Source organism: Rhynchophorus ferrugineus, unplaced genomic scaffold, assembly GCF_030347505.1.
Source record: "Rhynchophorus ferrugineus isolate W39M unplaced genomic scaffold, kcgeb_rfMv2 rfM4, whole genome shotgun sequence".
NCBI classification, from domain to species: Eukaryota; Metazoa; Arthropoda; class Insecta; order Coleoptera; family Curculionidae; genus Rhynchophorus; species Rhynchophorus ferrugineus.
This window is the reverse complement of record NW_027472583.1, coordinates 55,821,705-55,945,051: the sequence shown is the minus strand read 5'-3', so window position 1 is coordinate 55,945,051 and position 123,347 is coordinate 55,821,705. Positions and strand designations below refer to the sequence as shown.

General features: G+C 32.1%; 3 protein-coding genes and 3 non-coding genes across 9 annotated transcripts; 2 read left to right on the top strand and 4 right to left on the bottom strand.

The window, feature by feature from the left end:
- Positions 1-1,746: 1,746 nt before the first annotated feature.
- On the bottom strand, positions 1,747-1,819 carry TRNAR-ACG (transfer RNA arginine (anticodon ACG)). Its single transcript has one exon. It is a non-coding gene; the product is annotated as a tRNA-Arg (tRNA).
- Positions 1,820-3,772: 1,953 nt separating this feature from the next.
- On the top strand, positions 3,773-9,005 carry Cdk4 (Cyclin-dependent kinase 4). 4 transcript variants are annotated; one of them, XM_076404086.1, is made up of 7 exons: positions 3,773-3,873; positions 5,471-5,551; positions 7,241-7,514; positions 7,569-7,761; positions 7,911-8,071; positions 8,130-8,265; positions 8,320-9,005. In XM_076404086.1, exons 2-7 carry the CDS (start codon positions 5,482-5,484, stop codon positions 8,407-8,409), a joined length of 924 nt encoding a protein of 307 aa, XP_076260201.1. In that variant the 5' UTR covers positions 3,773-3,873; positions 5,471-5,481; the 3' UTR covers positions 8,410-9,005. The 4 variants fall into 4 exon arrangements, with proteins under 4 accessions (XP_076260201.1, XP_076260198.1, XP_076260199.1 ...); XM_076404083.1 differs by lacking the exon at positions 3,773-3,873 and adding an exon at positions 4,605-4,842; XM_076404084.1 differs by lacking the exon at positions 3,773-3,873 and adding an exon at positions 4,614-4,762.
- Positions 4,211-4,282, top strand: TRNAP-CGG (transfer RNA proline (anticodon CGG)). Its single transcript has one exon. It is a non-coding gene; the product is annotated as a tRNA-Pro (tRNA).
- A 2,876-nt stretch (positions 9,006-11,881) lies between the features above and the next one.
- On the bottom strand, positions 11,882-44,639 carry LOC143195904 (uncharacterized). The gene is made up of 2 exons (XM_076403418.1): positions 44,418-44,639; positions 11,882-13,131 (listed from the first exon to the last, which is right to left on the bottom strand). The coding sequence occupies exon 2, from the start codon at positions 13,075-13,077 to the stop codon at positions 12,202-12,204; it is 876 nt and encodes a 291-aa protein (XP_076259533.1). The 5' UTR covers positions 13,078-13,131; positions 44,418-44,639; the 3' UTR covers positions 11,882-12,201.
- A 5,436-nt stretch (positions 44,640-50,075) lies between these two features.
- spdo (sanpodo) lies at positions 50,076-70,470 on the bottom strand. The gene is made up of 6 exons (XM_076403412.1): positions 70,191-70,470; positions 60,232-60,584; positions 57,882-58,187; positions 57,557-57,821; positions 53,773-54,274; positions 50,076-51,444 (listed from the first exon to the last, which is right to left on the bottom strand). The coding sequence occupies exons 2-6, from the start codon at positions 60,552-60,554 to the stop codon at positions 51,212-51,214; spliced, it is 1,629 nt and encodes a 542-aa protein (XP_076259527.1). The 5' UTR covers positions 60,555-60,584; positions 70,191-70,470; the 3' UTR covers positions 50,076-51,211.
- A 10,703-nt stretch (positions 70,471-81,173) lies between these two features.
- LOC143196742 (small nucleolar RNA U3) lies at positions 81,174-81,387 on the bottom strand. The gene has a single exon (XR_013005812.1). It is a non-coding gene; the product is annotated as a small nucleolar RNA U3 (small nucleolar RNA).
- Between the last annotated feature and the right edge of the window lie 41,960 nt (positions 81,388-123,347).

The following is a 123,347-nucleotide window of genomic DNA, read 5'->3' as shown; positions in this document are numbered from 1 at the left end:
CTTCGTATTTTCACTAATAGATCGTGGTAGCAAATACATGGAAGCATCTAATAAGTTAATGAAGATAATTACGAATATCATGCTCAGCTTTCAAAACAAAATATTTAGGTTATTCTCCACCATTCATCTAACAGCGAAAATCCTAATTACCGATTCGAATCGGTTCGATTACATAAACGCTTCAGAACCGAGAAGGATCCTTCTCAGAAACGTACACGTCTCCGGACTTTTTTCGTATCCGCAATAAACGTGAATAATAATGAACGGTAACACAAATATCATTCGTTATAATGCAACTTAAACGGGAAACAGAACTTTCTCCTCGATGTGTCACAGGCCAATACGTAAAACGAAAGTGGAAGGACTATGTGCCGAACACAAGCCCATTGTTTTGCTTTGTTATAGTTACCAAAGTCAGTACCAGTATGGTTGTGTTTTTTTTTACATAATCGTAATGTATGGCAATTAAAAGTAAATATTAATTTGTTTTGTCTATATATTTTGTAGATTAATACTGAACTGTTAATTATACTCGCAATAATTACACAGAACAGAAACAATAGATTTATGATTACACAAGTCTGCAAGAAAGTCCACGAGATAAGTTTTGGTGTACTGAACCCAAAACTCCTTTTGTTCTGGAGCTTTTTTTATTATAAGACGGAACGTTTTTGTATGTATTGAGTAATGATGTTAAAGGGACTCTTTTCCACATCACCTATGAGGTAGAGTTGCAAACCCATTTTTTATATACACTCGTTGGCCAAATTAACAGGTCAATTGGAAAGTCCCCGGCCTACCATAGTAAAACACATTTTTTTTTCAAAATTAGTTTTTTTATTCAAGATAATTCCCTTCACTGATTATAGCGACACTCCAACTTTTCGATACCATTTTTGTAGTACGATTTGTCCTTTGCTTCAAAATAGGCCTCAGTTTCGGTGATCACCTCTTCATTCGACGAAAATTTCTTCCCAGCGAGCATTCTTTTGAGATCCGAGAACAGGAAATAGTCCCTGGAGGCCAGATCTTGAGAATACGGTGGATGAGGAAGCACAATTCATGGATTTTTGACATCGTTTTCACTGTCTTGTGACACGGTGCATTGTCTTGGTGAAGCAGTAATTTCTTTTCTTCAAATGCGGCCGCTTTTCGGCGATTTCGTCCTTCAAACGGTCCAATAACGCTATGTAATAGTCGCTGTCGATGGTCCTTGCTTTCTCAAGGTAGTCAATGAAAATTATTCCATGGGCATCCCAAGTAACAGACGCCATAACTTTCCCAGCCGACTGCTACGTCCATCATCCATTGTCACATATTGACGCAAAAACAAACACTGCTGCGAATCCGAATCTGAATCATCAACTCGTCGTTGTTTTTGGTTCGCGCGGCACTCACAGTGTACAGAGCTTTCTCATTACCCAAATATTCGTGAATGATATGATGTACACGTTCAGTTAATATCTTTAAAGCTGCTTCACTCAAAATTCTATAATTCACAAACTAATGATCGGACAGCTGTCAAATTTATACACGCATCTTCTGAGGGTTAGTGTTACATTGTTCTTTTGAAATAAAATCCGTAAATTGTCTGGAATACGGGAAAAACTAACAGCTTTCGATGGACAGTTTGAATAAAATACATTGTACCAATAAAAATTGAATTTAAAAAAATAATTTCAAGCTAATTTATAAAGTATATTTTTTAAATCAAATAATATATCTAAAAAATTAACAAAAATACACCGATCCTGCCAGGATTCGAACCTGGAATCTTCTGATCCGTAGTCAGACGCGTTATCCGTTGCGCCACAGGACCTTGTTCGTGCCTGTCGTAGTGGCAGAACTGGCCATACGAAATCTCATTTGCTATTTTTAGTATCTATATAAATATATAGTGTCTGTTATCTTAGCTCTAGCTGGTGTTTATTACGAATTATATTTAATTCAGGATAAGACAAATTAACAACACTAGTTTTGACTTTGGAACTTTATCACAAAGACACTTTATTATCATTGCTGTCCTCTTATATCTTTTGAACTGCCACCCAAGACAAACTACAGCGCCCTCTGCTAGTTATTCTTATTATTTTCTACATATTAAAAATGAGTTCTTCTATCTACATGAAATTGGTTTTAATATCCCATCACAATTATAATCATAGAGTAATATATAGAGTGTTAACTTACATATAATTTCGGAACTATATTGTGTGGTCTTAGCAGGAAGGCGCTGAGAACACAATTTCTCTTTTTCATTTTTTGGTTGGTTTAAATTACCATTACAGATACCTGTAAAGAAAATATTTTATTAGCAAGGTATTTCATTGCTTGAGCATTTCATACGCTTGACGTCACATTCTACTGACCAAAAAAAGTCCAAATGTAATTTCTCAAAAAAGAATTATGAAAATAAAATTCTACATAAATACAAAAATTATAAAATGTTCAAATATTAAAATATAAGTATAAAAAAGCTGCAACCTAATTGAGAACACAATACATATCGCGGCAAATTTAATCAAAATTGCCTATAGCCCTTTTCCCTTTTTCATATGTCTTTAGTGCTATCAAATAAATAAATAACATGTATTAATCTTTTTGTTCCCTCATATTGAATGCATACTAAGTCCAAGTCTGTGTCTATTAATATTTTAAGTAGTTGTTCAATAAAAAAATGTATTGAGGAAAGTTATAATTATTTTTAACCGACGTCAAAAAAAGGAGGAGGTTTCATGTTCGGCTATATATATTTTTTAATGTATGTTCACCGATTTCTCCGTCAATTGTGGACTGATTTTATTCTTAAGTTACGTTCTGATAGCGGAATACGGGGAAATCGAGGAAAACCTTCAAAATTCAAAAGCGCGTACCATGTTCCACCTATATTTTCATCTAAAATAATCAGATATAATGTTATTACTGAGCTGATGTGACAGAAGACTCAACTCCTCAACGATTGGGGATTGCTAGGATATATCTTTAAATATTAAGGGGACGCACACACAAAGAACATCACATGAAAATCATCACACTTTCATCACATGAAAAGCCATAGAAATATTGCCATTTACCCAAAAAATTGGCACGGAACAAAGATATGCCCAGGCATACAGATCTAATTCACAAAAATTTGATTTGCTGAAGCCGAAACAGTTCTAACCTCGAGTAAATACTTTTATTCAACTGAATCAAGAAATCCATCCCACTTTTAAGGTGAGTATATTAATAATAATCTTAAAAAAAACGATAATTTAAAAGCTCAAAATAAATGTTTACATAGAAGTGACGTCATATGACAACGGCGATCGTTTTAGCCCGAATTCAAATACTAAAAGTTGTCTTTGGAAGAAGGCTTTTTATCTAAAATCCGTATTTCCTGCTAAATATTATATTTTACTAGACACATTACAATTTTATGGAACTGTTTTTCAAAATTAATCATCATTCCTGTTTGGATATAAAGCTTAATCATATACACGCTAAATACAGGTCACCAAAACAATATGGCCACCACATAACATAAACCCATTCTTATCCAAATAAAACCTATATACAATAAAAGAAGAAATTCAAAGATTATGTTGAAAGTTAAAAAAATAATATAATATATCAATATATATTTGATGCATTCAAATATTAATATTTTTTTGTCCCTGCAGGTAAATTTATATAACCCTAATTTCTAGTATATTATCTTCATGATACCTAGATCAATACAATAGGAAAAATTAAATATATTCAAAAACCCAAAAATAAAAAAAACATCTAATAATTTGCTTAACCTAAATTACGTCAGTTTATCTGTGCTGTCATCTACAGAAAGGCCGTGGTAGTAAGTACAACAATCCAGTCAGTTTCTGTAATATTAAGGTAATTCAAAATATTTCGCATTTAATAATATGAATTTTATGTATGATAATGAACCGCAGAAATATGAAATATGATCTGAGTATTAGGAATTAAAAAATACACTTATTTGACTCGGCACCAGTTCAATTTAAACATAAAAAACAATTATAAATAACAATTAATTGATGACAACATTAAGAACAACAACTAAATTATAATATTATTGAAGGTTATATTAAAAATTTATATTAAATACTGATATTAAAATCTTATAAGTAACAAATTCTATTTAACATTATAAAATAATTCGTTGATAAATCTAAAAATAGTTTTAGTACTAAATAAAACATAACTCGTCGGCTCGTTGGTCTAGGGGTATGATTCTCGCTTCGGGTGCGAGAGGTCCCGGGTTCAATTCCCGGACGAGCCCTTCTACTTTTTTTTAAAAATTATATAGCAACATTATTTAATTTATTATAAAGTTGCTTAATAATTTAACATAATTATAATGTTTTTGTCAAATAGTTACATAAGCTTTTGAACGATGGTTTTTATACAATAATAAAAAGTTTTGTAATTTAAAAAACTATCTACAATGTAGCTTAAAGCACACCAATTTAATTTAAAGAAATAACCATCTGTTAGTAATTCCTTTCTTGAATTATACTCGGAACAATATCTATCTTTTTTTATTCGGTGTAGAAACAGAGAGGTCATACTTAAAGTTTTTTTTTCTTTTAGAATGTTATGTCAGTTATGTAAAATGGGTTGCGTACCAAATGTCAGTGGCTGTTCTGTTTGAATTTATTTATTTTATTTATAATTTTAAGTGATTTTTTATATCTTGTATAGATTGTAACAAGTGATTTTTATATGTATTTTTATATTAGACGTTACATTTTACAATAAGGTAACAAATACTTTAAATAAATTTGTTAAAATTCAAACGGATTTAAATGTTGATAAGTTAAAAGGTACCACGTTTAAAAGGTAACCAAAATATATATTTTCATGGTAATACATTAATTTATAGTGTGTTTTTAAATATGATTTCATTAAATTACGTTACCATCCAACTGTATCTATAGAAATGTTTTTTTTGGACAATTTTTGCTTTATTTGTATAACAAGGTTCTGTAAATATAAACATTAATTGTAAATGTACTTATAATACCCTTAACTACATTTTAACATTATTTTTCTAGTATATTAACAATAATTTTTTAATTTGTATATTATTTAGGTTCAAAGGTTAACAATAACATTTTCAAGGAGAGAGTTGTATAGGTTTTTATATTTGCTATAATATTTTGATCTAATACCTTTTCAAAGCCCTTTAAAGTAATTTTTTGTCACGATGGTTTATTTACTTCTTTTACTAACATTTGATTTTCAATATATCACTCACTAATTAACCAAATTGTTATGTTAAGGTAAAAAGATGATATATAGTTTTAAATCTATAATATCTGAAAAAGGGGCCCCATTTTACTATTTTTCTGTATTAAACAGTTGGTTATTACAAATCGAATGATGTTATCATATCTTCGTGTATACAAGTACTACATTATTTTTTGTATTATAGAAGTTTTAATATATTTTTACTTATATGTTTTAGATAGCTTCTTGATGGCACAAAGTGGGAGCAATGTGGCTGAAAAGGGCAGCACTTATGAAGCTCTTAATAAAATTGGCAGAGGTAATTGTTTAATATGTATGAAATGTGTAATTCTTATAAATAAATGCATTTAAGATGCAGTACTTCACTATGCCATAAGTAATATAGATAGAAATAGCAATATTCTCAAAAACTAGAAGTAAGTTTGTAGAATAGTGGTGTTTTTGTAGGTACGGCACTAATATTCTTTATAAATTAAACAAACGATTGCTGTGGTTTTTTAATTTTTGGTAGCAATCATATCACAAATTTAGTGTTAATGATAATGTTGACATCTTTGGGAGAGTTGTGAAACAGCTAAAGTATGTGTAAAAAAGTTTAGCATAAAATGCAAGTATCGAAATATAATGAAAAGTTTAAGATAAAGGTTTTAAGATTTAGTATTTATAAAGAAAATAAAATTACTGCCAATGAAATAAAACATGTGCTGCAATTTGGTTGTGCAACAATCATTAGTAGGTGGTATGATAATTTATTATGATCTAACTTTAGATGCATTTTATATTTAGATTGGTTTATATTATGATCTTTTCTGCTATTCTAAAGTTTTTATATGGTTTCTAAAAAACATGAAGTGTAGGAAACTATAACAGGTGTTTATTTACTGTAAATCAGTATCAGTATCTCCATTCATTGACATTTCTGATGTTCCTGTCAAATTAAGATGCTTCAAATGATTTTCAAGCAAAAATCATCAGATATGTTTTTTAAACTAATCCAATAGAATAAAAAGTGGCGAGACTTGTAGACCATGAATTTACATAAAATATTTCAATATAATAATTTGATTATATAAGAAATGGTATTTAATTGTATTTCTTTATGTTATTCTTAAATTCATGTTATATTGTTTGTGAAAACAAATGAATTTTAGAAAACTACTAGAAAATATTTTGATTTATTGTAAATCAGTTTGATTATTTCAGTTACAGTTACACACAATCATAACAAATTCAAATCATGAGGAGAAAGAATTTAAAGTGATTGTGAACAAAATATTATTAAATAAGCACTGAGTAAAGTGGAAGGAATTTCATTTTATTTGTTTGGATTAATATAAAAACAGAGACTAGGTAATTTTGGAACATGAACTTCAATTTTTTTAACACTACACATTTTTGTTTCTGCTATACATAATGCCTATAATATTCTCTGGGAAGAGACATAAACCTTAAAAAAGTTATCTCAGATATCTGGATTTTTATTGAGTTTAAATCAGTATTGGTATTTCGGTTATATTTAGACACGCTTTTTTACAGAATTCATTGCAATTTTAGGTAACACGAGGTAATTTAAGAACGCTTAAAAATTATTTTGAATTAAATACCATCAGATAAGCACTAGTAATGTAGTGTACAAAGAAATTTGATTTTAAGATACAGCATAGAGCATTTTAGGTCATGAGTTAGCATAAGTTATTTGAAGATTTACGTCGTATTTCACTACAATAATTATTTAGATTCTTTATTATCAAGATTATATAGTTACCAGGAATATTGTAATGATATTTTGGATAATATATAAGATTGAGGAAAAAGTAAATTCAATTATACCTAAGCTTCAAAGTTCCTTAATCTACTAACACTCATTCAATGAAACTTTTTTCCAGTGAATTATTTTTTTAGTGTTAGTAAATTAGGAAATGCGTCAGTTACAGTTATATGACTTACTTGATCTTATATTTTTACTTTTATTTCTTGTATATTCTAGGTGCGTATGGTACTGTCTACAGAGCTAGGGATAAGCAAACAGGACAAGAAGTCGCCCTGAAAAAAGTTTGTATACCATTAACCGATGATGGGATCCCCATGAACACGTTGAGAGAAATCGCATTGTTGAAACAACTGAACATTTATGACCATCCAAATGTCGTCAAGCTACTGGATATTTGTCACGGACAACAAATCGGGAAAGATATAATGATGTTTTTAGTATTCGAACACGTTGAACAAGATTTAGCCATGTACATCGAGAAACACCCCAAGTAAATACTAAATAATCAAACCACACGTAATTTGATTACCGTCTTTATTTTTAGAGGCTTTGCCACCACTGACATTCGTAATATGACGCGGGAAATTATAAATGGTGTCGATTTTCTTCATAGCAACAGGATCGTACATAGGGATTTGAAACCACAGAATCTTTTAGTGACCAGCGATGGTCATATAAAAATTGCTGATTTTGGTCTGGCCAAAACTTACGATTTTCAAATGAAACTAACTTCGGTGGTGAGTATAGTTTTTGTTCGTCGTTAATGAAAATTCATAATACCATAATTTTTATTCTTTCTTTAGTATAATCTGGATTGATATGAGTGAGTGAACTATGTTAAGTCCTCCGAGAAAAATATGGTATTTATGTTTGTATGTTATCTTAGGTTGTGACGCTATGGTACAGATCACCAGAAATCTTACTTGGGTTACCCTACGCCACTCCAGTTGATATATGGTCGATCGGTTGTATTATAGTAGAGCTCTACACTTTGAAACCTTTGTTTTGTGGAAAGTCTGAGAACGAACAATTGAATGAAATTCTTCGGTGAGCACTGATCATTATCCTTTAATTACTGTTGTTATTATTAATGTTTTTGTTACAGAATATTGGGTAAACCACCTAAAGAAGAATGGCCGGAAGATGTGTCGGTCAAATGGAACTCGTTTGATATCAGTAATCCTGTTGATATTAAAACACTGGCACCAAATATGTGTGAAACCGCTCATTCTTTAGTAATGGTATGATATATTTTTATTATAGCCAATTTAAAATTTAATGTCATTATATTTCAGAGTATGTTATCATTTGATCCGAGTAAGCGAACTACGGCCCTTGAGGCTTTAAATCATCAGTATTTGTTGGAGGAACCTATTAACACATAATGTAAAGTATTGCTGCGCTGTTACACCTCTTCGATGCTTTTGTAATGTTTTTAGTTTATCATTTTTAGGCTTCATTCTATCTAGAAGCTATTGGATTCATTTTTTTTTCTGTTTGCGTATATTTCTTTGTTTATCTAAAGAGAAGGAACCTTAGTTTTTTATTGATTTTCGTCTCGAATCCGAAATACATTTTTAATTCGTTTTCAGCACTGTTGGTCACACTTCCTGTTTTTTAGCAAATATTTTACTTCCTCGTTATCTTTTAAATTTCGTTCCGTCCAGTGTTATTTCCTCTTCCGTGTTTTGTAATGAGACATTTTAATTTTCGAAATTATTTTATTGGAAAATTTTAGAATTTTATTTTGACCAAATGGTGACTGAAACTTTTGAGTTTTTTAGTAGAGAAGCGCAGATATATTTTTCTAGAATTTTTAACATGAAGATGAGTATATTTTTCGTCGAAACGCATTTTAGGTGCGTTGTCTATTTTTATCGATGTTAACGCTAAAATTGAATCAACATATCAGTTTGTAGTGAGTCTATAATGTTTAATTTTATATTTGTAAACTATACATTAATAAATATTTTGTTCTGTGTTACTTTCTTTAACAATCCTAATGGATACTTACCACCCGCTAGTAAGTAAACTAGGTAAAAATATATCAAAGTAACCAGTCATTCATCATTGATTTGTTAACTAAGTAATTCGATTTTAATATAGTTCGTTGTCTGAAACTGTGAAGAAGTTGGCATTTTCCTTGAATTTTATTTTTGTTCCGTAAAAATTATGCAGTATTTTCAGTTTAATAAGACCATTCGTCAATATATTTCATGGGCTTTTTGATTTTCCATTTCAACATACGTGGTAAACTGTATATCACTACATAGTATAAAAGTCGCCTTTTCTGTCCCTATATCCCTATGTGCGCTTAAATCTTTAAAACTACGCAACGGATTTTGATGCGGTTTTTTTCAATAGATAGAGTGATTCAAGAGGAAGGTTTATATGTATAATACATGCATAATATACTAAGGCAACATTGCTAATTTTAGAGGTTTCTAACGTGATGTCGTAAATTAACCTATTTTTTTAGGCTTATTTAGCAATTAGCAAAAACGCTGCCTAACCCTACGAGTTAGATCAAATTAATGTACTACAGTATTGTACACCATAAAAAGGTCTACAAAAAAGTCCGCGATGGTATATGTTTATCTTTTAGGGATAACCCACATTAACCATTTTTATTGTTTACTTTTTACGTGAGAAAATGGCTTATTTACGAAGCTATTTTAAGCAATACGGCATTAATCCTTATCGAATTAAGTACCTTAAATACAGTGTGCAATTAATATAGATCAATATGGTTCCTTACAGCATGTAAATTAAACAAATATTTTCGGAGATATTACAAATTTAAAATTTGTGTTTAAAAATGTGTAATGTAATAAAAATTGTATGAATTTAGATATTCCAAAGATAGCAGGAAATCTTCATAGTAAGTATAGGGGAAGAGGAATTGTTTTACTCCAAATTTAATGCGTGCAGGCCAAGGGCAGTAATGAATGAACCAAAAATACTGGATCGATTTTAATCATGTTTTCATTGAGTGACATAGGCATATATATTTTATGCCCGTGCAAAGTCGGAGCGGGCCGCTATGTTTTTATATACAACGTTCATATTTTTTCTGTAGTGTATTTAATTTAGTATCAGCATTGCACCCGTGCGAAGCCGGGGCGAGTCGCTAGTTAATAAATATTTTAAGTATAATACTTAAAAATTAAGTAGTAATATTTGTTGATGAAATGGTGAAGGAGATTTGTTTAATTCATAATTTTTGCTGTATTAATGTTCCTCATTTTATTAGCTTTATAAAAAACAAGTTTCAGTTTGTGCTGTATTTTAGAGAACCTGTTTTGCAAATAATTTTCTCCATTGGTCATTTAGTTGGATTGCTTCAGCATAAACGTAGTTGCCTGAACTGTTGAACAGCCATATTTTTAAGGATATAACTAAAGTTTTTCTTGAGCAACCATGGTTTTCAACCCAAAATATTGTCTTTTATTATTGTTATTTTTTTTTGTAAGTTGATCACAATATCTTGGAATAAATTCACCTTGAATAATTCCTTTCGTGACCTTGCTCTAATTGACTGTAATGATAAGCTTTGTAATCATGTATTGCTGTTCTTTAATGGAGTTTCAAAGATAGCTATGGTGATATTTTTGTTTTATGTAACAGTGCTAATACAACGCTATTTATTACCAATAATATATTACGTACTAATTGGTTTCAAAGTTTAACAAAGGGAATGTTTATTTAAAAATATTTATAAACATGGTTTTATGATAATCAATGTAAGAAATAACAATAAAATGGTGAAGGACTCTTGAAAATAAAAATGATACCTTCTGCAAAAGTGTTGCAATATATTCCTTAATAAAACTACTAAGAAGTAAAAATAAATGTAAACAAGAAAATCTACTTTTGATAAATAAAATAATGGAATTGTTAGTAAATTTGATTGTTTTAAAATTCCTAATGAAAGAATGGTGAAGGAAGTTTCTTCTATAATTTTATTTAATCCATATTTTAATCCATTTTATTCATTCAAAAAGAGTTATCGATATTTTTACCAGGCTTCCTGATTGTCCCTTATTTAATTTATTTTGGAATAAACTATTATACTATATGAGTTATTAGGTATATTCCCTTTAATAATATATTTCAAATATGCTTTTATTTTTCCATAAAATTATTTAATAATAGCTAGGTAAAAATACGGTAGAAGCAAAAGTTTTTAATAATTGTAGTCTCATCTTCAATTATGTATACCATTATTAAGCATTGATGAACTAATATGGTAAATTTTTATAATATATATTTGATTACAAAATGGCGGAGGAATTTTTTTAATTTTTACAGTAATCATATGTGTCTTTGAGTATTCTTTTTATTCCCATTAATAAAGTACTTGGATTAATTGATTCGTTTTTTGCATCTAATGTAAATCCAATTTGTTGCCTAAAAAACATTTTCAATTATAATTTATTTTCATTAATTTAACTTTTATAATTTATTAGCTATGGTACTATTTTTAGCTTGAGAAGTTTAAATTAATGAAATACTATTTGTAGTTATTTTTATATCCCCTTTGGCTATATAGAATATTTATGACGATGAATATTATTTTATATAATAATAAATTATTTATTAATTAGTTGAGGGTTTGTAGCCTAAAAATGATTATCAAGTAGTTTTTATTCTTTCTCATTCATTAGATAATTTAATTTATAAAATAACAATTCACTTTTAGTAAATTTTCTGAAACCCTTTTTATTAAGAACATTACTGTTTGATCATTAATCAGAATAAATTAAGTAGTACTAAATTTGAAATATTTGCAGAAAGAAGAAAATAAACTGGATATGTGGTTATGATACACTTATATTATTACAAAATACAAATTAATGGTTTTAAGGTAATTTATTATTATATATAAGTACATTTTTTACAATTTTTGGTTATATTACCATATTTTGATAATAGAATTAGTGTATCAGTCAATATATTTTAAACTACAATTATTATTTTGGTATATAAAAGTATGTATTAAATACAACAAAACTTCTTAAAATATGCATTAGCTTTTTATAAAATTGAACTTTTATTTTGTATTCGTCATCTTTGAGCAATAGTCTTTTTTAAATACATTTCCTGGTTTAAAACACAGTTCTTCCATGTTGTCGACACATATCACAGCATACATTACTTATTTTTCGACGACATGACTACATTTCATGATATTTTTCATCCGAGTTATCCAGTTCTTGGATTTTCGTTTCGGTACGTAGGAATCTATCGACTTTTGCTTGGTATTCTGTTTTTGTATCGAGTTTGGGTAGATCCTCCAGGCATGTCTTGGGTATGTACGGTATTATTGTATTTATTACTTCCACGGGGATGGTGCTCACGGTGTTCGCATTGGATCGTTTGAACGCACATATTTCCAGTTTTCCATCTCGAATTACCATGTCATCGGGATACGAATTTCTCATGCCTCTGTAAGCAATTTTTGTGGACAGGATCGACCAAATTATGCTTCCTATTGACAGTACGATGATATTCACTCCTAATGGCAGTGAAAGAGGGAAGATATTTTTGTTGCCCTCAGCGTAATCCTCATATGTGTCAAATTTAATGAAGAAACATGTCAAAAATGATATCAGGAAAGATATAGCTGATGTTAACGTAGAGAAACTACAGGTGAGGAAGAAGTATGTGATATTGTTATCGATGTACCACTTCTTCCATGCGAAAATCCCGAAAATAAAGCATATGATTTGTCCAAATGCCATCAGGAAACATCCAACGGATACCAAAACTGGTACGTTTATATAATAGTGGAAATATGTTTTGTCGGTCATTTCCATATCTCGCTCGACCTTCTCGCTTAGTCTGCTCAAGGACTCGTCGCCCTCTTCCATCCTACGTAGTGCGATCATTTTATAAATGATAAGTCCTCCCATTATAATGGAACAGATACTGAGATGAAGTAGAACGACACTGAGTCCCAGTACTATGGTGGAAGAGTACCTCCGTTCGGAAGGGTACTGGTTCAATACGTCCGGTTTGGATTTAGTTTTTATCTTAATGATTCTCTCCATGCTTGTAGCGACAGTGTAGATGCTTTTCTGCTGGTGGTTTTTTCACATCATCTCCTGGAATAAAACGGATTGAGTTAGTTAACAATTTCATAGTTTAGTTAAAGTATACTGTTATGAAAATATGATCAATATAATGGCGAATGCGCAAGAGTATAAGATACTAACATTGAAGATGTATTATAATAATATGCGAAATAGTTAAGGTGTCTGCATTTGGTCTATATTAGTATACTTATGCATTGTTATATACATTATATACGATACATGGTGTATACCATATATATAATATATAGCTATAAAAAATATTAAAAACAGAACGGCGAAAGCGTTGGTTTTTAATGTATATTGAAAAATTTAAGAATGTTATTAATTTGCAAAATTTCTATGTGGTCATTGTAATTTTTTAAATAATATTACACCTATATATAGATATATAGTCGGTTCAATGAAACAATGTCATTGTCATCTAAATTTATGCCGTCCAAACGTCGCTATGTTGCCGCATCAACTTTGACTTTTAGTTTATTTTGGATTTGATATATAACAAAATTTTAATCTAAATAAAACAATGAGACGATAATAATGTTAATGTTGTCAAATATAATTTATTTTAACATTATAGTATTTCTAAGGCATATATTATCTCGTTCCTGCTCAAAGTAACTGTCAATCTATTTCTGACTCTCACTATCTAATGACTCACAGTTTCAGTCATAGTAATAATAAGCAGCAACTTGAAATTTATCAAAATAAGCAAAACGCCAAAACGTTTGGCGGTTTATAACCTATAATGTAATTATTATCACTATTGTTTTGAAGAATTTTACAGAAATTTGGCAACCAGACAAATTTTGTAGGCTTGTTCGGTTACATGTATAAACATATCATACAACATTGTATCTCTTTTGAACTCGAAAAAAATGAGAAGGAATACAAAATGCGAAAGGCCATACATACCACATCGTGACAACGTGATTTAACTGTTATTTTGAATAGACTATAGATGTATACAGTATACATTAAATAGTTACTATAATATTATTAACATAATGGTGAATGCGTTAGCTTTAAAATATTGATTTTAAAGAATTTTAGAATAATGTGTGGATAACCTCACATTATATTTTTAATATATACACTTTATACATATAAACTTTGTGATTATATTATATAATAAAAAGTTCATATCGCTTTGTTAGAATTTTTAATGTAAATTAGAAACGCCTATTAAACTATTTCATACATATCATACTTAATGGCGAATGCGCCAATACTTACTGAAATGAACACTATTATATTATAGTATCATATGAATGAATTAATTTCAGTTTTGATTTGTTCTTCAGAATAGACCGATTAACATTTTTTTCATTGTTATTATAAAATTATTCACCTATTTTCATATCCATTTTTAGGATCGAGATATAATTATAAACATTATAAATTATTATAAATATGTAAGTATACAAATTATAAATTCCACAAATAAGTAAAATTAACAAAAGATGTACTGCTTGGAAAATAGTGACAGGACGGCGAATATTATAACTAAGAAAGGCACCATATAAATTGCCAGTTTATATAGCCCAACAAAAAACACTGTATCAAATTTGAAATATATAAAAGACTTTTTAAAATTCTGAGAAATTAATTTTTTGTGGGCGGTGATTACTATGCTAAACATACCCATTGGGGATCGAGACTGATTACAACCGAAGGTGGCGAATTGCTAAAGGCTATTCAAGCATATGGTAGAGAAACTCTTTCGACAGGTAAACGCACATATCAGCCAATGGATCCAGGTAATGGATACAGACTGAGGAAGAACTGGATTTTGAGGTGGAGCATGGCAAAATTTCTCGGAAATCGGACGAAAACTAAAAGGTAATAACTATTCTAAAGAAATCCTAGGATTATTATCAGAAAAACGAGAGCGAGGAAGAACTAGTATTATTCTAGAGATCAGCAAGATAACACTAAGCTGAATAAACTTGCATCCCTACTGAGACATGAAATTAAACAACTAAAAAATGACACAATGAGTAAATTTCTTCGTGGACTTGCAGAACTAGTGCTGAGTATTCGCCGTGGAGGGCTACCAGAAACTTAAAAGGACCTCTCATGCAAAAGTCTGTGATAAAAATGTGGAAGAGAGCTGGGTCAGAGATAATCAGGAGAAGACTACCATCTGTTGACCACCTTGAGATAATGTTTCAACCCCTTACAGTGGATGACGTTAATTCATTACCCTGAGGTTTTGTACAGGAAAAAAATAAAAATGGTACTTTATTATGCGGAAAATATTAAAGGAACTTCCAAGATAAACACTAATTAAGACCATCAACATAATAAATACTTCATTCAGACTACCACAGATGTACTACAACTGTGGAAGGTGTCTAAAGTAGTATGATTCTCACACCAAGAATTCCACTACATGAAACACTGCAAGATCAGCCGTTATTACTATTGCTAATTATTTGAAATACTCTTATTGAAAGGAAATCATAGAGGAAAAGCAATATGGAAAAACAGCTAAATATCTTGGTGTTAAACTAAGATGGAGGCCACATGTTAAAAAAAAATGTGAAGAAATCTGTGTGAACCTATGGTGCTCACTTCTGGGGTTGTACCAGACAAGCAATAGAAATATCATACAGAGATTTCAAAACAAGATACTGCCAGGTATTGTTGATGCTTCATGTTACATTCACAATGACAATCTGCATAAGGACCTGAAGGTAGGAACAGTCGATAACGTTATCAAGAACTCTTGCTCCTAGATAATGATGGCTAAGCCAGAAGAGTAATATGCAATAAAAAAAACTGTCGTTGAATGAAAATTTCATTTAATATCATTAGTAAGATATTTTAATTTTGATGGAGAAGAAAGGAGCGACAATAAAAGTATAATTAATGCTATTTTTGGGTTAGTTTCATCTGAGCATAAACATGCATTTTTATTATTTGACCGCTAAATAATTAATAATTATACCGCTTTGACCACTAAATAATAATTAATAAAATTAATTTAATAACTTAAGCAAAAAAAATGGCATACAACAAGGAGACAATGCAATTGCTGCTAACATAATATCCGTTCATTAAAATTTCAGACGCAGTTTTAATTGTCGATTCCATTTTGGAATCGGGTTGCGTCATGTCCATTGTACCGACTTGCAACGTTACACTTTGTGAGTTTTCGCGGCGATGGTACTTTTTCGTACATCCTGTAGGCCAACGGCGAACCGTTAGTTAGGTTTCAAAGTAAAACGCGACACTGTTAAGAAGCTTATGCGTTTGCTCGGAGAAAATATATCAAGATGTTTTTATTATCGTTATTAACGCATGGTTGCACATAACAGGTTAATTGAAAAGTCCCCGGTCTGACGCATAGATGGCGCTACTAGAATTAAATCCATATGTTTTTTAGTTAGCCCTAACCCTAAAAAGATGCATATATATATTTTCGTCGAATGAAGAGGCGATCGCCGAAACAGAAGCCTATTGGCTATGGTAGGTCGGGGACTTTTCAATTGACCTCTTACACATACATAATTTAATTTATTGATGCTGTTACTTTTTACTGTTACGATTTTGTAATATACCATACTAGCGACCCGCCCCGGCTTCGCACGGGTGCAATGCTGATACTAAATTAAATACACTACAGAAAAAATATGAATGTTGTATATAAAAACATAGCGGCCCGCTCCGACTTTGCACGGGCATAAAATATATATGCCTATGTCACTCAATGAAAACATGATTAAAATCGATCCAGTATTTTTGGTTCATTCATTACTGCCCTTGGCCTGCACGCATTAAATTTGGAGTAAAACAATTTCTCTTCCCCTATACTTACTATGAAGATTTCCTGCTATCTTTGGAATATCTAAATTCATACAATTTTTATTACATTACACATTTTTAAACGCAAATTTTAAATTTGTAATATCTCCGAAAATATTTGTTTAATTTACATGCTGTAAGGAACCATATTGATCTATATTAATTGCACACTGTATTTAAGGTACTTAATTCGATAAGGATTAATGCCGTATTGCTTAAAATAGCTTCGTAAATAAGCCATTTTCTCACGTAAAAAGTAAACAATAAAAATGGTTAATGTGGGTTATCCCTAAAAGATAAACATATACCATCGCGGACTTTTTTGTAGACCTTTTTATGGTGTACAATACTGTGGTACATTAATTTGATCTAACTCGTAGGGTTAGGCAGCGTTTTTGCTAATTGCTAAATAAGCCTAAAAAATAGGTTAATTTACGACATCACGTTAGAAACCTCTAAAATTAGCAATGTTGCCTTAGTATATTATGCATGTATTATACATATAAACCTTCCTCTTGAATCACTCTATCTATTAAAAAAAACCGCATCAAAATCCGTTGCGTAGTTTTAAAGATTTAAGCGCACATAGGGATATAGGGACAGAAAAGGCGACTTTGTTTTATACTATGTAGTGATTGGTCATTAATTTTGTTTTCTTCTTTACGTTTTCATTAATGTTTTCAATACGTGAGATAAAAGCTTTTATTTATTACTAAATTGGAGCAACATACTCATCTATGGATACAAGTTTAACTTTATCTTGAGTATCTTGAAGTTTTTCAACTTTTAGTTCCATTAATTGTTCTAAAATATTCATAATTTTAAATTTATTTCTCAACAAAGTACGAGTCGAGTAAATAATGAAAATGCCCTAAATAACCAAATTAAATTGAAATATTATTCATTTTATTTAAGTACATTCACTCAACTGCTGATCATATACTACGTCTTGTTCACTTCTCCGTAATCTCTGCAACTGACACAATATTCGACGTCAATTATGAGTTTGGTGTTTTATTGGACAGGCTACATATTGTATTTTCAAAATATTTTATAAATTGACTCCCCTGATAATCAAAACAGAAGGTACATTTTCTGGAAAATACGTGGGTTGGTATTTATATTTTATGTCACGAAAATGGATTTATTCTTTTTAGAAGTATTCTCTATGAAGATTAATACACCTCTTCAGGTGCTCATCTGAATCAATCTTCTTAACATTTTATTGATCTCCGTTGAGGAAATATCAAATTACAAGGGATCCAAGGTGAATAAATATTTTTGAAATCTCCTGATTTCCTATCTGTAGTTCAGTAGCTTTATTGTTTCCATATTGTTGTGAATCAGTAAGTAATGAATTACTGCTTTAAGGCGAAATCTTGGATAATTCATTTGATTTAGAGACTATCGTGCAGTTATTCGATGGTTACGTAGCGACAAGCATTGGTGATTTATCGAGAACTTTGTCTTTGCAGCATTTAATTAATACTTGGTTTGATGTTTTAGTAGATTTTCATATTTGCATCCCATAGTCCAAAATGGCTTTATGCATCAAATCAATCTATTTGATTTTAAGTCAAATTGAAAGTATCTTTCGAGTAATCGGTATCGTTGTTTGGTTTCCGAGATGGATGCCGAGATTTTTAGATGATTCTGCTTAAGGAATCTGACATCTGTCAAGTGATAACTAGGTCTTTGTCTTTGTTATTTGCCGCGAAGCTAAATTAACGTGAATAAATTTGGAACTGTTAAGCTGTATTTTCCAGTTTCTAGTAGATTTGTAGACCTCGCAAGAAGTAATGTTAACAATATTCATTTTGTCATATTCATTAAATTAGTAAGATTTGACTCACTTATTTTGTTAAGCAGTATAATTATATGTTCCATAAGACATAGTGTTGGTGTATTGCTTGAAAAATTCAATTAAGCAAAAAAACATCGAATTTTTTATTTATTTATTATCTATCAGGTTTAATAATGGAATTTTAGTTTAAATCGAATTCCCGAATTATATCAACTACTGAATATATACAAGACTAATTTTTTTGGACAATACCGTACTGGGTGATATATGAATACTTTATTTGATCGTGCTTACTTATGGTGCCTTATAAATACAACGAACAATTTGTTCGATGATTCAGCGACTACAATGGTTTTATTTATATAACTCGTATTGTTTGACACTTCTCGATGTAACAAATACAAAAACAGAACGTTTTATATGAATAAATAATAAGTTATCCATCTTTATATGAGGGTTATATGAAATATATATGTATCGAAGTTTTCTTAAAATTTTGTCGTTCATCAACATTTGGCTTGTCTACAAACTTTTTACATGTGCTATGTTTATTAATAATTTTAGTGTATTGTTTTCAAATATTTTTACTCCCTTTAACTATTTTTAATATTGTCATTATAGTTGCCATTTTATTAAAGTATTAAACTAAAATCGACAGTTTGTTTGAAGAAGTGTTTCTGATCATTGCTTGATAGTCAATTGTTTGTTTTATTATAATAAATAAACACCACTTCTTTTGGTGGAAATTAACAAGCACTGAAGAGAGCAACCAGAAATATATAACTCTTTAAAAGAGTATCAAAAATATATAGGGTGATATATTACATTATTTTATTGCAGCCTCTTTCAGAATGTCCGCTAGATACAAAAGTCTGGTTATCAGCATAAAAAAATTAAATATATAAAAGGAAATCAAAAAATTTAAAAAATTATTCGCAGAATCTAAACGTCAAAATATTTTTATAAGTTTTAATGGTTTTAACTTCTGATTCATTTCAGGTTTCTTCAATAAATGCATTTAACAAAGCACTAACCGAATATTGCTGGTAATACAAAAGTAAATTTGTGTATCAAGACTTAAAATGAATGTTGTAAAGAATATTAACAATTATAAAATAGCTCCATGAAACTAGTCCCACTTTTTGATGAGTTGTTAGATCCCACATAGGACATTTTTTTTAATTACTCTTCGTGAGTCCACAATCTGCCCTATTGGCAATAAGTATTTCTTATGTCTATATTATATATACATGGCATGTAGAAAATCACTTCATTGAGCAATCTTCTGTATAAAATATTATCTTAATTAATTAGTCTTATTCTAAAGTCTACATATGTCCAGTAATCAGATCAGGTGCTGTTGAAACGTTTTAGTCTACGCACTTCACTATTACGTCGCATATTTAGCTGATTAGCGAGTACATTGGGATGCACTGACACTCTTTCGAAGTACTTCACACAAACACGTTGAATTACACTCGTTATAGGTGCTAGAGGAATATCGCGTTGTATCACTTTGTTTGAAATATAGTACGGAGCATCAACAATGGCACGCAAGACCTTATTTTGGAACCGTTGAATGATGGATATGTTAGATTTGCTAGCGGTACCCCATAGTTGGATTCCATATGCCCAGATGGGCTTGAGTATAGACTCATACAGCAATACCTTGTTATCTAATGATAACTTGGATTTGCACCCGATGAGCCAATGCATTTGATATAATTTTAGTCCCAGTTTTTTCCGTTTAGAGAGTATGTGCTTCTTCCAGGTTAGGCGTCGATCTAAGTGCATACCAAGATATTTAACATGCTCTGCTTGGGGGAGTTGACGATGATTGATTTTCATTGGTATTCTACTTAAGCTATTCTACGCAGGGTAAACGTTATATGCGTGGATTTTGTTTCATTGGCTTTAATGCGCCATGTTTTCAACTATAATTGTATTTGCTCCAGGTGGGTTTGTAGGTCTATTGATGCTGTGACTGGATCTTCATGGGATGCTAAGATTGCTGTATCGTCTGCATATGTTGCCACAGTAGTTATTTTTATGGTGGGCAGATCAGCCGTATACAGAATATACAGTACTGGACCCAGTACACTACCTTGCGGAACTCCTGAATATATGGGATTAAATTCGGTATGTTCATCGCCTTGATTTACAATAAAATGTCTATTAGTGAGATACGATTTTAGTAACTGATAGTCCGGATGAGGAAGAAGTTTTTCAATTTAACCTGCAAGCCCGTATGCCATACTTTGTCAAAAGCCTGAGATATGTCTAGAAAAGCAGCCGAACAATATATTTTGGCATTTAGGTCAGCGTTTGTTTTGTTTACAAGTCTATGCACTTGTTCTATAGTCCAATGCTTATTGCGAAAGCCAAACTGAATTTTTCTTTTTTCTATTATATAGTTAAATTTTGCCGGTAATTAAGTCATAACCAGGAGCTTTTTTAATATTAATCTCTCTCATTATTGTTTGTATAACTTTTTTGACCGTTAATTTCTCGTGCGGTAAATCCATTTGAAATGGCGAATCTAGAAAGCTAGTAATTTTATTTTCCTCATCTTTATGTAGCTGAGACTGGAAAGGTTTAAAAACATTTTTTAAGTGTTTTGAGAAATGTCGGCCTTCTCTTTATTGCTTCTCGCCCAATTATTTTCGTTTGTTTTAATGGGTGGGTTATGCTGCTGCGATCTCCTAAGCTTTTTTGTTGCTTTCCACAACGAATAGTCTGTAGCCTCAGTTGATGTCAAGTTTTCTAGGTATTCTTGAATGCCTTGGTTTTGTTCAATTTGGATTAGTTCTTTCAGCTCTTTTATTGCCCTATTAAATTTTCTTTTAATCTCTTCAGTTCTTTGCTGAAGTCGAATTCCGTCGTAACTTCCTTTTTTCTGTTATCTTTTTCTGTATTGTACATGATATATGTGTATTTTTTCTTGGAAATGTTTCACTGTTAGGAGTCGCGGAATATGCTGCCTCCTGTATATTTTTTGTAAGATTTATTGCTGCTATTTCTATATCCATTTCACTTTATATCGGTAAGTTTAGAGAGATGTTTCGGTCTAAGTTTTCTCTAAATGAGGGCCAGTTAGTTCCATTATTGCACAGAGAAGGGGGTTTATCTTTGATGGTAATTTTTGAAGAAATTGTGACTATTATTGGAGAAAACAGGTCGAAATATGATTCTGCCTGACACTTTTTTGGATCAATATTTTTTGTAATACAGAAATATATTGTATCTAGTTTTTTATTTCTGTCAAAATATAGAGCAGTAGATAAACGAAATCCATAGAAGTTGCATAGATGTAACACATAGGACAAATACAAGAACTTCTTAAGAGTTCTTAACAGTAAATTTGTAAACATTTTAAAGCATTGTTAAATATAAGGTGTATAGCCACTAATGTTACCATGCACTAAGCTATGTGACTATATGATATTTTATTGGTCTAAATTTGTATCAATTATTTTGATTATTTACTTTCTAGACCTAAGTTTTGAAAAACCGTTAGTTAATTTAGTGATCGTAAATGCATTCCTCTAATATATATTTCTAAGTTGTAAAAACATAAATTACCTAATTGTTTTTGTTATTGTTTTAATATATATGCTAAAGTCAAATATCAATTTCAAAATTGTTTCACTCGTTGTCTGTTTTAATATACACACATTTATTACTTCAATCATTAATCCATACTTATATTTATAACATAAAAGTTAAAAAAGATCATGTATATTATATTTGATGCTCTAAAATTGTTGCAATTCTGAAAAAAATCTTACTTCTGATATTTAGTTATAATATTCAATATTTTGTTGATTATTGAAACTTAAAAATTTGGATTTAAATTTTAATTAAAAGGTTAGTGAGTGTTAGTTCTTGAGATAGCTATTTTAATTTGTTTTAAAACACAGACATTTACTATTTTGATATATTTCGGATCTTATAGTGAAAATATTGTGAAAACAAGTTTTAGTAACATATTATTTTTAAATGATTACCTTTTCTGTATTCTGAGAGAAATAGTATTAACTTAATATATTGTGGTCAAACTTCGATGACAGGGCAGTCACTAGTATGAATAAATTCGTTTCGAAAAGAAAAAGACTAATAAAACTGAAATTAGTTTTTCACCAACTAAAGTTTCTTGGGGAATTATTTACTATGCAGCTCTCGTAAATACAAATTCATATTCCAATTAGTTTTCGGTCTAATAACACTAGAACGCGCGAAAAAAGATCCGATATTATTACCGCTTCATTCGAAACGCTAACTAGCTTTTTATTAGCATTGGGAACTATCGATTGAAAACAATCGAAACAGTCCTATAGTCAAAAAACTAGCGAATCAAAATTGTAATTACTATATTGAGTCAAATGCACGGTTCGACTGTTTTTCAGTTCGTGATGACAGACGAAGATGTACGAACCCTTTCCTGTATAAATTATGAGAGAGGAAAGGACGGAGATAATGGCTTGGAGCAGTTAATTTTATATGTGCTTATATTTTTCACGGTAGTATAAGCGAGACGAAGATACATATTCCTCGACGTACTAAGTTTAAAAAGAAACGGAAAAAAAGAATTAACTGTTAATAGCTACTATTATAAATATTAATAACTATTAATAGTATTAATAGTTAATAGTATTAAATTAAATACCATTAACAGGCAATTCATAATTTAATTTTAAACGAAGTAGAATTACTTTTACAATTGTATCTTCTGTGGATCTGTAATAAGGAATGGAATTTTTCTATGGAATGGAATAATACCCCACAAATGCTTTATCGTATTTTGATATGTTAATTTTAAATAATATACTATAATAAACCTATACAGTACAATAGAACTTAAACAAAACCTAAACACTAAAGATGTACAATAACCATAAATACTAAATAAAAATTAAACATATATCTAATCGTAGAAAAAAAAACTAATTCTTTCAGACATAATTAAAAATGATCTCACAATAATTATTAGAGCTTTTTAAAATATAGTAAATCTAATAAATAAAGACTTTATTTAAAATAAAGTCTCGTCAGTTTTCCGCAGGTGATTATATTTCTTCGCGTTAGTTGATACGTCCGGTGTTCTGTGACAAGCATATAGAAAAATACTTATCAGAGATTACGAATGGAATAATTCATAACGGAATAAGCCTTTTGTACTATTCTTTGGCCTCGACTATAAAACTAACCGTCATTTTAGACTTTATTAATATAAAAAATTCGGTTTTATGTATCAATATTTCGAATTTTTTTTTATTACAGTTACAATTTGATCCTTTTTAGCATTATATATTAGTGTTCAGGTCACTAACAAACAATTTTTGCAGAATTTCAGTCAGAAGTCCGTGCCAATGTTTCTACTTTTTCGAAATAGCTGTTGAATTAATTTTATGGGATGGTCTTATTATTAAAAACTTCTCTCATTTGATTTCAGTCTCTGAACTGAACCAAAACCATGTCATCGGAATTTTCCAGAATATATGCTAGCCAAAAGTTCGAGAATTAATTTAGGTGCTGACTGTGGGATGATATGAGTCCATAATAATTTTGTGAAAGTCGCGAAGAACCAATCTGATGTGAGTGATTGGCTCATTATTCCAGACTTTGAAGGCCAATGCAGAATTTGGAGAGCATTTATTCAAACTTGGATATGGCAATTCACGTGGGTCTATGTACATCAGCGACAAATTCTTCGGGTGAGAAGATCTTTTCTTGCCTAAAGCAGATCAAAATTATCTACTATCTATTTTCAGTCAATAAAAGCTAAACTTCTTAACTCGTCTGTGTATAAAGTCAGATCTAATGAACAAGATTTCATATGATGAGGAAAGGTAACGCAAAACTTTCATAACTTAATTGAGTTTATTGTCATTATCAACCAAAATCAATCATCAATGTGCAATAAAAATATTTGGCAACGTTTACCAAATGTACAATATTTTGTGTAAACTGGGTTGTGTTTTAATCACCTTTCTTAATTCTCTTTCAGGCTTCTGCATCAATTTTTACATGTCTCTGTAGCTTCAATACTCGTCTATCGTCTCAGTACAACATATTCACTGTTTTCTCATTATATCATTTATCAATTTTGTCCATTATACTGTCGAATATGATTCTGTAACTCTGGTTTCACTGCTTGTCAAATTCACTGTATTTTTGCTATAACTGCGCTTCCATAATCGCCGATTATCAATTAACACTATGAGAATCATCATACTTGAACAGCTTCTTCTTTCCGAGCTCAATCTATAATTGCACAACCATACTGAGTATATTTTGAGTATAATCCCACTTCTGATTTGTAAGAAATACTTTTATTTCTGGGTAAATAAAACACAATTGGTCAAAAAAAACATTATAATGGTCATTATCTTGATAATATAAAAGATACTACAGGTTATTACAATAACATTCGCCTAACCACTACGTCAACAAGACTTCGTCTCTTTAAGAAGCTATACTGTTTCCATTTTTTTTCTTATTCCAGATTGACCAGCTAGAACCAAATGGTCTTTTGCTGATGTCGCTTTGGGTTCGGGATAGAGAAGTGGTTTGCGAGTGACAGAGATACTTTGGGTTACGACTGGGATTGTCGTAGTTGGTTTCGCTAGCGGGGTTTCTGGGTGGATAGGGATTTGATCAAGTGATTATCGTGTTCTAAGGCGCCTAGGGTCCCTACAGTGGGCATGTTCGTGAAACTTTTCAATAACGGGATGTCTGATTCGAGGTGAGTGTTAACGTTCCTCATAAACCATGGGGCATTGAGTACCGCGTGGACTTTTTTGGATTGGAATACTTGGAGTAGTTCAAGTTGTCTCTCAGAGGCGTACCTGTACCACACTTGTGGTCCGTAGAGGAACACTGGACGGACTAGCTCTTGTACATAGCCGTTTTCTGGGGTATTCGGAACATGCTTTTTCCACAAAGGAGTGGAACACGCCACTTAATTTTAATTTTTTCTTATGTCATCCTCTCTCATTTCTATTTCTAAGTAAATCATGTTTCGTTTAACCATCTCGATCTTGATTTTAATAATTCACTTTATTCCTTTGCCCTGCTGTCATCCGTTCTGTTGATATACTTGTAATTTCAATACATATCTTAGCCACTTTACTCTTAGCTGTTTAGTTTTTCTTACTATATTTATTTATTTTCTATTTCTAAATCATAGCTCATTGTTATTTTACATCTATTCTCTATAGTAGTAACAATTAATTCTAATATGGTCATTAATAATGTATTATATTGTTCATAAACGTACATTTTCAGTAGTTATAAATTCAGTTTTCAATTAATATATTTAAAAACTGTTGTTTTATAATTGTAAAGTATTCCTGGGGATATTGACTGGAGTATAATCCACACAGAAATCGTCTAGAAGGAAATCGGCATTTACTATACTAATTTAAAGATATACGCAAAAACTATAGCAGCGTGAAATGAAAGTGAAACATCATAAAATAGTCAAGATTGCTTTAATTATAGCCTTTCATTTTTTTATTAACGTTACAATTATAGATAAAAAGATATTCAAGTCTGTAAAGGTTTAATTCCTTTCATCTATAGAGTGGACCACTCCTTGAAAATTCTAGTCCTCACTAGCTTGTCAGAACGCAACGAATTTTATATGGATGTACTTGACTATTATTCTCATATGACCTGAAATCTCTGACCTTGACTTTTAAAGTAGCAGGCAAGATGGAAAGATTAATATTTAAGTTCGTAGGACAACATGTCTAATCAGAAACTAAGGAGAAGCACACAGATTTTATGCAATGATGGATCAAATTCAAGTATAATTGAGCCAGGTATGTAGCAATAAAGGAGATGATAGATGGAGAAAAAAGTTGAGTCATGAAGAAAGTTGCATCAAACTAAATCCAGATGGCATTGAACTAAATTACATTGAAAAATAACAAGGGAATTTTATTTCCAATGATAGACTTTATTAAATATTATACATTAAAGATAGATTATTTGAAAACATTCGATTTATTTTCATTTAACTCGCAAATTATAATTGTTAATTTGGGTAATTATCAAATTACATAAACAAATCACGTTTGATGGATCTCTATCTATTTTAAAACAAATAATCTTTTTAAGGCAACATTTCTATTCGAATTTGTTTAACAAATCAACTTTCGTTTTGCTTGTTTGGATTTCCTAATGCATTTGTAGTTTCTAAATATTGTTTTTGAATAAAGAGGTGTTTTTCTCCTTAATGTGTTTTAATTGTACTTGAATTCTTTACACTTTCTTTCATTTTAAACGGCCCAGTTATACAGTAGGGTTCACACATAATTTATCGTATGATTAAACACAACAATCATTGTTAACAGTATGTTTTGTCCATCTATTATTCATTATATTAGAGGAATAATCCACCATAAAAAAACAGTTTAATAATAAAAGAATAGGTTGTTCCTACTTTAAATTTTGCTTCTATATAAAGGAAACAGGATTCCCTTAATATGTCGTTCGGGATTGGCCCTATTAAATGACAGGTATAAAAAAACAAATCAGAACTCGTTTGTCGAGCAGCTGACAAACTGGACTGTCCTCTAAAGATTTTAATAATTAAAAAGAAGGAATATCCAGCGAGACTAGAAAGTAATAAAAAAATTGCATTTTAGAATAAGGGGGTTGTTCAATATTTTTGTCGTTTGAGGGGGTAACACGTGTGAAGTTTCTTGTAGATTGTAATTTTATTTGTATCTTTACAGCTGTTTGAAATTGTGTCACAATATTGTGTTATAATGGAAAGAAATTCAAAAATGTTTATTGTTTAATAATGAAATCTTATTTTTAAACCAATTATTCGCCAAAATAAATTAGGCCAGAATTTTGAATAAGGACCCCTTAAAATAAAACTTTAAATAAAACGTCATGTTCAATATGTATTAAGTTACATTACCATACATGTCTTAAAGATAACCAAAAGCTGCCCCAGTTTCACAAATAGTAGTAGAAATACAGGATGATACAAAGTACTCAGTGTTCAATTATTACCATATCCATGAACATTGAAAAAAATATATTCAAATGTCAATTTCTTATTAACATTTGTTTGTTTATTTTAAAAAGAATTATAATAATTTATCACATCGTTTCCAGGACGATATTTGGATGTCAATGAACGAGTAATGTTGATAAAAATTGGCTGAAAAGGTATATTTTTCTTTTCTTTAAATATGATAGAAATCCAGCAACTAACCCTTTTCTATTCTTTCCCAAAATTACCATACCATTCATTCGAATAAAATAGTAATAAACAATACATTTATTATATTATCTCATTATTACGTTTTAAATATTCAAATACGATGAAAGGTATATAGAATCATTATTCCCTTTCTTTTTTACAGTGACTATTTCACTTGTCAATTAAGAACTAATTTTTGCAGCATAGATATCCAAACAATTATCTGTGTTCTTTCGTCCCTCAAAATTAATACGAAAAGGAATTCCTATATAACCGTTTTATGTCACGAATGGAAAAACATACAGTATACATGAGACTAGTTTTGTAACTATTTACTGCTTTGACTATTTTCATTCAATAGTTTCCGATACCAATTTTGATCTATTGAAAAATATTTATATTCACAGTTCTAGTATTATGTTATCTCATGAGTGTCAATCTAACTGTTAAATAAATCGAAGAAATATTTGACTATATGTTTGGTACAGCTTTATTTAAAATTCACATTGGGTCAGGTATTGTAAATAAGTCATAAAACATTTTATTAATGAATTTTATTTAAAACCTATTTCTAGGTACGAAGTTTTGTCACGTACAGTAATTATTTCCTTGAAGTAGTGCAGAATGAAGAATGCAGAAGGAAGTAGTGGAATGGAGTGGGATAAACAGTAGTTGATAGCCAACAATCGCGAAAAGATTTTCGACGATTCGACCCCTTTGAGTTTCTTCAAAAAAGTAAATCTTCCTACCACTCAACTAAAAGAAAAATGAATAGGTTATAAGTCAATTAACCAACTAAATCCCATACAGAAAATTGCTGAAAAAGCTGTTCAGGTCCATGCTCTGCTGCAGCCGTATATAGTTCTGTATTTTGTCGCATTACTACTTATTATATTGTTTTATGTTAATTTAATGAGAGCTAGGAAGATACCCCAATTCCAAAATATTACCGTTTAGTTCCAACTTAGAGACATTATGTTTCACATTTATGCTGTGTATGCAACACCAGAAAAAAATCAACCCTTTCAGTAAATCTGCAAACCCTCTGAGAATTTTGCGTGGTTAAAAAAATGTTGCATAGAAATCTTTCCCTGTGAATTCTGAATAATTGAAAAATCTCTCATGCGTCCAGAATGGTTTTATTATGCTTATGCTTTAGAGCGCTTTCAAAAAAAAAAGATTGGAGCTAGATAATTCCTAACGTTTTAGTAAATATAGTTCTTGTAAAAGACCGTTAAAGTTTTGATCAGTTATTTTGACCACTAAAAAAAATTAAATATACTTATTAAAGGAAACAAGAAGGTAAAAGTATTCAGTTTGGGCTTCCAATTCAAGTGTTTTATACATGTTCATCTTCGCTGCCATTTCCCAACGACATAAGATGATTTTAGCTGTATTTTTCTATGAATTAAGTGTGGTAGGAGAAGCCGAGTAAAAATATTTGGACATAAATTCTTCATTACTAATTTGATTCTCATTACTTTTTGGCAAGTTAAGTAGTAGGTATAGTATATAGCATCTCATTCTGGAGATTAGGATGAGAGAAGTGATGAAACCCTGTACAGACATATTGTTTAAAGAAAGTTGAAAAAAGTTGATAGTAAACATTGAAAAAACCATAGAGGTATAAGTTTTCTAACAATTGTAGCGAAGAAGCTTCTGCCAAGTATCCTACAAGGATAATATATAATTTCAATGTTACTTTTCAACATTGTAGTGGGTACAATAATGAGAATTTTTTTCGTGGTTTTCAATATTGCGCTACAAATTCCTTGATACAGATGTTGAGCTTTCAATGTTATAGTTCGTAATGTAGAGCCATATGGCTTGAGATCTAATGAAGAAATGGCCAAAATATAAGTGAAGCATCTCGCGCCGAAAATATCCTCGATTGAAAATGAGGTCAGGAAAACGCCAGGAAGCGTATAGCAACTCCAAAAACTATCCAGTATAAAACTAGTAGCGAATGTTTCATTCAAATGAAGCAGTTGAGTTGAATGTAAGGTAGTGAACACTAAAAATAGTAACGAATGAAACATTGAATGAACTACTCAGGACAGAAACTAGTAACCATTGAATCATTCAAATGTTTCATTCTATAGTTTCAAAACTCTAGGGAAGAGTGTATTTTAGTTAATTATTTGTTCCATTGTTACTAGTTTTTTTTTGTCTTCAGAATAATATAAATCTAGGTATATATTTTAGGAGAGCCCATCAGTCCTACTTTAGTATTTGGTGTAATAATGTTTATGTACTAACACTACGGTTTTCGTATTAAAAGCACCTAAATGGTGTAGTAAACTACACAAGATCAAATTGTTTGATTCTTTTGAGTTTGTATCCAGTTCTGGTGTTATCCAAGAGATCTAATACTTCGATATTGACAGTATTCGAAAGTCCCGGTATAAGTAATTAGTCTTGTCGTATTTGCTTGCACCTACAATAGTTCTCAGGACTTTGCTATTTATTTCTTTCTTTCTTCTTTCCTTGTATTTATATTACTATTCGAGGAAGATCCTCATAATTGAATTCCGTATGTCCATATAGGTTTTAATACTTGCTTGTATAATAGCAATTTATTATGTACTGATAATTGCTTATAAATAACGAATATAAATTTTCCTTATTTCAAGTCCATTTTTTTCTCTTTTTTACATATTTCTTTCAGTGAAGTTTTGCATCAAAATTCATTTCGAGATACTTAGCGTTGTTGCTATAAGGAATGATAGTATTATTTATTGTTATTGGTGTTTGTGTGGTATGATTATACGTGAACTGCACATACACATATTTATTTTCGTTAATTTTTATTTTCCAAGTTTAGGACCAATTATTTATATTGTGATTCGCCTGTTTCATGCGGATTCTTCGCTATTGTTTCCGATAGCAAGAATCCCAGTATTGTCAGCATATCTAGACATTTTAATATTTTCTATTTGTGGTGTTTTAGGGTTGTGTTATGGCTCGGTGAATGGAAGTAGGACGAAATGAAACAGTGGTTGTTTATATAGCGGGACCATTATATATTGATGCTATAAAAATATAGATATAACAATAGACAAAAGGAAGCGGCGCTGGGTTTACCTGAAGACGAGGCTTGAGCAGTCGATGGTGGCACGTCTGAACTGAAGGATGGCCAGTGACTGAATGATGGAAAGTACCCTTCAATAATATCCCAGATAAACGTCTAGGGATTGCCAGATATTCGTTATCGTGTTACTAGTTGTTACTAGTTGGCTTTGCTGGCACCCCGTCCGTGTTCAACATCTGGGATTATATTTCTGGGTATTTTGTAGACCACGATGTAAAATTCGATATGCCCCAAGGTTCTTGGCAAAGAATTGGTGAAAATACACTTTCTTGTGGTACATCTGCTTTAACTTATTATATTGTAGAGTAGTTTTCCTCTTGTTTCACATTAAACATCCTGTTTTTTTTTTGTTCTGGCCTAAAAGCCAGGCGGTGGAATGCATGACGCATACCTGGTCGCGGAGACTTGCCCTGGAGTGACAAGTTGGACCGGGTTATGTGGGACTGCCTCTGGGCTTACCAATACACTAAACCGAAACCGCCTCACAGTTGACCCCTGTGGATCACTACTGCTACTGCATTAAGTTTGGGGATATGGCACCCGCTGATCGGGCAGCCGTTATTGGGCACGAGGGCCCGGCGATTCTATTGATTCGCGAACCTGAGTTAACACACAACTGGGTACTGTTGTATGGGGGCAAAAGTTATGACTGTAGCGACGGATGAGGTCGTTTCAGCCTGGAAAAGGGGGAGAGCTTAGCGGTGACGCGGTGCTAAGCTCCCAGCATGTCGACCAGCTCGCGAACAAGCGCGTTTTCAGAAGAACTTGAGCTGAGTTGTTGTTTGTGGAATGATTGAGATATGAAGTGCTTGATTTCTGGAAAACATCCTGGTTTTAACGTTGGGTTACAATAGTCCAGTGTGTTGTTTCGGTAACATTTTCTCTAGCTTATGAACAATGCTCATGTCATACCATATACCAAGTAGTATAAAAAAATGATTTTTCAATTTCACATTTTATGTTATAAATATTCATAAAACATCTATTGTCTGGTACTATTGTGCTTTAGATTGTAATAAAAATGCCCTTACATAAATAGCAAAATAGATATAAAAATATAACAATGATGGTTTAAAAATAGAGCCAGTCGCATCTCCGATAAGATCCAGACAATGGGCGATGATTAACATAACCTTCCTTGACGAGGTTCACAGAAACCGAACGCCAGTAAATCGCATCATAAACGCAGAACGAGTCCGACTCGTTCGTTCCCGGATTGTATAGGCTTTTGTGTCGTTGTGTCAATAATGGGAAAGGTCGTAACGCACACGTGTCTGTTAGGACGCTGCCCTTTTCGAATAATTCAATATATCTATTTAAATGCTGTCTGTGACAAGAGGCCGTATCATCACCATGTGTATATTGGGATATGTATATTCTCTGTAATACGTTTCCAACAATATTTGAATATTATGAAGTAAAGTTAGTAAATTCTTAAATTTGAATGATTGAAAATAAAATCCATTCAAGTTAATTAATATTTATGATAGCGATATGGTAAATTAATACTAATAAGCTATTTTTTATCATAATTTGCTACGATTTTAAAATTACAAACTTATTCAACGATAAGCACTCTGGGCTTTACATCTAAGTTATTCCTTGTGGTGCACAATGAGTTTTACTGACAACTTCACTGAACTAGATCAAATGGTTTTATTCTCTTTAGTTTTCTTCATATCTTTGGGCATAGTCCTTGAAAACATTATCGACAGGATCTACCTTCAGGTCTTTATACACATTGTCTCTACGAATGTAACTTGGAACATCAACAATACCTCGCCGTACCTTACTCTCTCATCTTCATACAATATTTCTTCTGCTTTGGCTGGTGCAACCTCAGAGTTAATCCACACTAGTTTCAAGATTTGTTGGTAAAGTAACGGATTATTATATACTGGCAAAGCTGAAAATTTTCTCAATAACCAGTACATTTTGTTGTATATTTTTTCTTAACATGTTTAATATTGGGAGTCATGCCAAGATATTTGTCTTTATTCCCAAACAGGAGCGCTTGTTGATTTATATATACTGGCTTTTGTTTGATTTGTTTGTTTCTTAAATCAAAATGCACTAATTTATTTATATTAGTTACATACGCCAGTTTTCTCACCAATATTGTATTTCGACAATAATTTTTTACAACTTTTTGTTGGTTGATTCAGTGTCGTTACCTCCATCTAGGATTGCAGTATTATCTGATAATACAACAGTTTTGTTGAATATATGCAAGTCCCGAGTGTACAGTAGATAAAGGACTGGCCTCAATATATTTCCCTTGGTTAGAAAAACATGAAACAATGAAAAACAAATAAGCATTTTGGTAATTTTCTATAATATTTTTAAAAATGTGTAGCTCTGGTTTGTCGATGTTAGTCATATACCTGATATAACTTCAGAGCAAATATACTTTATGAGAGATTATTTGAACACTTTATTATCTGCTTGTTTATTATCTGTCTAACAGTTTTATTTACATAGCGAAATCTCAATGGGATAAAGTTTTTTTTTAATATTTGAAGAGCTACAAATTTTTATGTTTATATGTTATGTTGTGTAACGTATATTTTTGTAATAATGTCATAGAAGTAAACACATAGATCAGTGGAAGTTTAACAATTTAATAGAAAAAAATTGAAGCAATTTTAATTTCCAAGTCTTATTAAAAACAGTATTTAAATGCTCATTCGACTAATTGAATCTATGAACGGAAATGTTCATGATTGTTTATCTCTAAAACATTTGCCTTTATTTACTGAAATTAAGACTTGATATAGTTTTGTCATATTTTCAGTTTGTAAACCATATATAAAAGATAGATTTTATTAAATTTTACTGAATTATTTTAAAAAGTAAGCCGTATATCAAATAAAATATTATTAAAAAATTATTAATAATTAGCTGTTTGCATGTATTTTGATCATCGATATCTATTGCTGAAAATGCGAAGAATAAACAACCTTCAAAGGACCTAACCAAACTGTTACAAACTACGATAATTTTGACAGTTCTATACATAAAATAACGGTTATTAATAACCTTTAGAGTTAGTCAGCTATATATACAGTTTATACAGATGTTAATAATGGTCTGATTGGAAGAAACGTGTCATTAATAATTAAAATAAATCTCATCAAATTTGCTACCACACGATGTTTCAACATTGCAGTTTCATGGCTTGTCAGACTAAAAGCAAGGGTTTTTTGGGACGTAGTATGACTATCGACGACTTGAATGATTAAAACTTACTGTGCATATGGTAGTATTAGCAAGGTGAAGTATATTAAGAGCTGAATGTAATGAAACACAGAATGAAACTGTTACGATGTTAGATGTAATTTTCTAGCATTTAAACACAATAGTTGTGATGTTTACAATGTTGCCGGCGTGTTATGCTGCACCTAGCGTAACAACTGAATTGAAAAGTTCCAGGCCTGCCATAGTAAAACACATTTTTTTGGCAAAATTAGATCTTTTTTTAATCAACATAACTCCCTTCAAGGGTGATACACTGATTATAGCGACCCTCCAACTTTTCGATACCATTTTTGTAGTATGATTTATCCTTCGCTTCAAGTCAGCGGCGATAACCTCTTCATTCGACGAAAAGTTCTTCCCAGCGAGCATTCTTTTGAGATATGAGAACAGGAAATAGTCGTTGAAGGCCAGATCTGGAGGATACTGTGGATGATGAAGTAATTCGAAGCCCAATTCATGGATGTTTGCCATTGTTTTCACTGACTTGTGATACGAGCTATAAGAAAACGAGATATTTTGTTCAAAATTGGCTTTATTCACCAATGAAATCTCCATCAAGAGCCACACAATCATTCTATCGCCACTCTAACATTTTTTATTCTCAATACTATTTTACATTATTGTATTAATTGTTAATATATTTTTGTAGCACGATTTATCTTTTGTCTCAAAATAGGCCTGGCACCAGTTGATGTCTGCTCAGATGACGATCGTTTCGATTCCTGAGTGAAGTGTTAAAATTTCGGTTTTTTATTTTTAAACATGGCCAAACATTGCTGAGAATCATCAGCACGTTCTTGTTTTTGGTCAACAGTGACCAAACGCGGCACCCACTTTGTTATTCAAAACCAACGAGTTCGTTTGATATCCTTACTCACACAACTTCACTTTTCGATCATACAAAACGATTTCGTTGATTTGAATGGCCGCTGCGTTCTGTATCATTGGTATATCTACTACCACGTTCGAGGTCAACAAACCAACGTTTTATTGTTGTCTCTGACAGAGCGGAGTCCCTATAATATTTGCCTATAATAAATACCGTTCAAGCCATTGATTGGCTTGAACGATATTTTTTCCATCAAGAAGCAGTATAAAATTAAATCGCGAAATTGTTTTTGATTCATAACAAAAGTAGTGCCACTTTTATGCCACTAACTTACAAACTTATAAGTAGAATATTATGTAATTTTAACAGCTGTCTTTTGAAGGTTAGTATTAACTGGAGAAGAAGTGAATGCACTAAAACTAGCGCAATTTATGTGTTAGGTCCGGGTCTCTTTAACCCATGTGTTATATATAACTAACATTTCCTTCTTTATGCTGAAGAAAAATTGCTAAATCACTAAAATATGTGTTCTAATATGACCACTGCATAACCAAAGTGTAAATACAAGTAAAGTAAAGAAGCGGATTTACCACATTTCATAAAACCTATCAATTTATTGAATCAACAACAAGAAGATGATAATGTTATCAAAAAGATGGTAAAAAGTGGTAGAACATGATAGTTTGATTTTACATTAAAGTAATTAAAAACTCTTTGGTCATTAAAACATCTTTTGTTGTAATAGTTCATTTTATAATGTCTGTTTAAACTCAAATTAATTACAGAAGAACATATTACACGTGTTAAATTTGAAATGCTTCATACCACATGTGTTTATTAAGTAAATAAATTTAAGCAGGTCGTTTTTGCAATGACCGAAAACAGATGGCGGGCAAGAAAAAATATATATTATTAGTAAATAATTCGAAAAGGTTTCATGGAAAGCCGGAAACGTGCGACATCCGAGCTGATATGCGGAGGGTCATATTTTCACCAGATACGTACTCGTATTAAGTTACTTTCATATTAGTTTTTATTTTTGCAACACTATCTCTCGGGTAAGTAAAACGCATTTTATTTAATTTATTATAATGGCATAGCGATTGTAAATTTATTTGAATAGGAGCCTAAAGATACAACTAGTTGGTATAGAAACCTTGTTAGACGATTTTAAAACATTTGAACTATGTAAAAAATAATTGTTATTTATTTAATTATACGGTTCTATTTATTAAAATTATTTTTTTTGTATGTTATCAGATACAAAGAAAGTACCGGTGTATGACACAAGTGTTGAAAAATCTTCGAAGAAAGGTAATTATAAAACTCACCAACTTGATTAATATAGCATTCTGATTAAAACATTTTTCTGATGTTTGGAAAATGGCTGAAGTTATTATTATTCATGAACCTGGAAATTTGACAAATGAAGTAAAATCTTATCGACCAATTTTTCTGCTACCAGTAGTAACCAAACTATCTGAAAAACTACTGTCAAAAATGTTAAAACTAATCATAGATAGGAAAATCTAATATCCGCATCGGTTTGAAAGGATTTATACAAACGTTAATACAATTATTTTCTCTTGTCTTTATAAGAGTGTCGGTATTCTTTCCGTCATAATGCTTTGTGAATTATTTCGGATGGAAAATCGCTTACCATTTAAGTGTTTCTATACAGATTTTCGTATATTATAAAGGCCATGTTAAACGTTGTTAATAAAAGTAACTTAGTTCCGTTTTGGCTTTTATAACAACAATATATTATTTCAATATTGGTCCCGAACATATTATTTGTAAATGATAAGAATTTGCTTTGATAGCTCGGTATGATTTAACATTTTATTTTCCAGGAAACTTTATGCGATATCCTTAAATTTATTATAAATATTAGAAAATTAAGTTATTGTTTTTTGTTTTTCATTTGAACAAAACCAAACGAAATAAAAGTCTATAGATCTATATTACTGCTGCCAGTAATATCTAAGGTTTTTGAAAAACTCCTGTTGAAAAGAATAAAACCGATCATCAAGAGAAAAAACCTAATAGCAACACATCAGTTTGGGTTTATTAACAAGCACTCAACAATTGATCAGGTCCACAGAATAACAGATGTTATTGAAAAAGCCTACGAAAGTAAAAAAAAATATGCTCAGCTATATTCTTAGATGTAACACAAAACACAAAAAGGTTTGGCATGAAGGCCTTGTTCATGAACTATAGAAAATGCTACCAAAACAACACACCAAACTATTAAAATCATACATTGCAACCAGAATGTTTAGAGTCAAACAAAAAGAAGCTTACTCTACAATAAAAGAAGCTAAAACAGGTGTACTACAAGGAAGTGTACTGGCACCAATGCTGTATCTACTCTACAATTGTGATATACCACAAATGGAGAATATTACGATGGCTACTTTTGCTGATATCTCGGAATGAATCTCGATGCAAAACTTCGCTGGAAGGAACATATAAAGAAAAGAAAAGAACTGGAATTGAAATATTGGAAAATGTACTGGCTAATTGGAAAAAAATCGCAATTATTAGTACATAATAAATTGCTATTATATAAGCAAATACTGAAACCTATATGGACATACGGAGTTCAATTATGGGGATGTTCTGCAAAGAGTAACATAAATAAATTACAAATTTTTCAGAACAAAGTCCTGAGAGGTATTATGAGCGCACCCAAATACTATAGGACTCATTACCTACATCGAGAGCTTCAGATACCCACAGTCAGTCAAGAAATCCAGAGAATTGCAAGGGGGCATGAGGAAAGACTCCATTGTCATGAGAATCTTGAAATATTGCAACCTTTGGGTACCGCCAGAACAGGACACAGACTCAAAGGAATCAAACCATCTGATCTTGTGTAGTGTTGTATAGTGAGATGCATATAATAAAAAAATACAGCAGTGACATTTATAAACATTATCTCACCAGAGATTGAGATAGGGCCAATGGGTCCTCCTAGTTATATACCTAGATTTAAGACAAATTGTAGGTTAGACGGAAACGACTAGTAACAATGTAATAATTAAATAATTAAAAAAAATTGAACAAAAAAAGGCAGATGTAAAGTTAAGGTTAAGTTAAAGAAATATAACTTGAACACAATATGTATCAAAATATGTTGGTTTATACATTAATATTCAACGAACATTTGAGTAAAAGTGGAACAAAATATGACCCCCTGTTAATTTCATTCAGAAACTTGTTGGAACAGGTTAAAGCGTATACGCTGAAAAACTACAGATGTCTGCATTAGCGTTAACATGTGGTACAGCCGAATACCGTACCCAAATGTGGTATACGTGTAAAAAATTGATGACATACAAGATGACAGGATTAATAAATAACATGGAAAAATGTAATAGTTCCCATTTTAATTAACATATCACCGAGAGATTTCAGAAGGGCAAACTCATTAAAACAATTATAAAAGCGAAGGGTGAGAATCGGTCAGTGTTAAAATCGGTGAATGAATTTGAATAGTAAATAGTTCAGAATTGACGGAGGCAGAATTAATGGAGGTAGCAGGACTGGAAGAAATCAAGGAAATCAACATTCAATATCGCCCAATAACCATTAACCGTAGCCGTATTATATAATTCTTTTAATTTAAAAAGCACATGACACATATTACAACCAGTTTCCTTCATATTGTTCTTAAAGTCTAGATCTAAGATTGCAGTCCACATAACCTCAAACACGGTACATTTTTCGTGCATAATTTAACTATGCTAGTTCAGAAGGTTTATCTTTTCATCTTCGTGTTCATTGTTCATTGTCGAGTAGTTATATAATTTCTTCTAGTGTTTTTTTTTCTCAGATTGTTAAGTTTCCTTGATGACCGTTGTTACACTTAAATCTTTCTGGATGTCTTCATTTATAATATTTTACGGACTGGCGATAATGCTGTGAAGCATTTTGTTTTAATAAGCTTCGATCAAGTTTACGTTGGATTTCTTTGTACAGTCGCATAGTTGTATATCTTTCCACACTGACTTAGTTTATTGTGGGGTGTTAATTCCAATCGTCTCCAAGACTCGTACAAAGTTTTACTTGTTTGTTTTTAATATTCCACTTGAATTTAGAATCTAGTATGTTGCCCAAGTATTTTATTGTGTTCATCATATCTTATTCTGAAATAACTATTGGAAATGTAGGGCTTGAGAATCTGCCTTATTTGCTAAGTATTTTTTTTACCAACATGCATTCGAAATCCTTATGGCATACTTTATGAAAAACTTGGACCACATCTAGAAATATCTGAACAAATTTGTTTTCTGTTTCAAATACGATGTACTCGATCAATTGTCGAATGTTTATTTCTAAATTCAAACTGGTAAGTCGGAATGAGTTGCTTTTTGATATAGTTATTTTGAGGCGTTTTAAGCATAACTTCTCAAGTACTTTGGATATGATTGGTTTAATTATATTAATATATATGAATTTTATAGTTGGCAATTTATTTGGTTTCACAAATACGAAACAATCACAAACACAAATTTACGACCATGTCCCAGCAGGATTCGAATCCGCAACTATGGCAACTGTAGGTGGACCGTCCTGTCGCCTTTAGTGCGGTAACCAAGCCGGCTTATGGGAACATATTGCAATAGAAGTATATCATAATATAATATAATCCTGGAAATTTGATGGACTTATGATTTAACTTATGATATTATTTAATGACATAAACATATGTTTATTATTATTTGTCTATCTTGTTATAGTGTTTGTATTCATATAATATTATTATGATTTTGTATGTTGATTGTTATGTAAACGGGAATAATTAACAAAATTTAATAAAAAATCGTACCTGAATTCATAAACAAAATGAAGTTAAACTGACAAAAATAACTTTATGATGTAATAATAAATAAGAAAGAACTTCTTGTTGATTAGTTAACGAGCTGTTATAATTATTTTCATCATTGACACCTAATTAGAGAAACTTTCTAGCGCTGATTTATATGCAAATATATCATTAAATCGGAACCATTATTTCCACTGATACCTCGTTAAATAGCGTTTTTTACTATTTCAAATAATTACAACGATTTTCCGGAATTGGCATCATTCTGTCAACCCAACAAACTTATGTTGATTTCGCGGAAGGAATACTTTTGTTGAACAAACATTCATTCGTACTTAGCGTGTTTTAACCGATAATTGCATGAAACGTCCTTTTATACGTATTTTATTGAAATGATTCTCCGTGTAGTCGGTTTTTTTTATTTGTCGGTCAATGTTTTCATCGTGGCCTTGAAGGTTTAGCTTCTACGACAAGCGCTTAATTTTAATGTTGACGCGAATATCACGATACGCATACATATTCCTGCTGCTGGTATCTCACATTTAAAAAATCTGCCGTGAAAAACCTGTGGTTTTTTGTATTTGACCGTACATCGTAAACGCAGTTCTATACATTTCCATGAAGTTATAATTATATTGGTGTTGTGTGATTTGCATTTTTATAATTTCTGTTTATTCTATAAAGGAAACGTGGTTTAAATAGATTTGTTGTTGATCGGCGATACCATCTGGTAACAATAATAATATATTGGTTGAGAAAAATATGAAAATTTAGCTTTATTCAATAATTTGTAGCAATTTTTTGATCAAAATAGTTTAAAATAGAGTTCATCACATAATTCCGTCCCCAATATCTTTGCATCATTAATTGAGAGACAGAGATTGGTTTACCTGTCAATTATAAAGTCAATTTGGACCTATGGGGTGCAAATATGGGGTTGGGGTTGGGCGAAAATCAAATGGGTATACGAAATGATCCAAGATTTTACTTTAAAACATGAGATAAGGTTGCTAAATCACAGAAAGATGGAATCAATACAGCTATTAGACAATACGCAGGAAATCAGAAGATAGAAGCGAACCAAACCAAACGAATTTGTTTAATGAATGAGTGTATTCTTAACTTTAGCTTAAGTAGTTTAGTTATTATTATTATTGATGTATTAATGGTACTCGTCGTGTTTGTATATTAACAGGTCAACTTAAAAGTCCCCTGCTACACATAGATGGCGCTAATAGAATTAAATCCACATGTTTTTAGTTAGACCTAACCCTCAACAGATACGTGTATAAATTTGACAGCTGTCGGATCATTAGTTTGTGGATTATAGCATTTTGAGTGAAGCAACTTTTATTATTGTGAAAAAAAAATATAAAAAGGAATTTCGCGTGTTGATAAAATATTGCTTTTTGAACTCTGAAGTCCAATCCACAGTCATCCGAGTGGACTGCACACGATGAACCCGCTCCAAAGCATGGGAAAATGCAACAGTCGGCTAGCAAGGTTATGGCGTCTGTATTTTGGGATGCACATGGAATAATTTTCATTGACTACCTTGAAAAAGGAGGGACCATCAACAGCGACTATTACATAGCATTATTGGACCGCCGGAGGGACGAAATCGCTGAAAAACGGCCTCATTTGGAGAAAAAAGTAGTTCTGTTTTACCAAGACAATGCACCATGTCACAAGTCAGTGAAAACGATGGCAAAAATCCATGAATTGGGTTTCAAATTGCATCCTCATCTACCGTATTCTCTAGATCTGACCTCCAGCGACTATATCCTGTTCTCGGATCTCAAAAGAATGCTCAATGGGAAGAAATTTTCGTCGAATGAAAAGGTTTTTGCCGAAACTGTGGCCTATTTTGAAGCAAAGGACAAATCGTACTACAAAAATAGTTTCGAAAAGTTGGATAATCGGTATAATCAGTGTATCACCCTTGGAGAAAATTATGTTGAATAAAAACACTAATTATGCCAAAAAATATGTTTTACTATGGTAGGCCCGGGACTTTTCAATTAACCTGTTAATGCAAGTACAATAGAACGGTAGTAATTAATTAATTTCTAAATTAAGGTTCTACTAATCATATCTAATATCTATACTCAAGAGCTAACTTAAGAATTCCTATGCGTGGGATGCTTGCAACAATTCTATATTAATATTAGGTACTTGCATGTATTTTGATCAGCAATATCTACAACGAAAATGGAAAGTATCATTATAGCAATTATTAAATTCCATGGTTTTGACAATTCTCTACATAAAATAAGCTAAGGTGCTAAAACGTAATAGTTAAAAAGCTGATAATGGAGTGCTCGAAATTTAATTTCCAGCATTCATTACTTTTATTATTTTCAGTTGATGTGATGCTTCTCCTTCATATACCAATGACAGGAAAAGTTTTAGTTCCAAAAAATTTGATGGATTTAAAAGTAGTGATTTCCAAAACTGACAAGGCGACCAAAAAGTTTGATTATTTATTTACAGGATTTATTGGACGAAAATTCGACACAAAATCTCTAAGAGCTTTCAGGCAGCTTTCTAAGGGTCATTTCCAGATATCTTCATGCAATGGGAAAGATCCAAAAGAAACGAAATTGGCTGAAAATGTCTCATCGAATAATTGTTTAGGTTATATTAAGTTGATGGAAGTATAATTAGCCAAATAACTAACAGTCTGAAATGTGTAGTGTGGTAAATTTTTATGGCGGAGGCCTAATATGGCGTTTGAAAGAATATTATTGCTCTTAATTTATTATAATTTTATGTAAGCTTAGATTTTATGATATTACTATACATATACTTTTATTTTCTTTGTCCATTTAAATATATCGCTGGTTACTAAAAACTTACTACTTTTTTTCGAGTTTTATGGCATCAATATTTGATTACAATTCAAATAGTCGATAGTTTACTGAAGGTTTTTAAAAGTTCTCCCCGTTCGTTGAACTGTCTTCATCTATTAGAACCGAAACCAGTTTTTTATCATCCGCTTATTTTATATATTATTTAAACAACACTCTCTAAACATATATTATTTTACACTTACGGTTTACTATTTAATGTTTTCGTAACTTGTATTTTAATGAGTTGTGTTCAATAAACAACTCAACATATCCATACAAGGTCATACATGCAAACGATTGCATAGACGCGTGAATATGTGTATAATATGTATATATGCGATAAGATATAGCAATGATTGACTAATCCAATTAGGGATTAATCAAGAGAACTCTGTTGGTCTTGAAAAAGCTGTAAATATCTTGGTGGATAGATTGAGATTCTCGGTAAATTTTTGAGTTTTACAGGTGTTTGTGCACATAATCGTTATGAACGGAACATAAATATTTTATGTATAGTATGTAGAACTGCACAATGACCTGGAAATCAAATGGATTTGCGAAGTTATCCAAGATTTCGCCTTGAAATACGAAAGAAGATTACTAAATCATACTAACGTGGAAGCAATACAACTGCTGGACAGGTAGTGAACTTATATAAAGTGTATACCTTTAATGTAAACTATAGCTATAAGTTATTATAATTTATATAGGAAAAGTAGTAACAAATTAATTTTAAATTAAGATTGTACTAAGATTTCACGAACAAAATAGAACTAATAAACATTGTAGACATTATTTTGATTTAATCTAAAATCTATTAATAATGTATTCTCTATTAGTGATAAACCAAAATTGGACGTATTTATGTTACGTTTGCTACAATATATGATAGCCTATATGATATATATAGAGCAGTATTGCAGTAAAAAGCGTTAAGAAATGACTATGAAAGGATTAAATATTTGAGCCACTATATATGAACCTAAATGGTACTATACCGTACAAAAATAGTGCCAAATATTCCGAAAGTAGTAATATATATACAATACAAATTTTTCAGAACAAAGTCTTGAGAAATATTGTAGATAGATTACTTAACCGAGGTCTTCAGATACCCAGTATCAGTTAGGAAATCAAGAGAATCACAAGGAGGCACGTGGAGGGACTATCCTCATGTCAATATCTAAGTAATCCAACGCTTGAATAACACCAGAATAGGGCACAGACTCCAAATAATCAAACCATTTGGTATTGTGTAGTGTAGTGTAGTGAGGTACACTTAATAGAAAAACAGTAGTGCTAATAAACGAACATTGTTACACTAGAGATCAAGATACAGTTAATAAAATAATATAAATGGAACAAATATGACACAAAAAATATTTTAAATCAACAAAAATCTAGGAAAAATTGATAATAAAAAGTGAGATTATTCCAAAGTTTATTCATTTTTAAACAGAATTGTATTTGTAAATATATTTAGACACAATGTGCAAATATGTTAAATTAGATAAGTTTTTAAAATTCGTGTTGTTTTTCATAAATATATCTATTGTTTATTGTTATTTTATATTAATGTTAAAGTATTTGAACATACCTTCATCGAAATATGAGATGGAAAACCAACGCACCGTGTCCACACCTGACCACTTCCTTCGACTCTTTAACGGCTTGGTAACCGATTAAGACTAAAAAAACGTAAACATCAACAAACGTTACATAATTTCCTGGTTCCGGATGAGAAAGAGCGACGCACATTCACCGTTCGTTCGTTTTACTCTCGACATACACCGGCCCACACCGAAGAAACTCCGTTTCTGACGAGCCAGCGACGTTGCAAGATGGTCAACGCGGTACCTGGGGACCCAGCACCACCTTGATTTCGATGGATGTGCCGTGGGTACCGTCGTGCTGCGGTATTGGCACGCTCGTTGAATTTCATTAGAACCGAACGTTATTGGGTTTGGGGTCTGTACGGCGGATATTTTGATAAAGCTTCACAATTTTTTTTCGTTACCGTCCCATATATTGGTATGCCAGGACGGTGTATGAATGTCAATCAAGACGAATCGATGGGTAGAACTAATAAAATTATATTTTTCACGTTTTCTAGATGCCGTCAATACATTATATTGCCGATTTGGTTGGCCATTTGTGATTGTCCATAGACAAGAGTGCAAAATCCAAAGAAAAATGGTTCCAGTCACACCAGTAACCCGTCTGGTTAAGACCGGATGTGTTTTGGGATGATTTCTAAGTTGGTCACTCGCCAGTCGGTAATCTTCATGCCGAGGACCGTGGTTCGGAGCCCATCTTATACTGTAGGTTCAGTCCAGATAAACCCTCATTGGTAACAGGAGACTTTAAAATATATAAAGAACACGTTATATTTGTCATTTTTTCATTTCTCTATATATAGTTTTTGTAGAAGGTTTCTGAGACCTGTCTGCTGTTAAAAGTTGAGTTAATTTCATTTAAATCAAAAGATGTTTATTACCTTTTTTAGTTTATATTTTCTCTAAGTAATATTAATTTGTATCACATGCTATATATACATATAGGCTCTTCAATATATTGTTATTGTTATATAAATACTTATAACGAGTTTCGTGACATTGGACATGACCTATATGAATTGTAGTAAAAATTATTTATTTCTTTTATCTCTACCATCCCATATTTTAACGGTATGTGCTTATCAATCAAGACAAATCGCTGGGTATAACTAGTAATATTGTATTTTTTATATATATTTTAAAGTTTTCTTTTACCAACTATGGGTTTATCTGGACTGGGCCTAAAGTTTAACGTGAGCTCCGAACCACGGTCCTCAGCATTGAGCCTACCGACTGGAGAGTGCCCAAATTTAGAAATCATCCCAGAAGACATCCGGTCTTACCCAGCCTGGTTACTGGCGTGATTGGGATCATTTTCCTTCTCGGATTTTACACTCTTGCCTAGAACATTCACAAATTTTAAACAATCGCCAACATAAATTTACGACCATTCCCCAGCAGGATTCGAACCCGCGGCTATCGCAACAGTAGGAGGACTGTCCCATCGCCTTTACCACTGCGCCACCAAGCCGGCTAATATTGTATTTTTGATGTTTTTCAGATGCCTTCAGGATAATATATTTGTCATTTTTTCATTTCTCTATATATAGTCTTTGTAAATGGTTCCTTAGACTTGTCTGCTGTTAAAAGTTGAATTAGTTTCATTTACATCAAAAAATGTCTATTGACTTTTTTAGTTTATATTTTTTGTAATTAGTATTAATTTGTATCATATGCTATATATACATGTAAGTGTTTCAATATATTGTTATTGTTATATACATAATTATAGTGAATTTCACGGCATTGGACATGATCTATATGAATTGTAGATAACAATTGTTTTATGTGGCATAATTTAGATAATGGTTCACCATTTCTTTTCTCTCTACCGCTCCATATTTAAGTACGTAGAACGGTATATGCATATCAATCAAGACGAATTGATAGGTATAACTAGTAATATTGTATTTTTGATGTTAGATGTCTTCAGGACAATATATTTATAATATTCCTTATATATATAGTCTCTGACACTTGTCTGCTTCTAAAAGTGCTCTCTGTATTTGTTCTAAATTATAACTAGTAGAGAGTGGAGAGAGTAGAGAATATATTAATATAATTTTACATTGTTACATTTGAGTTAATTTTGTTTACATCAAAAAATGTTGGAAGAAATGGCCCGAGAGCTTCAAATGACGCTCCACAGCAGCTAATAATGTAATATTTCTAGTAAAGATAGTTTGTTATTGTTAGTGATAATATTGTTGGTTTAGATATTATAATTGCGACCACAAAGACTAAAATTTACAGATTATAATCACACGTTGTAATTAGTTATATTTCAAAGAAACTGAATCTAATTTTTTGTATGTTCAAAATGTTTAAGATCCGATATGGTTGCTTGGTTTTTAACAGGATGAGTGGCAAGCAACAATATTATCTTCATATGTTGGACTCGCACCCAGCAGTTTTGTAAGCACCGTACACACAGTTTTGGGTGGAATATGAATCATTGTTTCCTTTAATTTTAAGTTGATGCTTTGAAACTAATCTGTAGTTGATAAGTGTCGATTACTAGAATAAAAATATATATAAAAGAAGACATATATGGATACAATAAGCTCTAATCTAAATGAAACAAGTTATGAATGGTTTTAAGGGATTAAAAATGGTGAAATTATCCTGGAAGTTTAAAAATATTGAAATAAACGCTGAACTGAAATTTTCAAAAAACAAAGTGATAATCTTCCGATGTAGTAGTTACATATTATTAGAAATATAGGAAAAAGTAGAGATAGTGAATGACAATATATTATATAATATAAACATAACGGATATTTTATTTGTACCCTCTATATATTAAAGAAATTCGAGAGAAGGTAGCAAAATATAATACTTAAAATTTAACCTGTACTGAATTTCTAAATTTACTATTCTCTTATATTGGTTAATACAGTTTATAGTCATAATATACACTATTTGCTTTTGTAGTTATCGAATTAGTTTATCAGTGAGCAATTTCCAAAGAAACTAGGCCAGTTTAAGGTCTAATTATTGCATAAAATTGCATGCAGTTTGCATGTTCTTAAGAAAATTATCAGGTTGAAAATAAACGTGTTTTTTATTATGATAATTGCTAAACTAATTGAAAAGAACCTAACGAGCGGTAGAATATTTTTTTATAACATCAGATATAGTTATTGCAAAGCTTATTATGCTTATTCTTATCATAGATTTTTTTCGGGCTAGTATAACATTATTATTTAAGTTTATTGCCCCTCACAGCCAGATATTTTACTGTTAAACAGGGTGACGAATACATTGACCTACACCCAATATATTCGGCCCATATATCTTGGCCCATTGTTATATCTATTGTATACAGCTGACCTACCGACCTCAAGAAACACTATTGGTTGCAACACATGATGGAGACCCAACAGTTTTATTATCCCTTGAGAATCCAATATCAGTCACAAGAAACCTCCAACTTCATCTTAACAAAGTCAAATTGTGGTTGAAAATGTGGCGTATCAAAGCCAATAAGACAAACTCTACCCGTGTGACATTCACCCTTTGTAGAAGAACATGTCTCTCAGTAAAATTGAATAATCATGAATATCCGCAAGCAGACGGTGTTAAATATCTGGGTATGTATTTTGATTGATGTTTAACATGGAAAAACATATAGTGACAAAACGTAAATAGCTTGGGCTTAAACTAAACCAAATGTATTGGCTGAGAGCGTAAATCTAAATTATCCTTAGATAACAAGGTTTTGCAGTATAAGTCAATACTTAGGCCCATTTGGACCTATGGTTTTGAACTGTGGGGTACAACTAGCAAATCTAACATAGCTATCCTATAAAGGTTCCAGAATAAAGTGTTGGGAGTCTCGTCGATGCCCCATATTACGTCTCCAATAAACTGACTCAGCGCGATATACCCTTAGAACCTATAACGAGTGTATTTCGAAGAGTTAGTGTGAAGTACTCTGAAAGTCTATTACTGCATCCTAATGTACTCGCCAAACAATTAAATGTACGCGATGACAGTGTAGTATACAGGCACAAACGCAAACCACCATACGAACTACTTAAAAGACACATAGAGTGAGATTTAATAGTCTCTAGAATAACTTTTTAGAATAAGTTAGGATAGACTTTAAAATAAGTTAGAATAGTATATAGAATAAGATTTAGATTATAAGTTGTACATCAGATCACTTACTGAAGTGATCTTCTACATGTCGGGATGGTTCTATTATATAACTGAAATCATATAATAATACTTATTTTCCAAGGGCAGATTGTTGAAGCCCTAAGAGATTAATAAAAAATAAGTTTGTTGCTGAATAAGTAGATGCCTTAGGTGAAAGTTAGTTATTACTTTTTAAAAAGAAATAATCCTAAATAAACAAAATTTCATATGGGACATTTATGGAAATATTAAACCTTTACAGGCTTTTAATGTATAATTTCATCATTGTTTTAGCAAAACCTGAATCAGTTATATAGACGAGATTTAATACCCCTGTAGATCCTTAATTTCAAATCCAAGAAAATAGTGTTGGAAATAGAGTTATATTTGGAACAAATATAAATAAAAAATCTAATGTATAGTATTAGGGGCTGGAATTAATTAATAGCGTTTTATAATATGTGGCGTGGGTAATACAGAGTTCTGTTGTTCGCTCCAGAAATGTATTTTCCATAAATCAGCTTTTTACAAATATTTTTTCGGGATGAGGAATGAGTAGAAACATATTTTGTAGAACATTGTGGCGTAGATGAATTCTTATTTCTTTATTTCTCATTCTATCCATCTTTGTTACAAGCCTGATTCTTCTGAAGTATTTCGTGTCTCCTGTTTGTACCTTACTTTTGTCTATGTTTTATCCCTCTTTGATAATACCCATTCACGCCCGAATTTTAGAATTGCTTTGTACACCATGCCATTTTAGTTTTGTTTGATATTTTCCTTTTATTAGTGAATATTCTATTTATAACAAAGTAAATTCATAGTTTATCCAATTCTTTCATTCATTTACATGTTCTGTGTTATATTACACTCATACATCAATTCAGATATTTATTAAGGACTAAATAACAAGAAATTATTCTTTATCAAGTTTTCGTTGAATAATATTCTACCGTACCGATTATTTTAACACGAAAAAGAGATTGATTAAGTATTTATCGATGAAGAGTCATGAATTACCTAATCAATCATCAGGTAAACGCCTAAAAGTATTAAGAAAGATAAACTAGGATGTAAACTGATTCTGTTGCAAATTTAAAGCCAGTAATATCAGAGGCATTCTTACACTTGCATATCAAGTAGTTTCAAAGACAAAAATTAAGGTAATTTTGAATGAAAAGATGAGAGGTTTAATTATTGCCATTGTTGGGAGGTCCATTTAAAACCCAAATGAGTATATTTGAAACCACTGCTGAGTATATTTGCTTTATACAGTTGATGAACCTTTTATTAAAAGATAGAAACCATCATTTGAAATAAAATATTTTTTATCACATGCTGGTCCTTGTAACTGTTCAGAGTTAAAATCAGAACATAAAAGTGTCAAATATATCTAATTCATTGTAAATTATAATATTACAACTTTGTTATTACTTTCAAAAACAAAATCAATTTGTTATCAATTTAATAGCCAACTAAGTGTAGTAAAACAAGTATTACATGTACCGACTTTATTAAAATATTTGCGAAAAATATTTTATAACATATATACATTATATCTTTGACAATTTTAGCTGTAGTTTTCCTTAAAATACATAAATAATTTATCCTTATTAAACATATCAACTAAATAAGTACAATACTTTCGAATTTTTAACAAAAATATAATTTTTTTTACCATTACTATTATATTAAACGAATTCTTTGGACGACTACAGATATTATTTTTAAAAATACCTTCAAAATACGAATTTATATACAGCCATTATAGTACAATAATAATATAAAATACTAATAAACAGTTCTGTTTTTATATAAATAGAAAAACAGAACCGTATATTATTTAATACTGTTAAACAGACAATTATTTCATTTGATATTACTATAAATTAATTGAATTTAATTTATAGTAATTAACAATAAAGGTTATGATTTAATTACAATATTAAACGTTTTAAATTGATTCAATCCAAAACAATGGTGTTGGATTGAAACAATTAACAAATTGATTTAAAATATATTAAATGGTTTAATAAAGGACGATGTGTAAGGCACACAAGTTGTGTTAGAATTTTCTAATATGTTCGTACTCTTACTGGTGTAGACAGAGATCACAATACATGTTATTAAATTCGATTTCTTATAATAATAAGTAAATTATTCTCCGATAAAACAAATTAAGCAATTCAATAATTTATTATTTATTAATTTAAAGTAAGTAACTAGCCGTTTTTAACAACTATACTCGTTTTCTTTGCAAGAATATAGTTAAGATCACAGGGCAGACGTTACGCTTTACTAGTGTTGTGTAGCGATAATATCCGGTCTTATCCCTCGGTTTCCTACAATGGTCTATTAAAAGCCACCTTTAATAAGATCGTTACTGAATATTTAGGGGAACTTTGTTCTTTGTCAGTCGAACTTGGAGTCGTTATTATGCAAAATAACAAGTAAAATTCTTTTTACCTTGAACAACCGTAATTGACTAGTGTTATATACAATAATTTATACATATATAGACTCTTAATTTTATCAACAAACCCTCAATATTCTCTGTACACCCTCAGTAATATACTTAAACGTCAAAATTAATATTTGTACTTACAAACAGTGCGATATTTTAATATATTACTTATACTGTGAGGCTTGGAGAACAATGCTGTACTCTGTTGTCAGGTGGAGGGTATTTACAGCAGTAGCTTGATATCAGCCCAGTGATGGAGAGAATCAGGATCATGACGGAGAAACCACACACGGCTCCTGATGTTACGTCAGCTAATGGCTTGCCAGGTTGCGGATTTTGAATCTTCAAAAGTAATAGTCCCACACAGGTTAAGATACTGAAGATATTCAGTAATAAATAGCCTGAAATAAAACGGTGATTTAAATAACATGAAGAACATAACATAATATTATTACTATCTTTAATACTGTTTTACATACCACAATTGCCTTTACATTTCTGCATCTATCTACTTGGATATTATTAAGTGCTGCTGGTATAGATCGAAACAAGCCACAGTCAGAAGGAACAAAGTTTGTTGAGTAAGGAGACTGACGTAGAATATCTCATTAAGCGACATATTAGTGTAGATAGATAAAAAAATTAATAATTTTTCTTTCATATTTCTAAAGCTTAATCCATAAATAATATGACTTTAAAAGGATTTTTCAAACTTTAATTTATTCTCAAAGATATAGCTGTTTAGTGATATGGCAAATAAACGTCATCAGTATTTTATAGATTTGAATTTAATAAAGCTGCTAATTTCTTTAGAAATACTACTTTTGAAACTACGGACAAATATTTAAGTTTGCTTATACAAGGTTCTAAAAAACGTTTAGAACAAGCCTTTTACTGGTGTTCTGTGGCTTTTATTCTTGCACTAATTGAACTTTATAGAAGTGCAACTAGTCTTTATGTAGAATGAGGTATAATGATGACCTATATATTTTTAAAGCATCTGCCTTCATTTTTACCTGATTAATATGCAATTATGGTAATAGCATCTGTTCAAATTCAAAGCATAAAAATGGAAAACAATATTACTTTTTCGTATTAAGGCATATATTCAACATGTAAATCTATTTCGGCTGGAGTTCCTCATGGTAATGTCTAGGAACCATTCCTGTATCTCTATAGTGCTAATATCTTAATAATAATAGTCCTTGGAATATTTTCTGGCGACCCAATGATTATGGCTAACGATATATCTCTGCCTAATGCGGTAGAAAACGTACAAGTAACAGACAACAAGATGCATAAATGGATCAAAGACTGCAAAGGAGAGCCCCAAATCTGTCGATGTCAATTTTGCGTTGCGTCAAAATAATAAAAACTTAATAATGTCAGCGTAGGTAGATCAAGATACGACTCATAATCAAGGAACTGTACTGGTTAGTGGGAGGATATTGCAAACTTGATCTAAAATTAAATATATTGGGTTATCAGTCTGTTATAAAGTATATTTGGGCTTATGGGGTTCAAATATAGAGTTGGACTAAAACATCAAACGAACTTGTAGTCCAACGATGCCTAAACCATTTTATTAATTACCAAGGTGTAAGCAACAGCCAAGTGACAATTTAAATAATTGGACACATACTTGGAAAATAAGAATTAATGAAAGTAAACCTGTGGATGTACAGTTCACCTAACAATCGTACGGAGTTCAATTATGTTCTGCAAAGAGTAACATAAATAAAATACAAATTTTTCAGAACAAAGACCTGAGAGGTATTGTGGGCGCACCTGAATACTATATGACTGATTACCTACATCGAGACTCTCAGATACCCACAGTCAGTCAAGAAATCAAGATAATTGCATGGGGGCATGAGGAAAGACTCCATTCTCATGAGAATATTGAAATATTGCAGCTTTTGGATACCACCAGAACAGGACACAGGCTCAAAAGAATCAAACCATCTGATCTTGTGTAGTGTTGTGTAGTGAGGTGAATATAATAAAAAATACAGCAGTGACATGTATAAACATTATTTCGCCAGAAACTGAGATAGGGTCAATGGGTCCTACTAGTTATATACCTAAATTTAAGTTATCGTAAAGACAAATTGTAGGTTAGACGGAAACGACTAGTAACAATGTAATAATTAAATAATAAAAATGATTGTTGCAAGTTGCAAGTACTGAACAATAGCAAAAATTAATTTTAAAAATTTAATAATTTTACTAAACAAAGATGTAATTAGTAAAGAAACAGATAAGGATTAAAAAAGGTAAAAATGAGGCTACGTGATACAAGAAGCTCTTAATGTATTATAATGCAACTTTTTAAAAATTTGTTCTGTCGATTAGAAAATCATAAATATTTTTGCAATAACGCAGTATATGTTATTGTTGATTGCTGTCGTATTAAGAATAGTTCGGTATACTCAATATAGTAACAAACGTAATATCAGATATAGATATGGAACATTTATTTATCTAAATTGTTGTATGTAACAATAATGAGAATATAATGAAAATGTTGTCATTTAATACGTTTAAACAGCAAAAATAAATCCCTCAAATGTAATTTACTGGTCTAATACAAGTTCTAACAGTTCCTTCCGTTAGTTAATCATATCAAACGCAAAAATATTACAAAAAGCGTATAAATTATTAGGTTAGTAAGAAAATATTTTCTTTTCCCGTACCTGCTTTTACTTTTTAAATTAGTAGTAACTAACCTGATAGGTAATTCCTGTTGGGTAACCAATAGACATTCCTTGATCGACAACCTGCCATTCCCATAATAGCGCAGGCGAATCCAGCGGCCAACGCCAAATCCAGATAGTACCATTGCCCGATTAAGGATATCATGTAAAATGATAAACCGGAAATGCCATTTCCGCACAAAAACAACACCAAGGACGAAATCGTTAAGCTTTTTCCTGTGACAGGTCGATTTAAGCTGAGGTTCATCCAGGACTCTGATTTTTGTGAGTAAGTCGTTTCACTGTAAACGCTCTGGATAGGACTGGAACACATTGGTGGCACAATGGCGGTAGAGCGCTTGTCTTGAGCCATTTGCTTGGAGGCGAGGGCGTAGTTCAGCTTTTGTTGGACCTTAGAGTTGGGTTGAGGACGGGCTATCCTTTGTGGTGTTGACCGGGGAGTCTGGAAGGGGTCCTTGGGGATTGGAGAAAGTGGTGGCGATGCTAGTTTTCTCGGCGAATGCGGAGAGAGTACCTGAAGTATTAAAATCAAATGTTAATTATTGTCTACGTTATATGAAATTTGAAATATGGTGTTCGCGAGAAAGTAATCTACATTTATTAGTATCTAGGAAGACTGCGATTAAGACTTAAATAGTAAAAAATATAAATACATAAATAGCTTAAAAGCCTCATAATACATCACCTAAATTGTTTTATGCTGTCTCCCTAATTATAGGTGCATATATTTTGAGAGCGATATATAACAGGTCAATTGAAAAGTCCTCGGCCTGACACATAGATGGGGCTACTAGAATTAAATCCATATGTTTGTTAGTTAGCCCTAACCCTCAAAAGATGGGTGTATAATTTTAACAGCTGTCGGATCATTAGTTTGCGAATTATAACATTTTGAGTGAAGCAACTTTTGTTATTGTGAAAAAAATGGATAAAAATGAATTTTGCGTGTTGATAAAATTATATATTGCTTTTTGAAGGTAAAAAATACAGTTGAAGCAAAAACTTGCCTTGATGCCGAGTTTCCGGACACTGCCCCAGGAAAATCAACCATCAAGGTATGCTAAGTTTAGACGTGGCTTAATGAGCACCGAAGACGGTGAATGCAGTGGACGGCCAAAAGAGGTTGTTACCGACGAAAACATATTTCACACAAAATGATTTTGAATGATCGTAAATTGAAACTTAACGAAATAGCAGACATTCTAAAGATATCAACTGAACGTGTACATCATATCATTCACGAATATTTGGGTATGAGAAAGCTCTGTGCAAAGTGGGTACTGCGCGAGCTCACTTTTGGCCAAAAACAACGACAAGTTGATGATTCGGAGCAGTGTTTGAAGATGATCAAGCCTAATAAACCCGAGTTTTTGCATCGATATGTGACAATGGATGAAACATGGCTCCATCATTTCACTCTGAAGTTTAATCGACTGTCATCCGAGTAGACTGCACACGATGAACCTGCTCCAAAGCGTGGGAAATCGCAACGGTCGGCTGGCAAGGTTATGGCGTCCGTATTTTGGGATGCGCATGGAATAATTTTCATTGACTACCTTGACAAAGGAAGGAGGATCAAGAGCGACTATTAGATAGAGTTATTGGACCGTTTGAAGGCCGAAATCGCCGAAAACGTCCGCATTTGAAGAAAAAGAAAGTGCTGCTTCACCAAGACCACAAGTCACTTCACCGTGTCACATGTCAGTAAAAACGATGGCACAAATACATTAATTTGGCTTCAAATTGCTTCTTAATCCACGGTATTCTTCAGATCTGCCCCCCAACGACTATTTCCTGTTCTCAGATCTTAAAATAATACTCGCTGGGAAGAAATTTTCGGGAAATGAATATGTGATCGCCGAAACTGAGGCCTATTTTGAAGCAAAGGACAAATCGTACTACAAAAATGCTATAGAAAAGTTGCATGGTCACTATAATCAGTGTATAACCCTTGAACGGAATTATGTTGAATAAAAAAAAATTTTGGCAAAAAAATATGTATTACTATTTTAGACTAGTAGGGGACTTTTCAATTGACCTGTTATGTTATTGGTGATTGTGACCTACCAATGTAGATAACTGTTAAAGATCATGGTTTTAACATTATTCTACATAAGATAGTAGTTTTCCATTTAGTATCATCGTGGTATTCAATGTATACAGGGGCTAGTCATGGAATTCTCACAGTGGCATGTAAAACATTCATTATTTTGGTTGTTTGACTTAAACAAACCTGATGCTGTCCGCCACTTTTTGAAATTTATGATGATGCTCCTTATCATATTCCAATTGTCGATTTTGGTATCACCGTTGTCAAGGAGTTTATTTTAATGTCAATGTATCAATATGAACATAATAAATTTCAAGTTTCATTGGATGAAACCGCAGCTCAAAATGTTAAGGTACTTTCAGGTAGCCTATCAGTTCAAAAATTAATTGTTTACTGATATTTCTATGTGATGGGAAAAATCCAGTTAAAGAGAAAGTGGCCACTACACGAGATAACTGAAAATGCCCTTTTCAACAGTTTTAACATCGCGGATTCATTACTTGATAAGCAAAGAAAGAAGATTTTTCTGTGCTGTACTTTGACTAACAATGAAAAATTGGTTTACTACCACAATTACAAACGAAAGACGTCACAGGTTAGACTAGAAGAACCATCTGCATCGACACAGCCACTATTATTCATGTCTTGCTGTGGTTATAGTAATAACGTTAAAGATCTGCAAAAACCGAATGAAGCTGTTATTGCAATGTCTATCTATGGAAATTGAACATATTGAATGACATATTGTTGTGAAAAAGACCAGCAGTAGCCAGTTACAGACGCAAACTAATCTCAAAAGTTGTGAAGGATACACTGTTGCAGCTCGAATATAAACGTATTTACTAGACATTCCACCAGCATCCCCTGATTCTACTTGTTCAGATCGATGCAGCATAGCTTGGCTGGAATAAGATTTCGATCTTTAATTGCTGAAGAAGTGTAAAGTCATTACCGTTCTTTCGACATGTTATTATCATATTGCCAGTAAATTGGGAAAATGATGGCTAATATTTTGATCAATATATGTTGAACCAATTTTTATCAATAAATAGCTTTTTAAAGTGAAAAATGATCAAGTACATGCAAGCACCTAGTATACTTTTTTTAAGTTTAAAAATAACTTAAACTCTTCTAGAGATCAACTTTTTTTGATTATTATACCATTGAGAGAAAATCGTTCTGCAATACTAATTGACATTGGCTAAAATATAATTTATATTTTTTTTAAATACGATTTCAAACATTAAAAATATGGGTCGCCTTTTCAGTCAATTCTAACACTGATTGTATTTTGTGTATAAAATTGAAATTATTTAATCTTAGTTGTAATAGCGTCATACGTCATCTTGTATATTTTTACAGGCAATTATTCACTTTCTGTGATATGAAATATGCGCGCAGATTTTATTAGTCATCTGCATTCTTGAGCCAATTAAGTTACGCTCAACTTCAATCTTATTGTGTGCTTAAACATATTTTTAGAAGCCTTATAGTACAATTTGGGTGGTCAGATTGATTAAGGTGTTATATTTTAGAGCAATTTATTAAAAATGATTATGTATCATCAGCGATTATTACCTTAAATGAATCGAATATCGAAAATATTTAAAAATATATATTGATGTAGATATTGATATAGGACGGAAATATATGATAAGATGATAATAAAGAGAAATCTACCTATAAATATCTGTCTGACGTATACTAAATCGAATAAACAACGAAATAATTGTAGAAGATTATTACCTTTTGTGGTGTGGCTTGATTAAGGATTCTTGATTTCCTGGGAGTAGTCAGCAGTTCGACCAGTTTCTGGGTTGCTATTGGATTAGTACCAGGTCTATAGGAGTTTTGTGGAATGTATTCTGGGCGTATTTGCGATGCTTGTGGGGTTGATTGTTGTAGAGGCTCGTACCTACTCCCTGTTTTCGATGGTGTTGTCTGTATGTACTCATATCTGTTCATATTTTGATGTACCTTAGCTGGAGAACTGTCTGGGATATACTCATATCTAAAAAAATTATCATTTATTAGTTAAACACCTTCATTACATCGCTTAACAGCAACTAACCTGTTCTTCTTCTGTGTCCCGACGACTTGGTTGAGCTCGCTGACTGGAACCAAGGCGTATCGTTCGTTTCGGTTGGTCAATTCTGTCTCGTCCTCAGGTTCGATGATCGCGTATCGATGTACCACTCCTGGTACTACCTCGACATGTTCTTCCTGAACTTTTCTCGGTATACGTTTTGATTGCGACCTGGTGATGGCGATTTTTTCCTGTTGCTGCTGCATCGGTATATATTCGTAACGATTTTTCTGACTTTGGTTGGGGAGTGACTGAGGCGAATTGTATTGAGTTTGTTGAACTGTTCCATATCTGTAATGAGGATTTTCCTTGTAATAATCTATTACTTACAAATACGATTTATGATTATTTGGATTTATAATATTAGGGAAAAAGCAATTTCGATTTTTCAACCGACCAGATGTTTAATCATCTGGAATGGATTAGAAGCGAACTTTATTGTGTTAATTAAGTACGAACTTACGAATTTCAATATATGTATATGTCATATTGGTTAATGAAGCTCGGAATAAATTGCAACCCATAGGTTCGAATTAATTGAATAAAATTGATTTAGACGGTCGAAGATGGTAAAAATAGTAAAATCAATTGTTATAAATTAAATAATTCTAAAGATATCAAAATATATGATAAATACTACTTGCTTTTGCACAACTAATAACTTATCCATGTGGTACTGTCTACTAAAGTTAGCAGGAAATTATAGACGTTAATATATTGTTGTAAATTGTAGTTATATAAGATGAACAAAATAAAGTCAAATTTTAAAACTACGATAAATAATCCTTTAAATAATAATTAATTGTAATTTTAGATAATTTAAAGATTATTGTAAATTAGATTTTAATTGGATTTGTAATTGTGTAATGGTGGATGAACTATGCAATATTACCTTATAGTTAAATTATAGTAAAATTATTAAATAATTTTTTAACTGATGATAAAAAAAATTCAGCCCTATATAGTAAAGCTAATGTATGAAAATAACAAGTTTAATAAGACTAAATAGATTTGTTTGATACATACAGACCCTTTTAAATTACTAATAAGAAAAGAAAATATTCAACATTATTAATAAGCATAAGTAGCAAAATAACAATTGAAAAATATTTAATCTGGCTCTTACGAAACATTTGTTCCAGATAGTTTAACACTAGAGACAAAGGATATCGAATTTATTTGAATCTGTCATTATGACAGATGTAACATAACAAAGCTGAAGACATATTTTAACTTACGATTGAATGAAGCAATATTTTGATTTTCTGTTATTCGATATCAACATTTTGTACAACACTTAAGCATCAAGAGGACACTGTTAGTAGGAAGGCAATAATTGTTTGTTTCGGGGACTAGAAAGGCCAATAAAATTGCTAAGAGCAAAAATTAAAAAATGTTATTGCTTTATCTAAATACAGTGCAGACTATAGAAAGAAAATATTAAAAAATAAATGCCTTAAACATAATATATACTATATTGTGTTCTGTTATTTAAGTGAGTTATATATAAATACTAATGAAATGGTACATGGGTAACTAAAACTGTTTCATATTTGTTGAAAATATAAATTGTAAGATTAAATAGTATTTTTCTTTTCTATTATGTACACTTTCTATTTACAGTGTTTGGGAAGTACTTCATTTAAATATTAGTAGCTCTAAAAATGTGTTTTGTTTAAACCCATCATATTTTATTATTATATATTATGATACGTTAATTTTTAACTTTATTTACACGCCAACATATTAAATATCATTTAAAAAATAACATTCTATTTAAATTTATATTACTTGTAATGGAAAATTGCTCAAATTTGTTATATATAAAAACTATAAAATTATAGGGTGTTTTTGATTTATTTTCAAAATATCTATTTAAAATAATATTGCTGTTATAATGAAAAGTTTAATGATATTGTAATTGTGATATTTAACTATTATTATATATAAAAATTGCGAATTTATATTTTATTTTCCCACATATATTCGAAATATTTATTGAATATATTAATCATACTTATACAAAGTGTTTTTTATTACTTGTATTTTATTTATAATATTTATTTTTTTTTGATATTATATTTTAAATTTCCCGATGTGCATTTTGGGAGCATGTCGCGCCCTGTAGTAGCAAAAATAACTTCAAAAGGTTTCACGTATAATGTACAACCTTTTCTTCTCTATATACTCTATGTTTTGTGAGCAAATTAATAACAGATCGCGTCAATGGTCGTGTCTATGATGCTATAAAATGTTTGATTCGTACTTTTTTAACAGAATGTTTATTAAAACTGATATTTATTATCTCATCTAATAGATAATAGCGTATAGTTACCGGGTTCCTTTCTTCTCCTCTTGTGGTACCTGAATGTATTTCTTGCCCTCCTGATTTTGAGCAACGACAACAACCTGTTTCCCTTTAATGAATCCCTTGTCGTCGACAATTACTTCTTCGTAGAACTCTTGCTCTTCGATGTTGTCCACGCATTCTTCTGGATGTATATCGCTGAGGGAGTTGTCAAACACCACATGGCTAGTTTGGGCACCTACGGGTGATTGTCTGACGCTCCTCTGGGGACTAAGCTGGCCTTTCTGCGTGTAGAACTCGCTTTGCTGACAGAAAGCGGGATTGCTATAGAAACCAGGCTTCACCTCCATGATTATGGCTGATCATATGTCGAGGAATAACTGAAAGAACAATTTATTAGTTTACGAGATTGTTTGTGTTAGTGATAAGACTAATTTATTTAACTAATACGTTTGTTATTGGATCTAACATACTGAAGAAAATTTGTTTGTTTTAGATACTGTTTATTAATATCACCCCTGAAGTAATTTTCGTTGTAATCATTCGAACGCTCAGTTGTCGTTCGACCTTCGTAGAGTAAAGACGTGTTTGGAGCGACGGTCAGTGTAATAAATTTGAAAGTGTACTACCTGTGCCACAAATGCGATTTTAAAAAATAAGTAAAAACCGTGACGACAATAACAGTGTTAAAACTGCGCGTTAAATGTTTAGTGAAAATGTGTTTAAAACGATGGTCACTGCAATAAAGTAACAAAGGTAAAATTTTGGGGGCTGTTAAGGGTCGGAGGTGCATCATCTGTACCACAAATGCGGCGTTATAACGGTTCTGAAACAAATACCGGTACTGAAATTTTTGTAAAAACGTGAATTAAACTATTCATTAAATAAAAATGATTGATAGAGAGAACCAGAGACTAAATGAGATGGAAACACAATCCTCAACGTCAGGTGAAGCTCATCTGGCACAACAGAATCAAATCTTTTGTCAAGAAAACCATAAGAGAACGCAAAATGAGCAAGCTCTCTATAATGCGTATATTAACGAAAAAACAGCCCGACGGAATCTGGAAATTGCACTAACAAATATGCAAAAACAATTAGATGCACTACAACTCCTAATAAAAAACCAAAACACATACAATCCAACTAGCATTCCCGTAGTGAACCAGTGCACTGAAAACAAATTGCCTGTAAACTATGAAACAGACGAGGAAGAATTGCAAAAAGAAGTAGGCTGGATAACAGTTAAAAGAAATAAGAAACGAAAAGCAAACTATACACCTGAAGCTTCACCACAACAACCAAAAACCATTAAAGCACAAGAATTGAATAAAGAAATAAAAGTGCCGAGACCACCTCCAATTATAGTAAGTAATGTCACAGACTTTGACTTGCTATATGAAACAATGAAAACAAATAATATACTATTTAGAGCAACAACATTAAACAATGGACAAATCAAATTAAACGCCGAATGTCGTAAAACTTTTACGAAAATTGCTGAGTGCTTGGAATTCCTAAAATTACAATGGCACTCGTATGAAGATAAGCAAACCAGAGACATTAAAGTAATGGCAAGAGGGCTTCCACCGACAGCTAAAACTACTAAAATAGTGGAAGAGTTAATAAAAAATGGACTTAAATGTACTGACGTCACAAATATCCTGAAAAAAGAACGAAATAAAAATAACAATGGAGAAATAGTTGTCCAGAAGAAGCCTTTACCACTGTTTATGTTATCATTCCAACATAACACGGACATAAAAGCAATTTATGAAATTAAACAAATTCTAGGAGTCGAAGTAAAAATAGAACCTCTTAGAAAGGCAAATCTTGTGCCACAGTGCAAGAGATGCCAATTACATGGACACACACAAAAATTCTGTAAAAGGGAACCAAGGTGTGTAAAATGCTCAGGAAAACACATCACGGGAGAATGCAAAAAACCCAAAGGAACAAAAGCGAAATGTGCGAATTGCAATGAAGCGCATCCAGCAAGCTACAGAGGATGCGTAGTTGCGAAAACATTCCAAGAGAGAAGAAATAAAATCAGTCAGGCTAAAGAGCAAAAAACAGTGACTCAAAATAAACAACCAAAAATGTACAACGAAGTCAACGATGAAATGACCTATGCTCAAAGCATAAACCAAACCGCTCAAAAAGAAACAAAAAAAGAAGACGTTACAACCAACGAACTGCTATTGAAACTTATAGCAAAGCTGGACAACCAGGAAAAGATTATTGAATCGTTTTCTGAAAGATTACTTAAACTCGAAAACAATAGGGCGGTGGCCTCAAGAACTAAAAATGGCAAGTAAAGACATCCGCATCGCAATTTGGAATGCTAATGGGATTCAGAAACATCACGCTGACCTACAAGTATTCCTAGAATTGCAAAAAATAGATATTTGCTTAATATCTGAAACCCATTTGACAAAGGAATCCTTTATTAAATTTAGAGGATATCACTTTTACCACACCATTCATCCAGCTAACACAGCAAGAGGAGGAAGTGCAATAATAATAAAAAATAATATATGCCATCATCAAGAACCCGGACTCAGTTTAGCAGAAAATCAGGTAACGGCAGTAACTGTTATATCTAGCAAATACAGGGTTACATTAGCTTCCATATATAGCCCTCCAAGATACAACCAAAAAAAAGAAAATTACTTGAATGTTCTAAACAACCTAGGAGAAAAATTTATAATCGGTGGTGATTTCAATGCTAAAAATACAAGATGGGGATCTAGAATGACGACAACTAAAGGTAATGAATTACATAAAGCAGCTGCTGAGCTAGGGTGCAGTTACATGTCGACAGGAAAACCAACTTATTGGCCTACCGATCCAGAGAAAACTCCAGACCTGTTAGACTTCTTTATAGCTAGAAACATAACCACTAACTACATGGAAGTTGAAGAAAATTTTGACTTAAGTTCAGATCACACACCTGTGATTTTGACGCTGAGTGAAAACATTATAAGAAAACAACAAAATCCAACATTAACCAACAAGAGGACAGACTGGGAAGGATTTGTTGAAGAAATAAACAATCGAATTCAACTAAATGTTCCCCTTAAGACAGAAGACCAATTAAATTATGAAACCGAAAAACTCGTTGCAGACATCCAACAGGCTGCTTGGAATAACACTCCAGAAATTAAAACTTCAACCAAAGGAATAAATTACCCGAAAGAAATCAAGGAAATGGTAGCTGAAAAACGAAAACTACGGAAAAAATGGCAGCAAAATAGAACACCTGAAAATAAGAATATCTTAAACAACATAACACAAAGGTTGAAGAGGGAAATTTTGGAAATTAAAAACAATTCCATAAATAACTATCTACGAAATTTAACAGACGACAAGAACACAGACTATTCGCTCTGGAAAGCCACTAAATACCTAAAACGATCCTGTCTACATAGTCCTCCGATAAGAAACATGCATGGAAGTTGGGCACGCAGCAACCTGGAGAAAGCAGAAGCATTCGCTGACCATTTAGAGAAAACTTTCAAACCAAACGAAAGTGAAATTGAACATACTTTACCGGACATAGACGGCGAAAATTCGACAATTCAATTAACAACTCGAAAGAAGTCACCAACGTTATTAAAACAAACATCAAGCCAAATAAATCACCAGGCTATGATTTAATAACAGGGCAATTGCTGCACAATCTGCCAAGAAAGGGTATTATAAAGCTCACTAACTTAATCAATGCAGCATTTCGACTGAAATATGTCCCAGACGTTTGGAAAATGGCTGAAATAATAATGGTTCCAAAACCTGGAAAATCACCAAATGATATAAAAGCTTATCGACCTATCTCACTGTTACCGATGATAGCTAAGGTATTTGAAAAGCTCCTCTTGAAAAGATTAAAACCAATTATAGAGAGAAAAAACCTAATACCAACACACCAGTTTGGGTTTATTACCAAACATTCAACGATTGATCAAGTGCATAGAATAACAGATGTTATTGAAAAAGCCTATGAAGATAATAAAGTATGCTCAGCTGTATTCTTAGATGTAGCACAAGCTTTCGACAAGGTATGGCACAAAGGCCTCGTCCATAAGCTACAGAAAATATTACCGAAGCAACACACCGAACTATTAAAATCCTACATCACAGCCAGAATGTTTAGAGTGAAACAAGAGGAAGCTTACTCTACAATAAAAGAAGCTAAAGCAGGTGTACCACAAGGAAGTGTACTGGGGCCAATTCTGTACCTACTTTATACATGTGATATACCACAAATCGAAAACATTACAATGGCTACATTTGCTGATGATACTGCTATTCTTGCTGTCGGAAACAATAGCGAAGATGCAACCAGAAACCTACAACAGGCTACTGACGCTATAAATAAATGGACCCAAATCTGGAAAATACAAATTAACCAAAACAAATCTGTGCATGTTCAATTCACCTATAAACAGGCCGCGCTTACACCATTGACCATAAACCACACTGTCATACCATACAGCAATAATGCTAAGTATCTCGGAATGACACTTGATGCAAAACTACGGTGGAAGGAACATGTCAAAAAGAAAAGAAAAGAACTTGAGTTAAAATATAGAAAAATGTATTGGCTAATTGGAAGAAAATCTCAATTAACTATACATAATAAATTACTTCTATATAAACAAATATTAAAACCTATATGGACATACGGAATACAATTATGGGGATGTTCCGCAAAAAGCAACATAAATCTAATACAAGTTTTCCAGAACAAAGTCCTAAGAAGCATCGTAGGTGCACCCAGATATTACCGGACCATTTATTTACATCGAGATCTTCAGATACCGACTGTCAATCAAGAAATTAAAAGAATTGCAAAGAGACATGAGGAGAGACTTCACTCTCATGTTAATTTCGAAGTATTACAACTCTTGGACAACACCAAAACCGGACGCAGACTCAAAAGGACCAAACCATTTGAACTTGTGTAGTGTGTTGTAGTGTAGTGCAGTGAGGTGCATTAGAAAAAACTCAAAGTGTTAAAACAATTATTATTATGTTAGAGACTATGTAGGACTGATGAGTCCTATTAGATATATACCTAGATTTAAGCTATTATAAGGACAAATTGTAGGTTAGTCGGCAACGACTAGTAACAATGTATATAATTATAAAAAAAAAAAAAAAAAAAAAAAAAAAAATTCGAACGCTGCTCCGATACGGCTTTGTTGTCAAAAGTTATCGGCAAATAGGGTCAATATATCCGCAGTCATAATTGTGACATCAATAGTACGTATAATAGTCCGTGTGATATTGATAAATATCTTCAGTTAATGGTTTAACGGAAGCGGATATAGCTTATATGGATATTTGTCTGCTATATTTACTAATTAGTGATGTCAGTACATTTAAATTTACAAATAAAGGAAGCGCTACATAAAAATACAAATAATTAGATAGTCGTTAACAGATATGTTGTACGGAGCATAGAAAAAAATCGTTTTTGGTTGGAATACTGGACAGGACAAAACTAAATTAAACTATTTCGTATTTATTTTTTAAATTCCCTCAACAAATGTATTGGTGACTATTAGAAGAATAATTCACACTAAAGTAATATGGTGATGTGTAACTTCTTTCTTCTTAAATATGATCATACTAATTATATATAAATTACAATATTATAAGAATAAATAGATCTTGGGTGCTTTTTGTAGACCTGATCCAAAGATATATTAATATTTATGTAATGATAAGTTTGTTTGGATATGTACCATTATCTAAGGGAGATTAATTACATAACCTATGAACAAACTAATATTATCAAGTTGTTGTTGACATAAACTATAAAATATTACCAACAGATTGTCACTTTGTACGATTTTATTAAAATATATATCTCCATATTGTGGTTCCAATTCTTAATAGCTGGTTGAGTGATTGTGATACTTTCCTGCAAGATATTAGTTAAATATATTTTCTGTTGGTAATATAACGTGGCCATATACATTTAGCTATGTAATTGGTCAATTGAAAAGTCCCCGGCCTACCATAGTAAAACACATTTTTTGCCAAAATTAGTTTTTTTATACAACATAATTCCCTTCAAACGTGATATACTGATTATAGCGACCTTCCAACTTTCCGATCCCGTTCTTGTAGTACGATTTGACTTTTGCTTCGAAATAGTCATCAGTTTCGGCGATAATCTCTTCACTCGACCAATATTCTTCGCAGCGAGCGTCCTTTTGAGATCTGAGATCAGGAAATAGTCGCTGGGGGCCAGATCTGGAGAATACGGTGGATGAGGAAGCAATTCGAAGCCCAATTCATGGATTTTTGCCATGGTTTTCACTGACTTGTGACACAGTGCATTGTCTTGGTGAAGCAGCACTTTCTTTTTCTCCAAATGCGGCCGTTTTTCGGTGATTTCGTCCTTCAACCGGTCCAATAACGCTATGTAATAGTCGCTGTTGATAGTCCTTCCTTTTTTAAGGTAGTCAATGAAAATTATTCTATGCGCATCCCAAAAAATAGACGCCAAAACCTTGACAGCCGACTGTTGCGTTTTCCCAAACTTTGGAGCGGGTTCATCGTGTGCAGTCCACTCGGATGACTATCGAGTGGACTTCGAAATGAAATGATGGAGCCATGTTCCATCCATTGTCACATATCGACGCAAAAACTCGAGTTTATTACTCTTGATCATCTTCAAACACTGTTTCAAATCATCAACTTGTCGTTGTTTTTGGTCAAAAGCTAGTTCGCGTGGTACCCACTTTGCACAGAGCTTTCTCATACCCAAATATTCGTGAATGATATGATGTACACGTTCAGATGATATCCTTAGAGTGTCCGCTATTTCATTCAAGATCCATTGTCACATATCGACACAAAAATTCCGTTTCGTTATGGCCAAACGCTGCTCAGAATCATCAAGAAGTTTTTGTTTTTGTTCAATAGTGTGCAAACGCGGCACCCACATTGAACGGAGCTTTCCCATAGTCAAATGCTTATGTAATATGAAACCAACACGTTCTTCTGATATATTTACGATGTTATCTAATTCAAGTTGTGGATTATTTTGATGATTTCTGGTGTTCTCATTTGAACGTCCACTGCGTTCTGCATCATCGGTATCTCTACGTCCACATTTAAAGTCAGCAAACCAACGTTTTATTATTGTTTCTGATGGAGCGGTGTCCTTACATTACCTTCCCAGCCAAATCCAGAAACAGTTTAAAATTAAAACACGAAACTGTTTTTGGTCCATTAAGTTGAAAATAACAAAAGCAGTGTCATTCTTAGCACAATAACTAGCGAACTTATTCGTAGCATATCATGAAATTTCAACAGCTCTCTTTTGAAGGTTTTTACTTAGTGACGAAAAGGTGAATAATAAAACTAGCGCATCTATGTGTTAGGCACATGTGTTATGTACTACATGTTTCATTCAGAAACATCTCTTCTTTACAAATTGAAAGCAGAGGTAGAAAATCTTTTGCAAACGCTGTCTTCTAACCTCATAAAACTGTCAAGTCCTGTGTTAATAATTTAATCGCTGAATTCAACACATTTTTTAGTTTTAGATGAAATCTATATTGGATTAAAAGCTGGAGTGAGTATGGAGAATTTGTAGCTATTGTAACTCTAGCGATACTTTTGGTTCCTTTATATCAACTGTAAATTCATCAGAAAATCAATAACTACAAATTTAATGACTGGTGCCAGTGCTGAACTGATTTCCAGTGCTTCATGAGGCTGTGACAGCCATTTTTTGTATAATTTTGATGAACATGGGCTTGAAGCTGAAAATAACATTGATGTTAAATGCTACTAGGCTAAAGTGTTTTGTTAAAGTAGTGGCTCCTAAACATAGATAGTGTCATATCCTTTTTGCTGATACTGTCGTTTCGAACGTAGAGAAAATGCGTCTCATAAATTTAAAAACAGAGAACAACAATCGATTAAATATATATAATGTAAGGTTTTTAATGACAACAAGGGAATGTGTTAAGAAATTTGACAGTGTCAAGTTTAACTTATCAAGAAAAATAGAAGAAGAATATGAAAAAAGTGTAACGTTGTAGTTCGTAACATATATTTACATGTCTTCGTGTTAAGATGTCAACGCTCCAGTTTCTAGGGTTTAGTAAGAGGATGTTGTTAAGAATTAACTGAACAATGTTTAGAAATGTTTGGTTATATTTGTATTATTTTTTTCCTAACTTCCTAGTGGAAGGATATAAAATGAGGAAGTTGTTATATAGTTCATTGTTCAAATAAACAAGTTTTGATTCAGAACAGGCGGAAGTTTACTATCAAACTCAACAGATGTGGTGCTCAATAAAGATTCTGCAAACTGTACTAATAATAGTAACAATACTATTTTTAACGAAACCAGCAAGATAATGTTAACAAGAAAACTAAATTTAGATAACTATCACCAGGTAAAAAACCGATTCCCCATTCAGGTTTACTCAACAAATAAAGCATGGACTAATTAGTACCCGTATTAATGTCTGCAACAAATATTTAGTCTTGTTTTTATGACTGTGTGTTTTCGTTGTATGTATATATTTGCTTGTATGTATAACTAATGAGTTTTATAGATTTTAGGTTTAATTTCATTTTGTTATTGGCAGATGGTATGGCGATTAGTCCAAAAAGTTATGAGGTTATTAAAATAAATTAATTTTTTAAAAGATGACCGAGAGTACATGATAAATATAGGCCTCAAAATTTTTGAAAGGGAATTCTAGTAATATAAATATTGTTATCTCGGGGAAATAACCTGATCAAATATACTTAGTAGAATGTAGAACTAAATCGAGAATAAAAAATGAAAATGCCCTATAATAGTATAAAATAGGTATGAGGAAGGTTCAAAAAGTAACAGAAAATTAAAAAATTTCGAAAGTTTTGTTGGCAAATATGACTAAAAAGCATCTATAAATTTTCAACAATATTGCTTGTTTATTTTCTTGTCAGCTGTGGGTTCCTGCACTACATTTTGTTACAAAAATGTTATAAAAATGGTAAGTGCAACAAAGTTATATCATCAACAATAGATAAAAATATGGAAAAGTGAAAGTATTAGTTACTAGTAATCGCCGAATCACATATTATACATTTATTATAACCATTTTATTGCTGTTCCGTGACATTCATATTCATCAAACTTGGTTGCATATGAGTATTTCCGTTCCCAAAAATTAAAAATCAAACTTGAAGCTTATCGTTCTGTAAATATAGAAGATGCGCTACTAGGAGCGTATATATATATATATATATATATATATATATCTTGCAGATAAAGACATTAATGTTAATAAATAAATAAAAAATCTGCTTGATTTTTGAACACATATTGACGACGTTTCAACAATCTGATCTGCTGTTATCAGGGCTTGTAACGAGACGTATAGTGAAGTTCAACTCTTGTAACAAGAAGTAAAGCAAAATGAAGCAAGACCTGAAGATGACAGATGAAATTGTGTTGAAACGTCGTCAAGACAAAAAAAAGGTTAAAGGTTCATTTGAGAAAAAATAAAGTTCTGCTGTCGTGTGATTTGGCTTGATTTGGCTACATTTTCCAGAAAATCTCACAATGAAAACTTAAATACTAAATAAGCAGAGTTGTAATTAGAGGAAATATTGTAAAAAACATACCGTTAATACAAACTACGAAAATTCGAAATACCGAATATATATCAACACATAAATCTACGAGAAAAAAAAGAGAGCAATATTTTACAGGTACCTCAAAAGACGTTTGAAAAAAAGAAGTGGATTACTTGAATAGAAGAAATACCGAGAGATATTGGAAGAATAGCGAAAAAGGACAATTAATAATTAAAATAATAAATGTAATTATGAAGTTAAGATGATAATAAACGAGTTATATATTTTAAGGAGTACTTAAGTCTTATCTTTAGTTCTTAATTTGCGTTTTCTAATAGCAATTCCGGAAAAGTTATTCAAAATGAAATAACAATATGAAGTCGTACCTTTTAACTGATCCCCTGGGACTCAATAAACACTGCACAAACTTTCTAACGCACAAATTCAAACAAATCCGGCGTACTTTGTATGTAAATGTCTACAGTTGTGGTCGTACTATCGATATCCGGCTTCAGACGAATCCAAATCACGTCCGCGTCCGTTGCGAGGAAACGGATATAGCGGCAAGTCCGATCGAAAAGACGGGCTGAACTCAACGGTCGCTTATGTCACCGCGGCCTAGGTCTGTGCTGACTGACTGATGATGATGGTGGTGGCGGGTAAACTGATGGTAGCGTAACGGCAGATCCAAGCTGGGGTCTGCCGAATTGGCAGCTGCATATGTCTGGCGTCATGTGCGTATATGTTTATGTGTTAGGGTAGATTACATTGGCGTACGTCGGTACATATTTTATTTAAATATTGTATTAGTCATACAACTCTATTTCTGATAAACTGATAAAATATTTTTACAAAATAACTGAACCATCTTCAAAAAATAAATAAGGAACTCACTAAAAACGAAAAAATAAACAAACTTCTGTTTTTAACATAAAAAATACTTTAAAATAAAATATGTACGTAATAATCGTTGTAATAACTAAATAAAAATAATCAAAAACCATAATTAATCTATCTACTACACGTATTTTATATTCTACTAAATCTAATTATCTATTTATATTATTATATTATTAATTTAGCTACTAGTTAGTTATATTAATTTAGATTTATTTGTTGGTTCGAATCGTTGAATGAAATTTGTGAATGTTCTAGACAAGAGTGTAAAATTCGACAAAGAAAATGATCCCAGTTACGCCGGTAACCAGGCTGGGTAAGACTGGATGTCTTCTGGGATGATTTCTAAAGTTGGTCACTTGTCAGTCGGTAGGCTTAATGCTGAGGACCGTGGTTCGGAGCCAACGTTAAACTTTAGGCCCAGTCCAGATAAACGCATGGTTGGTAAGAGGAGACTTAACTAACTTTGACTAAAATATATATAAAAAAAATACTTGTTGTAGATAGGTTAAATAAAGTTTTTGGTTATTTTTATTTATGTACATATTTTATTTTAAAAAGTTTTTTGTGTTAAAACTCTAAGAATGATATTTTTTTATTTTTTTAGTCAATTCCTTATTTATATTTTGAAGTCGGTTCAATTTCTTTATAAAAAATATTTTATTTTTCTCTTTTTAATGTTAAATATTTACCAATACATTACGCAATTATTTCATTTAAGTTTACAGTGGGTAGACCAACTAAAGGTGTAGCCAGTATGAAGAAAAATAGGAATAAAGAAGCAATGGTTGAAAATAATGAAAATAATTCATTATACACAAATATCTGATTATTTTCGATAAAAAATGTGTGAAAACTTTGTACGTGCCTTTGAAATTTAAACGTTTCTCGCAATTTGCCCCCTTCCCCCTTTCAGATCCTGATTTGGTTTCAATGGGACGACCTCGGAAGTGCACTCTTTGGAATTATAATTAGTTAATAACAATTTCAATCAAAGATATAAGTAAAATACAAGTAAAATAAATTTGATATTTTTTCTTATTATTTAATTTAATAATATTTATTATAGTTGGTTCAATAGTGTTATATTTTAGCTGTTTTACGTTCAAAACATTTATAAACCTGTGGTAATCCAGTTGTTGTCCCAGTTGTCATAAATAGTAAAATACGAGTTATAGAAAATACAATTCCTTTAGTTAACAGAAACTTTTTTCCGTTCATAAATTTTATTATAAATAACTTTAAACTTTACATAACTATCTCATACTCATTCTTTTTTATGTATTGTAAATGCTAAAAGAATATTGCAAATTCAAAGTAAATCGTTGGAACTAAACTTAGTTTTTCATTAGTTGTTGTCTTCTTCTTTTTATGTTCCTATTTTCCAGTCATATTAACTTTTACGTTCCGTAGAAGAACATGTCTGCCATTCTATATTTATAATTGTCTACTCCCGCAAGCAGAGGATGCTTAGATATTTAAGTATGCATCTAGATCGATGCCTAACTTGGAAGAAGCATGTACTCGCCAAACGGAAACAATTTAGACTTAAACTCTACTAGTTGTATTTAATAAATAACCTGCAACTAATCTATTTCCTCAACTATATCAATTAATTGTAAACTGTTAACCTAATACTAATCTTCAATTAGTCTCATAAAATTATCGGTTAATGATATAGTTTCAAAACAACTCCTCTAAAATATTCGTTATAAATGGTATCATAGTAACTAGCAGTCATGTGCTTGACAATATTATAATTTACTTTAGATATATTTTATTATGGGTAAATAATATAGCAACATCAAACATCCTATCAATTTAATTTAAAAGAATTAATAAACAGTGAGAAATATTTAACTACTGACGTTAAAATGAAGTAACTTTTAACTTTCTTATTAGTAATAATTTCTCTTTCCATGTGAACAACTCCGGCTGAGGTTACGTCACTGGTACGGCGGCACGACTGAAACTTGATGGCTACAAAAGGTAATGGAAATGCATTATTTTAATTCTGCCAACGTACATACGTGTATAAGACCCTTTCATGGGAACGTGTACCATTGTACGGGCTACCAGTCAAATTACTGTCACTGGGGGGGGGGGCGAAATGAACCAACTAGCAGGACTCAGGCAATATCGTCCTGTTCTCATTAACTATAGGTGATTTCAGATAGCAAAGATTATTTTTTGAAGATTTGATATACAACGAAACTACAACTTCAAAAAAGAAAATATAAACTAAGAATATTTTATATCAGTTTATGTTTTTTCTAGTTTGTTATTTATAGATGGTTCTTCTTTTAGAGTGTTTGTTATATTAACTGGGTCATGTCTACATAATAATTAAGTAAATTGAATTTACCTGTTAAAATATCATGTATTTGATATTGAGTTCGAGTGTTACATTGCAGCAATATGCTACAGTCAATGAAAATCGATATATTCATAGTATAATCTAAATCACGCCCCTAGTGACAATTTGTATTCCCCATTACCGAAAGTATGTCTTAATGCATTAAGTTGAATTTTGGCTAAAATGTATCGTTTTATTAACTATTTCAAGAAACCTGAGTATAATAATATAACCTTGATATTATATGACCTTCTAGACGGTTCCTTTGTTTTGTCAGTTATGTTTTAATAATCTAACGAACTATCATGAATACTCATATGAAATTAATTACTGAAACTTAAAATTGATGGTTGAACATACATTGGAGATTAATTGAGTAACATTGGGTTGTTTCTTACCTCATCTGGCTAGTCGGTTCTGGAATCTACAGAAATAAGCAATTATTGAGAATCAAATAAAAAGATATTTGCCTGCGGTTAGGTGCTCCCTTATTTTCGGGAACTAGAGTTATCTGACATTTAGCTCTTACTAGATATTATTGAAATGAAAGAAAAAGCGACGCAAGTTATATTAATGAACGAGTTCATGGAAGAAGTTTCCAGTATATATATTCCAGTAATTTACCGATTCCATCTCAAAAGAACGATGTATATTTTGAAGCTATCCACTAATCGACCATTCCATTAGTAATAAGAAGTGAAGGTAACGACTCATATGTCGCAATAAGTAGCAATCAGAAGGAGCAGGGTCTGGAGAATACGCGGGTGGGGTAGCACGTTCCATTTTAATGTTTTCAAGTATTTTTACAGCGGTTTGGTTTGGTCATCAATTGTAGCCGATAGCAATCTCCATTGAGAGTTTTATCGAGCAATACCTTCAAATCCTTGTCTTGATTTTTTTGACTGTTCGGAACGCTCTTAGTCTTCAGCGTTAAAATCACCACTTTTAAAACGTCTAAACCAGTATTCTCAGGTCAAAATCGATGGAGCATGATTGCGATATGCTTCACAGAGCATTCGATGACCTTCAGCTGTCTTTTTGTTCAAACTAATGTAATAAAGTAAAACTTATAGAAAATTCCATTTTCTCAGTGCGAATTCAGACACTTTCAACGCACTGAAAAAAATGTTTTGTTCACATTACGACGAAATCGCATATTCTAAAAAGTGTAGGGCTAATATAAAATTAATTAATATAAAATGTTTGTGAATATTGTTTCGCACGTCAAAAGTCGTGGACTATCTTAGTACATAAGTTATTGATTTGCAATATTGAACATTATGTTGATGCTGTTTTTTATTAGACAAAAAAAAACAGTTTTTTTGATAAAACTTTATTATAAACTAAAACCTAAATCTATGTCAGCTTGTGTTAAATGCCACCCGTGATACTAAATATTTAACACAACGTTGTTTACATCTATGAGGAAGACTGACGGCATCACGTCTTAACGTAAACCATCTAAAACGCCTGTATTTCAAGAAGACGACTTCTGACCTACGCTCTTTAGGCTTGCCACCTCGAACGTGGCAATGGATTGGTTCCATCTGGCCTACAGCTGCCGCTCACGTTTGGCACGTGTCATCAGCTGCCAGCGCTTTATATTAAACCTCCGCCGCGATGCCGTGGGGTCCACGCTCCGAAACAGAAACATGTGAGAGAGTAAAATATGAGTTTGCCGCCGATATTCGTGAAGTGAAATCGATGAATTAAATAATAGAAAATCACTTAATATATTGGGTTGTCCTGAAGATAAAATTGGTTTTTGTGTTCTTGAAGGTGGTGTTACTGTGTATTAAACCTCAACGGGTATTTTTTTATAAATATTTTGAAGTGTCCTTTTTACAACCGAGGTTTTTTCTGAACTGGACCTACAGTTGGACTTCGAATCACGGTCCTCGGTATTAAGCTTACTGACCGTCCAATGACCAATTTAGAGACCATCCTAGAAGACATCCGGTCTTACCCAGCCTCGTTCCATGTCCGATTTTCTACTGTTGCCTATAAAGTCATTTACATTTACAATCAGAAACATAAAGTCCATCCATACCCCAGAAGGATTCGAACCCGCGACTATCGCAACAGTAGAAGGACCGTCCTGTCGCCTTAACCACTGCGCCAATGAAGCCGACACGGGTACTGTTGTAACTAACTTTTCATGTTGTCACTGACAGACCTCACCCACATACTGAATGTGTTATTTCGTCGAAGTGTGAACAAACTTTTTCAGTGCCTTAAAAATATTTGAATTTTTAGCGAGTAAAACGCATTTTTTGTTTTACTTTTTATTTCTTTCCTCTTATAGTCCTATTATCTTGTCACCTGTGCTCTCTAAACTATCCGAAAGACTATGTATTAAGAGACTCAAAATGATCGCAGAGGAGGGAAATGTTATTCCAAACCACCAATTTTGCTTCCGTAATAAATACGGAAAACAGAACAAATACAAAGATCAAATCAACCAAATTAACAAAAACTTAAACGATGAAAAATATTGCTCCGCTGAATTGTTCGATATTTCTCAGGCTTTCGACAAGGTGTGGCATACTGGACTGCACGTTAAATCAAAAAAGCTTTTGCTTCATACGCACTTGCAATAGCTGAAATCATACGTCACAGACAGACATTTCATTGTCAAATAGGGTGACGAATACACTGACCTACACCCAATATCTTCGGGTGTTCCGCAGAGCAGTGTTCTTGGCCCATTGTTGTATCTATTGTATACCGACCTCAAGAAACAGTACTGTTGCAACATATACATGGTTTTATCATCACACGAGGATCCAACGTCAGCCACAACAAACCTCCAACTTCATCTTAACAAAGTCGAATTGTGGTTGAAAACGTAGCGTATCAAAGCAAATCAGACAAAATCTATCCATGCGACATTCACCCTTTTTAGAAGAACATGTCCCTCAGTAAAATTGAATAATCGTGAACATCCGCAAGCAGACCACGTTAAATATCTGGGAATGCATTTTGATCGACGTTTGACTTGGAAAAAACATATAGTGACAAAATGCATACAGTTTGGGCTTAAACTAAACCAAATGTATTGGGTGTAAATATAAATTATCATTAGATATTAAGGTTTTGTTGTATAAGTCAATACCCATTTGGACCTACGATATTAAACTGTAGGGCACTACTAGCAAATCTAACATAAACATTAAATTGTTGCGATTCATCGTCGATGCTCCATATTACGTGTCCAACAAGTTGATTCAGCGCGATATCCCCTTAGAACCCATAACGAGTGTAATTCGTTAGTATCCCAATGTATTTTAATGCTAAACCGAGTTAAATGTACGCGATGACAATATAGTACTCAAACGCAAACTACCATATGAACTGATTAATAGACACATAGGGTGAGATTTAATAATCCCTAGAATAAGCTAGAATAGTTTTTAGAATAAGTTAGGATAGACTTTAAAATAAGTTAGAATAGTATCTAGAATAAGATTTAGATTATAAGTTGTAAAACACATCACTTACTCAAGTGATCTTTTACATGTCAGCTGTAGATCAATCCTTGTCGATTAGTGAAAAAAATATTTAAAACTGGATGATCAGGTGAATTTCATATCTCTTACATTTATCTTGCAAATTTTCTCCGACAATAACAATAAGCAGGTTAAATCTGATTACGATACTATGACCGTTAGCTAGCATCCGATTCAATGCTATTTTGCTCTTGGACAATAGTTCGAGTCACTGTTGGATTGTGAGCTAAATTTCATCCGAATACCCATAACATATATTTGTAAAAATAGATGATCTGCATTTGGGGATCGCTCCTAGTAAATGATAAATTTGTCCCTGTATCTACAATCGTTTAAGCTCTCATTAACATATTTCTGATACAAATTTGAATCTACTAAAAAACCTTTATGACATAATACCTTGAAAGTGACCATAAAATGGCCCTGTACAATATCCAATGTTGGCCAAAAAGTTGCTAAATTTCCCACCTCAGAAACTAATGAGCGTAATGTAACTGTTAGTTAGACCAATTGTAGATATTTTATATTCATAAACATAAGTCAGTTGATAAGTCGCCGCTGTATTTTAATGTTTTACAATATTGGCAAGCGATTGTAATTTCCTTAATTCTAACTGATTTTTTGGCACAATAATCTATTTCAGTTAAAAAATGAGTGCTAAAAAACAAAGAAAACAATAGGTGTTCACAGAGAACTCTCTGCAAAAGAAAATAAATGTTCTAATAGTAAAGAAGTTAAGAAAATAACCAAGACAAAAATGAGGTAAAATAAACGAACAAAAGGATAATAAGGTATTAATAAACTGAAAATACAAAAACGTAAAATGTAACAAAGAAGTGAATGTAAAGTTTCTTCATTATAAGTAAAAGTTCATTCATATAAAGCTTAAATCTTCTTGAAGGGTTTACCATTTATAGAAGGAACACATTTGTTCACAATAGATGCATGTAGTGAACAGATAGTTCACACATGTAGTCACAATAAATTTGTTATTTAATGATATCATTATATGGTTAAAACATATTAATTAAAAGAAAATTAAACTTATTCAACGTAAATGTTATGAATATTATATATAAAATAGCAAAATATTTGTTGGCTTGTCCTTGAAGACACTTGTGTAAATTTTAGAAGTGTAAAGTAACCAAATGCCTAAGAGATAAGATTAACATATTTAAATATACTTATTAAACTCCATGATCAATAGACACCATTCATTATAAGGTAAAATACGGTGCGATGGGACTTGTGTAATGCAAATACTATATTGCCAATAATTTTAATACTGCGGAAACCGTAATTCGTCTTAATTCATTTTCCCACGAATTTACTAGATAAATAATCAATATGAATGGTGATCATTGACGTGATTTTGAAGTTGATATGTTTAGTGCATAAATAAAACGTGTGCAGATGTAGCTGTTTAACGTCGACGTTATTTCAAGTTTTTTCAGACATTTGTTCCTGGCCAAAATATTAACTTACTTACGGAATTCGTTCTATAGTCTATTCAAAGTTCTTTTGTACATACGTCATCTGAATTTGTGACGTCAAAACGTCGCAATATTGCCATAACTACTCTGAGTTTTAGTTCAGTTTGGTTTTGACATACAACAAAAATCAATTTAAATAAAATAATTAAACAAAGATACAAAGATCAAATATAATTTATTATAACATTATAGTAAATCTAATGCATATATTATCAAAAGACTTAAAACTACAATTAAGTACACAGTTATAATAGTTTATAGGTTAGGGTTGTGTTTGATTATATTTACATTGAAGTCTATTCCATACCGTCTATGAGTTAGTGTTCTAGGCGCGTTTGTAGTTGTATCCTCTGAAGGTTTAATCTACCTAATTAATAATTGTATATCTAAGTAATATATTTTACGTTCATTAGAGAGCATATTTACTTTTTACGCTTAGTTCTACCATTCAAGGATACAACTGTATTTCTCCTTCGTTTGTTCTGTTAATACTTGTATACATCTTTATTGATAAAACTAATTTAAATCATTTCATTCCCTTTAATGAATTTGCCATATCTGCTAAACAGTTATTATTTTTTCTCTCCTTTTTACACATTTATAAATAATTACGCACATATCTGTGCGCATAAATCTTTTACACTCAACAATAAGATTTCCTACTGTTATCATTTTTTAATTATATACCCCGCTTTAGTTGTTTCCATTCTCATTTCTCTGCCTTAGATATTGATAGCATTGAATCTTATCATATTCAGAAAGTTTCATTCAAGTGAATAAGTAAAAATTTGTCGAAATTCTTCTTCAATGTCTTTAATCTAGTTCATCCAAACTGAGGCATGAACCAATGAATAATTATTAAATATTATGACTAATAAAACCTAATTAATTTTTATTCCAACATTTACCTATTTTTATTCCAACATTTACCTTTTGCCATCAAATTTTGCTGTCACGACACTATTTTTATTATCATCTTGCAATGACTGACCGTTGGGTATATTGGTCCCATTCTAAAATATCCATGTCTCATCTAAATACACAAATTGAGAAATAAGTCTTCCTTCATTTTATTATATGCTTTTAAAAGCAATATCCCGAAATTCCACTAAACCTCTTCGATACTTTCTAGACTAACAGTTTACTTTGAAGTAATTGTATCACGTTATTTTTGTATTGAAAAACTACTTACTGTTTTCATATACTTCATATATTTAATCTCTAATGGAGCTAACATCTAGTTGATCTTGATTTGTGACCTGCTTCGTATGAGGACGGTTTTTTTTCGGTGAATTTAAAATTATATTTTTCATTTTTTAATATATTTCAGTGACAGTGTCCATGTAATATTCATTGCAGCTAAAAACAACATGCTAAAAATATTGTCAGTAAAAATCGCAGTAAATTAATATTTAACAGTAAAAATGCTTACCTCTCTATCGAATATAACTAACAAGAGGGGGTCCATTATCTCGTTCGTGTTCAAAGTAACTGGTTAGAGACGCAATCTGTTCTGTCTGCCATCGGAATTTTCAATCAGAGTAAAAATAAGCAGCGATTTGAAATTTATCAAAATGAATAATTATGAAAAATGAATTTTGCATACGTTTGACAACTGGACGATTTTGGCAGGCTACTTTGGTTACACGTTCGTACTGATCAGCATTGCATATCTTTTTAACCAGAATAAAATGAGAAGGATAATATTGTCTGATTCAAAAACTAATTTACAAATTGCGGCAGACAATATATTAAACATCTTGATGACGTATGTATAAAAAAACTTTGGATAAACCATATATACTTATTAATATATTATTTATAGTTGTTCGCCCTTATCTCTAGTAAAATAAAAGTTAGTAACACTTTTCAGTGTTTTTACCATTTAGTACATTTCACTACACAATTACACAAGATCGTACGGTTTCATGGTAATGGAGTCTTCCTTCATTTTGTTGCGAAACTCATAACTTCATCTATGACAGTTGGAATCCGAAAATATCGATGAAAGTATTTTTTTCTGTGGTAAAATAATGCTGTAAAGTAGTGGTGTATTATGTTAATATTACTTCTCGTAGAATATCCCTATAATTGAATACCATAGGTCCATATAAGTTTTAGTATTTGTTCATACAGCGGTAGAGTATTATGCACGGATACAGTGACTTATTTTCGTTGACTTATTTTTCATATCTGTGTCTACTTATTTATATTAAGCGTGTTGAAGTTTTCTTGTTGCTATTGTATCCTATAGCAAGTACAGCGGTGCAATTAACAAATGTAACTGTAGTAATAATGTAATAACGTTTTATATTTTTGATCTACTGACTAAAAAAATTAGAACCGTAGTTACATACGCGGACGATATGGTAGATTCGATGGATTTTATCTTAAGAAGATCACTAATGATAATGTTAAATATACATACATACTTGTTAAACGAAAAAAACTACGAAATCATCCTCAGACAATTCCAAAACTATATGTTTTGAGCTATAGCCTATACTATTAAGTTTATGCTATTACATCTCTAATAGAGAGAGTCTAATTCAATATTAAATACTTTGAGAGTGTTGTGCATCCCAATGCACTTGCCAATAAGATAAAGCATTAAGTTATAATCAGTATAACAATATCAGAATGATATTCAGAATCTGCGATTTTTGGTAACTAGTAGGACGAGGTAGGGACAGTGGTATTGTTATTCTATTGACTGTGGCGTTCTTTTATAAATAAATATTTGTAAGAATGAATATCATCAAAAAAATTAATTATCAGAAAACCAAAAAACAAACAAAGCTTCATAGTAAATGGAGGATCCAATTACTATTGCAATATGATATAGTTATTTAATTTTATTAAATAAAATTTGAAAGTTTTACTTTCTCACTCTTCGAAATAGATAGGCATTCCATTGGTTTGGATATTCCAAGTTTATAATGTCTACATCACTATATCGAATTAACGTCAAGTTTCAAACAATTGTACTGGTATAGCAAACGAAATGAGACAAAATAATAATACTAATTTAAAATGTTACAAAGCTTTAAATTGTCCTCGTATACCTCTATACATAAGGAAAATATGACCCATTTTCAATTAAATTAAAAAACAACCACTCAGACTGCTTCAACTCCATACCCCACCAAAAAATGATGGGTTGAACGATCATCGGTGACCATCCACCAACGCAAGGGCGTCGACAAAGATCAATTCTCACGCTCAGGAGTTGCAGCTAAATCTCATCCTCATGGTTGCGATAACTCTACTTTAGGGTAGAGAGATTGCGAAGATATACTACAGAAATGATCCTGTGAAGTATGATCTTATCATAATACCACTAAACGTATGTATTTTTATAAAGCTCTATGAATGGAGACAGCGAAATATTAACGTAAGCGCCATCTGTTAGGCTATGTACGTAACTCAATCTAAATTTATCTATAAGCCGGGGTTACTTATTTCTAAAAATAGATGCTTACTTCGTCTTCAATAAAAATAAATAATTTACAATAATGAATGAATTAGTGTGGCCTTGGTGATCGGAATGTTTATATTATTAAAAATTTCTTTAAATATTAACATATGGCAAATATCTGAATTTTTTCCGACTTTTTAATTTTTATTGGCAATAATGTTAAAGGTGGTTAAATGGTAAAATTCTCGTTCTTTTAAATTCTTATATATATTTTTATCTATGAGTTTCTTTTCGGATGATAAAAATAAAGGTAAACTATTTTGAATATGATTTAATATGAAATATGAATACAAGTTAGTCCTTTTTTATGTCACATAAAACATAAAAGACAAATTTAGTTTTTAAAATTAATTTATTAAAATAAAAACCTATACAAATATACGTAATGTAAATAACATAAATATAGGTAAACAAAAAGCAAAAAAAAACAAACTATATAAGTGCAAATAAAACACAATTATGAAATCTACTCTAGGCAAAATTAAAATATCTATAATTCATCTATAACGCCTTCTCATATTTGTTTAGTGCCATCAATTTTATGGGATCTATTAGAGTTCTAACTTATCTTGACATATTGAAGGTAAACTTTAATCCTTCCCTGTTGATATTGCATTAAATCCATAATACCAACCTCATAATAACTTTTAAAATTTGGTCTTGAAAATCATTATGGATTGGACAATTGAAACACTAAAAATGTATGTATTTTTTAAAGATATTTAGATTTTAGAGTATTTAATCTGCGGAACTACTTAATATAGAATGTAGACAAATATTGCATGTTGTCTCTTTTCAGAAGTTTTGTTAAATAGCCTGAAATAAGACTAAAATACAATATTAGACTCTTGTTTTTCTCAGAGCACAGTTCTCTGGAACTGAAAATATAGACTCAACTGGTTATTTAACAACCTCAAGTGGTACTAGATCTCCAGTTATAAAAGAATATAAGTTATCTAACACGTTCATCTTCTTTACAATTTTCTCTGGGAGAATGATGTGAAAAATTGAAGTGATGATGAGCGCTTTTAAAGATTTCTCGAACATATTAGGTGAAGGATGCTGCTTTTACCTCCATGACCTCTAATAGATCCGACAAAATTCTCTAAGTAATCTTGGTTAAGATTTGTTAAACAGATGTAGTTATTTGTAAATTTAGACAAAATTGATTTCTTTAAGGTAATAAATCTCGTAAAAGTAGCAATTAAATTTATAATTGATGGCACCGTACCAAATATGTTCTTAACAAGGCAATCAAATTTAAATATACAATACCTCTACTATTAAATTATTGAACACTGATTGTTCTAAAAAGTTGAAGTATTACAAATATTTTAGCGATATTTTACAATTAAAAATAGTATTTATTACTACTAATTATCGAGTTATCTTAATTATTACCTTCTTGTAAGACTTCTTTATGCAGAGACATCGGCCAAAAATATCGATATTTTTTTCAGAATATATCGATATATCGATATTTTTTCTGCATCACTATTATACAGTGAAGATTATTTTTAAATTATGTAGATAATATGGTGAAGGCATTTTTCTTCCTGTTTATTTTATATCATTTTACATTTTTGTGATAATATTATAGCATTGTTTTGTGTCCTGAAACTATATTTTAAGTAGCAACTATAAGCCAAACTATTTTATCTGAATCTGTCTATCATTTCCAGAAATGTTAAGCTGCGCATTCACCATTATATACTCAATAGTAACTTTATAAATTATTATATGTATTAGATATGAACTTATGCTTACTATTAATTGAAGCATTACAATCATTAAAATACTAATTAGTAAATTTTCTGAGCATAAACTACTACTTCGTTTACATATTAATTACAGTAATAATTTGTAATCTCTATTTAATGTAAAAAAAGTTCTTCCACCATTTTGTCATCAATATATTTTGTAAGATATATTTGGTGTAGTGTTATTATACTGAAAAAATGTAAATAATTATTATATGAGTATATGCTTCTATTCGACAAAATTCAAAAGTATTCAAAGGATTTTATACGTTTTGTCGTTTTGTCAATAAAGGTGACGTTATTTGATCTGTTATCTTGATTGATTTTATTGGTTAGGTAAGTTATAAAACTGATAATACAATAAACTAACTACGAAAATAATATTGTATTGGATAGGAAATTTTGCGAAAAAGGCTCAATTTTACAGAAGAAAATGCTCTCACTTCTTAGGAATTCATTCTTAAAATCAGAAAATGAATGTTCCATCATCATAAAGTTCAACATATAGCTTATTCATTTTTTTTAAATTTCAGAACTAATTAGTATATAGTTGACGACAATGAAGTTGTCGATTAAACGTGTTAAAACTCAACGAACCTATATAAAGTGTGCTATTGCTAAAGGTCTATAAAAGTTCTAAGTTATGCATTTTTTTAAATGATCATATCCTGTTGGTACAGATTATTTTAATTTAAGTGTAAACACCTTTATATGATTGATACAAAATGTGGCAATCATTATATATTCGACGGATAGATGGCGCCACAATGCACAACCCTATCATTAAAGTCAACCCTCTCTTATTTTTTTTGCAGTTTTAAGAAATTACTCCACAGAGACCGAACATTTTTCGGCATAATGGCGCCCGTAAGAAATAAAAGTTAATTTTAAAACAATTAAGATAAACTAAGCGTAATCAAAAGAATCGATTATCTTCTTTTTTTTCGTTATGTTCGGCGCCCAAACAAGTTGGTAAAAAGTTTTACTGCCGTTGAAATTGGCTTTGTTTAGAATAAGAAAAAAATACATTCGACAAAGTTGGATTTTCTGTAATCTGTACGTTTCCTTGGTTTTCATGCTGCTCGCCCATTTTTTCGTATCCCTTTTTGCGATACGTACCGAAACCCTAGCATAAAATTGTTGTTTTTTCTTCGCTGAAATTGGTTGCGTTTTTTTTTAATGAAAACATTATTTTTCCAGAATATCTTATGTTTATTTTCGTTTAATTTAAAATAAATATATTGTTAACACGGCGTTCTAAAGTTTCCGGTCCACCTAAGAACATTTTTATTTTGAAACTTAACATCATGTCAGACAAAAAGTAGATTTTTGTTTTGGCCTGAAACCAGGCGTAGGAGTGCATGACGCATATCTGGTCGCAGAGACTTGTCCTGGAGTGACAAGTTGGACCGGGTTATGTCGGACTGCCTCTGGGCTTACCAATACACTAAACCGAAACAGCCTCACGGTTGACTCCTGAGGTTCGCTACTGCTACTGCATTAAATTTGGGGATATGGTACCCGCTAATTGGGCAGCCGTTATTGGGCACGAGGATCCGGTGAAGAATAGCCAGTGACCTAACTATTGATTCGCTAACTGAGTTAACACACGACTGGATACTGTCGTATGAGGGTAAAAGTTATGACTGCAGTGACGGATGAGGTCGCTTCAGCCTGGAAAAGGGAAGGTTAGCGGTGACGCAGTGCTAAGCTCCCAGCATGTTGACCAGCTCGCGAACAAGCGCGTTTTCAGAAGAACTTGAGCTGAGTTGTTGCTTATGGAATGATTGAGATATGAAGTGCTTGATTTCTGGAGGGTCAGTTTCATTATGAATTTTATTATTTCTGACAAACCATAGAGCGTTTATGATTTTGCCTGAGGAGCTTATTTTGGAAAACTTGAAGCCATTTCATCTGTTTGGGTTTAACACAAAAATAAAACAGATTAAATTTAAAGTTAAGCAACTGTAGTGGTTAGTCAGGAGACACTCTCAACTTGACCTAAAACTAAGGAGATCGGTTTATCAGTCAATTATAAATCCAAATTTGACCTACGGGTGCTACCCCATGCACCAAAACATTAAACCATTTGATAATCCAACGCACGTTAACGTTGATGTTTATCTTTCTATCAAATACAGTTCAGTGCATTACAATCGGTATTACATAAGACTAGAATTTGTCCTTATGACTATATGCAATTTTCTTGATTTCTGGAATAACAGTTGCTATCTGAAAGTCTTGGTGGAAGTAGTCAGTGTTATAGTATCTTGATGAATTTACTATATCTCCTTGTTTAGAGAACTATGTCTAGTACGTTTGATTATATGTTAATTCAATATGCTCTAATTCTCTTTGGTTAACTTTTATTCTCCATGTTTGCCCATGTCGATTTTTGATTGCTACTTCCTTATAGTCATGAAGAGAATAAATAGTAATATTATCAGTAACAGGCTAATATAAATAATTGGATCCCAAACGATAACAAAGATCTCACAACCCCGAGACTTTGATCTCAGATATTGAAGGGTACTTTGTTTCAGTGACTGACCATTGTTCAGTTCAGACGTCCACCATCGACTCTCCAAGCAACCTTTTCATATAACACTGGCGCTTATTTTTATCATCTGCAGTATTTTCCACTTTTATTAGTGATGTGATTCCTAAAGGTTAATTGGAAGAAAATCACAATTGTCAGTAGATACATAATAAATTACTGTTATACCAGCAAATATTAGAGCTAGTGTTGGGAACTCTCGACTGTTTAGTAATTGACTACTTTTTACTATCGACTGTTTTCAGTCGCTATTTTCGGTCCGACTGATTTTGTTACTATTTACTATCGACTGTTTCAGTCGTGTACTTTTAGTTACTATTTTTGGTTCTACTAGTTTCATTCGAGTGATTTTTAACGTTCTGGTCTGTCGTCCTAGCCGTGAACTGTAGAAAAATGTACCCAATTTATGCTTACATAGATTTATATGTAGATTTATAGTTTTATTATTTTTTTGGTAGTTTGTTTGTAATTTTTTTATAACAACTTTTTTAGATACGCTTAGTACAATGTTAATTATTATTATTATTACAATTCATTTATTACTACTTTTCCTATGTGCTTGGATTAATTAACAAGCAAGACGAGTGCGAGAAAATACATCAGTATGTATTCCTCAATTATAAAATTATAATTATTTATTAATTATTAACTTATAGCTATATTTTACACTAATAATACACACTAAATGTTGACACAAGTTCGTATGGTTTTGTTTGTTTCAATCTCCTGACATCCTGCGCGCTGTCCAGCAGTTGTATTGCTTCCACGTTAGTATGATTTAGTAATCTTCTTTCGTGTTTCAAGGCGAAATCCTGCACTTCGTAAATCCATTTGATTTCCAGGTCATCGTGCAGTTCTTCATTGGTTACATAGCGATAGGCATTGGTAATCAATCGAAGAACCTTGTTTTGACAGCGCTGTATGTCTAACTGATTTGAATTTTTAGTGCAATCCCATATTTGCACCCCATAGGTCCAAATTGGCCTTATAATAGTATTATAGATCAACCTCTTTGATTTTAGATCAAGTTGAGAGTATCTGCCGACTAACCAGTATAGTTGTTTTATTTTGCTTCTAATGTGTTTTGCTTTTTGTCTAACGTGATGCTTTCAATTTAATCTACCGTCAAGATGGATTCCAAAGTATTTTGCTGATTCTGCTTGAGGAATCGGGCATCCATTGAGTGATATAATTAAGTTTTTATTATTTCGCCTTAATGCAAAATTAACGTGGACAGATTTGGAGCTATTTAGTTGAATTTTCCAAACTTTTGTCCATTTGTAGATTTTGTTGACTGCCACTTGCACTTTTTCTATTGCCCTAGGCAGAGATATATCTTTTGCCATAGTAACTGTTTCATCAGTAAAGGTTCCAAGAAGTGTTTCTTTTGTTGTTGGAATGTCAGCAGTGTAGAGCAGATACAGGAGAGGTACGCTACCTTGTGGAACTCCAGCCGAGATATTTTTAAATGTCGAGAACGCCATTTCGTGCGATACTCTAAATTTTTTTCCGAATAAATATGACTCCAGCAATTGACAATAGTTACGCGGTAACAGTTTGCTCATCTTACAGATTAATCCCAAATGCCAAACCCGATCAAAGGCTTGCTTGTAAATAACAAAATATTATATATTAATATAGCAGCATTTTGGAGCGATATTTTTCACGATTGTTAATGTAATAGGGTAAAAAGATTAAAATTGTGAATGATTGAGACCACTCCTGTATCTGCTCTATACTGCTGTTACTTTAATAACATACATATATGGATATGGAAATGGACTAGAGACTGGAACATAGAGATTCTTCAAACAGAATTAGCTAAATACCTCGGTATCCATCTCGATCGTACGTTGAATTGGAAATATCATGTTAGACAAAAATAAGAACAGATTAGTTAAAGTCAAGCAACTGTACTGGCTAGTCGGAAGATACTATCAAGTTGACCTAAAATCAAAGAATTAAAAATTTGGACCTACGTGGTCTAAATATACCCTATATCACTACATAGTATAAAACAAAGTCGCCTTTTCTGTCCCTATATCCCTATGTGCGCTTAAATCTTTAAAACTACGCAACGGATTTTGATGCGGTTTTTTTCAATAGATAGATTGATTCAAGAGGAAGGTTTATATGTATAATACATGCATAATATACTAAGGCAAAATTGCTAATTTTAGAAGTTTCTAACGTGATGTCGTAAATTAACCTATTTTTTTAGGCTTATTTAGCAATTAGCAAAAACGCTGCCTAACCCTACGAGTTAGATCAAATTAATGTACTACAGTATTGTACACCATAAAAAGGTCTACAAAAAAGTCCGCTATGGTATATGTTTATCTTTTAGAGATAACCTACATTAACCATTTTTATTGTTTACTTTTTACGTGAGAAAATGGCTTATTTACGAAGCTATTTTAAGCAATACGGCATTAATCCTTATCGAATTAAGTACCTTAAATACAGTGTGCAATTAATATAGATCAATATGGTTCCTTACAGCATGTAAATTAAACAAATATTTTCGGAGATATTACAAATTTAAAATTTGCGTTTAAAAATGTGTAATGTAATAAAAATTGTATGAATTTAGATATTCCAAAGATAGCAGGAAATCTTCATAGTAAGTATAGGGGAAGAGGAATTGTTTTACTCCAAATTTAATGCGTGCAGGCCAAGGGCAGTAATGAATGAACCAAAAATACTGGATCGATTTTAATCATGTTTTCATTGAGTGACATAGGCATATATATTTTATGCCCGTGCAAAGTCGGAGCGGGCCGCTATGTTTTTATATACAACGTTCATATTTTTTCTGTAGTGTATTTAATTTAGTATCAGCATTGCACCCGTGCGAAGCCGGGGCGGGTCGCTAGTATATTACTAAAACATCAAACCAACTAGTAATTTTATAAGTAAGTTAATTTAATTAATACAACATATTTTGTCCATCCTCTATATAATCTTTAAGATAATCTAAATCATTTTAGGCAATTTTCTGTATAGTTGTACAATTATTAATTAAACTATTGTTAATATTGACGTTCTTTCATTGTGATAGAGCGAAGCTAAAACTATATCAGACCAAGTTACTAAGTAGCGCTTTTGAAAAGATCCATTTATTTAAGAAGTAATCGTTTTTATTTCCGAATTTAAAAATGACCCCGATCGGTTATTGTTATTGCTGCGTCGTTCCATTTCGACCGGGATTAATCAGGGCAATCAGTATTAACTCCGCGGTGGCACGATGCGAAATCGGTCGAGATTTAGCCGGCGAGACCGATCCGCCAGCGGCAAAAACAAACGTTTTTCGGCGAGAGAAACACGGTCTGAGAACGCTACGAAGGCGCCACTTTCAATAATATTAAAGGACCGGTTATTTATCTAATCTGACCGGTCGAGATAGAGATAGAGATAGAGAGAGAGAGGGACGTTGGAAAAGTTCATTTTTCCGTCGTTGTTTTTCCACCTTTTGTTGCCGATGAAGACGCGCCCGAGGCACCTCTGCCAAGATCGGTTATATTAAGCTGAGTGCTGGCGTGTACCATTTGTTTCTAAATGGGCTCAGTCGGAGTTAAAGCTGAGGCTGACATAAAGCGAAATTATTTATATTCAAGTGGATTTCTGTTCTCGATCCAAGAGTATGTATTAAAAAAAGGTGGGAAAATGTACTGGCAGGCATTCTTAATGTAGAAATTTAGTAAAGAAATTAGAAAAAATTGATTTCTTTAATATTTTTAAAGTTTAACTGTAAAAATATGCACACAAGAGGATTTTTTAAAATTTAAATTATTTTCGGAGGCACATATTCACATATTCAATTATCAGGATTAATTATCAAGATAGGACGACAGAGGTTGACATTGCATTGTCCCATCGTTCCGCAGTTATTCGAAGCATTTCTTGGTTTAGTCAAGTGGAATTCGGGCAAAATTATAGCAGCTGAAGTGTAAGAAATACTTTTATTTCTTGATAAATAAAATAAAAATATTCAACAAAGCATTATAATGGTCACTATCTTGATAATCTACAAGGTTATATAACGGTGATTACAATAACCTTCGTTTATCAACTACCTCAACATATACTCTTCGAGGGTCTCTAAGAAACTATATTATTCCCAGTCAAGGCGCCAGCCTTTATATCCAAAAGTGTACATCTTAGCTTTACATTGCACGGTGCCCTCTACGTAATTCGTCAACAATGCCGTTCTGTATTTTCTTATATTCGGCCATCCTGAAGTCTGTTCTCTCCTCAGAATTGTAAAAGCATAACATATATCAGTTTTCGAGATAACAACTTAGTTACGTATATTTCGTCAGAACAAATAAACAAAATTGCACAAAACAAATGCTCAAATGTCAACCTTTGGGAGCTTTTCAAAATTCCAATCAAACTCTAGACAACTACCAATACCATACTTCCGAAACTTTTACCACGACCTTGCCTTTTTTGTCCGTTCGTCCTGACCTCCCAAACGGTCTTCAGACTTCAGTACCAACAGTGCCCTAATAAAAAAGCTGAATACTTAATTATCTGATTAAAAATGTTTAAAATTCATTTGAAAAACACTTATTAACAACATTTTTTTTTTATAAATACCAAATATTCTATCTGTATTGACCACAAATGCCTCAGTGATAGCTATGTCTGCACCTGCAAGGCACTTACTGATTCTAGGTCGGACATTAATGTACCCCCAGTCGATGCTGACTCCAATTGGCTACTGCATTCGCATGACCTCATTCGGTATTACCTAATCCATCTTGATTTCTTGCTAATCAATAACTACTGCTCTTATAGCGGCATGACACCCATCTGGTCTTCCAGTGCCCGTACATTTATCAATCTTCATATATCATTCATAATTTTTGTTTCTTGAATGCTGCTAATCTCGCTGAACAAACGCAAGCTTCACATGTTATCATCTCCAAATTTATCTCTTCTTCACGAAGATCGTTCTTAATTTTGATCTATACCAGTCTTTATCTTATCCTTTTATTACTAAAATGTGACACACATGTAAACATTGTATTTCGTCGTAAGTCAGGAAGAGCATCAGTAATCACAACCGTATAACTCTGTCTCTATGAATACACTTCAATAGATCGTGAATAATCCAATATCTAGCTATCAAATATCACCAAATTAAAATACTTCACATCAAACTAACATTGCCTTTGTTATATCAAAATTATCTTATTGTTCTCTTTCTCAAAGTTCTCGGTAAATACTTTAAAGTACTTTTAATATAGGTTCAACTTATTCATCTTCATCAAACAAAACTGTCTCGCAGTGCACTTGTCAAGAATTCGTCCTATTACTTATCAGCTGAACAACTTCTTAAAATCGTCTTTCCGCCATATGTCATTTCGGTCTTCTTGGTATTCACTATTTAACAAACAATCGATCTTCTTTAACATAATTTTCCCTTAGATTAGCACGTAGATCAACAGCGACGTAACAAATCTCAGTCTCATTATATTTTTCTTGAAATATCTACTCGAACAATGATCACAAACTCCACAAAAAGAAAGTATCGCTCCTTCTCCGGCTATTTGTTAACATGTTTCTTTAGAAACTCAATCCAAACAATCACAAATTAAAGGAACAAGATTATCACACGTTGTTCCATTTTATAATTTTCATTCTTCTTAATTCTTTCATTCTCGAATAGCATTAACCAACATCACCATATGTGGGCTGAAATAACAATCTGTCTCGACTGTTATTCTCCACGCCCAACATCCTGTAATTCTCCAGGAGGTGTTATATATACTAAGATTTTCCATGTTTCAACTTGTGCAACAACTAGACAGTATCGGTCTCAATCATTGCCTTTCAAGTCTTCATATGCAAAACTTTAGTAACCAAAGTCACGCGTCTCAACTCAAACAAGCAGACAGTATCGGTCTCGGTTATTATTTTTCCTAGCCTAAAGGTCTTGCGACCTTTGCGATCCCCATATCCATGGGGCCAGGATATTAACATGATCGTCGTGGTAATCCAATTTTCAATTTGTTCCAGTTCATCTCCGTCACGAAGTATCACTTTCATTCGCCTTTCTTAATTCTACTGCAGACTTCTGCATCTATTTTTACTTACCTCTGTAGCTTCAATACTCGTCATCAGAATACACAACAAATTTCACTTTCCTATTCTCATCGTAACGTCATTTCTGTTTCACTATTTCAAATTTTCTGTCATTTATTTTCATAATTTAATTTCGAAATCATATTTATTCGATTTAACATATTATTAGATTAGTTTAACAATATACTTGCTATCAAATCATCTCACGATACTATTTTCCCGTTATATTGTCGATTGTGTCTGTAATATTGTCGAACACAAACATAATTCTGTAACTCTGGTTCCGCTGCTCGCCAAATTTACTATAGTCGCCATATACTCGAAAAGACTTTGCGATAACTGCACTTCCATATTCGCCAATTATTAACTAACAGTATCAGCATCATCCCTCTTGAATATCTTCTTCGTTCAAGGCTCAATGTATAATTGCACAACCATCCTGAGCGAATGTTGAGTATAATCCCACTTCTGATTTGTAAGAAATACTCTTATTTCTTGGTAAATAAAATACAAATATTCAACAAAGCATTATAGTGGTCACTATGACAATATAAAAGGTAATACAACGGTGGTAACAAATACTCTTCAAGGGATTCTAAGAAACTATATTATTTCCAGTCAAGGCGCCGACTTTTATATCCAAAAGTGTATATCTCAGAATTTCCATCGCACGGTCCCGATATCACGGATTAGTTTTCTAAGGAACGACTTTTGATTTTCCGTCATATCAGCTCAGCAATAACATTATACACAAATATCTGCTTATTATGGGCAAAAACTATTTGAAAATGTTATATGTGCCTTTACAATTTGAGCGTTTCCCTCGATTTCCACCTCTTCTCTCCAAGAGATCCTGATTTGGTTACAATGGGACCAACTCGGTAATACACTCTTTCGAATAAAAAAAGATTTTTGAAAATCGACACACAATTAATTTATTTAATTTGTTGAATACAACAAAACCGGAGAATAATCCACTATTTTAGAATTGGTGCCAGCAGAAGGCGGTGGTAGCCTAAACTATTAGTTTATATATTGTGTCACCGATCTGGCGGTTATTTCGGGTTGCTTTATTTGAACGTATTTCGTTTCATTGGACTCATTATTTGTGAGGCATATCACATAAACATTTTAGGGTTAAAAATTCTTCCAAAGGTGCCAAATTTGAAGCCTCTCAGTTCTCCCGTTTCCATCAAAAAGATAGACAACATTTTCACTAAGCCCATTAATATATTAGATAACTTTTAGTTAATATTATTTACACCTTAGCTATTTCTTAAAATATCAATAATTTAATCGCCATAAACGTCTTCATTACGCACACCACTGGATATCCGTATATTCCGAAATTATAACGGGGGGGTTTATCGCTTATTTTATAAGTGTACACATCGTATATCATGGGGAAAAGGCCTTTACGAAAATTGCTCAATTTTTGGGGAAGCGTATACGTTTTTGCGCGGTATAAATATGTCATAAATCGAGATGTTTCGAATAAAACCGCATTTGGAAAAAATCCAGCGAATATATTAAAATACTGTTGCCCGAGAGGGACCGGGAGAAGATATTGGAGAAAAATTCGAATACTAGGAAGCGGTTGAGTAACGGCATTGATGTTTGATTAAATATGCCAATATTGTTTGCTTCAGTAACATTTCCAATTGTAATACAATACAATAAAAAATACAAGTAGATTCTATTTTAATTTTCTATTTATAATTCGACAATACTTACCTACCTTTTATGAATTAAAAAAATTTGATTTGCTTATTTGCTAGGTCCAAACAAAAGTTGTGCTTGAACAGTAAAATAATTTTTAATTTTTATTAATCTCTTAGAACGTCAACGATCTGCCCGTGGGTAATAAGTATTATTATATGATTTTCGTTATATAATATAATCATACTGATATGTAGAAGATTACTTCAATAAGTGATCTGCTGTACAACTTATAATTTAAATCTTATTCCAGATTTAACTGTTTGGCGACTTATACATCAAAACCTTGTTATCTAACGATAATTTAGATATACGCCCTATCAGCCAATACATTTGGTTTAGTTTAAACCCAAGCCGTTTGCGTTTTGTCACTCTATATCTTTTCCATGTCAAACGTCGATCAAAATGCATTCTCAGATATTTAACGTTTTCTGCTTGTGGAAGTTCATGATTATTTAATTTTACTGAGGGATATGTTCTTCTATAAAGGGTGAATGTCACATGGGTAGATTTTGTCTCATTTGTTTTGATACGCCACGTTTTCAACAACAATTCTACTTTGCTAAGATGATGTTGAAGGTTTCTCATGGCTGATATTGGATCCTCGTGTGATGATAAAACCGCTGTATCGTCAGCATATGTTGCAAGAGTAGTGTTTCTTGAGGTCGGTAGGTCAGCTGTATACACTAGATATAACAATGGACCAAGAACACTGCCCTGCGGAACACCCGAATATATTGGGTGTAGGTCAGTGTATTTATCACCCTTTTTGACATCAAAATGTCTGTCTGTGAGGTATGCATGCAGTCCAGTGTGCCAAACCTTGTCGAAAGCCTAAGAAATATGGAGAAATGCAGCGGAGCAATATATTTTATCATTTAAGTTTTTGTTAACTTGGTAACATGTGGTTGGTTTATTGTGGCACTCTTGGCCAGACAGTAACAAAAAAAGTGCAAAGACAATAAAAATTAATGGAAAAAGGTAAAAGCTACAATTATTGGGTTTTGTTGGTCATTATATTTATTGATAGTTAATTGCAAATATATTGCTGATTGAGAAAGATATTCCATCAAAATCTGTTTGGATATGTGGAAGGAAAAGAATAGACTCATCAGATTAACAAATCAACCATATGACCTTCGGTTTGGATGAACTCGATAAGACATACTAAAGTAGTAATTGGCAAATGGTGGAATCGTGAACATGTTGTAGACAGATTAGAAAGTAGCAGTTTAGTGATTGAATTGGACTATGGTCGTAAAGTGAAAGTGACTGAAGGAAACTTTCAGGATATGTGATAATACTGTGCAATGCTGGAAATTCCTGAGACAGAGTGATGAGAGTGGAAACAACTAAAGGTATGCACATAATTAATTGAATATAACTGTAGAAAATGGTATTATAGGGCATGAAAGATTTGTGTGCACAGATATGATTGTAATTGTTCAAAATTAAACATAAGCATTAGGTTAGAACGTATGAGGAGAAAATAAATACTAACTGTTTTATAGATATGGTCAATGGATTAGACAGAATTCAGTGATTAATTTTATCAGGAATGGTGTACACAGGTAGTAGCAGAAGAAATAAAAATACAGTGATACCAAGATGACTTTCCAAGTAAACACGTCATCGAAGGAAACAAGAACTAAACGTAAAAAGTAAATATGCTCTCGAATGAAAGTAAAATACGTTACTCGGATAAACAATTGTTAATTAGGTGGATTAGCCCTCCAGGGGGATAACACTATATAAGAAAACTCGCCTAGAAACTCTACCTGATGGATAGTGTGGAAAAGAGTACAATGTAAACAAAACAAATCTAACCTACAAACTATTATACCTGTGTTCTTAATTGTAGTCTTAAGTCCTTCGATAATATATGTATTAGATGTACTATAATGTGAAAATAAATTATATTTGGTAACATTTTTGTTCAATTATTTTATTGAGATTAGAATTTTCTTGTATGTCAAAGCCAAACTGAACTAAAACTCAGAGTTGATGCGGTAACATTATAATGTTTCCACGTCACAAATACCCACGACGCGTTACTAAAAAAACTTTGAATAAACTATAGTACTTGTATAGTACATACAATCTGTTCACAAAAGTATTGTAGCCGTTTTGAAAGCAAATGGTGGATCAGAATCCTATTAATAAATAGATTTTGCTTATATGTAAGGTATTCATGTTATTTTATCTATCTTCTGTATGAATTATGCTTAAATCCTCAGTTTTACAACAATTGCCTCTTTTTTTATGAAGTGTCAAAAGTTGATCTGCTTATTTTGATAAATTCAAAGAAAAGTTTTACTTGAAAAGCAAAGGTAATAGATTGCTGTTTGAAATTTACTTTACTATTTAATCTAAGGTGAAATATTGGATGCTCTTCTATTTGCTTATCTTCAGTAAATAATGTTTTACATGATTTAGCTTAGCAGTACTTATATTCATTTATTGTATCAAAAAGCGTGCCAGAAAAGTGAAATAAAGCAGTGATTACCAACGCATACTTATTTTTATTTCATTTATTCTATATCACTTATTTTCCACAATACAATTTCAAATTGTTAAAACAGGTTTAATGTGTTGGCTGCTGCAATTTGTAAATTCGTTTTAGAATTAGACAATATGTTCTTTCTCATTTTATTCTAGTTAAAAAAAGACACAACGAACATGTAAACGAATGAGCCTGTCAAAGTCGTCCGGTTATCAGACGTATGCAAAAGTCTTGAAAGCAATAGTGATAAGAGATTACAACATTAACCCATGAACTATTGGGGCTATATAATTAACTGTAGTTTTTAAATATACTATAATGTAAAAATAAATTACATTTGATAACATTTTTGTTCAATTATTTTATTTAGATTAGAATTTTGTTGTATGTCAAAGCCAAACTGAACTAAAACTTAGAGGTGATCAGGCAATATTGCAATATTTTGATGTCACAAATGTAAATGATGTATGTATAAAATAACTTTGAACAGACTATATTTCAATTGCGGTATATTTTTAAGACCTTGATTAAATTAAATACATTTTGTTGATTGTTTAAACATTTTTGTTTATAATTGTAGCAGAATATATGGTATTTTTCAACATTATATTTCCATTTCTACAGCTGTCCACCATTTGATTAAACAATTTCAGTTCCCAATTGATATAAGTGATTTTACGAAAAAAAGTTAATTCAGAGTTCAAATATTTTTTAATTATATTTTCCTTTAAATAACATCAAGCCTAAAATGAGAAAAAATGTATAGCCTAATCAATATCTCTATAATTAGCAGATTTCATTAGAAAAAAATTTCATAAGAAAAAGGTCTGTAATATTTTCAACAAAAACATGATTAAAACATTTAGGAATGTCTTTCTTAATGAACCGACAAGTTAAAAATAGATTGAAAGTTCCAGATGACCCTGCAATCCTAGCTATTCGAGATAACAATATAGATTCAACAAAACAGATATAAACCTCTCTTGCCGAAATACAATGTGGGGCAAAAGTCCCGCTACTATATTGATTGCCTATAACTTTGCTCAAAGAAAAGGTTAGTAAGTTTGGTTTTCAGAAAAAGTTTATTTGGTCTTTACGTTTTTTTTTATTATGATTGAAAAATTATATCGTCTAAATAGTGACCGCGATTCGCTATGCTGTGTGTGCTGTGGCCCCATCTTGCTGAAACCACATGTCCTCTAGTCCTTGCTCTTGCATTTCGGACAAAAACATTTTGAATCATGTCTTGGTACCGTTCAGCAGTAGCGGAAAAGGCAACACCTTGGTCATTTTCAAAAAAATAGGGTCCAATAATGTTTGCAGCATGAATACCACACCATACTGTTGTTTTTAGTAGATGCAATGATGTTTCATGAGTTAATTGAGGATTCTGTGTTCCCCAAAACCGATTCTTCTGTTTATTGTCCTGGTCACTGAGAAGAAAATGAGCTTCATCGTCCATTATCAATTTAGATAAATAATCTTCAATTTCTGGTAGCATTTTTAGAATTTTTCTATCATCTCATTTTTTTAATTTTTTCATGAGGCAGGTCTATTTGAAATGCCGAATTTGTCGAAGGAAGCCAGTAATTTTATTTTCTTGTTTGTATAGTTCAGGTTCTGAAAAATAGGAGAATCATATTTTCCAGGATCAGAACAGCTTCCAAGGCCTGCGGAACAAATAGCAGCATATTTCTTTTTATAAATTTTCCTTACTATTACAGAAAAAATGAAATTTTTAATATATCAAAACCTAACAGTTCAACTGACAAGTCCCCGGCCTGGCACATACGCGACGCTACTAGAACTAAATCCATATGTTTTTTAGTTAGCCCTAAAGCAAAAGATGCGCGTATAAATTTGACAGCTGTCGGATCATTAGTTTGTGAATTATAGCATTTTGAGTAAAATAACTTTTGTTATTGTGAAACAAATGGATAAAAAGGAATTTTGCGTGTTGCTAAAATATTGCTTTTTGAAGGGACAAATACAGTTAAGCAAAAACTTGACTTGATTTCCGGACACTGCTCCAGGAAAATCGACCATTAAGGATTGGTATGCTAAGTTTAGACCTGGTGAAACGAGTACAGAGGACGGTGGATGCAGTGGACGCCCAAAAGGGGGTGTTACCGAAGAAAACATTTAAAAAATCCACAAAATGATTTTAAATGACCGTAAATTGAAATTGAATGTAATAGCAGATACTCTAAAGATATTAACCGAACGTGTATATCATATCATTCACACATATTTGGATATGTGAAATAATACCCGAACACGGTGAACGCAGTAGACGATCAAAAGAGGTTACCAACGAAAACATTATAAAATCCACAAAATCACTTTGAATCACCGTAAATATCATATCATTCACGAATATCTGAATATGAGAAAGCTTTGTGCAAAGTGGGTGCCGCCCGAGCTCACTTTTGACCAAAAACAACGACCAGTTTATGATTAGGAGCAGTGTTTGAAGATGATCAAGCGTAATAAACCCGAGTTCTTGCATTGATTTGTAACAATGGATGAAACATGGCTCCATCATTTCACTCTGAAGTCAAATCGACAGTCATCCGAGTGGACTGGAGCGTGGGAAAACGCAACAGTCGGCTGGCAAGATTATCCTTCTATATTTTGGGATGCGCATGAAATAATTTTCATTGACTACGTTGAAAAAAGAAGGACCATTAACAGCGACTATTATATAGCGTTATTGGACCGTTTGAAGCACCAAATCACCGAAAAACGGCCGCATTTCAAGATGAAGAAAGTGCTGCATCATCCAGACAATGCACCATGTCACAAGTCAGTTAAAACGGTAGGAAAAATTCATGACTTGGGCTTCGAATTGCTTCCCCATCCACCGTTTTCTCCAGATCTGGCACGCACCGACTATTTTTTGTTCTCAGATCTCAAAAGAGTGCTCGCTGGGAAGAAATTTTCGTCGAATGAAGAGGTGATCACCGAAACTGAGGCCTATTTTGAAGCAAAGGACAAATCGTATTACAAAAATAGCATCGAAAAGTTGGAGGGTCGGTATAATCAGTATATCACCCTTGAAGGGAATTATGTTGAATAAAAAAAATTTTTGCCAAAAAATATGTTTTACTATGATAGGCGGGGACTTTTGACCTGTTATGTAAGGCCTTCATAAAACTGAGACCAATTTAATAAATATTTCGGCCCTTTCCCGTTTTGCTCTTGGGAGATGATTCACCGACACTGTAAATCGACTCAGATCGCGAGTTTGGTCTTTTCCCACGCACTTTCAAAACTTTCTTCCGCGAGTGTTATAAATCCGACAAGATGTATGGGGTATGGGGTGGAGCCGGCCCTCTATTATAAATAAGTCCGAAACACCTTTTACGTTACATATTTAGAAATTAGGAGATATTTAAAGAAGCTGCAAACTACGAGAGGCAAGCAAGAAGGAATTCGGCTTATAATTTTCAACGTAAAATATGACGACGAAGTTTATTATAAGTTGAATTTATAAGGTGACGGCAGTAACGCTGCTCTCGTATAATCAAAACTTTCGAAAGTTTCGCCCTTGTGTTTGGTACCGAGACTACAATTTATGCTTTCAGACGCTACAAGATTTTTTGTTTATTAGTCAATTAAGTGCGTAATTTATATTACGATACTCTGTTGTCCTTTTAATACAATCACTAAATTAATTAAGTTCAAAAATGAGATTTAGTTCTTGTTTCAATAAAATAAATTATTCGGATTCTTGTGCACTGTAAAGGTAATAACAGTTCAATTGAAAAGTTCCCGCTACCATAGTAAAACACATTTTTTAGCAAAATTAACTTTTTTATTCAACATCATGACTAGTACACTGATTATAGCTACAGTCCAACTTTTCGATATCATGTTTGTAGTATGATTTATCCTTTGCTTCAAAATAGGCCTCAGGTTCGTCGGTCGTCTTCATTCAAGGAAAATTTCTTCCCAGCGAGCATTCTTTTGAGATCTGAGAACGGGAAATCGTCACTGGGGGCAGATCTGGGGATTACTGTGGGTGAGGAAGCAATTCGAAGCTAAATTGATGGATTTTTGACACGGTGCATGATCTTGGTGAAGCAGCACTTTCTTTTTCTTCAAGTACGACCGTTTTCGCCGATTTGGTCCTTCAAACGGTCTAATAACATTTTTCATGGTCCTTCTTTTTTTAAGGTGGTGAATGAAAATTATTCCATTCGCATCCCAATATACAGACGCCGTAAGATTGCCAGCCGACTGTTGCGTTTTCCCACGCTTTAGAGTGGGCTCATCGTGTGCAGTACACTCGAATGACTGTCGATTGGATTTCGTAGTAAAATGATGGAGCCATGCTTCATCCATAGTCACAGATCGTATCGATGCGAGAACTCGGGTTTATTATGCTTGATCATCTTCAAACACTGCTCCAAATCATTAACTCGGTTGTTGTCCTTGGTCAAAAGTTAGTTCGCGCGACACCCACTTGGCACAGAGCTTTCTCATACCCAAATATTCGTAAATGATATGATGTATACGTTCAGTTGATATTTTTAGAGTATCTGTTTCATTCAGTTTCAATTTACGGTCAGTCAAAATCATTTTGCGGATTTTTTAAATATTTTTGTCAGTAACAACCTCTTTACGGCGTCCACTGCGTTCACCGTCTTCGGTGCTCATTTCACCACGTCTGAACTTAGGATATTAATCTTTGATGAAGTTTTTGCTTCAACTGTATTTTTTTTCCTTCAAAAAGCAATATTTTTGCAACACGCCAAATTCCTTTTTATCCATTTTTTTACAATAAGAGGAGTTGCTTCTCTTAAAATGCTATAATTCACAAACTAATGACCCGACAGCTATTAAATTTATACTCGCAACTTTTGAGGGTTATAAAAACATATGGATTGCATTCTAGTAGCGCAATCTATGTGTCAGGACGGGGACTTTTCAATTGAGCTGTTATGTATGTGTGTGATTATTTATAATTGTGATTGGCAAAAAGGCATAAAATCCGAGAAGGAAAATGATCCCTGTAACGCCAGTTACCAGGCTGGGTAAGACCGGATGTCTTCTGGCATGATCTCCAAGTTGATCACTCGCCAGTTTGTAGGATTTATATCAAAGGGCGAGGTTCCTAGGTTAAGTAGTTGTTTTAGTTCAGAGAAATCCTATGTTAGTTTGTAAAAATGAGATTTTAAAATTTGATAAAAAAATAAAAAGTATCAAAAATAGTGGATTATAATGCATACAGCTTCTAAGTAGACTTAAAATTAGATACAGTTACTATACATTTTTTAAACTCTGCTTTCTACTGATGCCTTATAACAACTGAAGGAATCAAGAGAGACCCGGGAGAACAATAGGGCCAAAATTAATGAGAATCACCAAAAGTAGAAAAATGTGCCCGATTCTTACATTAATTCCCTGCAATAGAATTTCGTCGGGATGATCCCGCGATGTCCGTTTCATGGCCTCGTCGTTTTCCATTGTTCTTCAAAAGGGAGAACTTTTTCAATTAAGACTAGATGGGCCGCGACCGATAAGGCCTTCGAATTTGCACGGTATAATGGCTGGGACGAAATTTAGAAAATGGAGCCCGATAAAGCCCCACTCCCCTTCTCCTCCCCTCACCTTCCCGACTGGCACGATACAGATCTGCAGTCGGAATTGTTTATTGAGACATGCGAAACGTCATTTGGACTATAGTTTTCGCAAGATATTTTTATACGATCCTGAAATAGTTGTAATACAATTAATAAACTATTCTTAGCAAATAAATTGGACCAACTTCAAAAAATAAATAAGGAACTCACTAAAATATAAAAAACAATCAAGCTTAGATTTTTAACACAAAAAAACGTTTTAAAATAAAATTTGTACATACTAATCGTTGTAATAACTAAATAAAAATAAAGAAAATTCCTATTTAACCTATCTACAACAAATATTTTAGACACATTATATTACACTATATTATATATATAGTGTTGGGAACTATCGACTGAAAACGAGTATCGACTGAATAGTAATTGATTACTTTTTAATATCGACTGCTTCAGTCGCTATTTTTGATTCGACTAATTTTACTACTTTTTACCACTCACTGTTTTCGGTCGCTATTTTAGGTCCGACTGATCTTGTTACTATTTACTATCGATTGTTTCAGTCGCACTTTTAGTTACTATTTTTGGTTCTACTTGTTTCATTTCGACTGATTTTTAACGTTCTGGCTCTGTCGTCCTAGCCGCGACCTTGACAAAAATATACATAATTATGCTTATATAGATTTTTATGTAATATACGTAGTTTTACGATTTTTATGGTAGTTTACTTGAAAATAGCAACATATTGTAATTAGGGTAAAATGATTAAAATTGTGAATGATAAATAGTAAAATACCTTTGCCTGTTTTTATGGCAATAATAGGTAATATATGGACTATTCGATTTTTGTTAAAAACATTTCCGTACAAAAATAAATAAAGCATTTATATCATTTCATTCAGATTATTGTTAATTATGTTATGGATTAGTTTTTTTTCTATGATTAGGTATATGTTTAATTTTTATATAGTATTTATAGTTATTGTATATTTTTAGGTTTTGTTTAAGTTCTATTGTTTTGTCCATATTTATTATATCATATTATTTGAAAATAGCAATTAACATATTAAAATTCAATAAACATTTGTGGGGTATTATTGCATTCCATAGATAAATTCTATTCCTTTTTACAGATACACAGAATATTCAAATATCAAAGAAATTCTGCATGGTTTAAAATTAAATTATAAAATGCATGTTATGTATTGTTGGTATTATAGTATTCACTAATCATTTTTTTCCTTTTCTTTTTTAAAGTTAGTTGGTGAAGGTATTTATACATCTCCGTCCATTCCTCTCTCACAGTTTATATAGGAAAGGATTTATACATCTTCGTCTGACATCACGAATTGAAAGAAACAATCTAACCGTCCATTTGTTTAGTAATTACTATTTTTAGTCGCAGTTTTAGCTGTTTTGCGACTATCGACTGTTTCGACTGTTTTCAGTCGATTGTTTCCAATGCTACTTAATACCTACTTAAACCTATTTATCTATTTAAAATATTATTTTAACTACTAACCACTGATCAGTTTGAAGACGGTGCCGAACCCTTTATGAAATTCCTTGGTACCAGAATGGTGGTCTAAGCCGTAACAAAATCAATTTAGAGCAAACTGGCACAATAAGCTTTGTTTAAGTTATATTGTGTATATTTATTATAGTATATTATTGAAAAATAGCAATTAACATATTAAAATATAATAAACATTTGTGTGGTATTTTTCCATTTCACAGAAAAATTCCATTCCTTTTTACAGATACACAGAACATTCAAATATCAAAGTAATTCTGCATGGTTTAAAATTAAATTATAAAATGCATGTTATGTATTATTAGTATTATAGTATTCACTAATTATTTTTTTCCTTTTCTTTTTTAAAGTTAGTTCGTAAAGGAATTTATAATCTCCGTCCATTCCTCTCCCACAATTTATGCAGGAAAGGATTTATACATCTTTGTCTGATATCACGAATTGAAAGAAACAATCGAACCGTCCATTTGTTTAGTAATTACTATTTTCAGTCGCAGTTTTAGCTGTTTCGCGCTTAATACCTACTTAAACCTATTTATCTATTTAAAATATTATTTTAACTACTACCCACTGATCAGTTTGAAGTCGTTGCCGAACCTTTTATGAAATTCTTTGGTACCAAAATCGTGGTCTAAGCCGTAATAAAATCAATTTAGAGCAAACTGGCACAATAAGCGGTAAGGTGAGAAAGGGAGCCTCGCGAAATATTCTGATGCTAAATCTTGCAAATGGCTTTGTCTCTGTTAATTAAGACTGCAAGTAACGAGTTGCCTGCATGTTCCACTGCAAAGTTGGGCGGCGGGAAAGAAAGCGACGGGTAATTTTCTTAAAAGTTGGTCCCGAATATGAAAGTTTTAGTGGAGAAGCGTGTTATTTTGCTTAATTGCAATGAAGAGTTATTCGCCGTAGCGTTAGCACCTTTAGAAACTACCGGATTTACGTTGGGTATTATTGTACCTATTTAAACGACATAGTTCCGCAGTAATGCAAATCCGTTTTCTAGTTTAATGTCTGGCTTAATGGTAGTTCCAATTTAAAATCCGAAATGTATTATAATTAGAAACCTACCAGCATAATACGGTATAACAACAATAGTTATTTTTACTAGTGATCGTCTTGTATAGAAGTCGACCACAATGTATTAAATTAATCATGTTTCTGTCATAATAGTGTAAAAGAACTAATTTAAGAATGATATGTTACTAAAACTTGTTTTCGCAGTATTATTTTATTATTAGATCAGATATGTGATAAGAAATGTATTTGATACATTACATTAATTAAAATAACAAATGTCTTAACATATTAAAACATATTAAAATATATGCAAACTATCTGGAGAATTAACACTCTCTAACTTTTTTAAATTGCCTTTAATGACATCTAACTTCGATTATCTCTCAATAATCAACAACGTATTATTAAGTAAATTACTACGCCACTGAATATTCAAGTATCATAAGTAAAATTACCTTCAGAACTGCTACACCTTCAGAGCACCAAATATAAGTATACATGGTCTTTCTATATTTTTAAGTTATAAATATAGGTATGGAATAATATATATTAAAATAATAACGAACACAATTTGATAAATAATTTTTTATAATTTGGAAATGTATATTAACGGAATGTATTTGTATCTTTTATTTAATGGTTTTCCGAAACTTGGGTCTATAAAGTAAATAATCAAAATAATTTATACAAGGTTCAAAGAATAAGATGTCATATAGTTCGGGCTGTACACATCTAATTGTATTATTCATTAAACAACTTAATATTTATCAGGTCTTTAAAATGGTAACGAATGTACTGTTAATCATTTATAGTTTCTTCTATTTGTCCTATGCGTTCCACCTGTGCTAATTAAGTAGTAATTTTCATTTTAATTCCTGTATATTTTCACTACTTCATTTATATACTCATTGACCGGCTTCAAATAATGAGAAGGTTCTATGTTCGGCTGTATATATATTTTTAAGATACGTCGCCGATTTCTCCGTCAATTATAGACCGACTGTTAAATTTTCTATGGTGGGCAGTAGTTTCTAACAGGGCAGTAGCTTTTGTTGTTCTAGTTTGATTGGAACAAATTGTCAAACCACCTGGAACAGGTAGCAGACCCCGGGGCCCGAAACGTTCCTTATTTTCAATCATTGTTTCTTTATTCCTATTTTTCTTCATTCGGGCTGTACATTTACTTGGGCTATCCATTGTAATGCTTAATAAAATAACTGCGTAATTTATTGAGTAAATATCTAACAATAAAAAGAGGAAAATGAAATATTTTAAAGAAAAATTGAACCGACTTGAAAAAGTAAACAGAAACTTTATTCAACCTAATACCTACTTAAACCTATTTATCTATTTACAATATTATTTTAACTAGTACTAACTGATCACTTTCAAGTAGGTACTGAGATCAAACAATACAAATATAATAATATATGTAAGTTTCTAACATATACACAAAATTAAATCACGAATAAACAAATCTAATTTGTTGCGTCTCGCCATCTTTGTGATTCGGATTTTAGCTTAAGGCACTTGTACTGAAGTATCCGAAAATGTTGCTTGAGTAGTTATCCTGTTTACTTAAAAACAAATTTCAGTAAATGTTCATAATGTGCTATATAGCACATATGCATCTTAAAATGTTACTGATAAAACAGAAATGACTGTAGAAAGGCATTTATTTATTAAAATGTTCTTGATAGAGGGATATTTGCTTGTTATATTTTATAATAATGAAAATGAAAATAATTTACATAGATTCTATGAATCCAAGGCCATTATGTACCTAATTATTTTATCCATATACATTGATGTTTTGTTTTATGCACTGATGATTTGATGTTTTTATTATATAAAAAAAACACTAAATAACATTCTACCTTATACTAAATATTATAAAAAAATATTAAGAAATAAAACTATATATATAAATTTACTATATAATATTAAGTAAAATATTATTAAAAATATTACTTTATCGTGTTTTTTGCTATATGCTATTTGTTTGAGTGTCAATTCTCGACGTTGTTGCAATTTTATTGTTGTTAGCTTGTTAATTTAGAGTATTTGATGGTAGATTATTCTTACCTAATCCCTCTAGATGCACAGCGTTAGTTTCAATAGTTCTAATTATTATGTTTTATCATTATAATTGATATAAAGCACCGGATTCACTTTTCTGGTTCAAACTCAACTTCTACATCAACTTTTTATTTTCCTTCATAATTCACAAAACTGTGAACATGAACTTTCTATCTCTTTTGACTTGAGTTTATAGGTAACCCAGTGTTTTGCATCGTATGGTGTAGAAACAGCTTGAAATGGTTCATTAATTCACTCCTTATACACTTCATGTTATATCAAACTCTTCTTGAGTTGAATTCTTGAGTGTAGATTAATTTGGTTCCAATAACGCCTCCCGCAAAAACCTGGGTTTCCCGCTAATAGTACTTTTTGGGCATATGGTTAGAGGTTCTTACAATTTTAAAGGAACGGTTCTTAGCATATTGCACTTTAGTTCTTTATTCACACTTATAATGTATCTAGTATATACTTATATTTAGTATATAGAGTTTTATGAGGCCACTTCATTGTCCTTATTGGTTTTGAGATACTTCTTTAAGGACAGCAGATATATAGCAAAATTTTAGATCTAACAGAGATACTATTTAGCTCTGTATATTAGAGTATTTTTGTAAACTGCCTTTTAAGTTAGTCAAGTACCATTGTAATCGTCTACAGCCAAGGAATAGAGATGTTTCACTAACATATTGGGGTCTTGCTTAGTATGCAAAACGATTGCTTAGGTTTTGGTTGACAAAGTAGTCACAATTTTCGCCTTATTCTTGTATTAGAAAATTATTACGGTTTAATATTAATAAAGCTACAAATGGGCCGATGAAATTTATTTGGACACACTATCGGCAGTGGTGAACAACATCTAATATATTTATAACAATTTTGTTTCTTAGGTGAGAGTTTTTGGATTTCTGGAATGTATTTACCTGATGATGGACAATTGTATTGGCTGAGTGGTGGTAAACAAATTGTCTATAACAACTGGCTTGAAAATCCAAGCAGTGAGACTGGAAATGATATCCCGAAGATCAATGGAAGAAGTGGAAAGAAATGAAAAACAAAGGCATTGGTTGGAGAAATTATAAATGTACCCTTCAAAAGCGATACATTTGTATGTAATTAAATGTAAGACACCTAATTATATTTAATAGCATTGTATAATGCTATTAGTATAGTAGTGTGTGTATATAGTGCATAATTAGTTAAATATTATTTACATTGTTCAAAAGTGCTATATATATATATATATATATTTCATATTTTATAGATTTCTGTTCCAATTGGAAACTTCTCAATCTATTGGTTTTAAAATTTTTATATTTATTTATATTTAATGTTATTATTATATTCACGTTTGAATAATGCAGGCAGAAAAACTTCTACTGACTTCAAAGTTGAACTTTGAATATAATTTTTTTCTTGATTGATGAAATGAATGATATGCTTCTCGATTGATGAATGAATGCAAACACATGATATGAAAAGACATATATCTCGGCCTCATCTTTGGCCGTAGATTCCTACGGTTAACACAGATAAATAATGAAATCTCCAAAGGCTACGGTGTTGCCATAGTGCTTAACCGTCTCATTTACTGAAAAATTAAATTGTCTCCGATGATTAAAATTTTTCTTTACAAGTTGCTTATCATATTCGTTATGTTATATGGATCTAATAATTGGTATTGGTTTGTCGGACCGGCAGTAGTGGAAATGTTTCAGGTAATGAAAAATAAACTTCTCAGGTAAGATCTGAATGTGCCATGCTTTGTTTTGTCAACGCCATTCTGAGGCTACAACACTTTCCATCCACATGGAAACGTGCCTTCATCGCAGTTATCCCCAAAAAGAGCTAAGTTATCACCTTCTGGCTACAGACCTATCAGCCTATTAAATTCGATTTCCAAGTTTGCTGAAAGAGCAATTCATTATGCTCTTAATGATTTTACGAAGACAAACAATATTATTCCAGATGAGCAATTCGGATTCCGTATCAAACACTCAGCCGTTCATCAGGACCATAGGTTGGCCGCAAAATTCAACTGTACTTTTAACCGACGTGAAAGACTTGGAGTGCTCTTCTTGGACCTAACAAGGTTTGGCACGAAGGCTTAGTGGCGAAGTGCATCCGATTAGATCTACCTGATGACCTAACAGTTCTTATCAAATCATTTCTGTCAGGACTATCGTTCTAGGTGAAGATTAAAGATATTCTCTCTAGCCGGAAAACCATCGACGCAGGAGTTCCGCAAGGCTCCCCACTGGCACCCGCTCTATTTAATATCTTTCTTTCAGATATCCCTAGGAGACCACAAGTTGAGGCTGCTTTTTACGCAGACGACACCGCTTACTTTGCTTCTTCAAGAGTAGCAAACTCCAAAAACAACTCAATGAGACGGTCCAGTGTCTATTTAAAATACGTCTCACCTAGCTAGAACGTCTACTCGAGATACTTCTCCACTCTTCGTCTCTCGGACAATAGATGTATTACCGAGCTGGCCGATATATTAGGCCAACAACTCATTCGCCTCTTCGTGGCCTTATTCTATCACAGCCGACACTTCCCCGTCATGCTGTAACTCCAAATTGTCTCGATATTCTCCGGCGAGCGATTAACTCATGTACCGCAAGCTCCGTGGTGTGATAACGACGCCACGTCCTTGCCTGGCCCTCGTGGCTCTTAACGGTGTTACCGGTTACGGACACACTCCTTACTAACAGTAAGAAGTATCAGTTAAGGTCATCGGATCAGCTTATAGGGTGGGGTTTAGTGGGTAGCCCAGAGGCAGTCTCCACATAACCAGTTCAACTCGCATATTCCTGCGGGTCTTCCCGACCAGGTATCCGTAACAGGACTCCCCTACCCGGTTCCAGGACAAAAAATGGTTTGTTAGATACCCAAATTCATCAGGAAACTGATACACCAGAAATAAGACGGTTCATTTTTGCCTTATACAAGAAAATCCATGGCTGCGCACCTCTATCCAAAAATTCCCACATATTTTGGTTACTGGTCCAGTAACCCGGAATAGTATATCCCCTAAATCCGAACATCTAAGCCGCCTAAGGTTCTCATAACCCAAATAAAACGCCTTCACGGGCACTACTCTCTTCTAAATCGAGTTAGCATCAGCAAGGAAACCTTTCTAGCTGGTAAATCAGCCCCTCCCTCCCAAAAAAAGGATGAAAATGAATAAACAACTCTGTATTATTTTTGAGCGATGGAAAAGGTACAGCTAAATCTAATTTATATGGAGTATAAATCATATTTTAATTGTGTATAAGTTTGATACCTATAGTTATTTTAATAAAACATTGAATTCACGTCATCTAAATTTGTGACGCCAAAATGTTGTAATGTTGCAGCATCAATTTTTAGTTTTAAGCTATTTTAGTTTTGACATAGATCTAAAGAAAATAATCAAATAAACATACTGTTATAAAACCTTTATTTATTTGAACATTATAGTGCAATTCATATATTATCGAAGGACTTAACTATAGTTAATTATAGCAACAATTGTGTGTAATTTAAGGTTGTGCTTTATCATCTATCTGTACATTGAACGCTTTTCCACACTACTTATGGGGCAGGGTTCTAGGTGTGTTTATTTATGTATCTATTCATCCAGCTAACTAACAATTCTATATCCCCGTAATTATAGTTATTTATGTAGTGTGTAATGTGATATTTACGTTTTAACATTTAGTTCTTGTTTATTTCCTTGCTATGTTTCCTTTTCAAGTCAGTTTAATATTGCAATATTTTAATTTCCTTAATTCCTGCGTATTTTTCTTAATAAAATCAATATTTTCAAATCAACAACTTATATCTCCAAAATAGTTAGTATTCCTTTTCAGGTCTTACATTTTAACCAAATACTCATGTCTGTTCTGAAAAATTACACAAATATATTTTTCAAACTCTACAGTACGATTTTCTATTTATATATTGTTTATCATTGATCATATTCTCACATCCAAAAAGTTTCTATTCAAGACAATATTAAGCTGTTAATTTCCAATCTAACACTTGTTTTTTACGATTTCACCATCAGTAATTCAACTCAATTAGTCAATAAAGTTCATTCAAACAGATTAGTAGACCATGCTTTCGTAAATATATACAGGCAGTTCTTGATTGTATTTTCAGCATGAAGAGCAATATGTCCACAATAAACTGTTCTACAAAATTATTCTACATAATATATTTTAATGTATACTCTAAAAGCAACGATAGTAGCAGTAGACTCCAGTAGACCTCTTCATGGGTCTTCTTTACACCCTTTAAATTATATATTTTTCAACTCGAATACGTCGAATAGGTGCGTACTTCTAAGTACTCTACGAATACCTTCAACACTAATAATTTCCTCTGAATTAATGGTATCAAATTATGTTTATAATTGACAGAAATACCCACTGTTTTTATACATTTCATAAATTTGATCTCTGAGTGAGCTCATCAAGAGCATCAAGGTGCTCTTGATCCTTCATCCGCTTCGTACGAGGATGGTCCTTTTTCTATCGATCAAAGTTTATATAGTTGTAGCGACCTTGAGCATGTCGAATTTTACATCGTGGAATAGCGGTCTACAAAATACCCAGAAATATAATCCCAGATGTTGAACACGGGCGGGTGCCAACTGGAACCCGACAACGAATAGCTGGCGGCAACCCCGAGACGTTTATCTGGGATATTATTGAAGGGTATTTCGGTCATTCAGTGCTCAACCCTCGTTTGGTTAAGACGTGCCACCATCGACTGCCCAAGCCTCGTCTTCAGGTAACTCCGCTGCCATCCTTTTTATCTTTGTATTTTTCTCATTTTTTATATTGTCAATAAATAACGGTCACATCATGTAAACACCACTGTTTCATTTCGATTTACCTCCATTCACCGAGCCACATCATTTTACCCTAAAGTGGTGACCCCGACGTGATCTTTCGGAAAATTGGGTTTGGACTCGTGAATGGAGGGTACGTGGAACATGGTGTTTGGTATGTATTTTACGTGGCCGTTATATTTTTTTTGTTTCAAAATTTTAAATATTTTTAATTCGATTCCTTTTCAATTTTACCTTCAAGATTCATTTTCATTTTATTCCGATTAATTTCATTATTTCCAATTAATTTAAAAAAATTTTTTTTTGTCAAAATTTTTATTTCACAATCTTTTGGAATATTTTTATATCACTGCTTAATCATCAGCGTCTCGGCTAAGCATTTCTTTCAGCGCTATGTTTAAATCATAATGTCTTCCTTCGCTCGCCGTCTCCGTCATAATGGCAGATATTTTGATTTAAAAGGCTTTGGGCAGCTTCGGTCGGATACCGTCGTTATTTGTTTTTTCTGAATTAACCTAACGTATGTGACTACGGATTAGTCACAGAGCAGCTCCAGAAGCTAGGTACCGATTGCAGTCACCGTAGACTCGTTATGTCTTCACTGAAGTACCAGAATTGCTAACGTCTCGTCGCCGAAGAAAATAAGCTACCACGTCGTCGAACAGTCAATCCTCCCACAGCGTTGATTACGGGAGCCCTGTCTGAAAAATAGCTTGTTTTCAACGTCGTCGATGGACCACATTCAAGTGCCAAAGCGACGATGATGAACGGTATCTGTAGGACCGGAAGATATCAACAGCCGTACCAGATCGCAACCGTACCAACCACAACCGTTTCGAACTATCATATTTGTCAAGCCCATTTACACAGCACATTTTGTTTGAAATAATTTTATGTAAAATTCTGGCAGGGGAGTATTGTAGCGACCTTGAGCATGTCGAATTTTACATCGTGGAATAGCGGTCTACAAAATACCCAGAAATATAATCCCAGATGTTGAACACGGGCGGGGTGCCAACTGGAACCCGACAACGAATAGCTGGCGGCAACCCCGAGACGTTTATCTGGGATATTATTGAAGGGTATTTCGGTCATTCAGTGCTCAACCCTCGTTTGGTTAAGACGTGCCACCATCGACTGCCCAAGCCTCGTCTTCAGGTAACTCCGCTGCCATCCTTTTTATCTTTGTGTTTTTCTCATTTTTTATATTGTCAATAAATAACGGTCACATCATGTAAACACCACTGTTTCATTTCGATTTACCTCCATTCACCGAGCCACATCATTTTACCCTAAATAGTTTTTCATATATTGAGATATTTTAGTCATAGAGCAAATGCAACATGCTGAAGATATTTATTAAAAACCGCAGAAACTTAGTATTTAACAGAATAAATACCTCTCTATCGCATTTTACTGAAAAGGGGGGACTCTAATGGCTTTAGCACTTTCAATCAGGGTAATAATAAGTAGCGATTTGTAGTAAACAAAACAACGTTTTCCGGCATATAACCTGTAACTATAATCACCAAATTTTTAAAGAATATTAAGGACGTTTGACCACCGGACGTATATTGTAGGCTAAATTGGTTACATGTTCGACGTATCATTCAACAATGTATCTCTTTTAACCAGAATAAAATATAAATAAAAGAACAGTTACTGGTTCTTTTTTTTTAAACGTATTTATATTAATTAATTATATTTGATAATATTATAGCTTTATGTTTTGTTTGGGATTTCCATAAATGCCAATAATAGAGATGCATAAATATTTACATTATTTGTTTGATTGAACTTATGCTGCGTCGGTGGATTAGAGGTCAAAAGTTTCGATTATATCATGCTTTTTTTTATTTCCACTTTTAAATAAAAATACTTGACTAAGGCAGTCGATTATTGATTTTATTATTGATTGATTATATTGATTATTGTTTTGTATTTTGAATCGTATTCCCATCTTTCCGGAAATTTATGGATTTAGTCTCGAAAAACCGATGTATCGTCTGAGACTATCCACGAATCAACATAGTGACAAGTAAGTGATAAGAGTCAAGTTATTTTATAGTTTTCTTTCTTTTTATGGTTTCCAATGGAGTTTCTCGGCGATTCGATCAACAGAAATCAGCAAGCTTTGCTGCTGACCATTTTCCACTGTAGCGTCTTTCATTTTGCATAACATCTTGATGAAATCCTTCACCATGCTCATCTGAGACGGCTTCAAGATTACCAGTAACGAAATCTGGATACTAGTCCAAGAAATGAATTTTAGGTGACATATTGCATCCTAAAGCTTTATGAGCAGAAAGAAGCTCTTTAATGTTTTGTCGGTAGTTTTCAGATTTTGTATTCACAAGAAAATTATGACACACTTTCATTAAAGCCACCCAAGCTCACCTTTTTGCTTTGTTCAACATTGATTCAAAAACTTCACCCGTCACAAGCTCGCGTATCTGTGGACCTACAAAAATTCCTTCTTTCAATTTCTCGTCACTGATTCGAGGAAATTTTGTTTTGAGAAGTTGGAAACCTGCACCATCTTTGTCCATAACTTTCAAAGGTTTTTTAATGGCCAAGTTTTCACTTTGTAATGTTTTTCTCTTGAGCGACTCTCCCACTCACAGAGAAAACAGCAAAACTTTGTGTGTCCTCCTTGTAATCCAGTAAGTATAGCGACGACTTTTAAATGAGTACAAATATTCCATAAGTATTGAGAATATCTAATTTTTTCGAGTAACACCTCCAGGTTTCCATAATTTTCCTTCATATTTGTTGCATGTGCAACGGGAACAGATGGGTATTTATTACCATTATGGAACAAAACGGCTTTCAAACGCTGAGGCGCCAATAAAAAGTATACATTCACTGGAATTTTCTGGAAAACTCAGTTCTTGAAAAAGCCCTACAGAATCATTATCATATACCAAATCATCTTCTTTAGAAAAGTAACTTGTAAAATATTCTTGTGTTGCCCGAAAATATAAAACCCTTGCGTTTTTATCCAAGAAATTCCACTGTTTTAATCTTGATCTGAGTAATTGTCTTTTAGAATTTAAAAGCTCCAAGTTTCTAACAAGATCATTTAAGTCACCTTGTTTAAGTAAATAAGGTTCCTTTGATAGGCTTGAAGATCCAGATAAAATGTATGAATACAAAAATATGCCAGTATAAAGAAAACTTGATTGAGACTGTAGACCAAAGATATTTTTATGTTCTAATTTTTCGCTATTATTTGGTGGACTTGGAGGTAAAGCGTCTTCACCATAAGGAATCGGTGTCTTAGCAGATGCGATATTCGCATGCAAAAATAACAATCATTTTCATGATTTTGTGGTTTTATTCACTTCAAATCATTGGCATTGGAAATGGCATGGATTTGTAACTTCCCTCAAGCCAGCCCCTCAATGTTCTTGAGCAACTATTGCAACCTTTTTTTTGGCAGCCAACTTTTATCAATAGAAAATCCAAAATACAGCTGATAAGTTATTTTAACAAGATCTGTTATCACATTTCGCTTTATTTTTAGAGTAAACTCACCACAAATGTAACAAAAACTGTCTCTAGGATTGTTAAAAGTTGACGGGATATGGCGGCATAAACTAAAATTAAATTAAATTTATTTTAGAACAATTTTCAAATTTCTATTTTATATTTATAAGCTCTGTTTATAAAAAAAACATAAACTACACATAAAATACTTAAAAATAATAGAGAATATGAATTTTAGCAAAACTTACCAAAATATTTTATACAAAACGTAAACAATTAAAAAACTAGCGTTCAAGTAACTGTTGTAAAGATACAGGGAATAATGCGCATGCGCGTATCTACTACCATAAAAATCACATTCGACAATCTAATTCTTTCTCATACAACTCCCTAAAACCTATTTTCTATTTACTACTCTGTTTATGATGTTGAAGTATAAAAAAAATAGAAAAATCCCAATTTAAAAAAAAAAAGAAAAAAGAAAAATCATATCATATAAAAATCGGCCGACGGGAATAGATTCAGAGCATTAAAATCTTCATATTTATCGTATAATTTCCTGTGATATTTAACAACTCATAGTGAGTAGCAAGCTTGTCTATTTTTTATAAGTATAAATAATGTTATGTTTTTTTTTGATAACACATTTTTAGTTGATTATATTATCGTGTGAATGAATGCACAAAAATTTATATTATTCGCTTGATACTGTATTTTTGAGCACTTATAACATCGGTGGATTTAAGGTCAAAGATTTAAGACATATTTTATATACGAAATATTAATTTTTGTGATTAGTTCATAAATTCATTCTCAAAAATAAATTCGTGTGGTTTTTATTTCACCAGTTTTTGTCATATGTATCTGTAGGGAAGGAGATCATGTCATGACCTGGTCGTATTACATTTTGTTTAGTAGCAGTGATTCATTATACTGAAAGAAATTCCCTTTTTGTGCACCAATATTTTAGGTACAAGAACAACGACTCTTTTATTTTTAGTATCTGTATAAAACGCGTTTTAACATAATATTGTTACAAAATGTTCAAAACGGTACGCTGTTCAGGGTGGGTAATCAGTTTAATAGGCAATACAATACTAAACAATCCGGTGAGTCCCATAAGAACATTCAGAACAAGTGGAAACACCAATGCGTCATACATTTGTCTACTTCCTCTGTCATTCTTGGCCTCCCAGTAAGAAATGAGATAGGTATGTAGGTTGTACATAAAAATATCGATATATAAATAATTTTCAAAATATCTGTAGTGACAGCTATAACCCTTTAGGCCACTGCTACTACATCTACATTAAATACAAAGCTTGACAACGTGGATTGACAGCATGCGTTTCCCGGCTATAAAAACCACCACGACCACATCGCTCTCTCCCTCTTTTCTCAGTCCCTTTGTAAGAGTACGACTTCCATAGCGCTTCCGTACTTCCTTTACCTAACCTAATATCCTGTCTATCCCCCCATCGATAACATGTAGTACTTCAGACCGACATAAACAAGTTTTTATTTAACCGGTGTTTTCTGTTCCCGTGCGAATTCCTTCCACAAAAATAGTAGTGATTGTTCTGATAAATAATCGCAGCCACACATTCCAACAGCCACAAGACAAACATTTCTACATCTCGATATATCAGCTTCGATATTTAAGAAAGATATATGGAAAGATTAAAAAATATCTGAGGGACCTGAAAAATATCAATCTTTCTTCTTAAAATTATCAACATTTTTAATATATATATATATGTATATATATATATATATATATATATATATATATATATATATATATATATATATATATATATATATATATATATAATCGATATTTTTTCAAAACAGAATGGGAAAATATCGGTCAAAAATATTTTTGTATTGGAATACACTGCTCATGATTCTTCACCCGCTTCAACCAAGGATAGTCTCGTTTCTGTCAACCTAAGGTTACAAAGTTTTTTTTTATTTTTTGGGTATTAACCTCATTAATTCGTTCGTGTTCGGAACTGACTATCTTCTAATGGTTTCGGTAGTATCCAAAGGGTAATAATAAGCAGTGATTTGAAATTTATCAAAAAGCCGAAAGAATATTTTCCGGCCTATAATCTGTATTATCAATAAGGTTTTGCATAATTTTGTAGACGTTTGAAAAGTGGACGCAGTTTGTGGGCTAATTCAGTTACATGTTCGAACGTATTATACAGTACAGGGTCTGATTCTAATATGAATATACCAGTTGCAGTAGGCAATACATCATATATTGAGAATGCGAGTTTACAGTTATTGGATTGGTGTAAACATTATATAATTTTTCTTCTACAATTTAAAATCATTTTGAAGATACACTCTCGTTTTGATATTTGATATTACTATCGTCTTATGTTTTCTTTGGGATTTCCATACATGATAATGATGGAGATGCATAAATATTTACATTATTTGATTGATACTTGTTTTTTTTATTGAACTTATGCTGCATCGGTGGATTTGGGGTCAAAAGTTAAGTTATATCATACTTAATACAATTTTTATGATTTGAATAAGGATATGTAGAGTAAGAAAACAACGATTCGACAGTTTTATTGGTCAATTTCATATCGATATCGAGTAAGCAAATCCAAAAGGGCATATTAATTGTATCCAGCGTTCATAATTATTTAATTACCTATCAGCAAAAGATCAACAAATAGTACTATAAAGTAATGAAATATGTTTTTCATTGTTGTATCATATACTTATTAAAACAAAACTTTAAGCCTTTTATTTTGTACCTTCGATTGAGTACAATTTTAAATAACTCCGATAGTGTATGTCCATGAAGCCAGTTTCTGTTTTGAAGCGTTTTTTTTATTATTTATTTCTAAGCAAGACATATGTGGCGCATTTACAAGGCGTTTATTGGTGCTTAATGACAATTTCGATAGCGATCCCCATTCATGTTTTTCATTTTTAGGATTTAGCTCATAAGATCTCATAGTATACCACAGCTACAGATACACGCTTTGTCATTAATGTTGGTGCCTTTCTATTATCATTGTTGATTAATTTTTCATCAACAGAAACAATACAATGCAAAAGATTTTTCTGATTTTGCTGTTGCAGCAGCATATCGCACATGACTTTTCAATGTCTTTAGGTTTCAATTCATACGGTACTATATATTTAAGTTTTTAGGGCACTATCATGTTCTTTAAGTGATTAGAAATGATTTATTGTGTTACTTCCAACCATTTCGAACCCTTTTCTTTGACGAAATGATACACTGAAAGGTGGCGCTTGTCAGTGAGGCTTCAACATAAAGTTAGTTACAAATGTTAGTTACAATTGGATTTAATACACAATAACGCCATTTTGATTCGATTTTGAATTGTCATATTTGAAGAAGGTATTTCATAATGTTATGTAGCTTCTCTATTTTTCGTTATTTTATGTTATTAGCTTGATATTGCATTTTTTTAAAATAATTTTAGCATCGGTATAATTAAGGTCAAAGATTTACAACATATTTTATATATAACATATTCATTTTTGATATTGGTTCTAGTTAAATAGAAAATAGTATCTCAAAAACAAATTAGGATTGTAGTAATGAAGGTAATTCTTATCAGCGCCTGTATAAAACGTGTTTTAACATATTATTGATGCAAAATGTTCAAAATGGTACGTTGTTCAGGCTCGGTGATCAGTTTAACAGAAAATACAATGCTAAACAATTCGGTGAGTCCCACAAGAACATTCAGAACAAGTGGAAATATCAATGCATCAGACATTTGTCGATTTCCGCTGGGCTTATCTGTCATTCTTGACCCGTATGTTCGCCGATTTCTCGGTCAATTGTGGGGCGATTTTCAAAATTCACATCTGTGGTGGTCTCTTTGGAACCAAATCAGGATCTGTTAGGGGAAGGTGGAAAATCGAGGGAAACGCTCAAATCTCAAAGCCATGAACAAAGTGTTCATATATGTTTTATCTAAAATAATCAGATATTTGTGTATAATGTTATTGCTGAGCTGATGTGACGGAAAATCGGAAGTCGTTCAATGCAAAAGCCATTTAGTTTGCTTTGTAACCATTAATTCTAGCATATAAGACCTCGCGGAAATTTTGTAAACAACGGCTTCTATAGTTTAAGGTTTAAATCGTTTAGCTCAGTTAAAATGGAGGTTGCGGGTTCGATTCCCCACGGGAGCGATAACTTTTTGTTGTTGTTTAGCTAGAACATTTGTCAAATCACCCAAGCTAGGTAGTGGACCCTGGGGCCTGAAGCGCTCGTTATTTTCAATCCTTGTTTTTATTCCTGTTTTTCCTCATCCTCTTCACCTTTACTTGGCCTACGCATTGTAATATTAAATAACTGCATAATTAATTGAGTAAATAACTAATTCTAAAAAGAGTAAAATGAACAAATTAATATTTATTCAAGAAATTTTAACCGATTATAACAAATAAATAACGAACCTACTAAAAATTAAAAAACAATACATTTTTTTAAAACAGAATATGTAGGTAATAATCGTTATAATAACTATTTATAAATAAACAGAACTTTATTTAACCTATCTACTACACGTATTTTATATTCTACTATATACACACAATTTAGCTTCATACCTACCTAAACCTATTTATCTATTTACACAAATATTTTAGCTACTACCAACTGAACATTTTGAAGTCGGTGCCGACATAAATTAAATTAAACCTATTAAATTTGAAATCAGCAACAAAACAAATTTAAATTGATAGTACTGTTTGGGTTTGGCACAAAGAAGAAGAAGGACAAAAAGACGAACAAAAGGCCACTTTTAATAGGCTCATAGAGAATTTTTTTTAAATTCTACACAGAAAAGCAAAAGGAAATGTAAAAGGTTTACTTCCTAATATTTGTGTTAAATAATATTATTACAGCTCCCGTATTTTTCGATATCTTAAGATGAGAGAAAAACGGGTAATAAAAATACTGAGAACACGATGCCAGTTAGACATTCTGGATTAAGTTTTTCTACCAGATATGGCGACAAACTACTTGACTTTTAACGAACAGGAGGAACAGACCAATAGATGGCGTTTTTGATAGTTATTTAACAACCTATTATCTAAGAAGAAAAAGTATACCGAATGCGCATTTCTTAATTGCTGATAACCTTTATAAATGACCCTAAATTAGAAACATTTTATTAAGCTGCTGCTGGTATAAAAGCGGTCGACTAGTTTGGTAATCAATATTGTTTATTATTTAACCGATTTTACTACCTAAGAATGATGCTCAAATTGTTCTGGGTACTACTTGTTGCCAACTTCTTTAAAGGTAACATATATTAACGTTCAAATATATTTTGTTTTAATGCATGAATTGTATTATTTAGAATCCTTTGGTTCAGGCGCTAATGAGACTACTGCAAACTTAACAGGTAAGTATTCTTTTAATAACATATTTATTTTAAAATAATTTAAGATTATAATAATAATAATATAAATATATAATTTAGTTCTAATGACTTCGGGATCAAATAACTATATTGTTCTATGATTTGTTCTTTTATATTATTCAAATTCAATTACTTCCGTTTTGACTGAAGATCTGTTGCCAGTTTTCTGGTAACAGCCTTACTGTAGAACCTCTAATGGTTCTGGGCGACAAATCTTTTGTATATAAATGTACACCAATAAGGGGCCAGAGTGATGAGTTTGATCGGGAGAAGTGTCAACTTAAAGGCGCTGTATTTAGAAGTCCAATCTGTCTCAAATTTTACCACATCACTGAAGATATTTATCGTTTAGTAATTATTTGTAAAAAAATAACTTGTTCTCGCTCCGCTTTAACAGATAGTCACAAATATACAAGATAGATCCATTGAATTTCTTAATTTAATTCATGAGGATCCCAAGTAATGTGTTGATTAGTTGTTTGAAGATTTTTTTGTAGATTCGGATCCACCTCTGAAAGTGCTGTATTATTCCTTAATGTACTTTACAAGTCTCTCCAATAAATAAGAATAAACAAAATAATATGATAGCATGATATATAGTACCTGTTGCAGACTGGTAATACAACACTCACTTGAGACAAAACATTACGTGGAGAGCTTCACAAAGATACAATTTTAGATACTGCGATACAATTTTTATCGGAAGCCAAGACTAAACAGTAAAAGAAGAGGCGTAACGATAGTAAAACCTAGACAAACATCAAGTTTGCAACTACAAACTGTATGTTTGTGTATGAAGCATATGAGACAAAAAAAACCTAAGATCCGGACTGTCTGTCTCCTATAATTCAAGAGGTTCTGTTACGATTTTTGGCTGAATTACACCAATATTCCAGTGATAAAGTTCTTACTATGACTAGCATATTGCTGTCAAACACAGCTATATTCCGACATGGTAATGCGATAACATAACACAGTCAAGAAGGTTCGCTGTTAATATGAGGAGTAACAGAATATCTTCAACACATCATTGACATTACAGGCCTCAATATAATCGAGCTGTTATGGGAGTAGATCAATGAGAGTATATTTACATCTGTAATATCAACTGAAGAAACTGGCAGATATGTTGGTACTAGAATAAGACAACATTACATAAGAAACTATTCACTTACTCCATGAATACATTCTGCGAAGAATTGCAGCAATTTTAAAAGAAAATGGTGGCTCAATTCAAGATCTGTATGTATATCGTTAGTACAGGGTCAGATTACTACTGATTACATTAACTACGAATATCTATCGTACCATAAATAATAAAATAGGGTTACATAAATGATTATAAAATTGCGATCATGCCTACAGTTGAGCTTTGTCTATCAGGGGATATACATACCTTTCATCATACTATTAACTAGATAATAAATTAATTTTTATTTGTACTTTAGTTCAGTTCCAACCTTCGTAGGGTGAAGACGTATTTTCAATACGGTCCAAGCTATAAAAAGATACCTTTCTTTAAAAAAACCCAGTATTTTATTACGGTTATTTAATTGAGTGTTAAAAACGCATAACAGACGCGGCTATCCGTCTCTCAGTGGACCTAAAGTGTAGTGAATACGTGTTTACGTGACCAGACAAAAGGACTGCATCTCATTTTTATTAGTGTTTAAAATTATTTCATCTTATTTAACAACAGTCCTTTTGAAATTCATTTATAGTATTTATAGTAAAAAACTAGTGCTAAAATAACATAAGTGAAAAATGAAGTGCGTGAAATAAACAATGTATTTATTTTATTTTTTTTATCCTCTGGAAGTAAATTAAATAAAATATTAAAAATTAAAAAATGGCAAACCATAGCGATTCAACCAAATCACCTGCACACTTTGATATAAGATTAGAACAAACAGCAATAACGCAAACTCCACCATCAGAATGGACTACAGTCATTAACAAAAAACGATTGAGAAGTCCAGAAGAAGAAATCGCGAGGAAACAAACAAGAATCAGTGACTATTGGTTGCAGAAACCGATAGAGACAAAAAACAGTTTTAGCAACCTGTCGGAAGAAATTGAAGAGAACATACAACCAAGCCCTGAAAAAGTTGTTCCCAAACCACCACCAATAACAGTCTATAAGGTAGGAATAATAAAAAACATCCATGACTTATTGAAAACTATTACTACGAACTACACAATTAAAACAGTGAGCTATGAAACAATTAAAATCCAATTGTTCGAAGCGGATCACTTTAAAGTTCTTATAAAAGAATTAGATGAAAGAAACACCCGATACCATACATTCAGGCCAAAATCCGAGAGAACATTTAAATTCGTATTAAAAGGATTACATCACGGGACGGACTTTAACACCATCAAGGTAGCACTAGCTGAAAAAGGACACGAGGTCGTAAATATTCACAATATACGACATCACACGACAAAAAAACCTCTGCCTATGTTTTATATAGACATAAAACCTAATGGAAATAATAAGGCGGTGTATGAAATCACCAAATTGGAAAATAATATTATTAAATGCGAACCACCACATATAAAGAGAATTATACCACAATGCACAAGGTGTCAAGCGCACGGGCACACAAAGACTTACTGTCGCAAATCATATAGATGCGTAAAATGTGCAGGAGAACATAAGACAGGAGATTGTACTCGTAAAGTTCGCGATGAAAAAGTGAAATGTGTTAACTGTAATGGAAATCATCCAGCGAACTACAAGGGTTGCGCAGTTCACAAGCAACTACAGCAGAAACTCTATCCTGCCTTAAGGGAAAAAAGGCATCAACAAAAACAATCCACTACTACCAATCTACCACTACCCACCAGAACAAGTCAACCAGACATAACTTATGCCCAAATAGTTGAAAATGGTTCAGCACAAAAACGAGAGACAATATCTCAACCTACTGAAACTAGCAACATCTCAAGATTAGAAAATATGATGGCCAAACTAATGGATCAAATGAGTACGATGCTTGGTCTACTCACAACTGTCGTAAGCAAACTTGCCTAATGCCTGAAACCAATAGCTACAAAATCGCCGTCTGGAATGCCAATGGGCTCCAACAACACGCCAGGGAACTAAAAATGTTCGTAAATGAACAAAATATTGACGTTATGATGGTTTCCGAAACACACTTTACGGACAAGAATTATCTGAAAGTTC

Coding starts and splice junctions, on each gene's coding strand:
- Cdk4 (XM_076404086.1), top strand. CDS start 5,482: ATGGCACAAAGTGGGAGCAATGTGGCTGAAAAGGGCAGCACTTATGAA. Junction 7,762..7,910: donor AAATGAAACTAACTTCGGTG/GTGAGTATAGTT, acceptor ATGTTATCTTAG/GTTGTGACGCTATGGTACAG. Junction 8,072..8,129: donor CAATTGAATGAAATTCTTCG/GTGAGCACTGAT, acceptor TTTTTGTTACAG/AATATTGGGTAAACCACCTA.
- LOC143195904 (XM_076403418.1), bottom strand. CDS start 13,077: ATGGAGAGAATCATTAAGATAAAAACTAAATCCAAACCGGACGTATTG.
- spdo (XM_076403412.1), bottom strand. CDS start 60,554: ATGGAGGTGAAGCCTGGTTTCTATAGCAATCCCGCTTTCTGTCAGCAA. Junction 58,188..60,231: donor GAGGAGAAGAAAGGAACCCG/GTAACTATACGC, acceptor TCCTCATTACAG/ATATGGAACAGTTCAACAAA. Junction 54,275..57,556: donor ATCAAGCCACACCACAAAAG/GTAATAATCTTC, acceptor TTAATACTTCAG/GTACTCTCTCCGCATTCGCC.